Genomic DNA, 123,315 nt, shown 5'->3' on the forward strand with positions numbered 1-123,315 from the left:
TATCATGGCTCATCTTTCCTGCCTTTGCCTCATGACTGCTGATCCCTTCCTTGTTAAGAGTCTGATTCAGCCTTGAATATAATCAATGGGCCAGCCTCAACAGGCCTCTCAGGGGAGAATTCCACAGACACACTACCCTCCGAAAGAAGCGATTCCTCCTGTTGGTCTTTGAGTTACTTCAGGGACTGTGCTCTGCAACTGTCTCTGTAAAACCCCTGCACCCCTCCTCCTTAAACACACTCCTTCAGACTGTTCTCTCTGCTCAGGGTGTTAATCAGCTCACCAAATATCCCCTTAGGGAGCTCGGTGTCACACTGAGTTTTACAATTCTCCTGTGAGACAATCTGTGACATTGTGTTATGTTCAAAGTGACAGATACTTCAGCATCGCTGTTGTTTCTGGCTGAAAGTAACCAGGTTTCACAAAACACTGACCGAGCGGTCCATCTTATGTGCTCATCATCCATCACAGCTTCCCCATCGGATATTCCCAGGACAGGGACAGCACAGGGTTAGGTAGGGAATAAAGCTCCATCAAACGTACCTCGGATGTGTCAGTATTTACTTGGGGGAGTGTGTCAGTATGTACAGGAGGGTCCCCGGGGGGTGGGGGGGAGTGTGTCAGTATTTACAGGAGGGTGTTGGGGAGGGGGAATGTGTCAGTATTTACAAGGGGTCTCTCAGAGAGTGTGTCAGTATTTACAGGAGGGTCTCCGGGGGTAGTGTGTCAGAATTTACACGGGGGGAATCCCCAGGGGGAGTGTGTCAGTATTTACACGGGGGGATCCCCGGGGGAGTGTGTCAGTATTTACAGGGGGTCCCTCAGAGAGTGTGTCAGTATTTACAGAGGCGTCTCCGAGGGTAGTGTGTCAGTATTTGCAAGGGGGTGCCTGGGGGGAGTGTGTCAGTGTTTACAGGTGGATCCCCGGGGGAAGTGTGTCAGTGTTTACAGGGGCGGTCCCCGGAGGGAGTGTGTCAGTGTTTACAGGTGGGTCCCTGGGTGGAGTGTGTCAGTGTTTTTAGGAGGGTCCCTGGGGGGAGTGTGTCAGTATTTACAGGGTGTCCCTTGGGGGGGAGTATGTCAGTATTTAGAGTGGGGATCCCATAGGGAGTGTGACAGTATTTACCGGGAGGTCCTGGGGTTGGGGGGGAGTGTGTCAGGATTTACAGGGGGGTATCTAGGGGGAGTGTATCAGTGTTTACAGGGTGGGTACCTGGGGGGAGTGTGTCAGTGTTTACAAGGAGGCTCCCCGGGGGGAGTGTGTCAATATTTACAGGACGATCCCCGGCGGGGGGAGTGTGTCAGTGTTTACAGGGTGGGTATCTGGGGGAGTGTGTCAGTATTTACAAGGGGGTCCCTGGGGGGGAGTGTGTCAATATTTACAGGGGGGTCCCTGGTGGGGAGTGTGTCAATATTTACAGGGGGGTCCCTGGGGGGGAGTGTGTCATTGTTTACAGGGGTGTCCCCGGGGGGAGTGTGTCAATATTTACAAGGGGGCTCCTGGGGGGAGTGTGTCAATATTTACAAGGGGGCTCCTGGGGGGAGTGTGTCAATATTTACAGGGGAGTCCCTGGGGGGGAGTGTGTCAGTGTTTACAGGGGAGTCCCTGGGGGGGAGTGTGTCAGTGTTTACAGGGGTGTCCCCGGGGGGAGTGTGTCAATATTTACAGGGGAGTCCCTGGGGGGGAGTGTGTCAGTGTTTACAGGGGTGTCCCCGGGGGGAGTGTGTCAATATTTACAGGACGATCCCCGGCGGGGGGAGTGTGTCAGTATTTACGGGGGGGTCCCCGTAGGGAGTGTGACAGCAGTTATAGGGGATCCCAGGGGGAGGTGTGTCAGTATTTACATTGGGGTTCCTGTGCGGAGTGTGTCAGTATTTATAGGGGGGTTCCTTGGGTGGGTGGGGGGGAGTGTGTCAGGATTTACAGTGGGGTTCCCCGGGGGAGTGTGTCAATAGTTGCAGGGGGGACCCTGGGGGGGGAGTGTGTCAATATTTACAGGGGGCTCCCCAGAGGGAGTGTGTCAGTGTTTACAGGAGGATCCCCAGGGGGGTGTGTGTCAGTATTTACAGGGGGTCCCCAGAGGGAGTGTGTCAGTATTTACAGGGGGGTCTCCGTGGGGAGTGTGTCACTGTTTACAAGGGGTCCCCGGGGGGAGTGTGTCAGTATTTACAGGGGGGTCTCCGTGGGGTGTGTGTCAGTATTTACAGGGGGGTCTCCAGGGGGAGTGTGTCAGTATTTACAGGGGGTCCCCGGGGGCAGTTTGTCAGTATTTACAGGGGGTCCCTGGGGGGAGTGTGTCAGTATTTACAGGGGGTCCCCGGGGGCAGTTTGTCAGTATTTACAGGGGGTCCCCGGGGGCAGTTTGTCAGTATTTACAGGGGGTCCCCGGGGGGAGTGTGTCAGTATTTACAGGGGGTCCCCGGGGGCAGTTTGTCAGTATTTACAGGGGGCTCCCCGGGGAGGAGTGTGTCAGTATTTACAGGGGGTCCCCGGGGGGGAGTGTGTCAGTATTTACAGGGGGGTCCCCGGGGGGGTGTGTGTCGGTATTTACAGGGGGGTCCCCGGGGGGAGTGTGTCAGTATTTACAGGGGGTCCCCGGGGGGAGTGTGTCAGTATTTACAGGGGGTCCCCGGGGGGAGTGTGTCAGTATTTACAGAGGGTCCCTGGGGGGAATGTGTCAGTATTTACAGGGGGGTCCCTGGGGGTAGTGTGTCAGTATTTACTGGGTATTCCCCGGGGTGTGGGGGGGAGTGTGTCATAATTTCCAGGTGGGTCCCCGGGGGGAGTGTGTCAGTATTTACAGGGGGAGTCCCTGGGGGGTGTGTGTCAGTATTTACAGGGGGGTCCCTGGGGGAAATGTGTCAGTATTTATGTGGGGGTCTCTGGGGGGTGTGTGTCAGTATTTACAGGTGGGTCCCTGGGGGGAGTGTGTCAATAGTTGCAGGGGGGACCCCGGGGGAGGGTGTCTGTATTTACAGGGGGGCCCCCCAGGGGGAGTGTGTCAGTATATACAGGGGGTCCCCGGGGGGAGTGTGTCAGTATTTACAGGAGGGTCCCCGGGGGGAGTTTGTCAGTATTTACAGGAGGGTTCCCGGGGGGGGGGGGGGGGTGTCAGTATTTACAGGCGGGTCCCTGGGGGGAATGTGTCAGTATTTATGGGGGTGGTTCCTGGGGGGAGTGTGTCAGTATTTACAGGTGGGTCCCTGGGGGGAGTGTGTCAGTATTTACAGGGGGGTCCCAGGGGGGAATGTGTCAGTATTTAGGGCGGCACGGTGGCACAGTGGTTAGCACTGTTGCCTCACAGCGCCAGAGACCTGGGTTCAATTCCCGCCTCAGGCGACTGACTGTGTGGAGTTTGCACATTCTCCCCGTGTCTGCGTGGGTTTCCTCCGGGTGCTCCGGTTTCCTCCCACACTCCAAAAGATGTGCAGGTCAGGTGAATTGGCCATGCTAAATTGCCCGTAGTGTTAGGTAACGGGTAGATATAGATGTAGGGGTATGGGTGGGTTACGCTTCGGCGGGGCGGTGTGGACTTGTTGGGCCGAAGGGCCTGTTTCCACACTGTAAGTAATCTAATCTAATCTATTTACAGGTGGGTCCCTGGGGGGAGTGTGTCAGTATTTACAGGGGGGTCCCTGGGGGGAATGTGTCAGTATTTATGTGGGGGGGTCCCTGGGGGGAGTGTGTCAGTATTTACAGGTAGGTCCCTGGGGGGAGTGTGTCAGTATTTACAGGTGGGTCCCTGGGGGGAGTGTGTCAGTATTTACAGGTGGGTCCCTGGGGGGAGTGTGTCAGTATTTACAGGGGGGTCCCAGGGGGGAATGTGTCAGTATTTACAGGGGAATCCCCGGGGGGGTGGGGCAGTGTGTCAGTATTTACAGGGGATTCCCCAGGGGGGGGAATGTGCCAGTATTTACAGGTGGGTCCCTGGGGGGAGTGTGTCAGTATTTACTGGGGTACACCAGGGGAGATTGTGTCAGTATTTACAGGGGTGTCCCTGGGGGGAATGTGTCAGTATTTATGTGGGGGGTCCCTGGGGGGAGTGTTTCAGTATTTACAGGGGGGTCCCTGGTGGGAATGTGTCAGTGTTTATGTGGGGGGGTCCCTGGGGGGAGTGTTTCAGTATTTACAGGGGAGTCCCTGGGGGGAATGTGTCAGTATTTATGGGGGGGGGGGGGTCCCTAGGGGGAGTGTGTCAGTATTTACAGGTGGGTCCCTGGGGCGAGTGTAACGATATTTATTGTGAGACACCGGGGGGGGAGTGTGTCAGTAATTACAGGGGGTCCTTGGGGGAAATGTGTCAGTAATTACAGTTTGACTCTGTGCCCTCGACAGTATGTATAAGAATTTCCGATAGCTCATTATAATTTTCCTGTGAAGAATCTGTTGGAATTAAGAGTGACTTGTCCAAGATTTCACTGGATCATGGAATCCTTCCTTGGCTGACAAAGGGCTTTGTGTCATTAATGTCTGCACAGGAGTTTTCACTGAGCAATGCTCTTGAATTATTCCCCTGCCCAGTCTGTATAGCCCTAGACATTCTCCCATTACAAACAGTTAACTCCCTCTTCATATCCCCGATTGGCCTCACTCTCAGGCAACACTTTCCAGTTCCCAACCACTCGCTATCGGGAAATACCTAATTCATGAGTAATCCCCCAGAAAATTCCTGCTGGATTTTTGTTTTCCACTTTCCTGGAATATTTTGAAGTGCTGAGGATGCTGAAGAAATCAAATGCCTGACTGGGCAAGGCCATTGAAATGTGCCGCACAGGCGGAGGCTATTCAGCCCTGTTTCATGATGCTATCCACATGATGTACATCTGCGGGAATTGGTTCAAATCCAGCAACCCTAATACAAGCAGCTGGAGGGAAGGCTGTGGTGCAGTGGTTATGTCACTGAACTGGACACTCACCAGCTGTTGCTCTGGTGCAATGAGTTCAAATCCCACTATAGCAGATGGTGAGACTTTAATTTAAGAAGCAGGTAGTCTAAGGATGACCATGTAGCTACTGTCATAGAATCGGACACTACAAAAGGGGTCCTTCGGCCCATTGAATCTGCACTGCCAACAATACACTCCCTACACTAGTCCTACTGTTGCACATTAGATCCATAGCCTTGACAGTTGTAATAAAGTCATGTCTGGTCATGGATTACCTTTAAGGAAGGAAATCAGTTGTTCTTAACTGGTCTGGCCTACAGTAACGTTGTGACTCTTAACTGCCCTCTGAAATGCCCCAACAAGCCATTCAGTTCAAGGGCAATTAATATTGGATAACAAATGCTGGTGAAGAGGCAATACACTGAGTCTCAGTTGACACACCGTGATGTCAACATCCCACCACAGACGGTATAGGCAAATATTAAAATGTGATAATGATTTGTTTAGAGCCTGATAGATGTATACGAGGGGCATTGTCGTGTTGGATGTCTTTTTCCCCAGCAGGGAGATGTCAAATGCTCAGGCATAGGTTTAAGGTGAGAGGGGGAAGGTTTAAGGGAGATGTGTGAGGCAGGTTAGTTTTACACAGAGGGTGGTAGGTGCCTGGAACATGCTGCCAGAGGAGGGGGGAGAAGCAGATACAATAGTGATGTTTAAGAGGCATTTGGACAAACACATGAACAGGCAGGGAATACACTACAGGGAGGAACAAATTACAGCAGTTGCTGGAATCTGTTCTGAAAACCACAAACGCTTTAGATCAAAGCAGTTAGAGACAAGAAACAATCTGCAGATGCTGGAGTCCAAGGTAGACAAACAGGAGGCTGGAGGAGCACAGCAAGCCAGGCAGCATCAGGAGGTAGAGAAGTCAATGTTTCAGGTGTAACCCTTCTTCAAGATGGCAGCATCCAAGGAAAGAGAGCAAGCTAACATTTCTGATGAAGAGTTATCTAGATCTGACACAATAGCTTGCTCTCTCTCTATGGAGACTGCCTGACCCACTGTGATCTCCAGCATTTGTTATTTTTCTGGAATAGAGGGATGTGCAGATAGATGGGATTAGTTTAGAATGGCACCATGGTCAGCACAGACATGGTGGGCCGAAGGGCCTGTTCCTGTGCTGTACTGTTCTTTATTCTGGTGAAACTATAATTGAGAGATAAATATGGGGATCACAACCAACTATCGGGAAGTTCCCCTCCTCTTCCTCAATATACTAACCCTGGGGATCCATTACATCCAATCAAGCAAGGCCTCAGTATAATAAATAGCTCATCTGGAACATTCTCTGGAGCGCAACGCACAAATGTCTGACTCCAGACTGAGGGGCAATGCACTGAATCGCAGTTGACACACCATGTGGTCACATTGACCAGGCGGAACATCTATTTTTGAAGGTGTTCACAGGATGGGATTTCCGAACAATCAGCAAATGGTTGTCATGGTCAAGTCCAGCTTTCAATTCTCAATTTATAAACTGAATTTCAATTCCGGCAGTTCCTGTAGTGGGATTCGAATCTGTGTCCCTTGAGTCCAAAGTCCAGTCACATGGCCACTTCATGACCATCTCCTGCAGTGGGGTCGGGGGGATGTGGTTTGCTGTTCCCACATTGCCTGCTGCATTTTGTTAACAGCAGTTTGCATTTATTTGGCAAACACAAATCCCGGGAGCAGAGCAGTTGCCTCCTCAGTTGCTGATCTTAAGTGATTATCTCTGCTGCACTGGCATGGCAACACCCTGTCCAATCAGAGTTTACCTGCCCAGTCAGAGAATGAAGATTGACAGTTAACCGTTCGTGGTGCCAATGATGGCCCAACCGATCAGCTCTCTCTTCCGGTGCTAGCATCATAGGATCACCACGGTGTGAAAACAGGCTCTTCTGCCCAATAAATCCACACTGACCCTCTGATAAGTAACCCACCCAGACCCATTCCCCTACCCTAATATCCTGCATTTACCCCTGACTAATGCACCTAACCTACACATCCCTGAACAGTATGGGCAATTTAGCATGTCCAATTCACCAAAGATGTGCATCTTTATACTGTGGGAGGAAACCAGAGCAGCCAGAGGAAACCCACACAGACACGGGGAGAACGTGCAAACTCCACACAGACAGTTGCCTGAGGCGGGAATTGAACCCAGGTCCCTGGCGCTGTGAGGCAGCAGTGCTAACCACTGAGCCACTGTGCCACGCTTTCAATCTGTGTGCCTTGGTTGAAGTCTGAATTTCCTGCCTTAGTTCTGAGAAGTGGAAGGTGAAACACTTCCCCTTCTTAAGGTGAATAGTCAGCCCCTTTGGAATCTTTTTCTCCCAGAGGATTGTGGGTCTTTGGAACGCTCTTCCTCAAAGAGCAGAATCCTGGAATGGCTTTAAATCAGAGGTGGGGTAATCAAGAGGAGGTGGCGAGATGGTCATCAGGAGTATAGATTCAACGTTACAGCCATAAGCGTATTAAATGGTGGAGCAGGTTCAATGGGCTGAATGGCCAACTCCAGCTCATATGATTCATGATTTGTATGTTCATGTGTAGAGGGATCACCCCTGGGTCATGTGTGTACCTGTCTATGTATATGAGAGGTTTGTACTCAGGCCCCTTTCATGTTTTAACCTTTCACACAAAAAAGATTCATTGGTTCTAAAGGACTTTTCAGTGTTTTACCTTGACAGTGTGGGAGGTACTTGCTGCCGGGACAAATGTAGATAGCCATATGAGTTATGAAGGGGGAAAAAGGAGGTTAAGTGAGTGATCTGGCAAATGTGGGAAAGTGTGAAATTGTCCAAACTGGAAAAAAGAATAAAAACCATCAGAAATAGGAGCCAGGAAGAGGCCATTTGGCCCCTTGAGCCTGCTCTGCCATTCAGTAGGATCACAGCTGATCCAACGTCCCTCATGTCCACTTTCCCACTCCTTCCCCATAATCCTCAATTCCACCTGATGAAGGAGCGACGCTCCGAAAGCAAGTGCTCCCAAATAAGCCTGTTCCAAATAAACCTGGTGTTGTGTGATTTTTAACTTTGTACACCCCAGTCCAACACCGGAGTCTCCAAATCAATTCCCAGACTGATCACAAAGTGGTAACCTCAGTTTGACATATATGTCTCACCTCTCTACGGGAAAGAGATCCAAAGGCTCTCAACCGTTTGAGAGAAGAAATTCCTCGTTCTCAGTCTGAAGTTGGCACACCTTAAAAAAAATTTGTAATTGGAGAGAGGAGGCAGGGGGATCTGGGTGTCCTGGTACATGTATCACAGAAGGTTAGTCTGCAAGTCGAGCAAGTAATCAGGAAAGCTGATAGAATGCTATGTTTTATTGTGAAGGAATATGAATGCAAGAGTTGAGGAAGTAATCCTTCAGTTATACAGAGCATTGGTGAGACTGTATCTGGAGTATTGCATACAGTACGGGTTACTGTACTTACAGAAGGATGTTAATATGTTGGAAACAGTTCAGAGAAGGTTTACTAGACTAATCGCTGGAGTGAGTAGATTGCCTTTTGAGGAAAGACTGAGCCTGTATCCTCTGCAGTTTAGAAGAGTCAGAGGTGATTTAATTGAAACATAGAAGATCCTTACTGGGTGGATGTGGATAGGAGGTTTCCTCTTGTGGAAGAATCTAAAACTAGGGTCTGTAGTGAGGTCGGACAGTGGTTAACATGGCTGCCTCACATTGTTTCCTCTCAGAGGGGTTGTGAGTCTTTGGAATTCCAGTCCTCACAAGGCAATGGATGCTGAATCATTAAATATTTTTAAGGCGGAGATAGATTCTTGACGACCAAGGGGTTTGGAAGAATATCGGGGAATATGCAGGAATGTAGAGTTGAGCCTAAAATCGGATCATCCACAATCGTATTGAGGGACGGAGCGGGTTCGAAGGGCTGAGTGGCCTCCTCTTTTTCCTTGTTTGTATGTTGTCATGACACAAATGCTACACAAATGCAAGATCCCTCTTCTTCCCATATTTTGTTGGTCATGCCTCTGTTTGTCTCCCCCTCAGAGCTACATTCAGAACTTCCGAGAGCGCCAGACAGGAGGGGGCGCTCCCTCAAGCACGCACACCATGATCGACGTAGACTATGACTGCAGCTCCACGGTGCCCCTCACAGCCGCCACTCCCGCTGTCCGCGTGTGAGGCAACATGGAGCACGAGGAGACGCAAATTGCAGGAGGATTCTCGCTGTTGGGTGTCTGACGAGAAAGGGGGGGGGGGGGGGGGGGGAAGAGTGCAGCAAGAAATACAACTCATTGGTTCTTGCCACCAAATAAGGAAAAGGACCTTTCGTGAACTAGTCGATTGTCTCTCTCTTTCACTCTCTCTCTCAACACAACTTAACAAAAACTGGATTTCCCTCATCAATGCTCACTTTGAACTCTTTCTGAGTATATGCAGGCTTCTGCTTTGGGCTTGTCGTTTCCCCCCACCCCCAACCACTTTTGATTCCGAGCTGAGGGGAATGACGATGGGAATCAGAACTACATCACAACTTTGGAACGCTCGTCAAGCTGTTGATGGGAAGTGTTTTAAGGAGCATGTCCAGAAGAGAAATGGCATCAACCGTCACTGAAAGAGAGAGAGAGAGAGAGAGGGAGACCGAGGGACAGCATATTGGGAGCAGGTCTACATTGTCCTCAATGCCCCACTGTAATCATTTCCCTTGTTCTGTACCCTGAAGGGAACTGGAAACCACTGATGCGGCGAGAAAGAGAGAGAGAGAGAGAGAGAGGAGGGTGACTCTCACCTACAGCGATGGATACTTCATTCAGCCTGCAACCCACCCCCATGCACACATCTCCCCCGCCCCACACACTCTCTCCTCATTAATGCATTGGGAATGAAGGACCTGAGCAGGATATTCCCAATGGCAACTTGCCAGGCAGATTATTTTTATTTTGCATGATGCCAAGCCATGTATGTGCGTGTGGAGGGAAATGTGCTCCTGCATATAAACTATTGCGCACGGATCTATTCTTGAATATAAAATATTAAGAAGGAAAGGGTACTGGTTTTGGGCATTAGAAGAGAAAGTGGATTTTTGATGTTGTGTTAAGCCTCTCTTTAGAAATACCAATTTTGTGTTTCTAAAGCCAGAAGAAAGGTCTGTGTGTATGTATGTGTGTGTGTATGTGTGTGTGTGTATGTATGTGTGTGTGTATGTGTGTGTGTGTGTGTGTGTGTATGTGTGTGTGTGTATGTGTGTGTGTATGTGTGTGTGTGTGTGTGTATGTGTGTGTGTGTATGTGTGTATGTGTGTGTGTGAACTTCCTATCTATTGACGGTCCCCAGTTTTTGATCGCACTGCCAACTCTCCAGCACTACAGTCTGGAGTGACTAGGAATTAAAGATTAATTTCCAGAGCAGCCAGTTTAAAAAGCAGACTCGAAGCGAAAAGTAATGGTCAGAATGAAGATGACTTCATAAAAAATAAACTTGTTGTCTTTTTCTTTTCTTTTTCTCTATTTGATTGGAATGGTAGTTCCAAAAGTTTTGGAAATTGGCGTTGGTGGGTGAGCTGATGTTTAATAGATTAGGGAGAGACATCATGCTCCTTTATTGGAATAACTTTTTTTTAGCAAGCATTAGGCAGAGGCAGCCTGGAACAATTACAGAATGCAAGCCCTCGGCACCTCAGAAAGGTCAGCCTCCCACTCTCTGCTGAAGACCTGCTGGTAATTTTCAGCCTCAAACCAGACTGACTTATTGACAAGAGCAACAATCAGAAAGAACCTGGAATGGGTTTTCCCCCGTTATCTGAAAGTAAAGCGTTCACATGAAACCTCCCCTCAGCCAGAATGGCATAAAGCGAAGAAGCATTAATTTATATGGGAAAAATTTTGTCTTTTTTCATAAAAGCGAAAATCCTCTTTGGATTTCTTTCGCTTAGGTAAAAACAATGACTGCAGACGCTGGAAACCAGATTCTGGATTAGTGGTGCTGGAAAAGCACAGCAGTTCAGGCAGCATCCGAGGAGCAGGAAAATGACGTTTCGGGCAAAAGCCCTTCATCAGGAATTTCTTTCGCTTAGCGAAAACAGGTACTAATGTAGGTCATTGGTAAGAGGAAAGTGGCATAAAGAAAACTTTTGAAAAGCGAGGGATACCTGAATTAATGTCAGTATTGACATGGGCCTTAACTTTGTTCATTCCAAAGGTCTAACCATTTTCAGCTGCTTCATCAATGACCTTGCCTCCATCATAAGGTGTGTGGCATTGTGGCTCAGTGGTTAGCACTGCTGCCTCACAGTGCCAGGGGCCTGGGTTCAATTTCCGCCTTGGGTGTCTGTGTGTGTGGAGTTTGCACATTCTCCCCGTGTCTGCGAGAGGCTTGATCTGGTTTCCTCCCATCATCCAAGAATGCGCAGTTTAGTTGGATTGGCCATGCTCAATTGTCCCAAATGTGCAGGCTCAGTACGTTTGGCATGGGAAATACAGGAATGGGATTTGAGGGTTAGTGTGGGCAAGGGTTCTGTAAGATCAGAAGTGGAGATGTTTACACAATGTCCAGCTCTGTTTGTGACTCCTGAGATATTGAAGCAGTTCATTTTCAAATGTAACAAGACGTGGACAATATCCACTTTTGGACTGACAATTGGCAGGTAACAATCATGCCACACAAGAGCCAACTAGTGTTCATCCCCAACGAGAGAGAGTCTAACCATTGCCACTCGATTGTCAACGACAAAGCCATTGTTCATTTCCCCAACTATCAACACCCTGTACTTATTACTGACCAGAAGCTGAACTGATGAAGCCTTGTAAATATAATGGATGCAAAGTTAACTTAGAGACTGAGAATTCTACAGTGAACAATTCACTTCTTGCCTCTCCAAAGTCTGTTGCTAGATACCAGGCACAAGTCTGTCTCTATAAGGTCCCATCAACACATTGGAAATGAGACACCCCCCTCATCAAAGCAGCCGCTTGATTGGCACCACATCCACAAACATTAACTCCCTCCACCACCAATGTTCAGTAGCAGCAGTGAGTACCATCTATAAGATGCACTGCAGAAGTTCATCAAAGATCATCAAACATCACCTTCCAAACCCATGACCACTTCCATCTAGAAGGAAAAGAGCAGCAGATACATGGGAACACCATCCCCTGCAAGTTCCCCTCCAAGTCACTCACTGACTTGGAAATATATCACCGTTCCTTCAGTGTTGCTGGGTCAGAATCCTGGAATTCCCTCCCTAAGGGACATTGTGGGTCGACCTACAGCACATGGACTGCAGTGGTTCAAGAAGGCAGCTCACCCCCACCTTCTCAAGGGGCAACTAGGGACGGGCTAGAAATGCTAACCACGAAGCAACACATATGTTCTATCAAGAAATATTTGAACAACTTCCAACCAAATTGTTCATAAACAATTCTCAATTCAGGTTGTTCAAGGAAATATTCAGAGTATGTACAAAGTGTCCCTTTTATCTGAGGTAAAATGAGCGGCACGGTAGCTCAGTGGTTAGCCAGGGACCTGGGTTCAATTCCAGCTTCAGGGAACTTTCTGTGTGGAGTTTGCACATTCTCCCCGTGTCTGCGTGGGTTTCCTCCGGGTGCTCCGGCTTCCTCCCACAGTCCAATGATGTGCAGGTCAGGTGAATTGGCCGTGCTAAATTGCCCATAGTGTTAGGTGCATTAGTCAGAGGGAAATATAAGGTAATGGGTCTGAGTGGGTTACTCTGCAGAGGGTCAGCATGGACTTGTTGGGCTGAAGGACCTGTTTCCATACTGTGGGGTATCTAATCGAAAATATGTGTTTCTGGTGTGAGGTGAAGTAATAATGCGTTTACACATTCCCAGTTCAAGATGGTAGGACTGAAGGAGTGCTGCACAGATGCAGGTGCTGTCTTTGGAAGGTGACAGTGAGGCCATGGTCCTGCCTACCCTCTCCAGGAGGATGTTACTGATTCTGAAACCATGTGGTTGACGAGTGTCCCTTGACCAAGACTTTTTGCCTTTGACTAACAACACAAAAAGAAACAAGAACAGAAATGACTGGAGAAACTCAACAGGTCTGGCAGCATCTGTGAGAGAAACAGGGTTGATATTCTAACAGAACAATCAAGAAACAGAGGGATTAACACCAGCAGGAAAGGTTGGGAGGAAGGAGCTCTTTGCTGTCAAAAAAGAGGGTGGCTGAGGGAAGACCTAATTTAATATCGTGAAGGGGTTGAGAGACTGGACAGAATGAAGGTGTTTCTAAAGTCCACAATTATGACACAGTCACTGATGGATCATGTAGGAGGTCCAGGAGGGAATCTCTTCACCCAGAGAACATACTGTGGAACCCACTCCCACTGGGATTGGTAGAAATGAAAAGTCAAAATGGATTTAAGGGGAATTTGGAAAAAACGATGAGGGAGAAAGGAGCCACAGATTAGGCTGTTAGGGTAAGATATAATGTGGGAGGAGACTTCATGGATCCTAAACTCCAACTTGGAAATGTGGAGCCAAATAGGCAGTTTCTGGTCTGTAAAATTGTTTGCTATAGGTCTTTGCACGGAAGATATTAAACATCTGGGGAAATGATGTAACGGGATGACAATGTGCATGAAATTTGTTACAACAGGAAGGGAGTCATCTCCTCCCTTTTTAATTCCCCCTCATCTGATTGCGACAAATACTTTTATTTCTTTCAAGCCCAGATATCACATTTGAAATAAAATGAAGTTCACTAGAAATGAAGGAGCTAATTGCCAGCTAATTCTTGAGTGACAGAAGGTGACATTTTATTGCTGACTAGCATCAAGAGAAAGATTTGATCTGTGTAATGCAACATCAATCATGCACATAAACACAGGTATTATGTTTACTAGAAGTGGGCAAGATGTCCAGTACAAACAGATCGATAACAGTAAGTACAGTTCAAAGTTCTTAGAACCCTCAAGTTTTGAGAATGAATCCTGAGTGCATGATGATTTAGCTTCTTCCTTTTCTTCAGCATTTGTAGAATTCTGGAGTTCCTGGTCAATGGTTATTTTTTTGAATTGCTTTTTCACAGGGCACTGCCTTCAGAGGTTGAGGGAGACAGAGAAAGGTTAATTCTTCCAGATTCTGTTGCTATAAATCTATGTTCTTGTCCTTTGCTTGGCTATGTAAGCTACTGAAATATGGTTTTCTCGTATATTTCCAAGTCTAGCTCCACTGTCTTTCCAAGCTGGATACTCTGCAGGCAACATTTGTTCTCCCAATATGTGAACTTATCATGCAAGTGTGAATTAAACAGGATATGAATTTCTTGATGCTGACTTAGTTGTCTGGTTTCATTATCTTCAAATGGAATGCCAATTTTAGTGCATTTTACTGTATCCTGTGTGGGTTCCTTTCCTAGCCTCAATCTCTGCTCAGCTGTCCCCAGCAGCCAATTTAGGTCAGTCTTTGTCCTCTTTAAGAATAGTTTGATCCATGAAGATTTCCAGTCTTAAGGTCTAGATGGCACAGTGGCTCAGTGGTTAGCACTGCTACCTCACAGAGTCAGGGACCCAGGTTCAATTCCAGCCTCGGGTGACTGTCTGTGTGGAGTTTGTATGTTCTCCCTGAGTCTGTGTGGGTGTGCTCTGGTTTCCTCCCACAGTTCAAAGATGTGCAGGTTAGAGTGGATTGGTTGTGCTAAATTGCCCCGTAGTGTCCAGGGATGTGTGACTTAGCTGGATTAGGAGTGGGAAAGGCATAATGGGAGGGGGTTGAGTCTGGGTAGGATGCTCTTTGGAGAGTCAGTGTGGACCTGTTGAGCCGAATGGCCTTTTGCCATGCTGTTGGGTTTCTATGAAAGTCGCTGCTGGAAACTGAAATGTGATAGTTTGTGTTTACCATGATAGTTACAAAGCAGATTCAGTAACGGTCGCCCTAGCATCACCTTCCCATCCATATTCCCATCACCTTCCCATCCACATTCCCATCACCTTCCCATCCACATTCCCATCACCTTCCCATCCACATTCCCATCACCTTCCCATCCACATTGCCTCCGGTCTCTGAGGCAGAAAGACGTGGGTTTGACTCTCACCACAGAGACTGTAGCACACCTTCACACACCCGACGCAGTACTGAGGGAGTGCCACACGGTCTCAGGAGTCACCTTCAGAATGGCCCCATTTGCCCTTTCAGGGGGATGTAACAGATTCTAAAACCACCCTGTTGTAGGAGGCCTCTCCCCGGTGCCTTGTCCAACACTTTTTGCCCTCGACTAATGTCACAAGAAAAGAAACAAACACAAACAGAAATCTCTCTTCTTCTGTCTTGCTCTTTTCCCTGGGATCTGGGAGATGGTTGAAGAATTGTGCAGTGGGTGATGGTGGGAGTGGAGGTGGATTCATCATAATTCTGGTAACAGATCAAAAGGGGTGCAATGGGGGAGTTGGCAGGGTAATGGGAGAGATTTCATAGAATCAAATCCCTACAGTGTGGAATCAGGCCCTTCGGCCTAACAAGTCCACACCAACCCTCCAAAGAGTAGCCCACCCAGACCCATTCCCCTACCCTACACATCCCTGAATACTATGGGCAATTTCCCATGGCCAATACACCCTAATCTGCACATCTTTAGATAGTGGGAAGAAATCGGAGCAGTCGGAGGTAACCTGCACAGACATAGAGAGAATGTGCAAACTCCACACAGTCACCTGAGGGTGGAATCGAACCTGAGTCCCTGGTTCTGTGAGGAAGCAGTGCTAACCACTGAGCCACTGTGCTGCCTTTGGGTGTCCAATGGCTGGTCGAGTTGAGGAGTGTCACGCACCATCATCGATGCAAGGATTGTTTTTCTCAAACTCTGGTTGGATTATCGACATAGGAGCAGAAGTAGGCTGTTCAGCCCATCAAGTCAATCCCATCATTCAATGAGATCACGGCTGGTCTGATAACCCACGACTCCACCTTCCTGCCTTTTCAGAGCCCTTGATTCCCTTATTGACAAACACTTCATCTTGAAGAGTGGGGTGGGTTTCGCAGACCGGCTTTGGGTTTCCTTTGAGAACGATGAAACTGAGGTTGGTCGCTGGAGGAACTGGAATTCGGAAGATACTGCTGCAGAAACCTCCCAAGGATCTACAGATCTACAGTTGTACACTCCACGTGTGTGTAACTGTGTGTACAAGTGCAGACGTATGGGGGGTACAGTCCTTGTGTGCTGATGTATAACTCAGAATACTGTTTCTCTTCCCATCTTGTTCCAGTTTCGCTCCTGCTTTGTCCGGAGAGCCTGGGTCCTGTCTCCATCTCTCTGTGACATCGATTGTATAAGCAGCATGTTCTATTGTAGAGACGTGTTGTTCTGGTTTTTTTTAACAGCAGACCTTGGCCTCCTGTCAGATGTGTTTGCCAATTTTGTTTTCTTTGGGATGTGCCAAAATGTTGGGATTAGTGAGAAAAATGTTAGCTAAGTGTTCATTAAAACAAAATATTTATTTGAACTCTGATGTGTTCTTGTAATGTGTCCTGATTGATGGCAGCCACTTGGTAGAATAAGAAAACAGAATATTACTTGAATGGGGAGAGTCTGCCAATCACTGTGCTACAGAGGGATCTGGGTGTCCTTGTTTAGCAAGCACATGAACAAACAGAATTTAGCAGGAGAATCGAGTCAGAGAGTCATACAGCACGGAAACAGACCCTTCGGTCCAACCAGTCCATGCTGACCATAATCTCCAACTAAACCAATCTCCACCTGCCTGCTCCTGACCCATATCCCTCCAAACCTTTCCTGCTCATGCACTTATCCAGATGTCTAATCCACCACTTCCTCAGGAAGTTCATTCCACATGCGAACCACTCCCTGTGTAAAAGATTTGCCCCTAATGTCTTTTTTAAACCTTTATCCTTTCACCTTAAAAATGTGCTCCTACTCTTGAAATACCACATCCTGGGGAAAAGGCAGCTACCATGAACTCTATCTATACCCCTATTTATAAAATAAACTTCTCTCAGGTCACCTCTCAGTCTCCAACACTCCAAAGTCCCAGCCTGCCCAGCCTTTCTTTATAACTCAACCCTTCCATACCCGGCCACGTCCTGGTAAATCTCTTCTGAACCCTCTGCAATGTAGGAGAGTGGAATAAAACAGCGGAAGGATTTGGCTGAAACTGTACATCGGTTGAAAAGCTGAATTGGCATTTTCAAACACATTTCATTACCAAAAGTAAACAAGTTTAAAAAATGTAAAAATTAAGACACTCATTCTCATTCACACCACAGTTATAGAGCTGATACCTTGTTGACACCTTTGATAAATCAAGCAAGGTTACGTACTTAACAAAGCATTGGCGATTACATTATTTTTCCTCATGATCTTGATTAGATCAGGCTGTAAGATGAAACTCCAATGATGTAGCCTAGCATTTTGGTTTTGGACAGTTTCCACAAAGAGGAAGGGTTTATGCACTAGTGTTTTTTTGTAGCCATGTAATGCATACACTTCAAGATACAGTAGACAGTGAAAAGGGTTACCTCAGATTACAACAGGATCTTGATCAGATGGTTCAATGGGCTGAGGAGTGGCAGACAGAGTTTAATTCAGATAAATGTGAGGTGCTACATTTTGGAAAAGCAAATCAGGACAGGACTTAATGGGAAGGTCCTAGGGAGTGTTGCTGAACAAAGAGACCTTGGGGTGTAGGATCATAGCTCCTTGAAAATGGAGTCGCAGGTAGATAGGATAGTGAAGGAGGCGTTTGGTATGCTTTCCTTTATTGGTCAGAGTATTGAGTACAGGAGTTGGGAGGTCATGTTGCCACTGTAGAGGACATTGGTTAGGCCGCTGTTGGAATATTGCGTGCAATTCTGGTCTCCATCCTATCGGAAGGATGTTGTGAAACTTGAAAGGGTTCAGAAAAGATTTACAAGGATGTTGCCAGGGTTGGAGGGTTTGAGCTATAGGGAGAGGCTGAACAGGCTGGGGCTGTTTTCCCTGGAGCGTCGGAGGCTGAAGGTCAGCACATAGAGGTTTATAAAGTCACAAGCGGCATGGATAGAATAAATCGATAAAGTCTCTTCCCTGGGATGGGGGGAGTCCAGAACTAGAGGGCATAGGTTTAGGGTGAGAGGGGAAAGATATAAAAGGGACCTAAGGGGCAACTTTTTCACACAAAGGGTGGTATGTGTATGAAATGAGCTGCGAGAGGAAGTGGTGGAGGCTGGTACAGTTACAGCATTTAAAAGGCATCTGGACGGGTATATGAATAGGAAGGTTTAGAGGGATATGGGCCAAGTGCTGGCAAATGGAACAAGATTAGGTTGGGATATCTGGTCGGCGTGGACGAGTTGGACTGAAGAGTCTGTTTCTGTGCTGTACATCGCTATGACGCGATTCTAGGATTCCTTTCCCGCTGTGAAGTACTTTGTTTGGTGTAAATGTAGCTTCTCAGTAAAGTATGCTACGAGCATCTCTATGCCCTGATTCAACTTCTTATAACAGGACTGCATTGATTCCCCAGAGTGCGACAATAACTGTCGTGATGGGTGGTGAGTGAAATCGGGGGCAGCCAACACCAGCTCATGGATCAAAATGGCTTTCAGTTCCTCAAAGTCTGTTTGACACTCCCCTTACAATACTCCCCTGACCTTTTTTCCCCGTTACAAATCTGGAGCAGTTGTTGTGCTGACATTTGGCACAAACATACATTAGAAAACACACATTGCTAAAGTTCTCATGGTTTTTCATTTCATGTGAAGGGCAGGGAACTCTGCTATTCTCTCTTCTTTTTCTACTCTGGCAGCACCTGTCCTTGTCCCAGCTTGGTTACTCGCACTCTTGTAAATTTATTTTTTGGTGAGGTTTGTCAGCCCTTTGTAATTTTCTCAATAAAGCTTATAATAATCCTGAGTGGTCCCTCCAAGTCTCAATATACACCAGCACATCAACAAAGTAAATTACAGAATTAGGAAGTCTGACTAACACTTGATTCATCAGTCTCTGGAAAGTGGTTGAGGCTTTTTTTTTACCTAAACGGCAACAACCCAGAGATGGATTTTTAGAGCAGCTGGTGCTGGAGCCGACCAGGGATAAGGCAATTCTGGATCTGATATTATGTAACGAACCAGAATTGGTCAGTGACCTCGAAGTCAAGGAGCCATTGGGAAGTAGTGACCATAATACAATAAGCTTCAATCTGCAATTTGAGAGGGAGTGGGTACAATCGGAAGTGACAATATTTCAGTTGAATAAAGGGAAATATGGAGCTATGAGGGAGCAACTGGCCAAAGTTCAATGGTGCAATACCTTAACAGGGAAGACCGTGGAGGAACAATGGCGGATATTTCTGTGTATAATGCAGAAGTTGCAGGATCAGTTCATTCCTAAAAGGAAGAAAGATGCCAGGAGGAGGCATGGGCGGCCGTGGCTGACGAGGGAAGTAAAGAAACATACAAAGTTAAAAGAGAAAAAGTATAACTTAGCGAAGATAAGTGGGAAAACTGAGGACTGGGAAGCTTTTAAAGAACAACAGAGGATTAGTAAGAAGGAAATACGCAGAAAAAAAATGAGGTACGAAGATAAACTGGCCAAGAATATAAAGGAGGATAGTAAAAGCTTTTTTAGGTATGTCCAAGGCAAAAAAATGGTTAGGACAAAAATTGGGCCCTTGAAGACAGAAACAGGGGAATATATTACTGGGAACAAAGAAATGGCAGAGGAATTAAATGGGTACTTCAGATCTGTGTTCACTGGGAAAGACACAAGCAATCTCCCTGAGGTAACAGTGGCTGAAGGACCTGAACTTAAGGGAATTTATATTTGCCAGGATTTGGTGTTGGAGAGACTGTTAGGTCTGAAGGTTGACAAATCTCCGGGACCTGATGGCCTGCATCCCAGGGTACTGAAGGAGGTGGCTTGGGAAATCGTGGATGCGCTGGTGATTATTTTCCAGAGTTCAATAGAATCGGGTCGGTTCCTGAGGATTGGAGGGCGGCTAATGTTGTGCCACTTTTTAAGAAGGGTGGGCGGGAGAAAGCAGGAAATTATAGACCAGTTAGTCTGACCTCAGTGGTGGGAAAGATGCTGGAGTCTATTATAAAGGATGAAATTACGGCACATCTGGATAATAGTAACAGGATAGGACAGAGTCAGCATGGATTTATGAAGGGGAAATCATGCTTGACTAATCTTCTTGAATTTTTTGAGGATGTAACTCGGAAGATGGACGAGGGAGATCCAGTGGATGTAGTGTACCTGGACTTTCAGAAAGCTTTTGATAAAGTCCCACACAAGAGGTTAGTGAGTAAAATTAGGGTGCACGGTATTGGGGGCAAAGTACTAGATTGGATAGAGAATTGGTTGGCTAATAGGAAACAAAGGGTAGTGATTAACGGCTCCATTTCGAAATGGCAGGCAGTGACCAGTGGGGTACCGCAGGGATCCGTGCTGGGACCGCAGCTTTTTACAATATATGTAAATGATATAGAAGATGGTATCAGCAATAACATTAGCAAATTTGCTGATGATACAAAGATGGGTGGTAGGGTGAAATGTGATGAGGATGTTAGGAGATTACAGGGTGACCTGGACAAGTTAGGTGAGTGGGCAGATGCATGGCAGATGCAGTTTAATGTGGATAAATGTCTGGTTATCCACTTTGGTGGCAAGAACAGGAAGGCAGATTACTACCTCAATGGTATCAAATTAGGTAAAGGGGCTGTTCAGAGAGATCTGGGTGTTCTTGTCCACCAGTCAATGAAGGCAAGCATGCAGGTACAGCAGGTAGTGAAGAAGGCTAATAGCATGCTGGCCTTCATAACAAGAGGGATTGAGTATAGAAGCAAAGAGGTGCTTCTGCAGCTGTACAGGGCCCTGGTGAGACCACACCTGGAGTACTGTGTACAGTTCTGGTCTCCAAATTTGAGGAAAGACATTCTGGCAGGGTAGGTTTACGAGGTCAATTCCTGGAATGGCAGGATTGCCTTACACGGAAAGACTGAAGCGACTGGGCTTGTATACCCTTGAGTTTAGAAGACTGAGAGGGGATCTGATTGAAACGTATAGGATTATGAAAGGATTGGACACTCTGGCAGGAGGAATCATATTTCCGCTGATGGGGGAGTGCCGAACCAGAGGACACAACTTAAAAATATGGGGTAGACCATTTAGGACAGAGATGAGGAGAAACTACTTCACCCAGAGAGTGGTGGCTGTGTGAAATGCTCTGCCCCAGAGGGCAGTGGAGGCCCAGTCTCTGGATTCATTTAAGAAAGAGTTGGATAGAGCTCTTAAAGATAGTGGAGTCAAGGGTTATGGAGATAAGGCTGGAACAGGATACTGATTGGGAATGATCAGCCATGATCATATTGAATGGCGGTGCAGGCTTGAAGGGCTGAATGGCCTACTCCTGCATCTATTGTCTATTGTCTATTGTCATTGAGAGAGCCGGTCAGGTGTGGCAAAGGCTGATATCTCTTGGGACACCTGCCTGGAACAAATCTATTTGGTAAGTGATCTGGCACTGCCAACTCCGTCAATGTAGTCTTCCAAGGGAGGAATTAGGCATGAGTCTGTCTTTGTTGGTGGATTGGTGGATGTAGAATGTGGATGAAGTATCGAGTTTAGGTGCTCACCCTACTGGGACAGTCCAAATGCCCTGGCTGTTCTGGATGTAGGTTTGCTCACTGAGCTGGAAGATTCGTTTTCAGATGTTTCATCACCATGCTCGATAACATGATCAGTCAGCCTCCGGTGAAGTATTGGTGTTAGTGACCCTCTTTCTATTTATGTGTTTAGGTTTCCTTGAGTTGGTGATGTCATTTCCTGTGATAATTCCAATCAGAACATCAACTTGGACCTCATTTACCACCCTCTGAGAAAAAGAACAGGAAATGACATCATGACAGCAAATGACATCACCACAGGAAATGACATCACCAACACAAGGAAACCTAAATACGTAAATAGAAAGTGGGTCATAACACCAGTGCTTCACCAGAGGTTCACTGATGATGTTACCAAGTAGGGTGACGAAATGTCTGAAAACGAACCTTCCAGCTCAGCGAGCAAACCTACATCCAGAACCTCAACCTGAGCTACAAATCTTCTCAAAACTTGCTCTGACAGTGTTCGCTCAAGTCACGCAACACCAGGTTACAGTCCAACAGGTTTATTTGCAAGTACAAGCTATCGAAGCACTGCTCCTTCATCAGGTAGTTAGGACCACTCTGAAAGCAAGTGCTTCCAAATAAATCTGTTGGACTGTAACCTGGTGTTGTGTGATTTTTAACTTTGTCCACCCCAGTCCGACACCAGCACCTCCACATCACATGTTCAATTAGATGGTTTTCCAGCATGTATTGGACTTCTGTATTGGGCCTGGTTTTTGCATTTAAAGCATAAAGTTACCACTTGAGAGGATTCACCAGCATCCAAATCACGTTTAGATAGAGTTGTACACCCTGCTTTGACCATGAAGACTGTTTAAACTCAATGAGTAAACCAGTTAGGCCTTGCCATTCTGAATTTGAAAGCATTGAGCCTAACCTCCCCAGTTAGTCAGTGGGTCAATAGTCCAGACCCTCTTCGGCCTCACCCTCACTATCTCACCCTTGCCTCCCTACCTGACACGTCTGTACTTGCTCATTCTTTTGACATATTGGTAAGCGGGTAACGGGGAAGGCAAATGGAATGTTGGCCTTTACTTCAAAGGAAATGGAGCATAAAAGGAGGGAGATTTTACTAAAACTATACAAGGCTGTAGTCAGACCCTAGCTGGAACACTGTGAACAATTTTGGGTTCCTTATCTAAGGAAAGCCACTGGAGACAGTCCAGAGAGAGTTCACTGGGCTGATCCTGGGTACAGACGGACAGTCTTATGAGTAGAGGTTGAGTAGCTTGGCCTTGTACTCATTGGAGTTTAGAAGAATGAGAGGTGACTTTCTTAAAACATTCAGGGGTCTGAGAGGATTTGGAAGGGTAGGTAGAGAGAGGTTGTTTCCCTTTGGGAGGAGAGTCTAGGACCAGGGGGCATCATCTCAGAATAAGAGGGCACTCATTTGTGAGAGAGATGAGGAGGAATTTCTTCTCTCTGTGGGGAGTGAATCTGTGGAATTCTTTACCACAGAGGACTGACGAGGCTGGGTCACTAAATATATTTGAGGCTGAGACAGCTTTTTAATCAGGAAGGGAATCAAAGGTTATGGGGAAAAGGTAGGAAAGTGGAGTTGAGGATTATCAGATCAGTTGTAATCTCATTGAATGGTAGAGCAGACTTGATGGGCTGAAAGGCCTACATCTGGTGCTGGGCCTTATGGTCTTTTCCCAGCAATGAGTTCATGGCTGGTTTGTTTGAGTTTTGAATTTCCATCTACTCCTAAAAACACTGGGTTTCTCCTGCAGATTCTAAGCACCTCCGCCTTAAAAAATTCAATAACTCCATCTCTACTGGTTTTTGAGATAGAAAGTTCCAGAGTCACCCAACCCTCTGAGAGAAAGACTGTTCTCATCCCTGTTCTAAAAGGGCAAGCCTTTGTTTTAGCAGAGTGCCCCTTACATCTGGGCACATTCAGAAGGAACACCCTTCCCATTCCTGGCCTTGTCCTGACCATTCAGCATCTTATACACTTCAGTCAGATCTCACCCCTCATGCCCCTAATCTCAGCCAAGTTTCATCTGTCACCCCTTCCTCATAAGACAACCTTCTCATAAGCCAGTATGAACGTAAGATATAGGAACAGAATTTAGACCATTGAGCCTGCTCCACCATTCAATCATGGCTGATATATTTCTCATCCCACCCTCATTCTGGGTAATCCAAGATGGAGGATGGGAAAAATTTCTGGCTGTAACAGGCTGCTCATTTATTGAGGTATTTCAGGTGTTGGAGTTGATTTCCTCAAATCCCAGGGGTAGCACTTACTGTTTTATATGGCGAGTTTTGAAGAGATTTGTAGCTCAGGTTGAGGTTCTGGATGTAGGTTTGCTCGCTGAGCTGGGAGGTGCGTTTTCATTTCAATGAACCTTCCAGCTCACCGAGCAAACCTACATCCAGAACTGTTTTATATGGTGTTGCATTGCTTTGGAACTTCAAAGAAAAAAAGTCAAAACAACGGCACTTTTGAAAAGGAGAGGAACTGACAAATGTAGCACATGGTCAGTCAGTGCAGGAGAGAGAGAGAGAGAGAGAGAGAGAAACCCACACTGCTAACTGGCACAGCAGTGAACCTGCACAGTTACTGCCTTTCCTATTTGAATTCATGTATCGCTGAACATCGGAGTGCGAATGGAAAAATTAACAAAGAGTGAAATTCACAACTAGTCTTGGAGGAACCTGTTTGGGACAGGTCACAACACAGAGAAAGATATGTGAATAGTTTTAATTGTAGCCTTGGGGCTTCACTATAAATCTGCAGTAGTGAGTAGAGTGGGTTCTTTCTTGATTATGACAGTGTTATTTTCTGGGTCTCTAGATTGGAAGAAGCAAAAATGGCCTTTAGTTGAGTGATATGCTCTTCTTGTCGGATGTTTAGGGAGAGTTTACGGGTTACTGAGGATTATATCTGCAATAAATGTCGTTGGTTGCAAATCCTGTCAGATTAAATGGATCAGTTGGAGCGGCAGTTAGAGGCAGTGAGGAATTTACAAGAGCTAGGGTTTGCGGTGGACGGCAGTTTTAGGAAGGGAGAAAAGCTGCAGGTACAGTCAGGTAGATGGGTTAACTCCAGGAAAGGTAGGAGGGGTGGGCAGGGGTCTTCTGTGGCTATCTTCATTTCAAACAAGAATGTTGTTTTGGAAAATGTAGGGGGTGATGGACTCTCAGGGGCTGCTCAGGGGAACAGCCAAGTTTCTAGTATTGAGACAGGCTCTAATGTAATGAGGGGTACATCGGGTTCCAAGAGATCGATTGTGTCAGGGAACTCTCTAGTCTGAGGCACAGACTGATGTTTTTGCAGCCAGCAGCGAAAAATCAGAATGTTGCGTTGCCTCCCTGGTACCAGGATCAAGGATGTCTCAGAGAGAGATCAGATTCCCTACAGTGTGGAAACAGACCCTTTGGCCCAACCAGTCCACACCGACCCTCCGAAGAGTAACCCACCCAGACCCATTTCCCTCTGACTAATGCAGCTAACACGATGGGCAATTTTAGCATGGCCAATTCACCTAATCTGCACATTTTTGGATTGTGGGAGGAAACTGGAACAAACCCACATAGACACGGGGAGGACATGCAAATTCCACACAGACAGTCACCCAAGGCTGGAATTGAACCTGCATCCCTGGCGCCGTGAGGCGACAGTGCTAACCACTGAGCCATTGTGCCACCCTGAATGCAGTGCAGAATGATATAAAGGGGGAGAGGGACCAGCAAGAGGTCATTGTACACATTGGAACTAATGACGTAGGATGGGAAAAGGATAAGATTCTGAAGGGAGATTACAGAGAGTTAGGCAGGAATTTAAAAAGGTCCTCAAGAGTAGTAATATCTGGATTACTCCCAGTGCCACGAGCTAGTGAGGGCAGGAATAGAAGGATAGAGCAGCTGAATGCACGGCTGAGGAGCTGGTGTATGGGAGAAGGAATCACATTTTTGGATCATTGGAATCTCTTTTGGGGTAGAAGTGACCTGTACAAGAAGGACGAATTGTACCTGAATTGGAAGGGGACTAATATACTGATAGGGAGATTTGCTAGAGCTGCTCGGGAGGATTTAAATTAGTAAGGTAGTGGGGTGGGACCCAGAGAGATAGTGAGGAAAGAGATCAATCTGAGACTGGTACAGTTGGGAAAAGGAGCGAGTCAAACAGTCAGGGCAGGCAGGGACAAAGCAGAGAACAAGGTAGGACTGATAAATTAAACTGCATTTATTTCAATGCAAGGGGCCTAACAGGGAAGGCAGATGAACTCAGGGCATGGTTAGAAACATGAGACTGGGATATCATAACAATTACAGAAACATAGCTCAGGGATGGACAGGACTGGCAGCTTAATGTTCCAGGATGCAGGAAGGATAGAAAGGGAGGCAAGAGAGGAGGGGGAGTGGCATTTTTGAGAAAGGATAACATTACAGCTGGGCTGAGGGAGGATATTTCCAGAAATACATCCAGAGATGTTATTTGGGTGGAACTGAGAAATAAGAAAGGGATAATCACCTTATTGGGATTGTATTATAGACCCCCAATAGTTAGCAGGAAATTGAGAAGCAGATTTGCAAGGAGATCTCCGTTATCTGTAAGAATAAAAGGCATGACTCAGGATGTGTGGATTGGAAAAATAGGCTTCAAGGGAAGAACACAAATGATATGTGGAGATTGTTCAAGGAACAGCTAATGGGTGTCCTTGATAAGTATGTACCAGTCAGGCAGGGAGTAAAGGGTCTTGTGAGGGAGCCGTGGTTTAATAAGGAATTGGAATCCCTTGTGAAAGGGAAGAGGGCGGCCTATGTAAAGATGAGGCATGAAGGTTCAGTTGAGGCGATTGAGAGTTATAAGGTAGCCAGGAAGGATCTAAAGAGAGAGCTAAGAGCAGCGAGAAGGGGACATGAAAAGTCCTTGGTTGGTAGGATTAGGGAAAATCCTAAGGCTTTCTATAGGTATGTCAGGAATAAAAGGATGACTAGGGTAGGTATCGGTCCAGTCAAGGGTAGTAGTGGGAAGTTGTGCGTGGAGGCGGAGGAGATTGGTGAGACACTAAATCAATACTTTTCGTCAGTATTCACTCAGGAACAGGACACTGTTGCTGATGTGAATATTGAGTCACAAGTGATTAGAATGGATGGCCTTGAGGTATGTAGGGAAGAGGTCCGGGGAATACTGGAAAGGATGAAAATAGATAAGTCCCCTGGGCCTGATGGCATTTATCCTAGGATCCTCTGGGAAGCTAGGGAGGAGATAGCGGAGCCATTGGCCTTGATTTTTATGTCGTCATTGTCTACAGGAATAGTGCCAGAAGACTGGAGAATAGCGAATGTGGTCCCCTTGTTCAAGAAGGGGAGCAGGGATAGCCCGAGTAACTATAGGCCGGTGAGTCTCACTTCTGTTGTGGGCAAAGTCTTAGAGAGAATTGTAAGGGATAGGATTTATGAACATCTGGATAGGAATAATGTGATCAAGGATAGTCAGCATGGTTTTGTGAAGGGCAGGTCGTGCCTCACAAACCTTATTGAGTTCTTTGAGAAGGTGACCAAGGAAGTGGACGAGGGTAAAGCAGTAGATATGGTGTATATGGATTTTAGCAAGGCGTTCGATAAGGTACCCCATGGCAGGCTAATGCAAAAACTACGGAGGTATGGCATTGAGGGTGCATTAGAGGTTTGGATTAGGAATTGGCTGGCTGGAAGGAGACAGAGGGTAGTAGTTGATGGTATAAGTTCATCTTGGAGCGCAGTTACTAGCGGTGTTCCACAAGGATCTGTTTTGGGACCATTGCTGTTTGTCATTTTTATAAATGACCTGGAGGAGGGGCTTGAAGGCTGGGTGAGCAAGTTTGCAGATGACACGAAAGTCGGTGGAGTTGTGGACAGCGAAGAAGGATGTGGCAGGTTACAGTGGGATATAGATAAGTTGCAGAGCTGGGCAGAAAGGTGGCAAATGGAGTTCAATGTAGCTAAGTGTGAAGTCATTCACTTTGGTAGGAGTAACAAGAAGATGGATTACTGGGCTAATGGTAGACTACTTGGTAGTGTGGATGAGCAGAGGGATCTTGGTGTCCATGTACACAGATCTTTGAAAGTTGCCACCCAGGTAAATAGTACTGTGAAGAAGGCATATGGTGTACTGGGCTTTATTGGTAGAGAAATTGAGTTCCGGAGTCCTGAGGTCATGTTGCAGTTGTATAAGACTCTGGTGTGGCCTCATCTGGAGTATTGTGTGCAGTTTTGGTCGCCATACTATAGGAAGGATGTGGAGGCATTAGAACGAGTGCAGAGGAGGTTTACCAGGATGTTGCCTGGCATGGTAGGAAGATCGTATGAGGAAAGGCTGAGGCACTTGGGGCTTTTCTCATTGGAGAAAAGAAGGTTTAGGGGAGATTTGATACAGGTGTACAAGATGATTAGGGGTTTAGATAGGGTTGACAGTGAGAACCTTTTTCCGCTAATGAAGTCAGCTGTTACTAGGGGACACAGCTTTAAATTAAGGGGTGGTAGGTATAGGACAGATGTTAGGGGTAGATTTTTTACTCAGCGGGTTGTGACTTCATGGAATGCCCTGCCAGTAGCAGTGGTGGACTCTCCCTCTTTATGGTCATTTAAGCGGGCATTGGACAAGCATATGGAGGTTATTGGGCTAGTGTAGGTTAGGTAGGCTTCGGTCGGCGCAACATCGAGGGCCGAAGGGCCTGTACTGCGCTGTATTTTTCTATGTTCTATGGTGGTTACGGTGGAGGATTTTAACTTTGCAAACATAGACTAGGACTGCCACAGTTCTTAAAGGTTTAGATGACGAGGAATTTGTTAAGCATGTAGAAGAAAATTTTCTGATTCAGTATGTGGACGTACCTACTAGAGAAGGTGCAAAACTTGACCTACTAGAACATAACATCGGCGCATCTGCTACTGTTGCAGGCATTGCATTCCAACACCCTGCTACTCTCTGAATAAAGAAACTACCTCTGACATCTGTCCCATATCTATCCCCCCTCAATTTAAAGCTATGTCCCCTTGTGCTCGCCATCACCATCCGAGGAAAAAGGCTCTCCCTGTCCACCCTATCTAATCCTCTGATCATCTTGCATGTCTCAGTTAAGTCACCTCTCAACCTTCTTCTCTCCAATGAAAACAACCACAAGTCCCTCAGCCTTTCCTCGTAAGACCTTCCCTCCATACCAGGCAACATATTAATAAAACTCCTCTGAACCCTTTTCAAAGCTTCCACATCCTTCCTATAATGTGGTGACCAGAACTGTACACAATACTCCAGGTACGGCCTTACCAGTGTCTTGTACAGCTGAAGCATAACCTCGTGGCTCCAAAACTCAATCCCCCTACCAATAAACACCAACACATCATATGCCTTCTTAACAACCCTATCAACCTGGGTGGCAACTTTAAGGGATTTATGTACCTGGACACCAAGATCTCTCTGTTCATCTGCACTGCCAAGAATTTTACCATTAGCCCAGTACTTTGCATTCCTGTTATTTCTACCAAAGTGAATTACCTCACACTTTTCCGCATTAAACTCCATCTGCTACTTCTCAGCCCAGCTCTGCATCTTATCTATGTACCCCTGTAGCTCACAACATCCTTCAGCACTATCCACAACTCTGCCTACCTTAGTGTCATCTTCAAATTTAATAACCCATCCTTCAACGCCCACATCCAGATCATTTATAAAAATGACAAAAGCAGTGGCCCCAAAACAGATCATTGCAGCCCACCACTGAGCTCCAGGATGAACATTTCTCATCAACTACCACCCTCTGTCTTCTCTCAGTGAGCCAATTTCTGATCCAAACCACTAAATCACCCTCAATCCCGTGCTCCCTTATTTTGTGCAATAGCCTACCATGTGGAACCTTATCAAACACCTTACTGAAATCCATATACACCACATCAACTGCTTTATCTTCATCAACCTTTGTCACCTTCTCAAAGAACACGATAAGGTTAGTGAGGCACAACCTACCCTTCACACAACGGTGTTGACTATCCCTAATCAAATTATTCCTCTCCAGATGATTATAAATCCTATACCTTATAACCTTTTCCAACACCTTACTCATAACCGAAGTAAGACTCACTGGCCTATAATTACCAGGGTTGTGCCAACTCCTCTCCTTAAACAAGGGAACAACATTTGCAATCCTCCAGTCTTCTGGTACTCTTGGGAAATAAGGCAGGGCAGGTGACTGAGGTGTCAGTGGGGGGCACTTTGGGGCCAGCGACCATAATTCTATTCGTTTTAAAATAGTGATGGAAAAGGATAGAGCAGATCTAAAAGTTGAAGTTCTAAATTGGAGAAAGACACCAATTTTGATGGTATTAGGCAAGAACTTTCAAAAGCTGATTGGGGGAAGATGTTCGCAGGTAGAGGGACAGCTGGAAAATGGGAAGCTTTCAGAAATGGGATAACGAAAATCCAGAGAAAGTATATTCCTGTCAGGGGGAAAGGGAAGGCTGGTAGGTATAGGGAATGCTGGATGACTAAAGAAATTGAGGGGTTGCTTAAGAAAAAGAAGGAAGCATATGTAAGGTATAGACAGGATAGATCGAGTGAATCCTTAGAAGAGTCGGCAGTTGGAGTATCACAGGTCAACCTACGGGCAGTTGGAGTATACTTAAGAGGGAAATCAGGAGGGCAAAACAGGGACATGAGATAATTAAACTGGCAAATAGAGTTAAGGAGAATCCAAAGGGTTTTTACAAATATATTAAGGACAAAAGGGTAACTAGGGAGAGAATAGGGCCCCTCAAAGATCAGCAAGGCAGCCTTTGTGTGGAGATGGGGGAGATACTAAATGAATATTTTGCATCAGTATTTACTGTGGAAAAGGATATGGAAGGTGTAGACTGTAGGGAAATAGATGGTGACATTTTGAAAAATGTCCATATGACAGAGGAGGAAGTGCTGGATATCTTGAAACACATATAAGTGGATCAGGACCTGATCAGGTGTACCCTAGAACTCTGTGGGCAGCTAGAGAAGTGATTGCTGGGCCTCTTGCTGAGATATTTGTATCATCGATAGTCACAGGTGAGGTGCTGGAAGACTGGAGGTTGGCAAACGTGGTGCCACTGTTTAAGAAGGGTGGTAAGGACAAGCCAGAGAACTATAGACCAGTGAGCCTGATGTCGGTGGTGGGCAAGTTGTTGGAGGGAATCCTGAGGGACAGGATGTACATGTATTTGGAAAGGCAAGGACTGATTAGGGATAGTCAACATGGCTTTGTGCGTGGGAAATCGTGTCTCACAAACTTGGTTGAGGTTTTTGGAGAAGTAACAATGAGAATTGATAAGGGCAGAGCGCTAGATGTGATCTATATGGACTTCAGTAAGGCATTCGACAAGGTTCCCCATGGGAGACTGATTAGCAAGGTTAGATCTCATGGAATACAGGGAGAACTAGCCATTTGGATACAGAACTGGCTCAAAGGTAGAAGACAGAGGGTGGTGGTGGAGGGTTGTTTTTCAGACTGGAGGCCTATGATCAGTGGCGTGCCACAAGGATCGGTGCTGGGTCCTCTACTTTTTGTCATTTATATAAATGATTCGGATATGAACATAGGAGGTATAGTTCGTAAGTTTGCAGATGACACCAAATTGGAGGTGTGGTGGACAGTGAAGGAGGTTACCTCAGATTATAATGATCAGATGGGCCAATGGGCTGAGGAGTGGCAGATGGAGTTTAATTTAGATAAATGCGAGGTGCTGCATTTTGGAAAGGCAAATTAGAGCAGGTCTTATACACTTAATGGTAAGGTCCTAGGGAGTGTTGCTGAACAAAGAGACTTTGGAATGCAGGTTCACAGCTCCTTGAAAGTGGAGTCACAGGTAGATAGGATAGTGAAGAAGGCGTTTGGTATGCTTTCCTTTATTGGTCAGAGTATTGAGTACAGGAGTTGGGAGGTCATGTTGCGGCTGTACAGGACATTGGTTGGAATATTGCGTGCAATTCTGGTCTCCTTCCTATCGGAAAGATGTTGTGAAACTTGAAAGGGCTCAGAAAAGATTTACAAGGATGTTGCCAGGGTTGGAGGATCTGAGCTATAGGGAGAGACTGAACAGGCTGGGACTGTTTTCCCTAGAGCCTCAGAGGCTGAGGGGTGACGTTATAGAGGTTTACAAAATTATAGGGGCATGGATAAGATAAATAGAGTCCAGAACTAGACGGCGTAGGTTTAGGGTGACATACAAAAGAGACCTATGGGGCAACGTTTTCACACAGAGGGTGGTATGTGTGTGGAATGAGCTGCCAGAGGAAGTGGTGGAGGCTGGTACAATTACAGCATTTAAAAGGCATCTGGATCAGTATATGAATAGGAAGGGTTTGTATGGAAACAGGCAAGATGCTAGCAAGTGGGACTAGACTGGGTTAGGATATCTAGTCAGCATGGACAGATTGGACCGAAATCACCTCTATGACCCCTGTCCTCTCTCCTAACCTTTGAATCTCAAGAACCTAATTATCTCTGCCTTAAATACACTCTATTAGCTTCCATACCCCACTGCAACATCCTCTGGCTGAAGAAGTTCCTCCCCATCTCAGTTCTGAAGTGTCGTCCCTTCACTCTGAGGCTGTGCCCTCCGGTCCTCGTCCCTCCTACTAATGGAAACACCTTCTCTACATCCACTCTATCCAGGTCTCTCAGTATTCTGTAAGTTTCAATCAGACCTCCCTCATCCTTCTAACCTCCATCGAGTACAGACCCAGTGTCCTCAACCACTCCTCATACGACAAGCCCTTCATCCCCGGGGTCATTCTTGTAAACCTCCTCTGGATCCCCCTCCAAGGCCAGCACAGTCTTCCTTAGACACAGGGAACAAACTGCTCACAGTATTCCAAATGCAGTCTGACCAGAGCCTTATACAGCCTCAGCATTACACATCTGCCTTTGTCTTCCAACCCTCTTGAAATGAATGTTAAAATTGCATTTGCTTTCTTAATTACCAGCTGAACCTGCAGGCTAACCTGAACAGAATCCTGAACTAGGTTTCCCAAGTCCTCTTGTGCTTCAAATTTCCAAAGCCTTTCCCTATTTAGAAAATAGTCCTTGCCTCTATTTCTCCAACCAAAGCACATAACCTCACACTTTCCCACATTGTATTACATCTGCTACTTCTTTGCCCACTCTCCCAGTCTGTCTAGGTCCTTCTTCAGCCTCCTCACTTCCTCAACACTACCTGCCCCTCCACCTAGCTTTGTATCATCTGCAAACTGAGCAACAATTCCCTCAGTTTTTTCATCCAGACCATTAATGTATAACGTAAATAGTTTGGTCCCAACACTGTGGAACTTCACTCGTCATAGGCTGCCATCCTGAAAAAGACCCCTTTATCTCTACTCTCTGCCTTCTGCCAGTCAGCCAATCCTCTATCCATGCCAGTCCCTTGCCCCTAACACCATGGGCTGTTTACCAGTCTCCTGTGCAGCACCTTGTCAAAGGCCTCCTGAAATCCAAACAGATCACGATCACTGGCTCTCCTTTGTCTAACTTGTTCTACATCTCCTCTAAAGAACGCGAACAGATTTGTCAGGCATGACCTCCCCTTGATGAAGCCGTGCGGGATGAGCCCTATTTTCCCACGCACTTTCAAGTACTCCACAATCTCATCCTCAATAATGGACTCTAAAATCATATCAATGACTGAGGTCACCCTAACTGGCTAATAGTTTCCTGTTTTCTGCCTCCCTCCCTTCTTAAACAGGGGTGTTACATTCATCATTTTTCAGTCCTCTGGGACACTGCCTGACTTCAGTGATTCCTGAAAGATCACCACCAGTGCTTCTACAATCTCCTCAGCACTCTCCTTAAGAACCCTGGGGTGTAGTCCATCTGATCCAGGTGCTTTATCCACCTTCAGATCTTTTAGCTTCCCCAGTACCTTCTCCTTAGTGATGGCCACTCACCCCTGCCCCCCAACTCTCTTGAAGTTCTAGCATGCTCCCAGTGTCTTCCACAGTGAAAACAGATGCAAAGTACCTGTTCAGTTCATCCACCATTTCTTTGTTCCCCTACTACTTCACCAGCCTCTTTTTCCAATATCTACTCTTGCCTCTCTCTCACATAGAACATAGAACATAGAATATAGAACATTACAGCGCAGCACAGGCTCTTTGGCCCTTGATGTTGTGCCGACCTGTGGAACAAATCTGAAGCCCACCTGACATACACTATTCCATTATCATCCATATGTTTATCCAATCATCACTTAAATGCCCTTAAAGTTGGCGAGTCTCCTACTGTTGCAGGCAGTGTGTTCCACATCCCTATTATTGTCTGAGTAAAGAAACTACCTCTGACATCTGTCCCATATCTATCACCCCTCAATTTAAAACTGTGTCCCCTCATGCTAGCCATCACCATCCGAGGAAAAAGGCTCTCCCTGTCCACCCTATCTAACCCTCTGATTATCTTATGTATCCCAATTCAGTCACCTCTCAACCTTCTTCTATCTAACGAAAACAGCCTCAAGTCCCTCAGCCTTTCCTCGTAAGACCTCCCCTCCATACCAGGCAACATCCTAGTAAATCTCCTCGGAACCGTTTCCAAAGCTTCCACATCCTTCTTATAATGCAGCGACCAGAACTGTACTCCCAAGTGCGGCCGCACCAGAGTTTTGTACAGCTGCAACATGATCTCATGGCTCCGAAACTCAGTCCCTCTACCAACAAGAGCTAAAACACTGTGTGCCTTCTGAACAACCCTATCAACTTGTGTGGCAACTTTCAGGGATCTATGGACCTGGACCCCGAGATCTCTCTGCTCTTCCACACTGCCAAGAATTTTACCGTGAGCCGAGTACTCTGCATTCCCATTACACCTTCCAAAGTCAATCACCTCACACTTTTCTACATTAAACTCCATTTGCCACCTCTTAGCTCGACAGCTTATCTATGTCCCTCTGTAACCTGCAACATCCTTCAGCACTGTGCACAACTCCACCGACTTTAGTGTCATCCGCAAATTTAGTAACCCAATCTTTTACGCTCTCATCCAGGTCATTTATAAAACTGACAAACAGCAGTGGCCCCAAAACAGATCAGTTACCACTAGTAACTGAGCTCCAGGGTGAACACCACTCTCTGTCTTCTTTCAGATAGTCAATTTCTGATCAAAACCGCTAAATCACCCTCAATTCCGTTCCACCATATTGTTTGCAATAACCTACCATGGGGAACCTTATCAAACACCTTACTGAAACCCATATACACTACATCAACCGCTTTACCCTCATCTACCTGTTTGATTAGCTTCTCAAAGAACTCAATAAGGTTTGCGAAGCACAACCTATCCTTCACAAAATCATGTTGACTATCCCTAATCAAATTATTCCTCTCTAGATGATTATGAATTCTGTCTCTTATAACCTTTTCCAACAATTCACCCACAACTGAAGTAAGGCTCACTGGTCTATAATTACCAGGATTGTCTCTACTCCCCTTCTTGAACAGGGGAACCACATTTGCTATCCTCCAGTCTTCTGGCATTATTCCTGTAGACAATGACGATTTAAAGATCAAAGCCACAGACTGGGCAATCTCCTCCCTGGCTTCCCAGAGAATCCTAGGATAAATCCCATCTGGCCCAGGGACTTATATATTTTCATGCTCTCCAGAATTGATAACACCTCCTCCTTGTGAACTTCAATCCCATCTGGTCAGGTAGCCTGTATCTCTGTATTCTCCTTGACAACATTGTCTTTTTTCAGTGTGAATACTGAGGAAAAATATTCATTTAGCGCTTCCCCCATCTCCTTGTACTCCACGCACAACTTCCCACGACTGTCCGTGATTGGCCCTAATCTTACTCTCGTCATTCTTTTATTCCTGATATACCTATAGAAGGTTTTGGAGTTTTCCTTGATCCTATTTGCCAATGACTTCTCATGTCCCCTCCAGGCTCTTCTTAACTCTCTCTTTAGGTCTTTCCTGGCTAACGTGTAACTCTCAAACACCCTAACTGAGCCATTGCATCTCATCCTAGCATAGGCCTTCTTCTTCCTCTTGACTAGATATTCAACTTCCTTAGTAAACCAAGGCTCCCTCACTCAACAACCTCCTCCCTGCCTGACAGGAAAATACTTATCAAGGACCTGCAGTAGCTGTTCCTTGAATAAGCTCCACATTTCAATTGTGCAATGATTGTGTACCTTTTAGATATCTCAAAAAAACTCTTGCAATCTTCTTTTATATTGTTAAAAATCACACAACACCAGGTTATAGTCCAACAGGTTTAATTGGAAGCACACTAGCTTTCGGAGCGACGCTCCTTCACCAGGTGATAGTGGAGGGCTCGATCGTAACGCAGAATTTGTAACACACCCCAGTCCAACACCGGCATTTCCAAATCATTCTTTTATATTACTAGCTTACCCTCATTTTCCCCTTATGGCTTATTTACGTACCTGCTGCTGGTTTTAAAGACATCCCATTCCTCTGACTTCCCACTAATCTTCACCACATTGTATGAGTTTCTTTTTGTTTTTATACTATCCCTGACTTCCCTTGTAAGCCATAGTTCCCTCATCCTCCCAAGTATATTCCTCCTTGCTTGGGATGGATTTCTGCTGTGCCTCCTGAATTACCCCAGAAACGCCCACCATTGCTGCTCCACCGTCTTCCCTTCCAATCAACACTGGCCAGCTCCTCCCTCGTGTGCTTGGAGTTACATTTACTCAATTGTAATACCATTACATCAGATTCCAGTTCCTCCCTCTCAAACTGCAGGGTGAATTTGATCATTATAGTCACTGCCCCCTAGGAGTTCCTTTATCTTAAGTTCCCTAATCAAGTCTACCTCATTTTACATCATCAAATCCAGAAGTGCCTCTTGCCTACCGGGCTCTACCACAAGCTGCTCCCAATAACCTCCTTCTCTTGGGATCTGCTACCAACCTGATTTCTCCAGCCCATCGGCATATCAAAGCCTCCTATGATTATTGTAAAAGTATCTTTCTGAAATGCCTTTTCTAGGTCCTGATTTATTTTCTTCCCCACATCCTGACTGATGTTAGGAGGCCTGTACTTAACTCCCATTGGGGTATTTTCTCATCTGTGATTCCTCGAGCCTCCTGCACAGGTTCTGTCTCTTCTGAACCTATAACACTCCTTACCAATAATTTCATTTCATTTTTTTTAACTAACAAGGCAAACCCCACGCCCCTCTGCCCTTTCGATAGGATGTGTCTCCTTGGATATTTAGCTCCCAGCCCTGATCCCCGAGCAGCCACATCTCTGTGATACCCACAACATCACACCTTCCAATTTGAATTTGTGCTAGAAGCTCATTCACCTGGTTTCACATACAGCGTGCATTTAAGTACAACGCTCCCCCCCCCAGCTCTGTGTTGACTGCCACACCCCTTTCTCGTAGTTGTCCCCTTATCTGCTGCCCCTGAAGTTAGATTCATGAGCCTGTCCATACTCTCTGACCTATTCATTTTCCTGGAAACTTTAATAATCTCCACGGACCACCGTCCCCACCAACTAGTTTAAAGTCCTTGTGACTTTGATTTGTGCCACCAGTTCATCTACTTTATTCCAAATGTTAAAAATCACACAGGTTATAGCCCAACAGGTTTATTTGGAAGCATTAGCTTTTGGACTGCTGCTCCTTCATGAGGTGGTTGTGGAGAATAAGATCATAGGACGCAGAATTTATAGCAAGCATTTACAGTGTGATGGAACTGAAATGATGTATTGAAAAAGACCTGGATTGTTTGTTAAGTCTCTCATCTTCTAGAATGACCACGTTGATTTCAAATACTTTGTGAATGAAGATACAAAGCCTTTTAGCAGGAAAGTTCCTTTCCAGGCATTTCGTTACCCTACTAGATAACGTCTTCAGTGGGCCTCAGGCGAAGCAATGCTGAAAATCTATCACCCCCTGAGAAAAGGAACAGGAAGCGACTTCACCACAGGAAATAACATCACCACTGGAAATGACATCACCAACCCAATGAAACCCAAACATATAATTAGAAAGCAGGAATTTTCAGCATTGCTTCACCTGAGGCCCACTGAAGATGCTACCTAGTAAGGTTACGAAACATCTGGAAATTAACCTTTCAGCTCAGAGACCAAGCCTACATCCAAAACCTCAACCTGAGCTACAAATCCTCTCAAAACTCTCAAAGCCTTTCAGTTTCTTCTATTATTGAAATTTGCTATTTTTATGGTCCCTCGGTACAATATAACGTTCACAGGGATAGCTCAGGGTTAGAGCCAGAGTAAAGTTCCCTCTACTTTTTTAAACTGAAGGTAAAGTTTTCTCTGCACCTGGCCAACATGATCCTAGAAGAGGACAGCACAGGATTAGATACAGAATAAAGCTCCCTCTACACTGTCCCCATCAGATACTCCCAGGACAGGGACAGCGCGGGGTTAGATACAGAGTAAAGCTCCCTCTACACTGTCCCCATCAGATACTCCCAGGACAGGGACAGCGCGGGGTTAGATACAGAGTAAAGCTCCCTCTACACTGTCCCCATCAGATACTTCCAGGACAGGGACAGCACGGGGTTAGATACAGAATAAAGCTCCCTCTACACTGTCCCCATCAGATACTCCCAGGACAGGGACAGCACGGGGTTAGATACAGAGTAAAGCTCCCTCTACACTGTCCCCATCAGATACTCCCAGGACAGGGACAGCACGGGGTTAGATACAGAATAAAGCTCCCTCTACACTGTCCCTATCAGATACTCACAGGACAGGAACAGCATGGGGTTAGATACAGAGTAAAGCTCCCTGTACACTGTTCCCCCATCAAACACTCCAAGGACAGGGACAGCACAGGGTTAGATACAGAATAAAGCTGATATAAACTGTGATTGGTCTTCAGAACTGGTGCGGTGTAAAGTCCAGCCTTGAATTCTTTTGCTTAATGTTGCCACTTCAATCAACATTTTCAACGCACAATAATTGCCTGCTGAGGTTTGGTAAATCTAGGTGGTTTTGACCTGAAGCTGCTGTTATACAAACAGTGGGAGTGAAGGAAATGCTTTATCTACGCAAGGAGCTAGTTCTTGTCGTTGTGATTTCTGTAGCAGCCCTGCCATCTTGTGGAAAACTGGGGAATGGCGGGTAACTTTCCAACCAGTGACCACCACAAAAATTTCAGAGGGTTAAGATTCTTTGGAGCAAAAGTCAATGATCAGATGTCAGACAGCTTTAGTTGGTACCTCTCAGTCATTCAGACTTCATGGTTAAACTACAAATGAAGTCCACATTGGAGCAAATTACTGCAGAAGCTGGAATCTGTACTAATGTACAGGTCTATATTTCAGCTCTGATGAAGAACCATCTAGGCTTGAAATGTCAGCTTGCTCTCTCTCCATGGATGCTGCCTGACCCACTGTAATCTCTAGCACTTGTTGTTTTCAGTTCATCTTAACTCCATCTATACATTTTGTTCCTTTAACCTTGAACCATGACATAAATCTATCATTTTTTTAAAAATTTCCCATTGACTACTGATTGTTACACAGCAGCTCAAGAGTGAAATTCGACAGAGTGTTAGGAGTCTGAGCAGGTCAGGCAGCATCTGTGCAAAGGACAAACAGAGTTATCAGTGGGTTTGTTTTCAGATGTTTCGTCACCGTGCTCGGTAACATCATCAGTGAGCCTCCAGTAAAGTGCTAGTGTTATGTCCCGCTTTCTATTTGTGTGTCTTGGTCTGTTACGGTGGGTGACATAATTTCCGGTTCTTTTTCTCAGAGGTTGATAAAAGGGGTCCAAATCAATGTGTTTACTGATAGAGTTCCAGTTTGAAAGCCAGGCCTTCAGGAATTTGCTTGAATGTCCCTGTTTAGCCTGTTTTAGGATGGATATGTTGTCCCAGTTGAAGTGGTGTCCTTCTTCATCTGTATGTAAGGGTAGCGATAGTGAGTCATGTCTTTTGGTGGCTAATTAGTATTCATGTATCCTGGTGGCTAGTTTTCTGCCTGTCTGTCCGATGTAGTGTTTGTTACAGTTCTTGCATGGTATTTTGTAAATGACATTCATTTTGTTCGTTGTTTGTATGGAGCCCTTTAGGTTCATCAGCGCTGTTTAAGTGTGTAGGTAGGTCTGTGAGCTACCATGATGCCCAGGGGTCAGAGTAGCCTGGTGCTCATTTCAGAGATATCTTTGACATATGGTATTGTGGCTAGAGTTTCTGGGCACATTGTATCTGCTTGTTGGGGTTTGTTGTTTAGGAATCAGGGGGACTGTGTTTATCGGGTACCCGTTGTTCTTGAATACGCTGTCTAGGCATTTTTCTTCTACTGAGCTGCTTGTAGTTTCTGGGTACTGCAGTGGTCCGTTTAAATAATGTCCTGTTACAGCTCTGGTTGTGGGTGTTGGGATGATTGCTCCTGTAGTTGAGTATCTAGTCTGTGTGTTTGGCTTTCCTGTAGACACTGGGTCTGCAGCTCTCCATTAACTGTTCACTCCACTGACAGGGATGCTGCTGGCCTGCTGAGAAGCGCAGGCACGTTCTGTTTTCTGCTCAGACTCCTAACGCTCTGTCGAATTTCGCTCTTGAGCGGCTGTGTGACAATCAGTAGTCAATGGGAAATGACAATGAATGAGAGATTTATGTCATGGTTCAAGGTTAAAGGAACAAAATAGGTAGATGGAGTTAAGATGAACTGAAAACAAACACATGCGAGAGATCACAGTGGGTCAGGCAGCATCCATGGAGAGAGAGCAAGCTAACGTTTCAAGTCAGGGGAGGGGAGTTATCATTTTAAGCCTGTCCTTCTCTCTCCCTTCACCTCATCACCACTCGATTCCACCAGACTCTATAACCGTGATCTTTATCCCGCAGCACTAAGTCATGCAAGGTGCTGGTGAATATTTCCTCACGGTTAACTGCATCAGTTACAAGGGCATGTTGTGTAAATCACATCATTCAGTTTGTTAACTTCTTCATTTCAGGTTAAGACGAAACAGGTGTTGGCTGTTAATGCTCTGAGTACACAGGGGCTCTCAGAGGGCCGTCTTGTGGTACAATGACAGTGTCCCTACCCTATGAGCCAGAAGGCCTGGGTTCAAATCCCATCTACTCCATTGGTTAGGCCACTGTTGGAATATTGCGTGCAGTTCTGGTCTCCTTCCTATCGGAAAGACGTTGTGAAACTTGAAAGGGTTCAGAAAAGATTTACAAGGATGTTGCCAGGGTTGGAGGATCTGAGCTACAGGGAGAGGCTGGACAGGCTGGGGCTGTTTTCCCTGGAGCGTCGGAGGCTGAGGGGTGACCTTATAGGGGTCTACAAAATTATGAGGGGCGTGGATAGGATAAATAGGCAAAGTCTTTTCCCTGGGGTTGGGGAGTCCAGAACTAGAGGGCATAGGTTTAGGGTGAGAGGGAAAAGATATAAAAGACACCTAAGGAGCAACATTTTCACGCAGAGGGTGGTATGGGTATGGAATGAGCTGCCAGAGGAAGTGGTGGAGGCTGATACAATTGCAACGTTTCAGAGGCATCTGGATGGGTATGTGAATAGGAAGGGTTTGGAGGGATATGGGCCTGGTGCTGGCAGGTGGGACTAGATTGGGTTGGGATATCTGGTCGGCACGGACAGGTTGGACTTAAGGGTCTGTTTCCCTATGCTGTACATCTCTATGACTCTATGACTCTATGAGGTGTGTAATAATATCCCTGAACAGACTGATTAGAAAAATAGGCTTAATAATAATAATAAAAAACACATTGTGGCTTTTGTGCCCACTGCCTGCCCCTCTCCTGCAGTTATGTTCTGTGTCTCGTTACCCACACTCTTGATGAATTAGAGAGATGTGGGCACTGCAGGGGGCACAGATATCTCCCTTTCCAACTCCATTTTAGTTTAGCTCTTTCCTGCTCTCTATCTCACCTTGTGCAGTTTGCATTGTCCTTAATGGCCTTTGCACATAAACCTTTCAGTCACAGAGTCATAGAGATGTACAAAACGGAAATAGACCCTTCGGTCCAAATCATCCATTCTCAAAGATCCATCCCACCCTGGCAATGTTTTTCTACAACCTCTACCATCGGGGAGAAGGTACAGAACCCTGAACACACACACACCAGCCGATTTCAAAATAATTTCTACCCTACTGTTGTTAGAATACTGAATGGATTCACAAACTCTTAACATTCGCCTGTACCTATGTTTTTGTTTTTGCTGCTGTTTACCCATTATTTACTATCTGTGCTACTTAACTCTGTGATCTGCCTGCATTGCTCACATGACAAAGCTTTTCACTGCGCCTTGGTACACGTGATAACAAATTCAATTCAGAATCCAAGGGGATTTTTACAAGTAAAAGAATAACTAGGGAGAGATTAAGGCCCTTGAAAGATCAGCAGGGCTGTCTCTGTGTGGCACCGCGGGAGGCTGGAGAGACCCTAACCATGGAGGAGAAAGATAGGGAAGCTTGGAAACTGGGGGAAGGAAACAGTAAGGTCCACATCACAGACCAGAAAGTGCTGGAGGTCTTAAAATGTATAAAGGTAGATAAATCCCTGGGACCTGATCAAGTGTACCCAAGGAGATTGTGGGAAGCTAGTGAAGAAATTGTGGGGCCCCAGGAGATATTTGTATCATTGACAGCCATGGGTGAGGAGTCGTAGACTGGAGGGTGGTTAATGTTGTGCCATTATGTAAGGAAGGCTGCAGGAAAAAGCCAGGTGACTACAGAGTGGTGAGCCTGACGTCAGCGGTGGGTAAGTTGTTGGAGGGGATTCTGAGAGACAGGATCTCCATGCACTTGGAAACACAAGGACTGATTCGGGACAGTCAACATAACTTTGTGCATGGGAAATCATGCCTCACAAATTTGACTGAGTTTGTTGAAGAGGTGACCAAGAGGATAGATGAAAGCAGTACAGTAATGTTGGAGATAGTGAGGATTGCAGATGCTGGAAAGTCAGAGTCCTGCTGAAGGGTCCTGCCTAAAATGTCATCTCTCCTGATGCTGCTTTTTCCAGGGCAGTAGATACTATCTACATGGACTTTAGATTAGATTCCCTACAGTGTGGAAACAGGCCCTTCGGCCCAACCAGTCCACACCAACCCTCCGAAGAGTAACCCACCCAGACCCATTTCCCTCTGACTAATGCACCTAACACTATGGGTAATTTAGCGTGGCCACCTAAACTGCACATCTTTATGTGCTGTGGGAGGAAACCAGAGCAAACGCACACAGACACAGGGAGAACGTGCAAACTCCACAGAGACAGTCGCCCGAGGCTGGAATTGAACCTGGGACCCTGGTGCTGTGAGACAGCAGCGCTAACCACTGAGCCACCCACACCTTCGACAAGGTTCTGCATGGTAGACTAATTAGTTAGGTTAGGTCACATGGAATACAGGGATAACTAGCCAAATGGATACAAACTTGGCTGGTTAAGAGGCAGAGGGTGGTGCGAGAGGGTTGTTGTTCAGGCTGGAGGCCTGTGACCAGTGGTGTGCCACAAGGATCAGTGCTGGGTCCACTGATGTTCATCATTTATATAAACAATTTGGATGAGAATATAGAAAGTTTGGTTAGTAAGTTTGTGGATGATACCAAAATTGGTGGTACAGTGGACAGTGAAGAAGGTTACCTTGGAGTATAACAGGATCTTGATAAACTGTATAAATGAGTGGGGAGGCCATTCAGCCCCTCTAGGCTGTTTGGCTGCATAAGTCAAGCATGACTGATCTATACCTTCTATTTAACTTCAGAATTTCAATGAATTTACCTCATAAAAGCAAAGTTAATTTCAAAAAGAAAGCCAGGGCTCTTGTAAAATAAGGTATGGAGGCACATTGGTAGTGTCCCTACCACTGGAGTGGGAGGGCTGGGGCTGTACAAGTCCTGTCTGCCTAGGAGTTGTCTCATACAGGGGTAAAGGAATTTAATAATCAATGGTGCCATTATCACACTAGGGTTCTTGTTTTGTGGTGCATGGGTAGCTTCCTATCTCTGAGCTGGAGGTCCTGGGTTCAACTCTCTCCTGCTCCAGAGATGTAGTGCAATCATAGAATCCCTCCAGTGCAGAGGGAGGCCACTTGGCCCATCGGGTCTACACCAACCCTCCAAACAGTATCCCACTCAGACCCAGCTCCCTACCCCATAGCCGTAACCCTGCATTTCCCAAAGCCAACCCACCTAAGCGACTAATCCCTGGACACTCTGGGCAATTTAGCACAGCAATCGACCGAATCTGCACATCTTCGGAGTATCGTTTCTGAACAGGTTGATTAGAAAATATCCAACATGGCTCTTGTATTCAGTGCGGAGGGGAGTGAGTGCATCAGGGGATCTCCTCCTGAGCATGGCCAAAGTGACCATTAACAGGTCCAGGCAGCAGGCCCAGGATACCAACTGTCTGTCAATCTTTAACAGCTACATTAGTGCCTGTGTGTCCTTCGAGAGGGAGTGCACAGTGCTTACCAATACTCCCAATGCCTTTAGAGAGAGAGACAGACAGACAGAAGGAGACAGACAGAGAGAGAGAGAGAGAGATGTGCTTTGTCTTTGCATCCAACACCATTTTGTTTGAGCCCCTTCCATCCCTGCCTAACTCTCCTTCACCTCTAGTGTTGCTGCATTCCCCTAAATTGGCTCTGCATGTAATTTGAACAGTTGGAGAATGTGTCTGATTTACCGGTGGAGGGGTTACTAGATGAAAAATACCATGGGTGATCTGTTAATGGAAATGAAACCCATATAGGGAACCAATCACTTGAGACCTTCAGGTTAAACTCACCACCAATTGTCTGTCTGTCTGTCTGTCTCTCTCTCTCTCTCTCTCTCTCTCTCTCTCTCTCTCTGTCTCTCTCAAACGATAGAGTGGTCCTCTGAAACTATAGCGATTTTACCCTCACTAAAGATTTTGCTAAATACATACATATCGGGAATATAGACCAACATTAGTATAGGGGTGTGAGAGAAATGCGAGGGACATGGGTTCAATACCCCAGTGTGAGCGGCTGGTTGCTGTGTGTAAACACAGTTGGGATCTTGTGGTGCAGCAGTAGTGTCCCTAACTCTGAGCCTGTAAGGTTCAATTGAATTGAATTTGTTATCATGTGTACCAAGGCACAGTGAAAAGCTTTGTCTTGTGATCAATACAGGCAGATCACAGGGTTAAGTAGCATAGATAGTAAATAATAGGGAAACAGCAGCAAAAACAAAAACACAGGTACAGGCGAATGTTAAGAGTTTGTGAGTCCATTCAGTACTCAGGGTAGAAACTGTTGTGAAACCAACTGGTGCGTGTGTTCAGGCTCCTGTACCTTCTCCCCGACGGTAGAGGTTATAGAAAAACATTGCCAGGGTGGGATGGATCTTTGAGAATACTGGCGGCCTTTCCTTGACAGCGGGCCTGGTAGATGGATTCTATAGATGGGAGGTTGGCCTTTGTGATTGTCCGGGCCGAGTTCACCACACTCTGTAACTGTCTCTGATCTTGAATGGTACAGGTGTCATAGTGATACATCCAGACAGAATGCTCTCGATGGCGCACCTATAAAAGTTGGTAAGGGTATTCACCATCATGCCAAATTTCCTCAGCTGCCTGAGGAAGAAGAGATGTTGTTGGGCCTTTGTAACCAGTGCGTCCACATGAAGAGTCCAAGAAAGCTTGTTACCCATCTCCTCCACACGTGTGTCAGAACATCTCTGGACAGGTTGTTAGAAAATGTCCATGCATACAGGGAGCAGCGGAAACACTGGGTCTTGGATGAGAGGAGTGAGACTGTGGAAGTTGACAGATTTTCTCCAGGCAATATTTATAAAACAGAAAGCTTTGGGGAAACTCAGCAGGTCTGGCAGTACCTTCAGAGAAAGAGCCTCAGCTTGTCCAGCCTCTCCCTGTAGCTCAAATCCTCCAACCCTGGCAACACCCTTGTAAATCTTTTCTGAACCCTTTCAAGTTTCACAACATCTTTCCGATAGGAGGGAAACCAGAATTGCACGCAATATTCCAACAGTGGCCGAACCAATGTCCTGTACAGCCACAACATGACCTCCCAACGCTGCAGGCAGGCAGACAGGTAGACAGGCAGATAGACAGGCAGGCAGACAGGCAGGCAGACAGATAGACAGGCAGGCAGACAGGCAGACAGACAGGCAGACAGACAGATAGACAGGCAGGCAGACAGGCAGGCAGACAGATAGACAGGCAGGCAGACAGATTGACAGGCAGGCAGACATATTGACAGGCAGGCAGACAGGCAGGCAGACAGGCAGACAGACAGATAGACAGGCAGATAGACAGGCAGGCAGACAGAGAGACAGGTAGACAGGCAGGCAGACAGGCAGGCAGACAGGCAGGCAGGCAGGCAGACAGGCAGGCAGGCAGACAGGCAGGCAGACAGACAGATAGACAGGCAGACAGGCAGGCAGACAGGCAGACAGACAGGCAGAGAGACAGACATGCAGACAGACAGGCAGACAGGCAGGCAGACAAGCAGACAGGCAGACAGGCAGGCAGGCAGGCAGGCAGACAGATAGACAGACATGCAGACAGACAGGCAGACAGGCAGACAGACAGGCAGAGAGACAGACATGCAGACAGGCAGGCAGACAGGCAGACAGGCAGGCAGACAGACAGACAGGCAGACAGGCAGGCAGGCAGGCAGGCAGGCAGACAGATAGACAGACATGCAGACAGACAGGCAGACAGACAGACAGGCAGACAGACAGGCAGGCAGACAGGCAGACAGACAGGCAGAGAGACAGACATGCAGACAGACAGGCAGACAGACAGGCAGGCAGGCAGACAGGCAGACAGACAGACAGGCAGACAGACAGATAGACAGGCAGGCAGACAGGCAGACAGACAGATAGACAGGCAGACAGGCAGATAGACAGGCAGGCAGACAGGCAGGCGGGCAGATAGACAGGCAGGCAGACAGACAGGCAGACAGGCAGGCAGACAGATAGACAGGCAGGCACACAGGCAGGCAGACAGACAGATAGACAGGCAGGCAGGCAGGCAGAGAGACAGACATGCAGACAGACAGGCAGACAGGCAGGCAGACAGGCAGACAGGCAGGCAGGCAGGCAGACAGATAGACAGACATGCAGACAGACAGGCAGACAGGCAGACAGACAGACATGCAGACAGGCAGGCAGACAGGCAGACAGGCAGGCAGACAGACAGACAGGCAGACAGGCAGGCAGGCAGGCAGGCAGGCAGACAGATAGACAGACATGCAGACAGACAGGCAGGCAGACAGACAGGCAGACAGACAGGCAGGCAGACAGGCAGACAGACAGGCAGAGAGACAGACATGCAGACAGACAGGCAGACAGACAGACAGGCAGGCAGACAGGCAGACAGACAGACAGGCAGACAGACAGATAGACAGGCAGGCAGACAGGCAGACAGACAGATAGACAGGCAGACAGGCAGATAGACAGGCAGGCAGACAGGCAGGCGGGCAGATAGACAGGCAGGCAGACAGACAGGCAGACAGACAGATAGACAGGCAGGCACACAGGCAGGCAGACAGACAGGCAGACAGACAGACAGGCAGACAGACAGGCAGGCAGACAGGCAGACAGACAGGCAGAGAGACAGACATGCAGACAGACAGGCAGACAGACAGACAGGCAGGCAGACAGGCAGACAGACAGACAGGCAGACAGACAGATAGACAGGCAGGCAGACAGGCAGACAGACAGATAGACAGGCAGACAGGCAGATAGACAGGCAGGCAGGCAAGCAGGCAGGCAGACAGACAGGCAGACAGGCAGACAGGCAGGCAGACAGGCAGATAGACAGGCAGACAGACAGATAGACAGGCAGGCAGACAGGCAGGCAGACAGATAGACAGGCAGGCAGACAGACAGGCAGACAGGCAGACAGACAGATAGACAGGCAGGCACACAGGCAGGCAGACAGACAGATAGACAGGCAGGCAGACAGGCAGATAGACAGGCAGGCAGACAGGCAGATAGACAGGCAGACAGACAGATAGACAGGCAGGCAGACAGGCAGGCAGACAGATAGACAGGCAGACAGACAGATAGACAGGCAGGCAGACAGGCAGGCAGACAGGCAGGCAGGCAGGCAGGCAGATAGACAGGCAGACAGGCAGGCAGACAGATAGACAGGCAGGCAGACAGGCAGACAGGCAGGCAGGCAGACAGGCAGACAGACAGGCAGACAGATAGGCAGGCAGGCAGACAGGCAGATAGACAGACAGATAGACAGGCAGGCAGACAGGCAGATAGACAGACAGATAGACAGGCAGACAGGCATGCAGACAGGCAGGCAGACAGATAGACAGAAAGGCAGACAGGCAGGCAAGCAGGCAGGCGGACAGACAGACAGACAGGCAGATAGACAGGCAGACAGGCAGGCAGGCAGATAGACAGGCAGGCAGACAGACAGGCAGACAGGCAGGCAGACAGGCAGACAGACAGATAGACAGGCAGGCAGACAGGCAGGCAGGCAGGCAGACAGACAGGCAGACAGGCAGACAGACAGGCAGGCAGGCAAGCAGACAGACAGACAGGCAGGCAGACAGGCAGATAGACAGACAGATAGGCAGGCAGGCAGGCAGACAGACAGATAGACAGGCAGGCAGACAGGCAGGCAAGCAGGCAGGCAGGCAGACAGACAGACAGGCAGACAGACAGATAGACAGGCAGGCAGACAGGCAGATAGACAGGCAGACAGACAGATAGACAGGCAGGCAGACAGGCAGATAGACAGGCAGGCAGACAGGCAGACAGGCAGACAGGCAGGCAGGCAGCCAGATAGGCAGGCAGACAGGCAGACAGACAGGCAGACAGGCAGGCAGACAGATAGATAGGCAGGCAGACAGACAGATAGACAGGCAGACAGACAGATAGACAGGCAGGCGGGCAGATAGACAGGCGGGCAGATAGACTGGCAGGCAGACAGACAGGCAGACAGGCAGGCAGACAGGCAGACAGACAGATAGACAGGCAGACAGGCAGGCAGGCAGATAGACAGGCAAGCAGACAGACAGGCAGACAGACAGATAGGCAGGCAGGCAGACAGGCAGATACACAGACAGATAGACAGGCAGGCAGACAGGCAGACAGACAGATAGACAGGCAGGCAGACAGGCAGACAGACAGATAGACAGGCAGGCAGACAAGCAGGCAGACAGACAGGCAGGCAGGCAGATAGGCAGGCAGACAGGCAGACAGACAGATAGACAGGCAGGCAGACAGATAGACAGGCAGACAGACAGATAGACAGGCAGGTGGGCAGATAGACAGGCGGGCAGATAGACTGGCAGGCAGACAGACAGGCAGACAGGCAGGCAGACAGGCAGGCAGACAGGCAGACAGACAGATAGACAGGCACAGACAGATAGACAGGCAGGCAGATAGACAGGCAGGCAGACAGACAGGCAGACAGACAGATAGGCAGGCAGGCAGACAGGCAGATACACAGACAGATAGACAGGCAGGCAGACAGGCAGACAGACAGATAGACAGGCAGGCAGACAGGCAGGCAGACAGGCAGACAGACAGATGGACAGGCAGGCAGACAGGCAGGCAAGCAGGCAGGCAGGCCGACAGACAGACAGACAGGCAGATAGACAGGCAGGCAGACAGGCAGATAGACAGGTAGACAGACAGATAGACAGGCAGGCAGGCAGATAGACAGGCAGGCAGACAGGCAGGCAGACAGACAGATAGACAGGCAGGCAGACAGGCAGGCAGACAGACAGATAGACAGGCAAGCAGTCAGTCAGACAGGCAGGCAGACAGGCAGGGAGAGTATCGTTGTCATTTGTAATTGGCACCTGGTCCACAAATAAATCAGCTTCCTTTATAAACACTCTATTTTGACTCCACATTGCTGGAACCCACAGATATGCCAACACGTTTCACAATAAGTATCAAATTGCTTACTTACAAACATACAGCCATCTTTATAAATCCCTGGTTTCAAACTGTTCTTTCTCATTTCCGCCCACAGTTTTTAAAAGCATAAGAATAAAAAGAGATGACCTTAATGAAAGTTAGATTATAGTTGGGCACCTGTTTTTGACCAGGGCAGACAATGGGCCGAAGGGCCTTTCTCTGTGCTGCAGACATGTTCTTCAGTTGTTTCATAATTAGTTTGGCATGGAATTTATTTTTTTAAAAATGGGGAATATGGGAACAGCTGAAGGTTGTAAGCGTGACACAACAACTGTGTGTGACGCAGAAGAAATAAAACACATTTTAATTCTTTCATTAATTTTGGGGGGCATCTTCTCAAAAATTGCAATTAAAAGGAAAAGAGGGGAGACTTTCAAAGGTGCGAGAAGAGGGAAGTGTGTTATGTGAAAAAAATCATTGAAAGTGGCTGGGCCGATTAAAAATATGAGCAGAAATCCTGTGATTTCACTCTATTTACATGTGAGGAAAAAGGAAGAAAAAAAGAGTTTGTTGTCTCTAGCCATCTCCATCTTAAAGAAACATGATTACAAAGGTCGCTTGTGAATCATGTGAGCCAAAAAAACCTTACAGCAAGAGTTAATAATGGGACATTTTCAGGTCAATTATCTTCAGCTGATCGTTGTTATCTGGCTGCTGTAAATCTTATTGGGCTCCCTTACAGAGGGAGGCAATATTGTGGTTATTCCACTGAAATGGGAAATCCTGAGGACGAGATTGTCATACTAAGAGCAGGGGTTTAAATCTGCTACCAAGCTGGTGGGATTTAATTTCAATTAATCCATCTGGAATTGGAAGCTAGTCTTAATAATGGTGACCATGACAACTATGAACAATCACCAAAATGGTCCATGTGGTTCATCAGCTCTCATTACGGAAGGAAATCTGCCATTCTTACCAGGTTTTAGCTCTACATGAAAAAGTAACAAAGAAGATTGATGAGGGCAGAGCAGTAGATGTGATCTATATGGACTTCAGTAAGGCGTTCCACAAGGTTCCCCATGGGAGACTGATTAGCAAGGTTAGATCTCATGGAATACAGGGAGAACTAGCCATTTGGATATAGAACTGGCTCAAAGGTAGAAGACAGAGGGTGGGGGGAGGGGGGGGGGGGGGTGGTGGAGGATTGTTTTTCAGACTGGAGGCCTGTGGCCAGTGGTGCGCCACAAGGATTAGTGCTGGGTCCACTGCTTTTTGTCATTTATATAAATGATTTGGATGTGAACATAGGAGGTATGGTTAGTAAGTTTGTAGATGACACCAAAATTGGAAGTGTAGTGGACAGCAAAGAAGGTTACTTCAGATTACAACAGGATCTTGATCAGATGGGCCAATGGGTGGGAAGTGGCAGATGGAGTTTGATCTAGATAATGTGAGGTGCTGCATTTTGGAAAGGCAAATTAGGGCAGGATTTATACACTTCATGGTAAGGACCTGGACATGTTTCTAAACAAAGAAACCTTGGAGTGCAGGTTCATAGTACTTTGAAAGTGGCCACAGGTAGATAGAAGAAGGCGTTTGGTATGCTTTCCTTTATTGGCCAGAGTATTGAGTACAGGAGTTGGGAGGTCATGTTGCAGCTATACAGGACATTTGTTATGCCACTGTTGGAATATTGCATGCAATTCTGGTCTCCTTCCTATCGGAAGGATATTGTGAAACTTGAAAGTGGTCCGAAAAGATTTACAAGGATGTTGAGCTATTGGGGCAGGCTGAATACGTCAGAGGCTGAGGGGTGATGTTATAGAGGTTTATAAAAATCATGAGGGGCATGGATAGGGTAAATAGACAAAGTCCCTTCCCTGGGGTGGGGCAGTCGAGAACAAGCTGGCATAGATTTAGGGTGAGAGGGGAAGATTTAAAAGGGACCTAAGGGGCAACGTTTTCACGCAGAAGGTGGTGCACATATGGAATGAGGGAGTGGTGGAGGCTGGTATAATCATAGCATTTAAAAGGCACCTGGACGGGTACATGAACAGGAAGTGTTTGGGGGATAAGGGCCAAGTGCTGGCAAACGAGAATAGATTAGCTTAGGATATCTGGGTGGCGTAGGCGATTTGCACCGAAGGGTTTGTTTCCGTGCTGTACATCTCTATGACTCTATGACTCCAAGTCAATACACCGATGTGGTTGACTCTGAAATGGCCCAAGTAAATCACTTGACTCACGGCCTTGATTCCCCTACTGATCAAGAATCTGTCTATCTCAGCCCTTAAACAGACTGGGGTCTTATTGGGTTCTAATCCCCTCAATTTCCTCAAAGCCATTTCTTGACTAATAAAGATTTTCTAAAAACAAAACATGTTTCTCACATCTCCTTCACATCCCTTTTTACCTTAAACCTATGTCTCCTAGTAATTGACATTTCTACCCTGGGGGGAAAAAAACTACAACTCTCCATTTGATCTGTGCCTCTCACAATTTTGTAAACTTCTATTAGATTGATCCTCATCCTTTGTTAAAACAAACCCAAATTTGTCCAACCTCTCCTCATAGATAATTCCCTCCAAACTCATGCAATGTGGTTGGTTAAGGTGAGAGGGGAGAGATACAAAAGGGCCCAGAGGGACAACTTTTTTCACCACAGAAGGTGGTGAATGTCTGGCACGGGCTGCCTGGTGGAAGCGAGTACAATTGTGTCAATTAAGAATTGTTCATGTGGGTGCATGGGTGGGGTACGTATGGATGGATACGGACCAAACGCAGGCAAGTGGGACTTAGACGAATTGTGAAAATTGGGTGCCATGGACAAGTTGGGCTGAAGGGCCCGCTTTTATGCTATAAACTCCTATGACTCTACCCCCACAGCATTCTGGGGCAACAAGTTCCAAAGACTCATAACCCTCAGAGAGAGGATGGCTCAATGGTTAGCACTGCTGCCTCACAGCACCAGGGACCTGGGTTCAATTCTAGCCTCAGGTCACTGTCTGTGTGGAGTTTGCACGTTTGCCCCGTGTCTGCGGGGGTTTCCTCCGGGTGCTCTGGTTTCTTCCTACAGTCCAAACATGTGCAGGTTCAGTGGATTGGCCATGGGAAATTGCCCTTGGTGTTCAGGGGTGTGTAGGTTAGGTGCATTAGGCTGGGGAAATGTAGAGGGGTGTTACTACTTGGAGGGTCAGTGTGGACTTGTTGGGCCAAATAGCCTGCCCCCATACTATAGGGATTCAAATATCAGAAGAAATTCTTCCTCATCTAAGTTTTAAATTTGCATCCCTTTATTCTGAGACTATGCCCTCTGGCTCTAGACTCTCCCATGAGAGGAAGCATCCTCTCAGCATTCACTGTCAAGCCCATTAAGAATCCTGAATGGATCAATGAGATCACCTCTCAATCTTCTAAGCCAAGTCCCAATCTGTCTAGCCTTTGCTCATTGCCTTTGCTCAACCCTCCATATCAGAGAACATTCAAGTGAACTCTCACTGAACTCTGAAATAACATATCTTTCTAAATAAAGGGACCAAAACTCCTTACTGTAATCTATATGAGTTCTCACCAGCAGTTTGTACAGTTACGATAAAACGTCCCTACTCTTATACCCTTGAAAGAAGGACCAACATTCCACCAGCCTTTCTGAATACCTGCTGCAACTATGTGCAAACTTTGGGTGTTTGGGTTAGCTTAGTTAGTTGAACAGCTGGTTAGTGATACCAACAATAGGGGTTCAATTCCCACACCAGTTGAGGTTATCATAAATAACTTTCCTTCTCAACTTCTCCCCTCGCCTGAGCTGCAGCAACCCTCAGGTTAAACCATCACCAGTTGTCTGTCTCTAATGAGAGGGGCAACTTTACCCTCATGCCACCTTTCTGCAGTTTTTCTTCACTTAAGTAACACTCTGTCCCTTTGCTCTTCCTTCCAAAATGAATTACTTCACATTTTCTCACATTATTCTCAATTTGCCAGTTTTGCATGACTTACTGAACCTGTCGATATTGCCCTGCCAACTGTATCCCTCTCCCTCTCGTTGCCTGTGATATGGAGGGGCTAGTGTTGGACTGCGATGGTAAAAGTCAGAAGTCACATGACACCAGGTTATAGTCCAACAGGTTTATTTGAGATCACAAGCTTTTGGAGCATAGCGCCTTCATCAAGTGAAGTAAGAGAGAAGCACACAAACACAGAATTTATAAAGTTAAAAATCACACAACAACAGGTTATAGTCCAACAGGTTTAGCTGGAAGCACTAGCTTTGGGAGCGTTGCTCCTTCATCAGGTGGTTGTGCTTCCAAAAGCTAGTGCTTCCAATTAAACCTGTTGGACTATAACCTGGTGTTGTGTGATTTTTAACTTTGTACACCCCAGCCCAACACCGGCATCTCCAAATCATGACAGATTTTATAGGCAGACAGATTAAGAGCAGAGAGATCAAAAGATCATACAGATATTGTGAATGAAGTGTCAACAAGTCTCTGCAGATGATCAAAAGTGTCAGATGGTGTGAGTAAAGTGTCAACAGCTAAATAGGGAGAGGAATGGCCTAGTGGTATTATCACTGAACAATTAATCCAGAGACCCAGGTAATGTTCTGGCGGAATTTGAATTCAATAAAGAATCTGGATTTAAGCGTCTGATGATGACCACAAATCCATTGCTGATTGTTGGAAAAACCCATCTGGTTCACTAATATCCTTTAAGGAAGGAAACTGCCACCCTTACCTGGTCTGGATTACGTGTAACTCCAGCATATGTGGTTGGCTCTCAACTGTCCTTAATACTGCCTGGCCAGAGACACCCTCATCTGATGAATGAATAAAAAAAAGGCGAATGGATGACTTACAATCCGATTAAATGAGGCAGAGAGATAATTACAAAAAATTAAAAATAAGGTGGTGCTGGAGACAAACCAGAGAAGCAGGAAGCTGGAAGAGCACAGCAAGTCAGGCAGCATCAGGAGGCGGAGAAGAAAACATTTCAGGGAAAACCCTTCTTTAGGAATGGGGGTGTGGGTAAGGGGAGCTGCAGATGAAGGGAGAGGGCGGAGGGTTATGGATGAGTAATGGGTTAGTGACAAGTAGTGGGTATGACCCAGTTGGTCAATGGAAGGATGAATCCAATTGGTAGCTGGAAGGAAGGTTTTGTCAGAGAAGATGGAGGGGGAGGGGCTGGGAAGCGAACCGGGGATAGGTGGTAAGATTATTTGAAATTGGAGAACATAGAACTTAGAACAGAGAACAATACAGTGCAGAACGGGCCCTTCGGCCCTCGATGTTGGCTGACCTGTGGATTTTTCTCAGCTCGTCCCCCTACACTATCCCAAAATCATCCATGAACTTATCTAAGGATTGTTTAAATGTCCCTAATGTGGCTAAGTTGACTACCTTAGCAGGTATGGCATTCCACGCCCATACCACTCTCTGTGTAAAGAAGCTGCCTCTGACATCTGTCTTAAATCTATCACCCCTTAATTTGTAGTTATGCCCCCTCGTACAAGCTGACGTCATCATCCTAGGAAAAAGACTTTCACTGTCTACCCAATCTAATCCTCCGATCATCTGGTATGTCCCTATAAAATCCCCCCTTAGTCTTCTTCGTTCCAATGAGAAAAGACCCAAGTCTCTCAGCCTTTCCTCATAAGACCTTCCCTCCAGACCAGGCAACATCCTGGTAAATCTCCTCTGCACCTTTTCCAATGCTTTTAGATTAGATTACTTCGTGTGGAAACAGGCCCTTCGGCCCAACAAGTCCACACCGACCCACCGAAGCGCAACCCACCCAGACCCATTCCCCTACATTTACCCCTTCACCTAACACTACAGGCAATTTAACTTGGCCAATTCACCTAACCTGCACATTTTTGGACTGTGGGAGGAAACCGGAGCACCCGGAGGAAACCAACGCAGACACAGGGAGAACGTGCAAACTCCACACAGAGAGTCGCCTGAGGCGGGAATTGAACCCGGGTCTCTGGCGCTGTGAGGCAGCAGTGCTAACCACTGTGCCACCATGCCACCCACATCCTTTTTGTAATGGGGCACCAGAAAAGTGTGGCTGCACTTGGTGTGGTGTGGTGTGAACTCACCACTCAGACCCTTTCCCCATCCATAACTCTCCCCTCCCCTTTATCTGCAGCTCCCACTACCCCCAGCCCCTGTCCTGAAGAAGGGTTACACCTGAAACATTGACTTCTCTACCTCCTGATGCTGCCTGGCTTGCTGTGCTCCTCCAGCCTCCTGCTTGTCTACCTTGGACTCCAGCATCTGCAGTTGGAGACATACTAAATGACCTGAATAACATGATAGGTTTAAGAGTTGAAAATGTGTTGCTGGAAAAGCGCAGCAGGTCAGGCAGCATCCATGGAGCAGGAGAATCGACGTTTCGGGCATGAGCCCTTCTTCAGGAATGAGGAAAGTGTAAAAACAATGACTGCAGATGCTGGAAACCAGATTCTGGATTAGTGGTGCTGGAAGAGCACAGCAGTTCAGGCAGCATCCGAGGAGCAGTAAAAACGACGTTTCGGGCAAAAGTTTGCCCGAAACGTCGATTTCGAAGCTACTTGGATGCTGCCTGAACTGCTGTGCTCTTCCAGCATCACTAATCCAGAATGAGGAAAGTGTGCCTGAGGGTGCATGCCTGAGGGTCTATCCAAACACAAGCAATCTAAAACTGTACAAACTAATTAAGGTAGAGAGATTATAACAATTGATCAAGGTGATGGTGTTAGCACAGGCCAGTAAGGAAAGTTTTACAGATACAGAACATTGTGGTGGGTCATATGCAAAGCAACATGAACCCAGGATCACTGCTGGGACCATCTTCATGGGTGTGGAACTGGGCTATCATGTTCTGCTCGTTGGATGCTGCCTGAACTGCTGTGCTCTTCCAGCACTGCTAATCCAGTATCAGTTTCTGCTCCGCGATTCTGCTGGTGAGGATTTTAGCGACACTTCCTCAGTCGAGCTGTCAATCATCGGGGGAACCCCGCCCCGCCGGCTGGGGGCGGGGTCACACCGCACAGGCTGTCAATCAATTCCTGGCCCCGCTCCCACAATGGGGCGTGGTCGAGATACCGTCGCCGCCCCCACCTGCTCCTTATTTGGAGACGGGGGGGCGGGTATTCGCTGGCGGTTTGTTGGGTGGTGCTGCCAATCAGGTGAGGCGCCGCCCCCTCCACGCCATACAAGGCGGGTGAAGGGGCGGGGTTCCGGGGTGCGCGTGCGCAGTGATGCTGAGCCAGGCGCTAACTTACGGCCTGGCGGGGCTGGCGCTCGGGGTTCCGTTGTTGCTGTTAGTGTTGGTTTCGTTGGGGTGGCCGGCCGCTGGTTTTCGCTGCTGGCTGGGCTTTCCGAGGCGGCTGATGGCTCGCACCGAGAAGCCGCTGTTTAGGATCGCGTAAGTGGCTTGTCCGGTCGTGGCATGGTGCTGTGGTATTGGGGGGGGGGGGGGGGGGGAAGGTGAGGTGAAGGGGAGCCTCACTGATGATGGCGGGCGGCCCCCTACCTCTGGAGGGCAACGGTCGGCGGGAGTTGTGCGCAGGCGCGGGCCCGTGGAGCGCGAGCGTGTCAATCAAACCGAAAGCTGTCAATCAAACGCCACCTGTCAATCAATGCCCCTTTGCAAAGCAATCTCCCTCTGATCTGCTGCTGCTGCATATGCCGCCGCGGTATCTGGCAGCCCATGCAAATACTTCTTTCCCCCCACCCATCGTGCGTGCGGAGCTCGGTGCAATGCAAATCTAATGTGGCCCTATCCAAAACTGGTGCACCCTTTGAACTAAGCCAAATTGACAACACCGCAGAGCGGTCCATGGGCTCGGAATGAATTAGCCTTATTGTCACTTATTCTGCTATGCCATCCAATGAACTTGTAAGAACGTAAGATGTAAGAGCAGAATTTGGCCAATCGGCTCATCAATTCTGCTCTACCATTTGGCGAAATCAGTGAAGAGAAAGGACATAAGAGAATTAGGTTTCTTCAGATGTTCCTCCACTCAGTGAGATCGCAAGAACATAAGGAAGGTTCAAGAGGGACATAAGGCTAAACAATGGAAAATAGAACTAGGTAAAAACAATGACTGCAGATGCTGGAAATCAGGTTCTGGATTAGTGGTGCTGGAAGAGCACAGCAGTTCAAGCAGCATCCGAGGAGCAGGAAAATCGACGTTTTGGGCAAAAGGGCTTTCGCCCGAAATGTCGATTTTACTGCTCCTTGGATGCTGCCTGAACTGCTGTGCTCTTCCAGCACCACTATTCCGGAAAATAGAACTACCTATATGCAAAAAAGCCGCAGAATTGGTTAGCACTGCTGCCTCACAGCGCCAGAGACCCGGGTACAATTCCCGCCTCAGGCGACTGTCTGTGTGGAGTTTGCACATTCTCCCCGTGTCTGTGTGGGTTTCCTCCGGGTGCTCCGGTTTCCTCCCACAGTCCAAAAAAATGTGCAGGTTAAGTGAATTGGCCATGCTAAATTGTCCGTAGTGTTAGGTGAAGGGGTAAATGTAGGGGAATGGGTCTGGGTGGGTTGCGCTTTGGCGGGTTGGTGTGGACTTGTTGGGCCAGGGCCTGTTTCCATGCTGTAAGTAATCTAATCTAATTGGACCATTTAGCCTGTTCATTCAATGAGATTGGAAAGCCATAAGAAGTAGGAGCTGAAGTAGGCTGTTGATTCCATTGTCTCATTCATTTGAGATCATAAAATCATAGAACATTGGATGTAAGATCAGTAGTAATCTATCCAGTCTGCTCACCTCCCTGCCTTTTCTGCAAAACCTTCTTTACTTTTGCTGGTTAGAAATCTGTCAGCTTTTGATTCTGCTTAATGACACTCTGTGGTAAAGATTTCCTGCATTCATTACCATCCCAAGAGAAAGAAAATCTTCATCTGTGTTTTAAATGAGCAACTATTTTCTCCAAGGTATACCCTCTGATCCAACACTCTCTGAATCTGCACTGTCGATCCTTCTAAGAATCTGAAATATTTCCATAAAGTCTCTTCTCATTCTCCTCAATGATTACAGGCCCAAACAACTCACATTCTTCTGCACAGAAACAGACCCTTCGGTCCAACTCATCCATGCAGACCAAGTTTCCCAAACCGAGGTAGTCCTATTTGCCTTTGTTTAGCTCATATCCCTCTTGACCTTTCCTTATTTATGACTCTTAAGAAACTCCTTCCATACTTGGGAAAAACCAGTTATTCTTTTCCAGACTGCCTCCAGTGTTTTCTATAAGTGGAGCAAAACTGTATTCTAGGTGTGGTCTGATGTACTTTGAATTGTTTTAGCAAGACCTCCCTTTCTTCTACTCTGTTCTCTTGAAATAAAGACCAGCATTCCAATTTCTCCAGCTTCCTCATTTCCCCCTCCCATCTCAGTCCCAACCCTCGGACTCAGCACCGCCGTCTTGACCTGCAATCTTCTTCCTGACCTCTCTGCCCCCACCCCCTCTCCAGCCTATCACCCTCACTTTAACCTCCTTCCACATATCGTATTCCCAACGCCCCTCCCCCAAGTCCCTCCTCCCTGCCTTTTATCTTAGCCTGCTTGGCACACCCTCCTCATCCCTGAAGAAGGGCTTATGCCCAAAACGTCGATTCTCCTGCTCCTTGGATGCTGCCTGACCTGCTGCGCTTTTCCAGCAACACATTTCTAAGCTCTGATCTCCAGCATCTTCAGTCCTCACTTTCTCCTAGTTGATTTTAACCTACTGCGAATCCTCTTGCAAGGATATCTTCCTTGAAGAAGCTCTCCTCTTCCCTCTACAAGGCCTCCTCCATCGCCAGACTATGGCAACACGCCAACCACAAGGGATGAATGCAGATTTCTCCAGCTTCCTCATTTTCCCTCCCCCCAACCTTTTCTCAGTCCCAACCCTCTGATTCAGCACTGCCTTCTTGACCTGCAATCTTCTTCCTCACCTCTCCGGCCAATCACCCTCACCTTAACCTCCTTCCACCTATTGCATTCCCAACGCCCCTCCCCCCAAGTCCCTCCTCCCTACCTTTTATCTTAGCCTGCTTGGCACACCCTCCTCATCCCTGAAGAAGGGCTTATGCCTGAAACGTCGATTCTCCTGCTCCTTTGATGCTGCCTGACCTGCTGCGCTTTTCCAGCAACACATTTTTCAGCATTCCAATTGCTTGCTTTGTAATGTACTTTCTGTTTGCATTGCTGCATGTTCGGTGTGTGCTCCACACTCGGAGAAATAAATTTTGTAGGTTTTCATGGAACCAGATGAACATAAGTAGAGGAGGGAGGATGATGTATAAACAAGGAAGAGGAATGACCTGTTGTATTTGGAGCTTGGGAATAATGGAATGTTCAGAAGAGCATTTCTGCAAGTAATCCCTTGTAGTAAAGTGGAAACACTGATGATGAAAGAGAGATTTGCGATGAGAGAATGATCATCTGTCTCACGCAATGTTTATTCTATCATGAGATCATACACAGCACACAGATCATGTTTTGGGCTCAAGTCCCACTGTAGGACTTGATCACATAATTCCGATAGGTTTACATTCCTGTGCGGAAGAGACATTGCTGAGTTTGGAAGAGGTCCCAACATTTGCCACTTCCTGCCTGGCGACTGAGTAATTCTGATTGCAGAAAATTATTCCCAGCACAAACTGAATTCTCTACAAATGGGGCTAAGAAGCACAGGCTGTTCTAACAATCCCATAAGTTATAGAGTCATACATTGCTCAATTAGATTAGATTACTTACAGTGTGGAAACAGGCCCTTTGGCCCAACAAGTCCACACCGCCCCACTGAAGCGTAACCCACCCATACCCCTACATCTACCCCTTACCTAACACTATGGGCAATTTAGCAAAGCCAATTCACCTGACCTGCACATCTTTGGACTGTGGGAGGAAACCGGAGCACCCGGAGGAAACCCACGCAGACACGGGGAGAACGTGCAAACTCCACACAGTCAGTCGCCTGAGGCGGGAATTGAACCCAGGTCTCAGGCGCTGTGAGGCAGCAGTGCTAACCACTGTGCCACCGTGCCGCCCACAACGGCGTTGTTAACACCAATCGCCTCCAATCATGACAAAGAATTTTTAAAAACAGCATGTTGAGAACAAATAGAGTCTGGAAATAGTGCTGGTCAGACTGATGCATATTTCAAGCACAGAGTCATCATCTCATCTCATTGAGGCATGCGTTTCTGAGGTTGGAGTTGAGCAATAATGCAGTGGAGTGAGGACCTGTGGGTTCCGAATGCTGACCCTGATCTAGAACACTTAATTCTTTTATTTACTTTGCCACAGAATGTTCACATTACTGGCAGGACAGTGATTGTCCGTCCCCAGTTGTCATTGAGAAAGTGGTGAGAGTGGTGCTGGAAAAGCACAGCAGGTCAGGCAGCATCTGAGGAGCAGGAAGATCAAAGTTTTGGGCAAAAGCCCTTCATCAGGAAGTGATGGTGTGTCATCTTATGAAAGACCACTGAATTGATTGGTAGATTGTTTGAGAAGTGCAGCAGGTCAGGCAGCATCCAGGGAGCAGGAGAATCAACGTTTCGGGCATAAGCCCTTCTTCAGGAATGAGGAGGGTGTGCCAAGCATGCTAAATAAAAGGTAGGGAGGAGGGACTTGGGGGAGGGGCGTTGGGAATGCGATAGGTGGAAGGAGGTTATCCTTGTAGAGGGAGGAGGGGAGCTTCTTCAAGGAAGGTATCCTTGCAAGAGGACTCGCAATAGGTTAAAATCAACTAGGAGAAAGTGAGGACTGCAGATGCTGGAGATCAGAGTTTAAAAATGTGTTGCTGGAAAAACGCAGCAGGTCAAGCAGCATCCAAGGAGCAGGAGACGGTCTGATGCCTGAAACATCGATTCTCCTGCTCCTTGGATGCTGCCTGACCTGCTGCGCTTTTCCAGCAACACATTTTTCAGCTCTGATCTCCAGCATCTGCAGTCCTCACTTTCTCCTGTTTGTTTGAGAAAGCAATCAACCACAGTGCTGTGGGGTTGGAATAAGGCAGATGTCTATGTCAGAATAGGATTGAAATTTAGTTTCCTAAAGGGCATAACTTAAGCAGATGAGTTTTTACAGAAACATAGTACTTTCATGATCATTGTTAATGAGAGCAGCTTTTATTTAGTTATTTATTGGTTTGGGCTGATAAATGATAAATCACACTTGGACCACACAGGTGCCAGGCAATGACCCATGTCCTACAAGAGAGAATTCCAACCATTGCCCTTGCTATTTAATGACACTAAAGATATCCTCCATGTTTTGTGGCACTATCGCTGTGCTAAATGCTAAACAGATCTGGTCACCCTGCTATAGGAATGATGTTATTAATCTGGAATGGGTGCAGAAAAGATTTATATGGCTGTTGCTGGAGAGTTGGAGTTATAAGGAGAGACTGGATAGACTGGGATTTTTTTTTGTTTACCTGAAGCGTAGGAGGTTGAGGGGTGATCTTAGAGAGGTTTATAAAATCGTGAGGCGCATAGATAAGGTGAATAGCCAAGAATCGTTTCCCCAGGGTGGGGGAATCCAAAACTAGAGAGCACGTGTAAGGTGAGAGGAGAAGGATTTAAAAGGGGATCTGAGGGGCATTTTTTTCACACACAGGATGATGCATATATGGATTGAGCTGCCAGAGGAAGTGCTAAAGGCAGATGAAGTGACAACATGTAAAAGATATTTGGACAGGTACATGGATAGGATAGGTTTAGAGGAAAATGGATCGAACAGAGGCAAATGGCACTAGTTTAGTTTGGGAAACTTGGTTGGTATGGACAAGTTGGACTGAAGGGTTATTTCTGTGCTGTGTGACTCTAGCTTTAACACTTCAAAACCAGCAATCGATGAAGTGCTCTCAGCCATCAGATGCATAATTGTATTCAAATGCAATCTGTAACATCCTGACTTGGCATTACCCAATCTACCATGGCTTCAGGAAATCAGAAGTGAAGGCAATAGACAATAGTTGCAGGAGTAGGCCATTCTGCCCTTAGAGCCTGCACCACCATTCAATATGATCATGGCTGATCATCCTTAATCAGTATCCTGTTCCTGCCTTATCTCCATATCCCTTGATTCCATTATCCTTGAGAGCTCTATCCAACTCTTTCTTAAATGAATCCAGAGACTGGGCCTCCACTGCCCTCTGGGGCAGAGCATTCCACACAGCCACCACTCTCTGGGTGAAGAAGTTTCTCCTCATCTCTGTCCTAAATGGTCTACCCCATATTTTTAAGCTGTGTCCTCTGGTTCGGCACTCACCCATCAGCGGAAACATGTTTCCTGCCTCCAGAGTGTCCAATCCTTTAATAATCTTATACATCTCAATCAGATCCCCTCTCAGTCTTCTAAACTCAAGGGTATACAAGCCCAGTCGCTCCAGTCTATCAGCGTGAGGTAGTCCCGCCATTCCGGGAATTGACCTCGTGAACCTACGCTGCACTCCCTCAATAGCCAGAATGTCTTTCCTCAAATGTGGAGACCAGAACTGCACACAGTACTCCAGGTGTGGTCTCACCAGGGCCCTGTACAGCTGCAGAAGAACCTCTTTGCTTCTGTACTCAATCCCTCTTGTTATAAAGGCCACATGCTATTAGCCTTCTCCACTACCAGCTGTTACCTACGTGCTTACCTTTATTGACTGGTGTACAAGAATACCCAGATCTCTTTGTACTGCCCCTTTACCTAAATTGATTCCATTTCGGTAGTAATCTGCCTTCCTGTTCTTGCCACCAAAGTGGATAACCATACAATTATCCACATTAAACTGCATCTGCCATGCATATGACCAATCACCTAACCTGTCCAGGTCATCCTGTAATCTCCTAACATCCTCCTCACATTTCATCCTGCCACCCAGCTTAGTATCATCAGCAAATTTGCTAATATTATTACTAATACCATCTTCAATATCATTAATATATATTGTAAAAAGCTGCAGTCCCAGCACTGATCCCTGCGGTACCCCACTGGTCACCACCTGCCATTCCGAAATGGAGCCGTTTCCTGTCAGCCAACCAACTTTGAATCCAAGTTAGTACTTTGCCCCCAATACCATGTGCCGTAATTTTGCTCACTAACCTCCTATGTGGGACTTTATCAAAAACTTTCTGAAAGTCCAGGTACACTATATCTACTGGATCTCCCTCATCCATTTTCAGAGTTATGTCCTCAAGAAAATTCCAGAAGATTAGTCAAGCATGATTTCCCCTTCATAAATCCATGCTGACTCTGATCTATCCTGTTACTACTATCCTGAAGAAGGGCTTATGCCTGAAACATCGATTCTCCTACTCCTTGGATGCTGCTTGACCTGCTGCGCTTTTCCAGCAACACATTTTTCACCTCTGATCTTCAGCATCTGCAGTCCTCGCTTTCTCCCAGAAGTGAAGGCATGCCAAGAGCAGCACCAAGCAAAGTTTAAAAACAAGGTGTCAATTTAATGAAGCCACAACACAGGACAACCTACATACTGAGCAGCAGGAAAGCGATAGTTTGTTCTTAGTAAACAAGTGACCATAAAACACTGGAGCAAAGACAGGCATTCAACCCATTCACACTCCATACCCTTGTTTCCCTGACCAATTAAAAATCTGTCTGCCTCAGTCTTGAATATGCTGAACAACCAGCCTCTTCTGCCTTCTGTAGACTGCCAGGAGGCTGGAAGAACCCAGCAAGCCAGGCAGCGTGAGGAGATGGAGAAGTTGATGTTTTGGGTGTAACTTCTTCTGGACAGTCCTGAAGAAGGGTTAACTTGAAACGTTCTCCAACTTTTTAAGGTTCCCAGCTTGCTGTGTTCTTCTAGCCTCCTGCCTGTCGTCTTCGGATTCCAGCATCCTCAGTTTTTTTTTGTTTCTGCAGCCGTTTGGGCAAAGAAATCCACAGGTACGCTGCCCATGGAGAGAAGGAATTCCTCCTCTTTGTCCTAACCCCTTATTTCTGAGATTATGTCATTTGTACCTAGACTCTCCCACAAGGGGGATTAATCTCCACATCTACCCTGTGAAGCTCCCTCAGAATCATGTTGAGGATCTTGTTGAAATATACTTAATAGGTACAAGCCTAACCTCCTAAAACACTTCCTGCATACTCAGTATTAGCCTAGTGAACTTTCTGTGGACTAGGTCATGTTGTGGCTGTACAGGACATTGGTTAGGCCACTGTTGGAATATTGCGTGCAATTCTGGTCTCCTTCCTATCGGAAAGATGTTGTGAAACTTGAAAGGGTTCAGAAAAGATTTACAAGGATGTTGCCAGGGTTGGAGGATTTGAGCTAGAGGGAGAGGCTGAACAGGCTGGGGCTGTTTTCCCTGGAGCGTCGGAGGCTGAGGGGTGACCTCATAGAGGTTTATAAAATCATGAGGGGTATGGATACGGTAAATAGACAATCTTTTCCCTGGGGTCAGGGAGTCTAGAACTAGAGGGCATAGGTTTAGGGTGAGAGGGGAAAGATATAAAAGAGACCTAAGGGGCAACACTTTCATATCGGGTGGTACGTATATGGAGTGAACTGCCAGAGGGTGTGGTGGAAGCTGATACAATTACAACATTTAAAAGGCATCTGGATGGGTATATGAATAGTAAGGGTTTGGAAGGATATGGGCCAGGTGCTGGCAGTTGGGACTAGATTGGGTTGAGATATCTGGTTGGCATGGACAAGTTGCACTGAAGGGTCTGTTTCCATGCTGTACATCTCTATGGCTACCTTTAATTACAGCTTATCTCTTCTTCGATAAGGAACCCAAAACTGTTCAGAGTATTCCAGCTCTGGTCTGATTAGTACCTTCTATTGTTTTAGCATGATTTCCCAATTTTATAGTCCATTTCCTTTGAAAATAAAAAAATGTGCATGCTAGATTTTTGTGATTATTGCACAATGACTTCCAAATCCTGTTTCCTGCAGTTTTCCATTTAAATAATATTCAGCTCTTCTATTGTTGCTGCCAAAGTGCACAACTTCACATTTCCCCACACTATATTCCATCTGACGAGTTTTTATCTGCTCATTTAACTGGTCTGCATCCTGAATCTTTGTGTTGTCCACACCATTTACCTTCCCACCTATTTTTGTGAGATTCATAAACTTGGCCATAGTACATTCATTTTCTTAATTAAAGTCATTAATGTATATTGTAAATAATTGTGGCCTCAACAATGATCTCTGTGGCACACCACAAGTTACAAGGTGCCATCCTGAAAATGCACCCCTCCCTTTCTCCCAACTCTCTGCCTTCTGTTAGTTAGCCATTCCTCCATCCATGCCAATATATCTCTGTAGCACCGTAGGCTACTTCATAAGACAAGAGCCCAGTGGGCAGTGCCTTATCAAACACCTTTTGGCAGTCCAAATATATTACATCTTTTGGTTCCCCTTCATCCTGTTTGTTACCTCATCAAAGAATTCTAATATGATAACATATACAAATTTCTATTTTTGGAAGCTATTTTTATGTTTATTGAGGAAAGTTGGTGAAAATCAATCATTTCTGATATTTCCCATTCTGGTGATTTTTACATTAAATATTTCCACCTTTGACATGGTTTGTGGAGTAGTGGGTCTTGATTACTCCTCTTGTCAGAGTCGTTACACTATCAGCATCCTGGGTTTACCATGTATTAGAAACTAATCTTTACCAGGCACACACATACCTGCAAGAGTGGGTCAGAGGCTAGGGAGTCTGCAACAAGTAATTTGACTCCTATCTCTCCAAAGCCTGTTCACTATCTATAAGACACATGTCAGGAGTGTGACAGAATACTCCCCATTTGCCTGGATGAGTGCAGCTCCAAAAGCACCTAAAACCTGACACCATCCAGGATAAAGCAGCTTGCTTGATTGACATCAACATCCAAAAGCATGTAACCCCTCCACCATGGATGTTCAGTATCAGCAGCCTGTACCAAACACTGCAGAAATTCACCAAGGCTCCTTAGCATCTTCCAAATCCATGGCTCCTGTCATCTAGAAGGACTAGGGCAGCATGGAAACATCACCATCTGCAAGTTCCACTCCAAGCCACTCAGTATATATCGCTGTTTCTTAGTATCCCTGGTCCAAAATCCTGGAATTCCCTCCTAATAGCACGTGGACCGCTGCGGTTCAAGAAGGCAGCTCACCATTGTCTTCTCTGAAAGAACTAAGGATGCACACTAAATGCTTCCTGAAGAAGGGCTTATGCCCAAAACGTCGCTTCTGCTCCTTGGATGCTGCCTGACCTGCTGCACTTTCCCAGCAACACATTTTTAAGCTCTGATCTCCAGCATCTGCAGTCCTCACTTTCTCCTGCACTAAATGCTTCTTCATCCAATGATGAACATGTCCCTTGAATTTGAGAAAAGTGCTCAGTTGAACCCATCTCCACACTCATGACCACTCGCTGCATAAAAAAGTAGGATATAACAAGTGGTCAGAGCTCTGTATAGCTGCAAGTTTGATTTGTATTTCAATATTGTGTTGGTCATGAAGTGAAGGACATAATCTTATTTTTCAGAGTTGTGAGAATGGTCTTTGGAAATGTGTTTCCGTGCATTGAATGAGGCTCTTTCTTGACAGGTAAAAGAAAGCCTTGATGTGAATTATTCAGTGATTTAGAAAACTAGGATAGAAAAGAGAAAAGGAAATTGCAGTGTTGCCAAGCAACAAGGCGTCCTTTGGTACAAGGAAACAGAGACAGAAACAAGTTTCCTTTTGGAAAGAAAGAACCATCCAGAATGTTTGGATGTTCAGGTTTCTTTCAGAAACTGGAGCAGGTTGTTTGACGCGAAAGTGTAGAAGAGCAGCAATGCTGTTTATCAGTCCCAAGAATTGGCCAGGCAGGAGGAAAGAAGTCCCAAGTGGTTAAATGTCAGTAACAGAAAGCTGTGCAAGAAGAGTTTAAGAAATGCCTGTGAAGAAACATGAGCTGTGTTAGCAGTTTGTTGAAAGGTCTCATGAAGAGACATTAACTGAGGAAGTTGACCTTGAACGAAGACAGAAGATTGCTAGAAAGAAGGGAGTACAGCTCTGTGATCTAGAGAAAGCCCCCTCAGGTGGAGGTTTGAAGATCTCTTAGGTTGTTGTTGAGGGTGAAAGGGTTGAATCTTTATTTCTGGTATTTATAGTAAGACTGTCAACTAGTTCTTGTATGCTGTCAACTATTTTGCCCCCTTAGTGTCAAATAAACTTTCATATTCTGTTAAATGTACACTGGCAGCCTCTTGTGATTATGCTAAGTGACTGACCTCCATAGTAACCAGTCAGCAAAAAATAAAACTCAGGGTTTACCAAAATAGGTGGTACCACAAAATGTGGGATCTTGTAGTCAGTGGTATTGTTCCTAGTTCTGGGCCAGAATGTCTAGGTTCATATTCTACTTGTCCTAAATGTGTGTGAAAAGCTAACTAAGTTGATTGATTGATAGAGGAAAAAAAACAGTCTGGTTTCCTTCTGTGTTCCGACTTGCTCAGTGTTAGGATCATTGCACTAATTAGCATTAAGGTAATTCTTTAATGTGACTCAGTTACAGAACTTGCTGTTTCTCCTTCCTCTTTCCACACCTGTTAATATCCAATGCTGTCTTTTCAGGTACACACTATATACAAGGACAAGACTAGGGTACATCTTTCACAAGAAACAGTTGAAGAAGACTCGAGATCATTATCCTAGTGGCCATTCTGTTGTCTGTCCTAAAATCATTAACGGTAAGTTTTCTGTTGATTGATGAAGGTAAAATGCCCATCCAACCCCTCAACTGGCTTCTTTAAAATCATGCTAATCATGTTTGGTAGAGTTTGGGGCAATGGAAGTATGCCTCTGATCTGTTAACAAATATTGTCTTAAAACCACTTTCCCTTATCAAGTATCCTTTAGAAAGAGAAAGTTTAAGCACCATTCCAAAACTTTGAGCCCCTCATCCAGTTTGATACATCCAAGCAGCAGTCAGAGAACACTGCGCCATCTGAGCTGTCTCACTGACCCTGTCTTTCTGCTGACTGTAAAGTGATGGAACATCTTCAAAGGCAAAGTAAGTGACTGTCATGGCCAGGTAGCTGAGACAGATCAGCTTGATCACATTCTCATTTTTGGGACTTTGTTTTGTACAAAGTCATTGCCACAATTACATAGAAAACAACACTTCTGAAGGTGCTTTATAAACTAATCGTTTTAATCTTTCAGTTCAAAAATTTGGGAAGCCTAAATTTTGAAAAATGTTATAGAGGTTTATAAAATTGAGGGGCATAGATAGGGTAAATAGAGAAAGTAGGTTCCCTGGGGTGGGGGAGTCCAGAACTAGAGGGCATCGGTTTAGGGTGAGAGGGGAAAGATATAAAGAGACCCAAGAGGCAACTTTTCCACACAGTGTTGTTCGTGTATGGAATGAGCTGCCAGAGGAGGCTGGTACAATTGCAACATTTAAAAGACATCTGGATGGGTATATGAATAGGAAGGGTTTGGAGGGATATGGGCCGGGTGCTGGCAGGTGGGACTAGATTGGGTTGGGATATCTGGTTGGCATGGACGGGTTGGACCGAAGGGTCTGTTTCCATGCTGTCCATCTCTATGACTAAGTTAATTCTTGAGTTGTGGGCATCACTGACTGGGTCAGTATTTATTGCCTATCCCTGGAGAAGGTGGGGGTGAGCTGCTTTCCTGAACCGCTGCAGTCCATGTACTGTAAGCAGACCCTCAATGCTGTTATGGAGGGAATTCCAGGATTTTGACCCAGCGGACACTGAAAGAATTGTGATACATTTACAAGTAAGGAAGGTGAGTGGCTTGGAGGAGAACTTGAATGAGGTGATCTTCCAATATATCTGCTGATCCTGACCTTCTAGCTGGTAGTGGTCTTGGTTTTGAAAGATGCTGTCTAAAGAGCATAGTCTTGGATAGTGTCCAAAAATCTTTAGGCTCTGTCGCAATGAGGTTGAAGACATTCCGTCTTGAAATATCTCCTCCCTGACATGTTTTGTTATAATTACCATGTGTACAAGAGGAGCAGGTTTGCAAGTGGGTGTTTCCACTCACTCAGAACAATCTTTGTTCTATTGTTGACAATACCTCTGGTTTATGAATGAATGCACCAATTAATTAGCTCTGCCCCAGTGATTTGCACCATTGCCCCTGAGTTTGACACTGGATTTCAGACTCACTCCAGAGACTCGGTACAGTGTCTTGGCTGGTACTCAAAGGTAGCACTAAGAGAGTGCTGTATTGTCACGGGTACTGCCTGTTGTATGAGGTGATAAATGATGGTTCTGTCTGCTTTCACAAGTGGCTGTATAGGATTCCATTGCCACATACAAATAGTCCTATCAGGTGATGTCCATTAGTTATCTCTTAAACAGCATCACCAGAAGCCTGGCATTTTTAATTTCACGGCATGTGGGAATTGCTGGTTGGGATGACATTTATTGTCTGTCCTTATTTGCCCTCAAATGTGGTGTGAACTGCCTCCAGTGCCGTTGTTTGGTGTAGGTAAGCCATCAATGCTGTAGGAAGGGAATTTGATCATTCTTGACCCAGCAACATTGTAGAAAACAACATAGTTTCAAATTTGGATTGTACACTCCTCGGAGAGGATGGTTGTCCCATGTATCTGTTGCCCTTGTCATTTTAGTTGGTAGACGTCACAGATTTGGAACATGTTGTCAAAGGTGCCCCGGTGAGCTGCTAAAATGTTGAAGTTCGTGGATGGGATGCCAATCAAGCAAGCTGTGTTATCCTGAATGATGTTGAGCTTCTTGAATTATTTTGGAATTGCAGTCATCCAAGCAGAAGGAGAGTGATCACATTCTCTTAATCCCCTGGAGTTCAGTCCCTTTTGTCTAGGTTGTAGTGAGATTGGGAAATAAGTGGCTCTCTCTAATTCAAACTGAGCTTCAGTGAGTGGATTGTTGCCAAGTGGAGTAGTGCATTGGAAAGCAAGCCCTACTATACCTAGAATCCTCATAAAAGTGAAAGATTTTACAAATAATGCAGAGTTCCTCAATTTCACTGTCTTTTAGATCCAGGTTGACGTCTCAGTAGCAGATTTATATACTTAACAAGAATTACTATTCATTACAAATAAAGAGATTTGATGACAGAAAAAGAAGTATGAGCTATTGGAATATAATTCTAGTTAAAACCTCCCAATGCACAGACAGATACGGAAAAAACATTGGTGTTATGGGTGGAGGGAAAGACTGAGAATGCAGTTAGTCATACAGACTTACAGCACAGACCCTTCGGTCCAACTCATCCATGCTGACCAGATATCCTAAATTAATCTAGTCCCATTTGCCAACATTTGTCCCATACCCCGCTAAACCCTTCCTATTCATATACCCACCTGGATGCCTTGTAAATGTTGCAATTGTACCAGCCTCTATCACTTCCTGACAGTTCATTCCATACATGCAATGCCTTTTGCATGAAAAAGTTACCCCTTGGCTCCCTTCTGTATCTTGCCCCTATCACCTAACTCTTTGTCATCTAGTTCTGGACTCCCCAACCCACGGGAAAAAACTTTGTCTATTCATCCTATCTATGCCACTCATGATTTTAAAAAACTCTGTAAGGTCACCCCTTAGCCTCCAATGCTCCAGGGAAAACAGCCCCAGCCATAGAATCCCTATAGTGTGGAAAAAGGCCCTTCGGCCCAACAAGTCCATACCGACCCTCTGAAGAATAACCCATTCCCCTACCCTATTATCCTATATTTACCCCTGACTTCTGCACCTAACCTACACATCTCTGAACACGATGGACAATTTAGCATGGCCAATTCACCTAACTTGCACATCTTTGAATTGTGGGACGAAACCGTAGCACCCAGAGGAAACCCACGCAGATACGGGGAGAACGTGCAAACTCTACACAGTTGCCTGAAGTCGGAATTGAACCCGGATCCCTAGTGCTGTGAGGCAGCAGTGCTGCTCATAGTCAATTCAACCTCTCCCTATAGCTCAAACCCTTCAATGCTGGCAACGTCCTTGTAAATCTTTACTGAAACCTTTCAAGTTTCACAACATTCTATAGGAGACTGACCAGAATTGCACAAACTATTCCAAAAATGGCCTAACCAATGTCCTGCACAGCTGCAACATGACCTCCCAACACCTATATTAAATGCACTGACCCAATAACGGCAAGCATACTAAACGCTTTCTTCATTATCCAATCTACCTGAGGCTTCACTTTCAAGGATCTATGAACTTGCCCTCCAAGATCTCTTTGTTCAGCAACACTACCCCGGACCTTGCCATTAATGAGTTCAGTAAGGCATTTGACAAGTTTCCCCATGGGAGATTGGTTAGCAAGGTTAGATCTCATGGAATGCAGGGAGAACTATCCATTTGGATACAGAACTGGCTCGAAGGTAGAAGACAGAAGGTGGTGGTGGAGGGTTGTTTTTCAGACTGGAGGCCTGTGACGAGTGGAGTGCCGCGAGCATCAGTGCTGGGTCCACTACTTTCATCATTTATGCAAATGATTTGTGATATGAACATAGAAGTATAGTTAGTAAGTTTGCAGATGACACCAAAATTGGAGGTGTAGTGGACAGCGAAGAAGGTTACATCAGATTACAACGGGATCCTGATCAGATGGGCCAGTGGACTGACGAGTGACAGATGGAGTTTAATTTGGATAAATGTGAGGCGCTGCATTTTAGGAAAGCAAACCTTAGCATGAGTTATATACTTAATGATAAAGTCCAACAGAGTGTTGCTGAATAAAGAGACCTTGGAGTGCAGGTTCATAAGTCCTTGAAAGTGGAGTCAGAGCACTGAGTATAGGCCATTGTGAAATCATGTCTTGACTCTACAGGGTGTTGGGTAGCTCACTTTTGGAATATTGCGTGCAATTCTGGTCTCCTTCCTATCAGCAGGATATTGTGAAACTTGAAAGGGTTCAGAAAAGATTTACAAGGATGTTGCCAGAGTTGGAGGATTTTAACTACAGGGAGAGGCTGAACAGGCTGGGGCTGTTTTCGCTGGAGCGTTGGAGGCTGAGGGGTGACCTTGTAGAGGTTTATAAAATCTTGAGGGGCTTGGATAGGATAAATAAACAAGGTCTTTTCCCTGTGGAGGGGAGTCCAGAGCTAGAGGGCATAGGTTTAGGGTGGGAAGGGAAGGTTATAAAAGAGACCTAAGGGGCAACATTTTCATGCAGTGGGTGGTACGTGTATGGAATGAGCTGCCAGAGGAAGTGGTGGAGACTAGTACAATTGCAACATTTAAAAGGCATCTGGATGGGTATATGAACAGGAAGGGTTGGGAACGATATGGGCCAAGTGCTGCCAAATGGAATTAGATTGGGTTGGGATAGCTGGTCAGCATGGATGGGTTGGACTTGCTTCAAAAAGACCACCATCATCCCAATACCTAGGAAAGCACATGCAATGTGCTTTAATTCTGCCACCCAGTGGCTCTGACCTTCATAATCATGAAGTGCTTAGAGAGACTGGTCATGGCCGACATCAGCTACAGTCTCCCAGCCTGCCTCGATCCCCTGCAATTTGCCTATTGATATAACAGGTCCACAGCAATATAACGATGCTGTATCCCTAGCCCTGCACTCATCCTTGGAACATCTGGACCAGAAGGACAGCTACGTCAGACTCCTGCTCATCAACTATAGCTCTGCCTTCAACATCAATATCCCGTCCAAACTAATCTCAAAAACTCTGTGACCTTGGTCTTGGCTCCACTCTCTGCACCTGGACCCTCAGCTTTCTGATCCACAGACTTCAGTCAGTGAAGATGGACAACAGCACCACAATAACACTCAACACTGGAGCTCCCCACCAAGGATGTGTCCTCAGCCCCCACCTGTCCTCCCTGTACACTCATGGCTGTGTTGCCAAGTTCCAAATGAACGGCATCTACAAATTTGCTGATGACACCACCGCAGTTGGATGGATATCAAACAAGGAATCAAAATACAGAAGGGAGATCGAGGGCTTGATGATGTGGTATGATGAGAACAACCTCTCTCTTAACTTTAGCAAAACATAAAAGAACTGATCACTGACTTCAGAAAGAAAGGAGGGGTACACAACCCCATCTACATCAACAGAACTGAGATTGAGAGGGTGGAGATCATCAAGTTCCTCAGAGTGATGATAACTGTCAACCTGTCCTGGTCTTATGTATTTGCGACAGTCAGGAAGGCACAACAACGCCTCTTCTTCTTCAGGTGGCTCAGGAAATTCAGCATGTCCATAAGGACCCTCACCAGCTTTGACAGATGCACCATTAAAGGCGTACTGTCTGGATGCATACCGGCCTGATATGACTACTGCTCTTCCCAGGACTGTAAGAAACTACAAAGGGTTGTGTGCACAGCCCAGACCATCACTGAAGCCAACCTTCCATCCATGGACTCCTTTTACACGGCTTGCCGCCATGGACAGGCTGCCAACATCATCAATGACCCATCACACGCTGGTAATGATCTCCTGCAACCTCTTCCATCAGGCAGAAGATTCAGAAGCCTGAACATGTGCACCAGCAGGTTCAGGAACAGCTTCTTCCCAGCCATCATTAGATTGATGAAAGGACTCTCTAGCCTGAAATGTTGATCTTGCCTGGCTCACGCTTTGTACATCATAACCTGTATGTCTCTGTATAAGCTTTTCCCACCCAACGATCTGGATGTCCTTGTTTGCTATCACCTGTCTGCACTGCTCATAAACAAAGCTTTTCACTGTACTCAGGTACGCATGACAATAAATAAATCAAATCAGTTATAGAGTCATAGAGATGTATAGCACGGAAACAGACCCTTCGGTCCAACCCGTCCATGCCAATCAGATATCCCAACCCAATCTAGTCCCACCTGCCAGCACCCGGCCCATGTCCCTCCTACAGGCAGCACGGTGGCTCAGTGATTAGCACTGCTGCCTCACAGCACCAGCGTCCCAGATTTGATTCCAGCCTTGGGTGACTATCTGTGTGGAGTTTGCACATTCTCCCCGCATCTGTGTGGTGCTCAGGTTTCCTCCACAGTCACAAAGATGTGCAGGTCAGGTGAATTGGCCGTGCTAAATTGCCCATAGTATTAGGTGCATTAGTTAAAGGGAAATGGGTCTGGGTGGGTTACTCTTCGGAGGATTGATGTGTACTTGTTGGGCCAAAGGGCCTGTTTCCACACTGTAGGGAATCTAATCTAATCTAATCAAACCCTTCCTATTCATGTACTCATGCAAATGCCTCTTAAATGGTGCAATTGTACCAGCCTCCACCACGTCCTCTGGCAGCTCATTCTATACACGTACCACCCTCTGTGTGAAAAAGTTACCCCTTAGATCTCTTTTATATCTTTCCCCTCTCTCCCTTAGCCTATCCCCTCTAGTTCTGGACTCCTCAACTCCAGGGAAAAGACTTTGTCTATTTATCCTATCCATGCCCCTCATAATTTTGTAAACCTCTATAAGTTTACCCCTCAGCCTCTGATGTTCCAGGGAAAACAGCCCCAGCCTGTTCAGCCTCTCCCTGTAGCTCAAATCCTCCAACCCTGGCAACATCCTTGTAAATCTTTTCTGAGCCCTTTCAGATTTCACACCATCTTTCCGATAGGAAGGAGACCAGAATTGCACGCAATATTCCAACAGTGGCCTAACCAATGTCCTGTACAGCCGCAACATGACCTCCCAACTCTTGTACTCAATACTCTGACCAATAACGGAAAGCATACCAAACGCCTCCTTCATTATCCTATCTACCTGTGACTCCACTTTCAAGGAGCTATGAACCTGCATTCAGTCCACAATCAAAAATACAAAGAAAATGGTATTTATATGTGCATTATCAATGATCCAATCCATTACTTTGCTGATAATCAGTAGACTGGAGTGCTAATTGGCCATGTTAATTTGTCCTCCTTTATTTGTGGACAGGGCCTACATGGGCAATTTTCAGTGCAATCAAATAATTGTCAGTGTTGTATTTACTGGAATAGTTTGGGCTGTGGCTAATTTTGGAGCAGATGTCTTCAGCACCATTGTTGGAATGTGATCAAGGCCCATGTTGTATCACTATTTCTGGGTTATTTTGCCTGCCAGGTTTTATACTATCGTGAAATTCTGAAAAAAAAAAAGAAGTATTGGCAAATTCTAGCAGATCTGGTGGGTTCTGTGGTGTTATTGTTTTGAGCCCAACATGACACTTCAGAATGTCAAGATTTTTGGGAAGTTCTGTTGCTGTTTCCTGTTGAAAGATGCATGTGTGAAGACAGCATTGAGGGCTGTGTTCTCTAATGGCCTCAGCTTTGCTTTGAGTTTACAGAGAGTTTGGTCCATGTTGTGCTGAGGTTCATGCTGGAGACAGCACCTTGAGCAGGAATGGCTTATTCTGACACAATGCTACTTCTGTGGAGATGACTAGAATGCTGATGTTTTTTCATGATACGTCAATATCTCAGTACTGTACCCAACTTTTACATTGTCAGACCTGTCCCCACCAGTACTGTACCCCAGTGTAATACAGTGACAGACCTGTCCCCACCAGTACCGTACCCCAGTGTAATACAGTGACAGACCTATACCCACCAGTACTGTACCCCAGTGTAATACAGTGACAGACCTGTCCCCACCAGTACTGTACCCCAGTGTAATACAGTGACAGACCTGTCCCCACCAGTACTGTACCCCAGTGTAATACAGTGACAGACCTGTCCCCACCAGTACTGTACCCCAGTGTAATACAGTGACAGACCTGTCCCCACCAGTACTGTACCCCAGTGTAATACAGTGACAGACCTGTCCCCACCAGTACTGTACCCCAGTGTAATACAGTGACAGACCTGTCCCCACCAGTACTGTACCATGTTTCTGGACAGTAATAGACTTGGAGTTGATGGGTCCAGTGAAGTTTGGGTGGGGAGAAGGTGGGAGGGAGGAAGGGAGTGAGTGAGGGAGGGAGGGAGGGGGCTGGAGCACTGTTGCAAGGTGGTCCTGGGATGTCGAGTTGAGCAGTGTCTATTGGCATATCTGTTTCTTCCTGTGTGATGACCTGTCCCCGTTCCCTTAGGTGTGAAAATTCTTCCAGTCCCGATACTGACAGACAACTATGGATACCTGATCATCGACTTGGACACAAATGTTGCTGTGGCTGTTGATCCTTCTGACCCACTAATAATCCAGGTAAACTGCCCACTTTTCTTTTATAAAGGGCTGTTGCCCCAATAGGCTTCTTTAATCCTGTACCATGTCCTTTATGGCTAAGTGTACTAGAACATAGAAAAGTACAGCACAAACAGGCCCGTTGGCCCATGATGTTGTGCCGAGACTTAATCCTGATGTCAAATATAGTAACAACCTACACACCCCTCAACTCACTCCTACCCATGTGCATGTCCAGCAGCTGCTTAAATGTCCCCGATGACTCTGCTTCCACCACCACCGCTGGGAACACATTCCATGCATTCACAACTCTCTGCGTAAAGAACCTACCTCTGATGCCTCCTTTATACCTTCCTCCTAATATCTTCAAACTATGACTTCTCTTACCCTCAATCCTGCCCTGGGGAAAAGTCTCTGGCTTTTGACTCTATCTGTTCCTCTCTGTATTTTGTATACCTCGATCAGGTCTCCTCTCTTCCTCCTTCTCTCCAGAGAGAAAAGTCCGAGCTTATTCAACCTTTCTTCATAACGCAAGGCCCCCAGTCCAAGCAGCATCCTGGTAAACCTTCTTTGCACCCTCTCCAAAACCTCTATCTTTCTTAGAGTAGGGCGACCAGAACTGGACTCAATAGTCCAAGTGTGGTCTCACCAGGGACTTTGTAGAGCTGCAGCAAAACCTCGCGGCTCTTAAACTCGATCCCCCTGTTGATGAAAGCCAAAACACCATATGTTTTCTTAACAACCCTATCCACTTGGGTGGCAACTTTAAGGGATCTATGTACTTGAACACCAAGATCCCTCTGTCCCTCCACACTGCCAAGAATCCTGTCTTTAATCCTATTTTCAGCATTCGAGTTCGACCTTCCAAAATGCATCACTTCGTATTTATCCAGGTTGAGCTCCATCTGCCATTTTTCAGCCCAGCTCTGCATCCTGTCTATGTCACGCTGCAGCCTGCAGTAGCCCTCTATACTATCGACGACACCTCCAATCTTTGTGTCATCTGCAAATTTACTAACCCACCCCTCGACCTCCTCATCCAAGTCATTTATAAAACTACAAAGAGCAGAGGCCCAAGTACAGAGTTCTGCAGGACCCCACTCAATACTGACCTCCAGGCACAATACTTTCCATCTACAGCCAACTCTCTGCCTTCTGTCAGCCAGCTAATTTTGAATCCAGATAGCCGAATCTCCCTGTATCCCATACTTCCTGACTTTATGAATGAGCCTACCATGGGGAACCCTGTCAAATGCCTTGCTGAAGTCCATATACACCACACCCACTGCTCCACCACCGTCGTCGCCCTATCTTGACACCTCCTCAAAGAACTCAATAAGATTTGTGAGGCATGACCTGCCCCTCACAAAGCCATGCTGACTGCCTTTAACCACATTGTGCTTGGCCAAATAGTCATAAATCCTATCCCTCAGAATTCTATCCAAAACTTTGCTGACCACAGATGTAGGACTGACTGATCCGTAATTGCCAGGGATTTCCCCATTACCCTTCTTGAAAAGAGGAACAACGTTCGCCTCCTTCCAGTCCTCTGGTACAACTCCCGTGGAGAGTGAGAAGGCAAATATCCTCGCCAGCGGCTTAGCAACCTCCTTTCTCACTTCTCTGAGCAGCCTGGGGAAAAATCTGGTCTGGCCCTGCGGACTTATCAATCTTAATGTTTTCCAAACTTTCAAGCACATCAACTTCATCAATCTTCATCTGGTCAAGACTGTATCCCAGCTCCTCAAAGTTTTCATTTATAACATGTTCCCTTTCCTTGGTGAAAACCGAAGCAAAAAACTCATTTAGGGCTTCCCCTATCTGCTCAGACTCCACGCACAAGTTCCCTACGCTATCCCTGACCGGCCCTACCTTCTCCCTGATCATTCTCTTATTCTTCACCTATGAATAAAAAGCCTTTGGGTTCTCCCTAATCCTTCCTGCCAAGCCTTTTTTGTGCCCCCTCCTGGCTCTCCTCAGTCCATTTCTGAGCTCCTTTCTAGCAAGCCTGTAATCCTCTAAAGCTGTGCTAGATCCGTGCTACCTCCACCTTACGTAAGCTGCCTTCTACCTTTTGACAAGAAGTTCCTCTGTTCTCATCATCCAAGGCTCCTTAGCCTTACCCCTTCTTACCTGTCTCAGAGGAACAAATTTGTACATCACTCGCAACAACTGCTCCTTAAACAATCTCCGCATGTCTGCTGTGCCCGTTCTGTGGAACAATTGCTTCCCAGTCTGTACTTTCCAACTCCTGTCTGATAGCGTCATAATTTCTTTTTCCCCAATTAAATATCTTCCCTCTGTAACTGCACCTTTCCCTCTCCAACGCTATGGTAAATGCGAAGCAATTGTGATCACTTTCACCAAAGTGTTCTCCCACAGCGAGATCTGACACTTGTTCTGGCTCGTTGCTGAGCACCAAATCCAAAATAGCCTCTCCCCTCGTCGGTCTGTCTACGTACGGAGTAAGGAAACCCTCCTGAACGCACCTGACAAAAACCACTCCATCCAAACCATCTGCACTTAGGAGGTTCCAGTCGATATTGGGAAAGTTGAAATCACCCATAACAACAACCCTGCTACTTTTGTATTTTTCCAGAATCTGCCTGCCTGTGAGATCTTCAATCTCTCTACTGCTATTAGGGGGTCTGTAGAAAACCTCCAATGCGGTGGCTGTTCCCTTGCTGTTCCTAATTTCCATCCAGACTGACACCATAGACAAACCTTCCTCAACAGCCTTCGTTTCTGTAGCTGTGATGCACTCTCTGATTAGCAATGCTACACCCCCTCCTCTTTTTCCACCCTCCCTGTTCTTTTTAAATGTTCTAAACCCTGGAACATCAAGCAAACATTCCTGCCCCATTGAAACCCAAGTCTCTGTTATGGCCACAACATCGTAGCCCCAAATACTGGTCCATGCTGTAAGTTAGTCACTCTTATTTCAGACACACCTTGCATTAAAGCATACACGCTTTAACCGATCCCCTTGTTTCATTGTGAGAGAAACCTTCCTTTTAGATTCAGTATATCCTGTCACTGTCATGTCTGCAACTGACCCCCTCTCAGACATGTCGCTCTGATTCCCATCCCCCTGCCAAATTAGTTTAAACCCTCCCAAATCACACGAGCAAATCTCCCACAAGGTTGAAATGTGCCAATATTTAACCAGGCTTTGATACTGGGAGCTGTGTGCTAACAGGAACTGGAATGACCTCTCTCTTGAGCCCTTTGGAGTTTGTTGCCTGCCTCCTCACTATACACGGAATAATATGTGTGGATATCAGGTTGCATGAGATTAGCCACTTCACCTTTTAATCATCAGGGCTTGATTTGAATCCAGGCCAAAGCAATGGAAAGCTCCTCCATTGTCTGCTGATTTCTGAAGTTGAGATTGAAGTAGATGGTCCACAGTGTAGAAGGAGCTTTATTCTGTATCTGACCCTGTGTTGTCCCTGTCCTGATGGTGTTTACCTGACCTAGACCATAGAACATTACAGGGAGAAAGTGAGGACTGCAGATGCTGGAGATCAGAGCTGAAAAATGTGTTGCTGGAAAAGCGCAGCAGGTCAGGCAGCATCCAAGGAGCAGGAGAATCGACGTTTCGGGCATAAGCCCTTCTTCAGGAAATTTCCAGAAGAAGGGCTTATGCCCAAAACATCGATTCTCCTGTTACTTGGATGCTGCCTGACCTGCTGCGCTTTTCCAGCAACACATTTTTCAGCATAGAACATTACGGCGCACTGACCTGTGGAACCAATCTGAAGCCCATCTAACCTACACTTTTCCATTATCATCCATATGCCTATCCAATGACCATTTAAATGCCCTTAAAGTTGGTGAGTCTACTACTGTTGCAGGCAGGGCATTCCATGTCCTTACTACTCTGAGTAAAGAAATTACCTCTGACATCTGTCCTATATCTATCACCCATCAATTTAAAGCTAGGTCCCCTTGTGCTAGCCATCACCATCGGAGGAAAAAGTATCTCACTGTCCACCCTGTCTAATCCTCTGATCGTTTTCTATTAAGTCACCTATTAACCTTCTCTCTAATGAAAACAGCCTCAAATCCCTCAGCCTTTCCTCATAAGACCTTCCCTCCATACCAGGCAACATCCTGGTGAATCTCCTCTGTGCCCATTTCAATGCTTCCACATCCTTCCTGTAAAGCTGCGACCAGAGCCGTATGCAATACTCAGAGTGTGGCTGCAGCAGTGTTTTGTACAGCATGACCTGGGAGTGTTTGTGGGAACAGTGTAGATGGAGCTTTGCTTGTCTCTAGGAACTTCCTGTACTTGGGTAAGAACAAAGCACTGTGATGCTGGAATTTTGAGAGCGAATCCTATTAGACTCACCATTAACTCTGCTTCCCCGGTGATGCTGCCTGACCTGTTTCTGTTTCTAATCTTGTGCTGTCCCTATCCTGTGATACTACAAAGGAAACTTTATTAAACTTGGTGCTGATATTGAGTAGGAGAATTGGACAAGTTTCTAGAAATTCCATTGAGCCCACAACAAACAAACAATACACTGTTGTTTCCACCTGTTTTATTTTGGCTTTTTAGACACATCTTGAACAGGAGGGTGCGACTCTGGAAGCAATTCTCACAACACACAAGCACTGGTGAGTAGACAGGCTGCTTTCATTTTTATTGTCAGCCTTATTTCCCGTGGTTTGTGTTTCTCTAACTTATTCAGGAACAATGACGTCTGTTCAGCTGCTGCCTGGTAATCACTATACATTATCCCTTAATCTGTAAGCCTGGGCTGAGTGTATTTCTGGTTTGTTGGACTGTAGAGGCCTCACAGCTGTGATCATTGGCCTTGTTGGAATCAAATCATCTGATCCAGATGGGGGCTAAACGGAGGAGGCTTGGATTTGCACAACAGTGGACTGTCTTTTTCTGCTGGGGCTAATGACGCACTGTTACTAATAAACTCAGGGATCTGATAGTGGTATTTGAAGGAGACCCCAGGGGTCATTAGCTTTGACAGTGGGACAATCCTGGAAACAGTTTCATGGCCCTTGTGACATGCACATGCAGATTTTTATTCCTGCCCCCAATTCAAATGGCGCGTCTGATGAGAAGTTTCTCTTAAGGCCCAGTAATGACAGTGAAGTGGTAGTTGGGAAAAGCCACCAGTGTGTAGTTGCCTCCCATTCCCTTGTTTCCCTCAAGGCTTTCTCACTATTCTTATGCCCTGATCCTCTCTTGCCTCTCTCCTTACCCCGTGCTCTTCCCCTACCCCAATCACGCTAATGACTAGTGCTGTCTCTTCTCTTTCCTCCCCGACATCTCTCTCTTTTACCTATCCCTGACGTGATGCTTCCTCCTCCCAACCACAACCCCTCCCCAACAAACACTGATCCTGGGGTTATGACACTTTTCCAGGATTAGTTTGGGATCACTGAGGTGTGGTCCATGGTCTCTAACCTGACTGCAGGAAAATGGGACTCCATTTGCAGCATGTGACACCGGTGAGGTGTAACATAGTGAATGGGGGAGCTGTCAAACTTGTTTCAGATTACTTACTTCTGTTTGCTTGTTTGACTCCCTCAAAGACATAGATGTTAGGTCATATAGTCCATCAGGGAAATTCTGACCGCCGTGGTCCAATCCTGTATACCCATTGTTACCCTTTATTCATTTAATACAATTACCAATATCTGGACTATATTTGATCTACCTTGTTGCCTCTTTTTTTCTTTTTGTTTTGTGTAGGGATCACAGTGGTGGGAACAAGGTACTGAAGAAAATCTACAAATCTTGTAGGGTGTATGGTACATCCAGAGATAACATTCCTGGACTCACAAAGTAAGTTGTGTCCATGTGTATTTGGGGACCAGAAAGGGAGATGGGTAACATTTATGGAGCATAAAAGAAGCACGTTTTATATGTGTGGAGCCAGAGTGATTGAGTTCAGTCCTAAGCTGCTGATTAAGCACTACTTACTATCCATTGACAAGTCTCAATTATTTTGTCTTTTGTGCCATCACTCAGTAATGCCTGACGAGAGAATTTACAGGCCTATTGGGTGGGGTGGGGGGTCACAAGTTGAGATGTTCCGGCACACTGTCACTTAACTGCCATGTCTATCCCTTTGTCTTTCGTTAACTCCAGACTTATACTAACGTATAAATTAGGAGCTGGACATTGGCCACTTGGTCCCTAGAGCTGGCTATGCCATTCTGTAAATTCATAGCTGGTCTGATTACGCCACAGTCCCAATAACTTTAGCCCCCACCCACCCCCAACCCCTTGCTTATCAATAAACTCTCCACATCTGTCTCAAGAACTCCAAAGATTCTGCTTCTACTGCTGAGAGTTCCAAAGACCATCAGCCTCCTGTGAGGGAAGGAAACGTTGTCCCATCACTGAGACAGCCATCTCAGATGGCTAATCAGATTAGCCATGGTCACATTGAATGTTTTTTTTCATTCACGGGATGAAGGTGTTGCTGGCCAGGCATCATTTATTACCCAGAGGATGGTTAAGAGTCAGCCACATTGCTGTGGGTCTGGAGTCACATGTAGGCCAGACCAGGTAAAGATGGCAGTTTCCTTCCCTAAAGGACATTAGTGAACCAGATGGGTTTTTTCCAATAATCGACCATGGATTCGTGGTCACTATTAGATTCTTAATTCCAGATATTTTATTGAATTCCAATTCCACCATCTGCTGTGGCAGGGTTCAAACCTGGGTCCCCAGACCCATACCTGGGTCGCGGGATTAACAGTACAGCGATAATCCCACTCAGCCATCACCTCTCCCTGGTGGATCAGGTTTGAAAGGCCAAATAGCCCCCATGTCCTATGTTTCTAGGGACACAAGGCTGCCGCTGATCCTTTTCCACCTCTCGGTTTGAGAGTGAGAAGCTGGAATACTGCTGATATTACAGCAATATTCCTGCAATATTACATTCGCGATTTTGGGTCCCATATCTGAGCAAGAATGTACTGGCCCTGGAGTGGGTCCAGAGGTGGTTCTTGAGAATGGTCCCAGGAATGAAAGGCTTAACATTGAGGACTCTGGGTCTATACTCAATGGAGTTTAGAAGGATGAAGGGGGATCTAATGGAAACTTACAGAATACGGAAAGGCCTGGATAGAGTCTACTTTGGGAAGATTACTCCATTGGTAGGAGAGACTAGAACCCAAGGGCACAGCATTAGAGTAAAGGGAAGACCCTTTAGAACAGAGATCAGGAGAAACCTCTTCAGCCAGAGAGTGGGGAATCTGTGGAATTCATTGTCACATACGGCTGTGGGGGCCAGGTCATTGAGTATATTTAAGACTGAGATAGATAGATGGATTATTGATTGTTAAAGGGATCAAAGGTTATGGGGAGAAGGTGGGAGAGTGGGATTGAAACATTTATCAGCCATAATTGAGTGGTGGAGCAGACTTGATGGGCCGAATGTCCTAATTTCTACTCTTGTGTCTTATGATTAGGTCATGGTTACATCAGATCTCCATTTTTCCCCTCATTTGACTGAACTTTAGTGTTATCCTGAACAGATGATTGGTATTTGGGTTTGCTGCCTAAAATTACCAATGGACAGTGTGCCATACACCTTGGTCACAGTTGTTAAAAGCCAAGAATAAATACACTTGGAAAATGTTCTTTACCTAAGCACTTCATCAGTGACACCATTGAAAGGTCAGGAGTGGATGACAATGCGAGAAAGCTCAGCTCCATCTGCACGTCCTCTGATAATGAAATAATTGTGACAGCCCTCAGCAGGAACTGAGCACCACCTAGGCCTAGATTGGCAAATTGGAGAAAGTGAGGACTGCAGATGCTGGAGATCAGAGTTGAAAAGGGTGGTGCTGGAGAAGCACAGCAGGTTAAGAAGCATCCGAGGAGCAGGAAAGTCGACACTTTGGGCATAAGCCCTTCATCAGGAATGATTACTGATGAAGGGCATATGTCCGAAACGTCAACTCCCCTGCACCTCGGATGCTGCCTGACCTGCCGTGCTTTTCCAGCACCACCCTTTTCAACTTGGATTGGCAAATGGCGGTTGACGGGCATGGCATGGAAATGCTAATTAATGACCATCTCAGACCAGATATCTCTCCTAGCCTTTAACATAAGCACTCTAATCAAATCCCCAGATGTCAGCACTGAGCAGGACAGTAACCTGTCAGGTCTCTGGCCAGTGCAAGACAGAAGCTGGTGACTTGTTATGTCAGCTGTCACCTCCCTGACATCTAACCAGTCATCTCCAAGCTGTAGGCCAGCAGTATAATGGGATACTTGCAATCTGTCTGTCCAGGTTGACCTTTCTTCTTCCACACTTTGACATTGATATCATTCCAAAACTCTGCTCCCAGTATCCTAAAGTGCACTAAGCCAATTCACTCCTCATCCCCTGTGCTCTCAAAGCTGCACTGGCTACCTTTACAGCAACGTTTTAAGTTTTAAAATATTAATTGTCTTCAAATCTCTCTGTAGCATCACACCTGCATCAGTAGTAGACTCACCATCGTTTGGGCATTTAAATGGTAATTGGATAAACATATGGATGATAATGGAATAGTGTGTAGGGCTTCAGATTGGTTTCACAGGTTAGTGCAACATTGAGGGCAGAAGGGCCTGTACTGCACTGTAATGTTCTATGCTCTGTTCGATGTTTCTGTTACGACCTCCCTCTTCCTGACATCTCTGTTCCTCCATTTCTAGCCTTTTGAGCAGCCCTGATTTCAGTCGCTCCCACATGAACAATCGTACCTGCAGTTACCTGTACCCTCAGCACCTGCAGAAATCCCTCCTTTCAGACCTTCTGCAGAACCTTGCTTCAAAGCTTTAATCATTTTGCCCATAGTATCAGCTTATATGGCTCACTGTGTACTTTTGCTTCGTAATCTTTCTGTGACATGTCTGGAAACCATTTATTACGTTAAGGAAGCTGTGCAAATGTAGAAACTAGGAGCAGGAGTAGGCCATTCGACCCTTCAAGTGTGCTCCGCCTTTCAATATGATCATGCCTCTATCACAACACTCTAGTCCTGCTTTCTCCTCTTGATGCCTTTAAAATGGAAATATTTAGATCTTCCCTGAATATTTTCATCAGTTGACATTCCACAGATAGCTGTGGTAAGGAATACCACAGGTTCACTACCCTCCTGACCCTGGGTGGGATGCTGTTTGGATGGGCCGAATCACCTGCTTCCATGCTGCATGGGTTCTACAACAGGATGTGGGCATTGCCCTTCCCTAGTTACCCTGAAGAAGATGCCCGTTGAAGAATAAATATTATCGCAGAACAGAGGGGAAAGCTCCTCATTCCTCTAGTGCAGAAGGTACTCAGGCCTGTGGTTTAAGACTCATGTCAAAGCACTGTTGAGCATGCAGCACCCTCACTGCAGGTATGTTGGCATTGATTAGTTTTTTTTTATTGTTCCATGGGATTTGCATGCTGCTGGCAAGGAGCATTTATTGCCTATCCCTAATTGCCCCTGAACTGAGTGGCTCAGTTGGCCACATCAGTGTGTTGTTAAGTGTAAATCACGTTGCTGTGCATCTGGAGTCATGTGTAGGCCAGACCAAGTGAGGATGGCAGATTTCCTTCCCCTAAAAGGGCATTAAATGAGTCAGATGGTCGTCGTCACCAAGACTAGCTTTATGTTCCTGATTTGAGTTGAATCTAAATTCCACCAGTTGCCATGGTGGGATTTGGCCCCATACTCCCAGAGTAATGGCCTGACTCCAGATTGCTAGTCCAGACATTACCAGTGTGCCACTGTCTTCCTCCAAACTTTGGTGTGAGCCTGGCTTGACTTGATATGAGGACACCGTACCTCTGATGGAGAGTTAGTTATGCTACATTTGTGCTAAAGGCTTAAACGCTCAAATCTCAGGAGTCTGGTGCACACACGATGGGCAGAATGACTGCTTTCTGTGCCATAACTGTTTTGAGATTCTGTGTTCTTGAATCCATGACCTTTCCAGTCAAGGGGAACTATTGCTGATATAATTCCTGCCCTAAATCTGCCTTTTCTCTCACAGGATCTGACTTAATCTGTGTTTTCAATATTTGCCAGTTTGGACAATGCATTTGATCTTGACTAGTCGATATTCTGGCTCACGTATTTGAATTCCTCTTTATAAATGGTCTGTTTTCTCTAAACTGCTTGCCCTGGGGCTGGGAAGGGACACAAGGGAGTGTCCTGTTGAAACTAAACATTAAATTCTAATGTGTGGAGAAGGCAAATTCAACTTTTGCCCTTTTCACATTGTCCCTCCCACCCCTTCCAAACTAAGTGCATTGTATACAATTGAGCAATTAACTTGCAATGTGGCATTCAGAACACCAGTGGGGGAGGGAGTTGTCCAAAAAATGTGTTTTATCATCAACTTATTTGTGTTGCCCAAGACTCCCATGTATTGTGCTCCCAGTATTGTTCTAAATTGGGTGTTTCATTCTCTTGATTGTTAAAAACTGACTGTCCCACATGATTTATTGAACATGCCACTCTGGTTTCTGTCACTGATCTTTTCCACACCAGTTACTTGATTAAATAACTAATTTTAGACTGAAAAATCTATTGCTTTTCCCATTCTATTTCCACATTCTTTCTTTGATCAGTCACTAAAATTCCATCTTTAACCTGCTCAATAATTGAGCTTTCACAGCCTTCTGAAGTAGAGAATTCCAAAGATTCACCACCCTCCGAGTGAAGAGATTCCTCCTCATCTCAACCTTAAATAGTCTACCCCCCCATCCTGAGGCTGTTCCATCGTTCAAGATTCACCAGTCAGGGGAGACATCCAGTTCTCATCTACGCTGTCTCGCCTTATTAGAATTCTTGATGAATCATAGAATCCTTACAGTGTGGAAACAGGCCATTTGGCCCAACAAGTCCACTCCGATCCTCCAAAGAGTAACCCACCCGGACCATTCCCCTACTCTATTACTCTACATTTTTCCTGACTAATACACCTAACCTACACATCCCTGCACACTGTGGGCAATTTAGCGTGGCCAATTCACCTAACCTGCACATCTTTGGACTGTGGGAGGAAACCGGAGCACCCGGAGGAAACCCACACAGACACGGGGAGAATGTGCAAACTCCACACAGACAATCACATGAGGCTGGAATCAAACCTGGGTGCCTGGCGCTGTGAGGCAGTAGTGCTAACCACTGAACCACCGTGGTAGGCATCAAGTCAGTCATCTCTTCTTTGAAACTCCTAGAGAATACAGACCTAGTTCCTTCAATTTCTCGTTTTAGTATTAATATTCTGTTCCACAGATTAGTCTGGTGAAACTCCGTTACATTCAATCTATGGCAAGTATGTCCTTGGATAAGGGTACCCAAGGTTTTACCCAATTCATCCAGATTAGTTCTCACAAAAGCTCTATACAACTGCAGAAAGCTATTTGCACAAACATACTCATATGCCCTAGTGGTTGGGGCCAATATACTGTTTAAAAACTGAAAGAGCTGCTGATGCTGTAAATCAGAAACAAAAACAGAAGTTTCTGGAAAAGCTCAGCAGGTCTGGCAGCTTGCTGCGCTTTTCCCAGCAATTTCTCTTTTTGTCTCCAATATCCCACTTGTCCAATTGCTGACTGCAACTGCCTGCTGAAGTTTAGTGTCTCACATTCTAGTTCCCTTACACAACATGTACTTCCTAGCCCCTGTCCATATCAGAAATATTCAGCCTTGCTTTTTCTATCAAAACGGACAGTTTTGTATTTGCACTATATTCTGTCTGCTACGATGTTATCCAGTTGCTTAACGGGTCTAAATCCCTGTGAAGTTTCCTTTCATCCTCCTCCAACTTAACTCTCGTTTTGTATCTTGGAAATGTTACATTTTGTCCTCACATCAAGATTGTGAATGGCTGTGGCCCAGACATTAAATCTTAAAACATGTACTCCGTTAGTAACTGCCTTCCATCCTGAGAATGATCACTGTTTATTCCCACTGTTTTCTCCTGTTAATCAGTTCTCAATCCACAGTAAGCTGTGGCAACCCCATGCAATCTCATTCTGTTTACTACTGTTCCACTGTTCAATGGAATCTTAACAGTAGCCTTCTGAAAATCCGAATGCACCACTTTCCTTTACCTGTGTTACAAATAACATCTTCAAATGGTCTTGACAATTTCATCAAACACTCTTTCCCTATCAAAAATTCATATTGACTCTGCCCAGTCAGATTAGTATTTACTAAGTTACCACACCCTCCAGCATTTCCCCATTTCTGACCACACAATAACAGGTAAGGCTTCACCGTGTACCACCTTGCTCCTTGGCTGCCAGTCAAACAGCCTCCATTCTCATTCTCTACGATTCAGTGACTGCACCACCCCCCCCCCCCCCCCCCCCCCCCCCTGCTTTTTCTGCAAATAGAGCTAAGATTAATTTGTGCTGGGGTGGGTGAGATCCAGCAAAGATCCTCCAACTCTATTTCTGTACGTCAATCTTGGTTTAATCATCTGTGCGACCACCTACACCCTGGTCAGAGCCAGTGTCAGTATTGTGGGTGTTTCCTTGCAGCTGTGGCCTGTTCCAAATCCGCACCAGTTCCCAAAGGATTTCTTGAAAAATCTGATTAGGCTTGGGGATGTTGTGTTGTGCCCAGTTTTGAGCACTGTATTTGAAGTAAGGGTGTAGACAAAATTTATCCAATTTTCCAGAGATACAAGGAATTATAGTTACATAGGAGGCTAGAGCATCTGGATTTGTTTTCCTTGCAGCAGAGAGGTTAATCAGGCGAGATTTAAGAGAGCTGTTCCAAATCATAAAAGGTTTCAGTGGAGTAAATAAATACCATCTCTTTACTCTCTCCATTTTAAAAGGGAGTTTAGATCACTTAATTTGTTCATTTTGCTAATAAAAACCCTTGAATTAACTCCTTAAAACTAGCCTCCATTTTGACCAAGGTATGCCATTAGGCAAGACTGCTAATGAATAATATCTGATTGTATTAAACTTTAATCACTTATTGTGGTTCTGTTCGCCGAGCTGGGAATTTGTGTTGCAGACGTTTCATCCCCTGTCTAGGTGACATCCTCAGTGCTTGGGAGCCTCCTGTGAAGCGCTTCTGTGATCTTTCCTCCGGTATTTGTAGTGGTTTGAATCTGCCGCTTCCGGTTGTCAGTTCCAGCTGTCCTTTGCAGTGGCTGGTATATTGGATCCAGGTCCATGTGCATATTGATCGAATCTTATTCTGAATGTGCTTATTCTGAAAGAGCACGAGAACGAGGGTAGGTCCGATCAAGGACAGTAGTGGGAGATTGTGTATTGAGTCGGAAGAGATAGGAGAGGTCTTGAACAAGTACTTCTCTTCAGTATTTACGAACGAGAGGGACCGTATTGTTGAAGAGGAGAGTGTGAAACGGACTGGTAAGCTAGAAGAGATCCTTGTTAGGAAGGAAGATGTGTTGGACATTTTGAACAACTTGAGGATAGACAAGTCCCCCGGGCCTGACGGGATATATCCTAGGATTATGTGGGAAGCAAGAGAGGAAATTGCAGTACCGTTGGCAATGATCTTCTCGTTTTCACTGTCAACGGGGGGTGGTACCAGGGGACTGGAGAGTAGCGAATGTTGTGCCCCTGTTCAAAAAAGGGAATAGGGATAACCCCGGGAATTACAGGCCAGTTAGTCTTACTTCTGTGGTAGGCAAAGTAATGGAAAGGGTACTGAGGGATAGGATTTATGAGTATCTGGAAAGACACTGCTTGATTAGGGACAGCCAGCACGGATTTGTGAAGGGTAGGTCTTGCCTTACAAGTCTTATTGAATTCTTCGAGGAGGTGACCAAGCATGTGGATGAGGGTAGAGCAGTGGATGTAGTGTACATGGATTTTAGTAAGGCATTTGATAAGGTTCCCCATGGTAGGCTTATGCGGAAAGTCAGGAGGCATGGGATAGAGGGAAATTTGGCCAATTGGATAGAAAACTGGCTAACCGGTCGAAGTCAGAGAGTGGTGGTAGATGGTAAATATTCAGCCTGGAGCCCAGTTACATGTGGAGTTCTGCAGGGATCAGTTCTGAGTCCTCTGCTGTTTGTAATTTTTATTAATGACTTAGATGAGGGAGTCGAAGGGTGGGTCAGTAAATTTGCAGATGATACAAAGATAGGTGGAGTTGTGGACAGTGAGGAGGGCATTTGTCGTTTGCAAAGGGACTTAGATATGATGCAGAGCTGGGCTGAGGAGTGGCAGATGGAGTTCAACCCTGCCAAGTGTGAGGTTGTCAATTTTGGAAGAACAAATAAGAATGCGGAATACAGGGTTAATGGTAGGGTTCTTAGTCAGGTGGAGGAACAGAGGGATCTTGGGGTATATGTACATAGATCTTTGAAAGTTGCCACTCAGGTGGATAGAGTTTGTAAGAAGGCCTATGGTGTATTATCGTTCATTAGCAGAGGGATTGAATTCAAGAGTCGTGAAGTGATATTGCAGCTGTACAGGACTTTGGTTAGGCCATAGTTGGAGTACTGTGCGCAGTTCTGGTCGCCTCACTTTAGGAAAGATGTGGAAGCTTTGGAGAGGGTGCAGAGAAGATTTACCAGGATGTTGCCTGGAATGGAGAATAGGTCGTACGAGGATAGGTTGAGAGTTCTCGGCCTTTTCTCATTGGAACGGCGAAGGATGAGGGGTGACTTGATAGAGGTTTATAAGATGATCAGAGGAATAGATAGAGTAGACAGTCAGAAACTTTTTCCCTGGGTACAACAGAGTGTTACAAGGGGACATAAATTTAAGGTGAAGGGTGGAAGGTATAGGGGAGATGTCAGGGGTGGGTTCTTTACCCAGAGAGTGGTGGGGGCATGGAATACGCTGCCCGTGGGAGAGGCAGGGTCAGAATCATTGGTGACCTTTAAGCGGCATTTGGATAGGTACATGGATGGGTGCTTAATCTAGGATAGAAGTTCGGCACAACATCGTGGGCCGAAGGGCCTGTTCTGTGCTGTATTGTTCTATGTTCTATGTTCTATCACAGAAGCGCTTCACAGGAGGCTCCCAAGCACTGAGGATGTCACCTAGACAGGGGACAAAATGTCTGCAACACAAATTCCCAGCTCGGTGAACAGAACCACAACAACGAACAAACTTTTAATCACTTAAGACAATACACGTGTCTAACAAGTTAAGAGCTATTTTGATAGTGAATTAAAGAAATAAATTATGTTTCTAGGGATACAAGATAGACTCTAGACATCACACAGCAAAAGCTGTTCAGCTGTTGTGGTAATGTGGCCTCGCAATACACAACTGTTATCAGGAGCATAGTTTTTCTCTCTAATTCTTTGCAAGTTTTTCCTGGATAAGAGCTTCCACTTTGTTTAATATTTTATAGATTTTTTTTTTGTCGTGTGATAAGTGTGTGTGTTTTTTTTTGTTTAAAATGCATTTCAGTCCCTTCTGGATTATGTTCCATTACTGCAACCAAACTGCAGAAATAAAACACATGATTTATCTTTGACTCTGGGAGTGACTTGTTCAGTATTAATATCAACTGAGCTCATACAGTAGCATTAGACTTTTCCTGATTTTCCCTGTTTGACTGGGTGCAGATAGATTGGCGTTCCTGCTGTGCAGCTCTTAATATAACGCTAATGCCATTTCATATCCTTCCTCACTGAGTGAATTGATGACTGTTAAGTGTCCTCTGATATTTAATCATTCCTTCCAACTCCAATATCTTAGTATGTCAGTGAGAATGATGAGTTCTGATGCATCTTTTGTAAGTCTCCAGAGCCCCTAGGTTCGTCAAAAGTCTGTCTGTTTTATTACATTAACTATGTTTTCAACAAATGGTTGAAGATTATGGACATGATTTACCCATTGTGCTTCTTGCATTCCTAACAGCAGTTCGGCAAGAACAACTTCCCTTCTGTTTACTAATGGTATCGCTGTTTCTACCTGCAGAATGATGTACTGTAAACCAGTATTTCGATGGCTTTGGCTCACTTCCACTTCTTGTTTGAGCTTTTTGTCAACAAAAGCATTTATATCATGAAATGTGGTCTCTCTTCTTGAACAAAACAGACTAAATTCTTGAAATTCCCCAGGAAAGTGATCAAGTTACCCTCTGTATTGTTCAGAGATGGACATTTTTATCACCGTGCTCCTTGCAGAATTAACTTCTACCATGGGCTCACTTCCAACAGTGACAGGGAGCGTCGTTAACCACAGGACACCGATTTAGATCATTGACAAAAGAACAGATATGGAGACATTTCTTGTGCATTCTAGTGCTGTCAGAATCCTCAACAGTCCGCCCCGTGGGGGAGGATGATCGTAAGCTGTTGGCAGCATTGTGTTAAGATGTATGTGGGAGGAGCATAAACCAACTGCACCCAGGCAGCAATTTTGGAAAATCAGGAAATGTCTGATACTATTGTTCAGAGTCCTACAGCACAGAGACAGGCCCTTTGACCGAAACTGGTCCGTGCTGACCAAAATATCCATCCAGGCTAACCCCATTTCCCTGCACTTGGCCCATATCCTTCTAAACCTTTCATATCCATGTATTTGTCCAAATGCCTTTTAAATGTTACTAATGTACCTGCCTCAACCACTTCCGCTGGCAGCTCATTCCATATGTTTACCACCCTCTGCGTTAAAAGAAAGTTGCTCTCAGGTTCCCTTTTATTCTTTCCCCTTTAACCTTAACCTGATGCCCTCTAGTCCTCCATTCCCTAACCTGGGAAAAAGACTGAGTGTATTCACTGTGTCCATGCTTCTCATGATCTTATACAGTTCTATAAGATCCCCCTCAGTCTCCCTATGCTCTAAAGAAAAAGTCCCAGCTTCTCCAACCTCTCCCTATAACTCAGATCCTTGAGTCCTGGCAACATCCTTGTAAACTTCTTCCACACTCTTTCCAGTTTAATAACATCCTTCCTGTAGCAAGGTGACTGAAACTGAACACAATACTCCTAAATGTGGCCTCCCCAACATTCTGTACAACTGCAACAATAACTTCCCAATTTCTATACTCACTGCCCTGACTGATGAAGGCCAGTGTGCCAAAAGCCTCCTTCACTGCCCCATCTACCTGTGTCTCCACTTTCAGAGAACTGTGCACCTGAACTCCAAGGTCCCTCTATTTCACTACACTCCTTAAGGCCCTACCATTCACCATGAAACTACTGCCTTGATTGAACTTTCCAAAATGTAAGACCTCATACTTATCTATATTAAACTCCATTTGCCATTTCTCAGCCCACTTCCCCAGCTGATCAAGGTCCTGCTGCAATTTCTGATAACCTTCCTCACTGTCCACAATACAGTCTATTTTAGTGTCATCAGCAAACTTCCTAATCATGCCTTTTACATTCTCATCCAAATCATTGATATAGATGACAAACAGTAATGGACCCAGCACCAACCCCTGAGACACTCCACTAGTCACAGGCCTCCAGTCCGACAAACATCCTTCCTCTATTACCCTCTGCTTCCTACCGTCAAGTCAATTGTGTATCCGTTTGCCAGCTCCCCCTGGATTCCATGTTATGATGTTCTGACAAGTGCCAATTTCTATTCCAATTTCATATGTTCGTATATCTCGCTCTCTTGCTCTCTCTCGCACCTCTGTCCTGCTGACCCCCACCCCGTGCACAGTGAGCATCCCCAAGCACTCTCACTCGCCCTCTCAACTCTCTACCTTATTCTCACTTGCTGTCTTTCCTTTTGCTCATCCTTGGCCCCTCTCCCTCCATCTCTCTTTTTTCTCTCTCATTCTCACTCACTCTCTCATTCATCACCCATTTTCTCTCCCCCTTTTCAGTTTCTTTCCCTCACACAGACTTTCCTTGCTCTATATTGCCACCTGCAGTGTCTGACTGACCCTCTCCCTTTTGTGCAGCTTTCTGCCTGCTCTCACTCATCCGCCATGCTGAATGACAACTTTTTTTTATAATCCCTGAGGAAGAGTTGAATGGTCTTTGTGAACAGAAATATTCCCTGTGTCCCAGCAGTCGGTCCAACATTCCTCTTAAATTAAGAGCCCAATTAAGTTATCATTCAGAGTAGTGGAGTTGTTTATTCAGGGTGCCCTTTTGTGGCCCCACAGGTTTTGGGGGGATTTCTGTGAAGAATGCTATACAGACAGCCGTGCAGAAATGTGTTAGTCATTCATGAACAGACTGACCTGGGGAAACAACTCGCCTTCTGTCTAGACTGTTCCATTAGTTTTGAATTTGGCGGGTAAAATCTCTTTCCAGTTTCTTTCAATAGAGTGTTTGTTTGTTCAGTGTTGTGAATGATGAGTGCTGGAGTGTGCAACAATCTCCGAAACATTCCCAAAACAGGGCCAGCACAGGGTTAGACACAGTAAAGGTCACTTTACACTGTTCCCATCAAACACTCCAGGACAGAGGCAGCAAGTGGTTAGATACGGAGTAAAGATCTCTCTACATTGTCTCCATGAAACACAGCAATTACAGCATGCAGTTGAATACCAAGTATACCCCCTCTTCCCCCGAGTATTGCCAAAGAAAAGTAATTGAAGCATCAAATTGTAGCCAGCAACCTAAGTGTTTGGGGAGATGGTGTTATCCTGCAGCTTGAGATTAATGTTTGACTTTGTTTTAATTTCCCCTCCTGCTCTTCAGTCCCATTCTAGATAAAGAGACGATCAAAGTGGGAAACTTGCGATTTCATGCCTTCTTAACCCCTGGTCATACAGTGGGTCATGTGATCTACGTCTTGGAGGGGAACCTTCCCAGCATTCCTGCTTGCCTCTTCTCTGGTGACTTGATTTTCCTCTCCGGCTGTGGTACGTACAGGGTCCCACCAGGTGCATCACTCCGTTTCTGATCATCACATTCACGATGACTGTGTTTGCAGGTTATTTTTAATTTGCAGAAATTTACTTGTGTGGCATTTTATAGCACAGGAACAGACAATGTACCTCACCTCAGTTAACCTAGTATTTGTTCCATACTCCATTTCACTCGTTCTCCCCCTGCCAACCTCATCCCATCCTATTAACAAATACATTTGTGAAGCCGAGGTATACAAGGTTTTGGGCCAAGTGTGAAAAATGGGATTAGAATAGTTAGATGATTTGCTTTTTGACCTGCGAGACTCAATGGGCTAAAGCCTCTTTTTTAGTGGTGTACACCTCAGACTATCCTTCCATTCCTTTCTCTAACATACTTCTATACACTTTCCCCAAAAAATGTATAGAGAAACACAGAATGGTTAGAGCACAGCAGGAGGCTGTTCAGTTTATCGTGTCAGTACTGGCAGTCTGCAAGTCCCATTCGCTTTGTCTCCCACTTTGTGGCTTTTTCCCTGTACCCCAACGATACTTTTCATTATAATTTCCCATTTAGAAACACACTAATACAGTACCCAGATTATATTATTGATTAAGTCTGCCACCACCACTTTCTCAGGCCACCTTCGATATTTAGATCTCTATCACTGTTACCTTGGAGAAATTCCATGTATTGGCATTTAAAATTTCCAGGATGTGTTGTTTTTAGATAATCTTCACGTATTTAGCTCAATGATCTTCAGCTTGAAGTTTTATTACTTTATCATTACATTCTGCATATTAAAGGACAATTGAAAGGCAGGTTTTGTTTTTAAAACACTGTGGGGAAAACAATGTTTAATATTCAGCAACTGTGTTAAAGCTTTGTTTTGATTACTAAGAACAGCATTTTCTTTTCTTAAAAAAAGTATTATTTATGTCAACTACTACTTTTGGGAGAGATTTCCAGATTCTCAGTGCTCTCTGGGTAAAGATGTTTCCCCTGTATTCTCTGCTGAATTTATTAGCTACTGCCTTGCATTTGTGATGCCTAGGTGTGCAGAAGCCTGCATGTGGCAACATCTCTGTCTACCACACGAAACTCCTTCACCATCTTAAAACCTCTATCCAGCACCAGAAGGTATCATCTCAGTGTAGGAGTCGCCCGTTGAAAGCAGATGAGGAGGAATGTCTTCTGAGGGTAGTAAATTTGTGGAATTATTCACTGCAAGGGGCTGCCGATGCTGGGTTGTTACAAGTATTCAAGAGAGAGAGAGAGAGAAACAGACTTTTAATCAGTAAGGGAATCAAGGGCTGTGGGGACAAGCAGGAAAGTGGAGTTGAGAGTTATCAGATCAGCCATGATTTCATTGAATGGCAGAGTAGACTCGATGGGCCAAATAGCCTACTTCTCCTCCTACATCTTATTGTCCTGTTTGGTTTCAATGAACGTTTTATTTTTCTTTGATTTCAGCCATTATCTAATTGTGGCATTGGCACTCTCTGCTGTAGTGCTGGTGCAGAGATCTGAGCTCTGATTAGAATCCCTACAGTGTGAAAATAGGCTCTTCGGGCTAAATCCACACCGACCCTTTGAAGGGTAACCCAGTCAGACTTAGTCCCTATCCTATATTAACTCCTGACTAATACACCTAACCTATACATCCCTGGACACTATGGGCAACTTATCATGGCAAGTTCACCTAACCAGCACATCTTTGGACTGTGGGAGGAAACCCACACAGACACGGGGAGAACGTGCAAACTCCACTCAGTCACCTGAGGCTGAAATCGAACCCGGATCCCTGCCACTGTGAAACAGCCATGCTAATCACTCCAAATCAGACAATGGGCAACTGCTCCTCTAACAGGCTTGGCTGCAAAAGGTTAGATGAGAAGGGTAGGTTTGGGATGTAGGAGTGAAAAACAATCCAAATGCTGCTCAGTGCAGGTCATGTCACGTTCAACATCCCCTGCTCCACCACAGCTGAACAGCACACTTATCCAGACTCAGAAACAAAACCGAGTTTAACACTGTGCCTGTGGTGGTAGAATAGGGTCTGTGACTGGAGGGCTCCATACAGTCAGCCATCACTGAAAGCCCAAGACACATTGGTGCCTTTGAGGGAGACCAATCAGAGTTGGACTGGAGTAAGTTTTTTTTTCATTTGTTCATTCATGGGATGAGGTCATCACTGGCTAAGCAGCATTTATTGGAGCAGGAGAATTGGGAGTTTCCGGCAAAAGCCCTTCCTGACGAAGGGCCTTTGCCCAAAATGTCGATTCTCCTGCTCCTCGGATGCTACCTGACCTGCTGTGCTTTTCCAGCACCACACTCAACTCTGACCTCCAGCATCTGCAGTCCTCACTTTCTCCTAAGCAGCATTTATTACCCATCCCTAATTATCCAGAGAGCTGTTAAGAGTCAACCACGTTGCTGTGGGTCTGGGATCACTCAGGTAAAGTTGGTAGTTTCCTTCCCTAAAGAACATTAGTGAACCAGATAGGTATTTCCAACAATTGATAATGGATTCATGGTCGTCGTTTGATGCTTAGTTCCAGATTTTTTAATTCAAATTCACCATCTGGAGGCATTTTAATTAGCTTAAGAGATCAACTCAGGGATGTAGATTTAGAGTCATAGAGATGTACAGCATGGAAACAGACCCTTCGGTCCAACCCGTCCATGCCGACCAGGTATCCCAACCCAATCTAGTCCCGCCTACCAGCACCCAGCCCATATCCCTCCAAACCCTTCCTATTCATATACCCATCCAAATGCCTCTTAAATGTTGCAATTGTACCAGCCTCCAGCACATCCTCTGGCAGCTCATTCCATACCCGTACCACAGTCTGCGTGAAAAAGTTGCCCCTTAGATCTCTTTTATATCTTTCCCCTCTCACCCTAAACCTATGCCCTCTAGTTCTGGACTCCCCGATCCCAGGGAAAAGACTTTGTCTATTTATCCTATTAATGCCCCCCATCATTTTGTAAACCTCTATAAGGTCACCCCCTCAGCCTCCAATGCTCCAGGGAAAACAGCTCCAGCCTGTTCAGCTTCTTCCTCTCGCTCATATCCTCCAATCCTGGCAACGTCCTCATAAATATTTTCTGAATCCTTTCAAGTTTCACAACATCTTTCCGATAGGAACGAGACCAGAATTGTACGCAATATTCCAACAATGGCCTAACCAATGTCCTGTACAGCTGCAACATGACCTCCCAACTCCTGTACTCAATACTCTGACCAATAAAGGAAAGCATATGAAACGCCTTCTTCACTATCCTATCTACCTGCGACTCCGTTTTCAAGGAGCTATGAACCTGCACGCCAAGGTCTCTTTGTTCAGCAACACTCCCTAGGACCTTACCATTAAGTGTATGAGTCCTGCTAAGATTTGCTTTCCCAAAATGCAGCACCTCGTATTTATCTGAATTAAACTCCATCTGCCACTTCTCAGCCCATTGGCCCTTCTGATCCAGATCCTGTTGTAATCTGAGGTAACCCTCTTTGCTGTCCACTACACCTCCAATTTTGATGTCATCTGCAAACTTACTAACTGTACCTCTCATGCTCGCGTTCAAATCAATTATGTAAATAACAAAAAGTAGAGGACCCAGCACCGATCCTTGTGGCACTCCACTGGTCACAGGCCTCCAGTCTGAAAAACAACCCTCCTCCACCACCACCCTCTGTCTTCTACCTTTGAGCCAGTTCTGTATCCAAATGGCTAGTTCTCTCTTTATTCCGTGAGATCTAACCTTGCTAACCAGTCTCCCATGGGGAACCTTGTCGAACGCCTTACTGAAGTCCATATAGATCACATCTACTGCTCTGCCCTCATCAATCTTCTTTGTTACTTCTTCAAAAAACTCAGTCAAGTTTATGAGACATGATTTCCCACGCACAAAGCCGTGCTGACTATCCCTAATCAGTCCTTGTCTTTCCAAATACATGTACATCCTGTCCCTCAGGATTCCCTCCAACAACTTGCCCACCACTGAGGTCAGGTCACTGGTCTTTAGTTCCCTGGCTTGTCTTTACCGCTCTTCTTAAACAGTGGCACCACGTTTGCCAGCCTCCAGTCTTCCGGCACCTCACCTGTGACTATCGATGATACAAATATCTAGAAAGATTAGGGTGAGATGAGCAATGGCTCCCACCACCAAAGAGGGTGGTTGGTGTCTGGTACTCACTGCCTGTGAAAGGGTTTTGGAGGAAGAAACCCTCAACTCGCCTGTAGGGTGTCTGGCCATGCACCTTGAGTGCCGTAACCCTCTGTTACAGACTGAATACTGGAAAGTGACAGCAGGTTGGGTAACTGGTTTAACAGTTGATACAAGTGCAGGATGTGGTCCCTTCCTGAGCTGTAAACACACCCTAATTCTATGTGGACATCATATGCCAAGGCATAGTTGGTGACAAGCACTTCTTCAGTCTCCCTAAGTGATGAATTGGCAAAAGTTTGGATTCTGTTTTATGTTTGAAAAGATTAAAAGAATTGGATGGAATTGGATTCCTGATGAAGAGCTCCTGCCCAAAACGTTGATTTTCCTGCTCCCTAGATGCTGCCTGACCTGCTGTGCTTTTCCAGCAACACTCTAATCTCAATAAGAGTGTTGTCCCCAGGTGGCTGAACTTTGCATTGGTGAAACAAGGCTGTTAATTTAAAATTTAAGCAACTTTTAGGATTAAGATTGAGTGGTTTTGGTTGTTCCCTTTTTGGATTGGAGGGGTTGAGTGGCATTGTAGAAGCGTGGTCCTGGGGCTGTTGAAACTGAGAAAATAGGACTGTGCAGGGAAGCAGTGGTGTAGGGTTAATGTTGCTGGACTAGTTATCCAAAACTCCAGGCTATTGTTCTAAAGGCATGGCTTTGAATCCCACCATGAAAGTTGACTTCAATAAGAAGTCAGTCTGGAAGTAAAAGCTAGCCCAATGGTGACCATGTAACCATTGCAGATTATATTAATAATCCTTGTGGTTCACTAATGTCATTTAAGGAAGGAAATCTGCCATACTCACTCAGCTGGTTTACCAGTTGTTCTAGAAATGTGGTTGATGCATCTGTCTCCTGGATGATTAGGGATGGGTAATAAATGCTGGTCTAGTTAGCAATGCTGACATCCCGTGACAAAACCAAAAAAATCACCATTTGGCCGATTGAGTATCCTACATGATAGCTGATCCACTACCTCAATGCCATATTCCACTCTCCCCATACCCCTAGATATCTTTAGTGTCTAAAAGTCTACCTATTTACTTGTTAAGTTTATTCAGCAACTTGGTCTCTACAGCCTTCTGTGACAGAGAATTCTGCAGGTTCACTGCTCTGAGTGAAGATATTCCTCATTCCAGTCTGAAATGCTCTAGCATCTACCTTGACATTGTGCACTGTGACCCTTCTCTATTTTATTTTTGTTTTCTCCTTACTTTGTTAAAAGGGTGAGGTTACATTTTTCAAAATGGGGGCAGCGTGGTGGCTCAGTGCTATTGTTGCCTCACAGGACGATGGACCCAAAGTTTGATTCTAGCCTTGGGTGACCGACTGGGTTTCCTCCGGGTACTCCGGTTTCCTCCCACAGTCTGAAGATGTGCAGGTTAGGAGGATTGGCCATGCTAAATTGTCTTAGTGTGTAGAGTTTTGCAGGCTAGGTGACTGATAAAGACAAGCATGCTGTATGCTTTCTTTACCACCTTATCTCCTTGTATTGTCGCTTTCAGGGAGTTGTAGACTTCCAACCCACGATCCCTCTGTATCTCAGTGCTCCGAAGGATCCTATCATTTACTGTGTACTTTCCTCTTGCATTTGACCTCCCAAAATGCATCACCTCACACTTGTCAACCTGCCTTTTTCCACCTAAATTTTCCAACTCCTCTCTATCCTGCTGTGTCTGCCCTCACTGTTCCACAACTCCATCAATTTTCATGTCATCCACAAACTTACTAATCAGACCCCCTGAGTTTTCATCCTCATTACTTACATGTATTGTAAACAGTAGAGGTCCGATCACTGACCCTTGCATAACACGACTGGTCACAGACTTCTGGTCAGAAAAGCAGATGCACCACAACTGTGCGCTCTGTTTTCTGCAAGCAAGACCATTCTGTATCCAATGGATCCCATGCGACTTAATCTTCTGGACCAGCCTACCAAGACGGACCTTGTCAAATGCAACCACTGCCCTACCCTCATCAATTGTGATGTGGAGTTGCCGGTGTTGGACTGGGCTGTACAAAGTTAAAAATCACACAACACCATGTTATAGTCCAACAGGTTTATTTGGAAGCATTAGCTTTCAGAGCACTGCTCCTTCATTAGGTGGTTCTGGAGTACAAGATCATAAGACACAGAATTTATAGGAAAGGTTTATGGTGTGATACAACTGAAATGATATATTGGAAAAAAACCTGGATTGATTGTTACGTCTCTCATCGTTTAGAATGGCATGTTGATTTCAGTTCTTTCATATGTAAATCCCAGAACTTTTTTTTTAAAGTTACATTCTCAAGTGAACTTTAACAATAGATGCCATGTCAGCCCAGGTAATGCATTGAAGGTGGGAGGTGCCCTGTGTGAGGCTGTCTGTGCCCCGATTTTCAGACTGATTCTATTTCTAAAAAAGGGATTTACAGAATCTTACATGGATTCATGCAGTTTTTGAGCAAAATAAAATGTAATTCTGCAAGTACAAAGTCACCCCACAAACTTGTGTATGTGCGCATGTGGGTGGGTGTGTGAGGGGAAGGGGGCAGGGGTGTGAGTGTGTGAGAGAATATGTGTTTGTGTGGGAGTGTAAAGGTGTATAAGTCTGTGAAAGGGTGCATGTGAGGTGTGAATCTGGGGGGTGCATATGTGTGAGCATATGAGACACGGTCTGCAGGAATGTGTGCGCGCCTGTGCTCGTGTGAGAGATTGTGTAGCACACACACACACACACACACACACACCGTCTCTCTGACAGTCACACCCACCCACATGCACACACATACAAATTTGTGGGGTGAATTTGTTCTTGCAGAATTACATTCTTGCTCAAAAATCTGAGTTGACATGGCACCTATTGTTGAAGTTCATTTGAGAATGTAACTTCTTAAAAAAAAAAGTTCTGGGATCTACATATGTAAGAATTGAAACCAACATGGTCATCCTAAAAGATGAGAGACTTAACAAACAATCCAGGTCTTTTTCAATATATAATTTCAGTTACATCACATTGTAAACTTTTGCTATAAATTCTGTTTCTTCCGATCTTATACTCCACAACCACCTGATGAAGGGGTAGTTCTTCCAAATAAACTAGTTGGACTGTAACATGGTGTTGTGATTTTTTTTTAAAAATTCATCAACCACCTTTGTCACTTCCTTAAAAATCTCAGATTTGTGAGACAAGACTTCCCCTGCACAAAGCTATGCTGACAATCCCTAATGTGTCCACTCTTTTCCAAATGTGAATAAATCTGTCCCGAAAAATCTTCTCCAATCCTGGAGTCTCTCTCACAGCCACAGAAATGCCTGTCTATGCTCCTGACTATAGAGTCCCCTATCATTACTGCTGACCTACACTTCGACCCTCCCTGTGTACAATGGAGACAATCACGCTGCGGCTTTCCCCTCAGAGGTCATCCCCTCTAAACTCATCCAAACCAGAATACCTGTTTGAGAGGAGAGTTGCCACAGGGGACCCCCTGCAGCCTGCCCCTCCTGGTGGTCACCCATCTATATGGCCGAACCTTTAGTTTGAGCACGTTCCTGAGACTCCTATCTTGAAAGCTCTCTCTCTCCGGTATGTTCCTCAGTGAGGGGTGGCATGGTGGCACAGTGGTTAGCACTGCTGCCTCATAGCGCCAGGGACCTGGGTTCAATTCCCACCCTGAACAACTGTCTGTGCGGAGTTTACACATTCTCCCTGTGCCTGCATGGGTTTCCTCCAGGTGCTCTGGTTTCCTCTCACAGTCCAAAGATGTGCAGGTTAGGTGAATTGGCCATGTTAAATTGCCCGTAGTGTTACGTAAAGGGGTAAATGTAGGGGAATGGGTCTGGATGGGTTGCTCTTCGGAGGGTCGGTGTAGACTTGTTGGGCCGAAGGGCCTGTTTCCAAACCTTAAGTTCACTTGCTGCTCCCCTGCAACCAACCCATGTGATCTGAGAGAAGCTGCAGGTAGACATGCTTCCTGTAGACATAGGTATCACTTCTCTATGATCTCCCACACTTCACAGGACGAGACAACCACTCACCTAACTGCCATTACTAGCCCTCTAGTAACAGTTGGATTAAAAGAAAGGAAGTATCTCAACCTTGTTGTACCTTAATGCTGCTTGTCCTCTTCAGCAAAGCCTGACGCTCATCAAAGCACACACTTTGACCTCACAGCCCCTCTCTATAATATCCATACCCACTCAAGCTTGCCCCCCTTTTATATACTGCAGGTAGGCACATAAGCTGTTCCCAGAATCCTCCATCATTTCTCACTACTGCCCTCTTTTGGTTGTGCATGGACCTTCCATGATCCCCCTTCTCAGTTGTGGTGAGCAAGCCAGTTCCTCCTAGAATTCTCCTCAGTTGCTTTTCACTACCATCTTTTTTATCAATTCTGTTTCAGATTTTAAGGGGCCTACATTTGTCTTCACTAATATCATAGCTTTTCATGTCATGAGTATTTTCCCTAAGGAAAAAAAAAATCAATTCCTGATGCTTCTTACTGGAAGTAGCCTATAGCTCTTCAGTGTTTATTCTGTCTGCTTGTAAAACTTTCCAAATGCAAACAAATGCCCTTTAGCACTTACAGATTCATAGAGTCATTGAGATGCACAGCACGGAAACAGACCTTTCAGTCCAACTCATCCATGCCGACTAGGTATCCCAACCCAATCTAGTCCAACCTGCCAGCACTTGGCCCATATCCCTCCAAACCCTTCCTATTCATATACCCATCCAGGAACTATTTCTCTCACACTGCTTTCAAAAAATTATAGCTCCAAACGTACAGTCAAGTTAATCTTTAAACCCCCTCATATAAATAAACCAAAACCCACTAGTTCAAAAAACCAAACTGTAAAATAAATGATATTTTTTTAAAAAGACCTCACACCTTATCACAAAGCTTTTGTGCTTTTATATTTCTTGCAAGTTTACTCTTATACACTCTTTTTCTATTCCTAATCAATCTCTTTGTCTGCCTGCACTGAATTATAAACTGCTCCCAGTCCTTAGGTTGTCCTAGCAATTTTGTGACTCATCATTAGATCATAGGATCTAATACAATTTCTTTTGTTAACCAAGGTTGGGCCATCTTTGCTGTTGTGTTCTTTCATCCAAAAGGATTGTAGAATTGTTGAAATAGATACATTTGTTCCTTAAATATTAACCATTACCTATTAAAATAAAATGTTTGGGCGGCACGATGGCACAGTGGTTAGCACTGCTGCCTCCCAGCGCCAGAGACCCGGGTTCAATTTCTGCCTCAGGCGCCTGACTATGTGGAGTTTGCACATTCTCCTCGTGTCTACGTGGGTTCCCTCCGGGTGCTCCGGTTTCCTCCCACAGTCCAAAGATGTGCAGGTCAGGTGAATTGGCCATGCTAAATTGCCCATAGTGTTAGGTAAGGGGTAGATGTAGGGGTATGGGTGGGTTGCGCTTCGGCGGGGCGGTGTGGACTTGTTGGGCCGAAGGGCCTGTTTCCACACTGTAAGTAATCTAATCTTAATGAAGTTGCCCAGTCTGTTGAAACCAACTTGCCTCTCATACCTCCTTAGCTTTACTTAGGTTTTGACTTGACTATAATTTTGAAGAGTTTTATCCCAATGAAGAATTCCATCTTGTTGTGGTCACTGCTTTCTCAAAGACTTTTTGTAACAAAATTCATTAATTAATGTCTGGCAGCATCTATTGAGAGTGGCCCTTCTTCAGAAAGATTAACTCTGCTTTTTCTCAACCGGGGCTGCCAAACCTGTGTTAATTAATAATTTTGTTGAGAGGTCTTTTACTAAAAAGTGACCATGAAATGATAGGATTCTTCATTGGGATAGAACACTCCAAAACTGTTGTCTCGTGGCCCTGCTTTCTCTCCACAGATGCTGCCAAACTTGCAAAGTTACTTGAGCACTAATTTGTTCTTGTTTCAGATTTCCAGCATCCACAGTTCTTTGTTTATATTATTAATTAGCCCCTTCTCATTGAACAAAACTAAATATAGAATAGCCTATTCTCTGGTTAATTCTTCATCATGTTGATCTAAAAGGCCATATTGAATACCGTCCAGGAATTGTCATTTATGTAAATAATTTGGTTGTGAATATGCGGCATGGTTGATAAATTTGCAGATGACACTAAAATTGAAGGTGTAATGGACAGCGAAGAACGTTACCTCACATTATAACAGGACCTTGATCAGATAGCCCAATGGGCCGAGGAATGGCAGATGGAGTTCAATTTAGACAAATGTGAGGTGCTACATTTTGGAAAGGCACATCAGGGCAGGGTTTATACACTTGATGGTTAAGGGCCTGGGGAGTGTTGCTGAACAAAGAGACCTCTGGGTTCCTTGAAAGCGGAGTCACAATTAGACAGGGTAGTGAAGAATACATGCGTATGCTTTCTTTTATTGGTCAGAGCATTGAGTATATAATTTGGGTTGTCATGTTATGGCTGTACAGGACATTGATCAGACCATTCTTGAAATACTGTGAACAGTTCTGGTCTCCCTACTATAGGAGAGTTGTTGTGCAACTTGAAAGGGTTTAGCAAAGATTTGCAAGGATATTGCCAGAGTTGGAGGGTGTGAGCTACAGGGGCAGACTGAATAGGCTGAGTCTATTTTCGCTGGAGCGTCGAAGGCTAAGGGGTGACATTATAGAGGTTTATAAAATCATGAGGGGCATGGATAGAATGAGTAGACAAGGTCTTTTTCCTGGGGTGGGGGAGTAGAGGACTTAGGTTTAGGGTGAGAGGGGAAAGATCTAAAAGGGACTTAAGGAGCAACTTTTTCACACAGAGGTTAGTGTGTATATGGAATGAACTGTCAGGGGAAATGATGGAGATGCAATTACAACATTTAAAAGTCAACTGGATGGCTAAATGAAAAGGAAGGGTTTAGAGGGATATGGGACTAGATTAATTTAGGATTTCTGGTCAGCATGAACGATTTGAATTGAAGGGTCTGTTTCTGTGCTGTACAGCTCTACGACTCCATGACTCAAATTCATCCATCACAGTATCATTGCTAACATGATTTGTCAAGTCTGTATGTAGATTAAAACCACCCAAAATTACTAGAGCATCCCTGTTGCATATATCTCTAATTTCCTGTTTAATGCCCTGGACTATTCCTATGTTCCGATTCCTTACCTTACTGTTACTATTTGAGGCCTATCGACAACTCCCACGTGCTTTCCCCCCTTGTTGCTGCTTAGCTCCATCTAGACTGATTCCACATCTAGATATCATTTCTCACTGTATGGCATTCATTTCAACTCTCTTACTAACCACACCACATTTTCTTTGCTTGTCTTTCCCAAAGATTGTCTTCATAATTGCAATCATATTGTATCAGTGAAAAACGATATGTGCTGTTAATTTCTCAGTTTTATGAAGGCCGCAGAAACGCCTGCCTATTCCTCTTGAATATCTGCCTGTGAGTTTAATGGGAAATGGATGCACAACGCAGCTATCTCTTCACTTGAAGCATGGTTAGGGATGAACTGCTGTTCTTGTCGTGCTTGCGGTGAGAGAATGCAAATCGCCCAGCAACTTGTAGCAATTCATAACTGACGAGGGGTCTCCCCCTTGCATGGAGGCAATGTCACTGATCTAGCTACCTGGAAATCCAGGCTAATGCACTGTCGGCATGGGTTCAAAACCCGCCACAGTAGCTGATGGAAATTAAACTCAGTTAATGCATCTGCAATATAAGGGTGGTCTCTTTAATGGGGACCACAAAAATCACATCAATTGCTTGTAAAACATTGCCGGTTTACTAATATCTTTTAGAGAAGGAAATCTACCATCCTTAGCCAGTCTGGCCTACATCTGCCTCCAGACTATGAGCAATGTGATTGTCTTACAATTGCCCTCTGAACTCGCCCATCAAGCCACTCAGTTCAAGGCCAGCACATCCCACAAAAGAGTAAACAGAAAAAAATTGGTTGGACAATTTACCTGTTAGTAAAAGCGATCACCATTGACAGCATCATTTTGTCAGCAAGTCCTAAGCTGATGTACTACAACTACTGACAGGAAAAGGGTCATGTAAGTTTACCCTGTTCCCTAAAACCCATGTGAATTGTTGGGTTGCCTATTTCCAAATGGGAAGTTTGGACATTTCTGCACAGTGTAAGGAGACCACCATTCAGGTATTAAACTCCAGTTAAAGCTGACCCAGCTGTAGTATGTACCTTGTCTTTGTCTTTTATGCCTTCCTGTGAAGCCCACTGGCTGTTGTATATTTTCTGTAAACCTAGGTCGTATTTTTGAGGGGAGCTCCTCGTTGATGCTGTCCTCGCTGGACATTGTGGCTGCACTGGGGGATGAGACGCTGCTATGGCCAGGTAACTGGAATTAAAAGCACAGGAGTTCACTGAACAGAAGGATGTTCAATGATTTCAATCAAGGAGAGTATTCAATGAATTTGCTAGCATGTTTCCAGAAAGCATCATGAAGGTGCCACATCAAAAGATTATTGCATAAGTCAGGAGTTTACAGATGTTTTTCTGATTTGGAGAGACATAAGTAGAGTACCTCAAGCATCAGTACTAGGGCCTCAATTATTTTCTGTCTATTAATGACATAGAGGGATAGAGGAGGGAAGAGTGTAATGTATCCAAATTTGCAGTTGATGTAAAAATAGATGGGAGGGCATAATGAGGGTGTAATGAATCACAATGGAGTAACTGACTCCTTATTTAATAATACAACACCACACTTCTATTACACCGTCCCCTCTCTTGCCTGAGGATACCATACCCTGGAATGTCAAGTTGCTAGTCCTGCCTGCACTCAACCTAACGAGCCCTACTCTTCCCCAGCTACCCTCCTCCCCTTAATATCTTAGAATGGAATCCTGCAATATCTTGGGATTGTCCCAAATTTTATCCACCAGCATTTTCTCATGCCTCCTCTTTGCTTTCCTAATTGCCTTTTAAGAACCCCCTGCACTTTCTATACTCCACTAGGGCCTCCGTTAATTTGCTCCCTTGTAGCTGTTAAAAGTCTTTCTTTGTTCTTATCCAGACTTCATTATGCCTAGACATCCCTGGTTCTCTGAGCTTGTTTCTCCTCTGTCACCCTAAAGGGAACATGCTGGCTTTACTCTCTCCATTTCCTTTTTGAGTGCTGAACTCCCCGCCCATCCCCAATGTTCTGCTGTAGAGTTTCCCACAGGTAGCTGTTTCCAGTCTGCTTTGGCCAGATCCTGCCTTATTTCAAGAAAATCTACTGTTTCCCCCAGTCAAATCATTTTTTGCCATTACTAAAATGCTCACCCATTGTCATCTTGGCCAGCTTTCCCATCTATTTTTACATCAAATCCCTATAGTATGGGAGCAGGCCTTTCAGCCCATCAAGTCCACACCACCCTCCGAAGAGCATCCTACCCAAACCCACCCCTGCATTTCCCAAAACTAATCCACCTAACCTGAACACAACAGGCAATTTCCCATGGCCAATCCACCTTAACCTGCACATCTTTGGCGTGTGGGAGGAAACTCGCACAGCCACTGGAAAATGTGCAAACTCCACACAGACAGTCGGCCAAGGCTGGAATCAAACCCGGGTCGCTGTGAGGCAGCTGTGCTAACCACTGAGTCATTGTGCCACCCCACCTGTTCTGGGGCTTTGTTCCTTAGAGTTACATACAGCCCTGCACCTCCCCTTGTTAGAACTTCTGCATGTTGACATAAATAGCCTTCTTGAATGTTATCACAAAAGATGCTGGGGAAGTTGAAATCTTCCAATATAATTATCCAATTAGATAAACATTAGATTATCCATTGGATAAACACATGGATGAAAATGGAATAGTGTAGGTTAGATGGTCTTCAGATTGGTTTCGCAGGTTGGTGCAACATCGAGGGCCGAAGGGCCTGTTCTGCACTGTAATGTTCTATTTTCTAATTACTGTTTTTACACACATTATCCATGTATCTGCTTTTCCATTGTCTGCTGATATTTTGAGGGTCTATAATACATTCCTAACAGTGTGATTGCCCCTTTTTATATTTCTAAATTCCACTCTCATAGCCTCATTTGAAGACCCTTCCAAGAAATTTTCTCTCCCTATGGTAGTAACTGACTTTTTAATTAATAATGCAAAGTTACCACCTCTTTTACACCCTCCCTTTCCTGCCTGAAGATCCTGTACCCTGGAATGTAGAGTTGCCAATTCTGTCCCTCCTTCAACTATGTCTGTGTGATGGCAACAATATCACAATTGTTAAGTATCACATGTCAATCCATACGCAACTCACCTGTCTTTCCTGTAATACTCCTCGCATTAAAGTAGAGGCTACGTGGCCTTACCTTACTCTAATGAATTACAACATGGCTGAACTCTGACCCGATTTGATTACTATACCATGTTGTGTCTCTACCATACTAACGCTGGGTGTCCCCACCCTGTGCCTAACTAATTTAAGCTCCACCCCAAAGTGAACCCAAACCGCACCCACAAGCATGTTGCTCCCATTCTGGCTCAGGTGTAGACTATCCTAATTCTAGTCCTAGTGATTCAGGATCTAAAACCCTCCCACCTACACCAATTCTTGAGCCATGCATTCATCTGCCCAGTTCCTCTCTCTCTGTACTCAATAGCATGTAGTGGTAAATAGATCATTGAAATCTGAGTTGATGGCTGTGAGGAGCTAGAAGAGAAGTTGAGGCCTGGAGATCTTACAGGATGGTGGGGTACGATTGAGGGGCTGAGTGGCCTAATCCTCTTGTTTTTCTGCTCCTTAATTTCTTCATTTTGAGGTCACCATTACGGAGACCAGCTTTCAATTTCAGATTTAGTGAAACAGATTTAAATTCCAGTAGCTGCCCTAATAGAACTTGAACTCATTACCTGAGCCTCTGGATTATTGACAAAGTGACATGACCAATACACCTTCATCTCCCTTCAGTTGCAAATTGACTGAAACCAACACTTCCATTCATATTGCACCTTCAATTTGGTAAAACCTTATGGGAGCTTGATCATCCAAAATTGAACTTTAGACAAAAACAATTGAACACCAACCACAAGTCGATATTTTGTGAACTTCTTGTATTTTTAAAGTAGTTGTTGCGTACATAATATCATTGATAATTAGCATTAGAGGTGTTTTTTGTATTTGTAATCCTTGTCTTTTTTTTAAGTTGTTGATTAAAACTAATTGATGCAGGATTAATCTGGGCACACAATCCAGCCCCGGTCTTAAATTTATCCAGTTTTGACTTTGGGACTGTAACCTTTCTGATGTCAGTGATAGAATATGACTGTGAATGAGGCCATTCAGCCCATCAGTCTCATGCTGGGAAAATAAACGTGCCAAGGATTCTGGGTAATTCAAGATGGATGGGAAAAAATTGTGTGGCCGTAAGAACTGCTGCTTTTTTATGTTTTGAGGTATTTTAGGTTTTGGAGGTGACTTCCTCAAATTCCAGGAGCAGCAATTACTGTTTTATAAGCTATTGCATTGTGTTAGAACTTCTGGGGGGCGGGGGCGGAGAGAAGGATCAAAACAACGGCACATTTAAAAGGAGGAAGACAGACAAAGGCAGTGACCACATGGCCAGACACAGAGCAGCATTAAATCTGCACAGTTACTGCCTTAGTTATTTGAGTTCAAATATCTCTGGACATCAGAGCGCATCTAGGAAAAATTAACAAACAGCAAAATTTACAGTTGACCTTGGAGGAACCTGTGTTGGGAGAGCTCATAGCACAGGAACAGATAAGTTCATAGGTTTTAAGTGTAACCTTGCTGTAGAGTGGGTTCTTTCTTGATTATGTTTTATTGAGATCTGTATCTTGATTAGATGTTTAAAATATAAACCATCAGTGTTAAGTTAGCCTGGCGCAGTGTTTCCTTAGATCAGTAAGACGGTGCTACTTTCTGGGTCTGTAGATTATGAAGGAGCAAAGGTGGTCTTTAGTAGAGCGTTGTGTTCCTCCTGTCGGATTTGAGAGTTTCCGTGTTACTGATGATCATGTCTGCAGGAAGCTTCTTTGGTTGCAAATCCTATCAGATTATATGGATCGGTTGGAGTGGCAGTTAGAGGCAGTGAGGAATTTACAGGGGTTGGGGCTGTGATGAATGGCAGTTTTAGGAAGGGAGATATGCCGTAGATAAAGTCAGGTAGATAGTTAACTCCAGAAAAGGTAGGAGGGGTGTGCAGGAGTCCGCTGTGGCTATCCCCATTTCAAATAAGTAGGCTGTTTTGGAAAATGCAGAGGGTGATGGACTCTCAGGGGAATGTAGCATGAACAGCCAAGTTGCTAGTATTGAGACTGGCTCTAATGAAATGAGGGGTACTTTGGGTTCCAAGCGATCGATTGTGATAGGGCACTGTCTAGTCCGAGGCACAGACAGACGTTTCTGTGCCCAGCAGTGAAAAATCAGAATGGTGTGTTGCCTCCCTGGTGCCAGGATCCGGGATGTCTCTGAGAGGGTGCAGAATGTTCTCAAAAGGGAGACAGGACCACAGGAGGTCATTGTACACATTGTAACTAACAACATAGAAAGGGAAAAAGATGAGATTCTGAAGGGAGAGTGTAGAAAGTTAGGCAGGAATTTAAAAAGGAGGTCCTCGAGTAGTAATACCTGGATTACCCCAGGTGCTACAAGCTAGTGAGGGCAGGAATAGGAGGAGAGCAGATGAATGCGTGGCTGAGGAGCTGGTGTATGGGAGAAAGGTTCACATTTTTGGATCATTGGACTCTATTCTGGGGTAGAAGTGACCAGTACCAGTCTGTGCCTCGGACTAGACAGTGCCCTATCACAATCGATTGCACCTGAATTGGAAGGGGACTAATACACTAGCAGGGAGATTTGCTAGAGCTGCTCAGTAAGGTGGGTGGGTGGGACCCAGGGAGATAGTGAGGAAAGAGATCAATCGGAGACTGGTACAGTTGGGAAAAGGAGCGAGTCAAACAGTCAGGAACAAAGCAGAGAATGAAGTAGGAATCCTTTTGGATTCTTCTTAACCCTGTTTGCCAAAGCTATCTCATGTCCCTTTGTGGCCCTCCTTATTTCCCACTTAAGTATACTCCTACTGCCTTTATACTCTTCTAAGGATTCACTCGATCTATCCTGTCTATACTTGACATATGCTTCCTTCTTTTTCTTAACCAAATCCTCAATTTCTCTAGTCATCCAGCATTCCCTACACATACCAGGCTTTAAAATAGTTTTAAAATAGTGATGGGCAAGGATAGATCGGATCTAAAAGTTGAAGTTCTAAACTGGACAAAGGCCAAATTTGATGGTACTAGGCAAGAACTTTCAAAAGCTGATTGGGGCAGTTGTTCTCAGGGAAATAGATGGTTGGAAAACGGGAAGCCTCCAGAAATTAGATAATGAGTCCAGCGACAGTATGTTCCTGTCAGGGTGAAAGGAAAGGCTGGTAGGTATAGGGAATACTGGATGACTAAAGATGTTGAGGATTTGGTTAAGAAAAAGAAGGAAGCATATGTAAGGTATAGACAGGATAGATCGAGTGAATCCTTAGAGTATAAAGGCAGTAGGAGTATACTTAAGGGGGAAATCAGCAGGGCAAAAAGAGGACATGAGATAGCTTTGGCAAATAGGGTTAAGGAGAATCCAAAGGATTCTATAAATATATTAAGGACAAAGGAGTAACTAGGGAGAGAATAGGGCCCCTCAAAGATCAGCAAGGCAACCTATGTGTGGAACTGCAGGAAATGGGGGGGATACTAAATAAGTATTTTGCTTCAGTGTTTACTGTGGAAAAGGACATGGAAGATCTAGAATGTGTGAACGTAGATGGTGGCATCTTGAAAAATGTCCATATTACAGAGGAGGAAGTGCTGGATGTCTCAACGGATAAAAATGGATAAATCCCAGGACCTGATCAGGTGTGCCCTAGAATTCTGTCGGAAGCTAGGGAAGTGATTACTGGGCCTCTGACTATCAATGATACAAATATCTCAGTAACAGGTGATGTGCCAGAAGACTGGAGGTTGGCTAACATAGTGCCACTGTTTAAGAAAGATGGTAAGGACAAGCCAGGGAACTGTAGACTGGTGAGCCTGATTTCTGTGATGGGCAAGTTGTTGGAGGAAATCCTGAGGGACAGGATGTACATGTATTTGGAAAGGCAAGGACTGATTAGGGATAGTCAACATGGCTTTGTGCGTGGGAAATCATGTCTTGAACTTGAATGAGTTTTTTTTTGAAGAAGTAACAAAGAGGATTGATGAGGCAGAGTGCAGGATGATGAGAGCAGAGTGGTGGACGTGATCAATATGGACTTCAGGAAGGCGTTCGACAAGGTTCCCCATGGGAGGCTGGTTAGCAAGGTTAGATCTCACGGAATACAAGAAGAACTAGCCATTTGGATACAGAACTGGCTCGAAGCTAGAAGACAGAGGGCGGTGGAGGGTTTCAGACCCTCCAGCCTTTCAGACTGGAGGCCTGTGACCATTGGGGTGCCACAAGGATCTGCTTTAATGCGTGTTTCTTCAACATGTATTGGCTTTAACGCGATTGAAGAATTTAGCCTGGTCTTTGTAGAATACAAGCCTCCTTACCTGTATTAACTATAAAGCAATTCCAGACCCATTAGTTTAAATGCCGCAGCTATTGCACGATTTTCTTATAACACGAGAATGGAAGTATAGGGTTATATCAGAACCGACTGTACCACTCCTTTACACTGAAATCAGAGACCACCAAATTGATAATAGAATCTGAAATGAGAATTGTTCATCTTTCCATTTCTAGGCCATGAATATGCACAAGATAACCTGATGTTTGCTGCTTCAGTTGAACCAAACAATCCTGCTATCTTCAACAAACTTGACTGGGTACTGCACCAGAGGCACGAGAAACATTGCACAGTGAGTAACAGTATGAATACTGTCCACACCACAGAATAGGCTGTGCTCTTCAGAAGCCTCCTCACCTTAACCTATTAGTATCTTCCATTCCTTTCCCCTTCAATCTAATTCCCCTTTAAATGTGCCCATGTTTCAGCATTAGCTCCCTCCACCACCAACACAGTCACAGCAGTGTGTCCCATTTACAAGTTGCTCTGCAGCAATTCAGTGAGGCTCATTAGACAGCACCTTCCAAAGCTACGACCACATCCATCTAGAAGGACAAGAACAACAGATATATGGGACTGGCATTCTCTGCAAGTTCCCCTTCAAGCCGGTCACCACCCTGGCTTAGATATCGATCACTGTTCCAGACAGCATAGTGGGTCTACCTGCAGCAGATGGAAAGCAACAATTCAAGAAAGCAGCTCACCACCACCTTCTCAATATAACACCGACATCCTGTGGAACAATTTTCTAAAGTATGCTTTCTTTCCCTGCAATAGTAAGCTTCATATTGTCACCACTCTGAATAAATTGGAAAGGATGCTGGGGTTAGCCTACTGGAATGTGAAGTCAAAATATGCAGCCAAATCCCTGGTTTCCATTCCTCATGTAAGATTGAGCTCTGCAAAATCTAATTCAGGAGCTTAGAAGTGAATAACCAAGTCAAAGGCTAACTTTTATCTGAGGAAGTCCAGGTGTACACCTATGCCATTAAAACTGCCTTTTGTCTGCTAGTTGCTGACAGACTTCCCTCTCAGCACAACCGCTTACAGCTTTGCATCTCTTCAAGATCTCTTTGCTCTTCTGATTCAGGCCTCTTGCCCATCTCCTCCTTGCAGCACCTCCCCCACTTCCTCCGTCTCACCCCACCCCCTTTTTCAGATGCCCCATAAAACCCCATGTCTTGCTCCTCCTCTGTCTTCCTTGTGTTGTTGATTTAAAATGATACCTCTTGTTTTTCCAGGGTCACCGTCCAGTTTGACAGTACTTTTTTTTTTCATTCAGTCACAAAACGTGAAGGTCACTGGCCAGGCCAGTATTTATTGCCCACCCTAATTACCCAGAGGGCAGTTGAGAGTTAACCACATTGTGTGGGTCTGGAGTCACACATAGGCTAGACCGGATCAGGATGACACATTTCCCTCCCTAAAGGCCATTAGTGAACAAGATTTTTCCAACAGTCTATTTCATGGATATCATTAGACTCTTAATCCCAAACATTTTTTATTGAATTCAGATTCCACTATCTGCTGTGGCAGGATTTAAACCTGGGTCCCCACGACATTACCTGGATCTCTGGATTTAAAGTCTAATGATAATGCCACTAGACCATCGCCTCCCTATGCCATGGCTTGACATGCGAGATGCAGGGTTGGAGGCTGCTCACTCTGCTCAGTTCTGTCCCTGGTGTTTGCATCGGTTTGATTTCTCAGTGGGAGTCAGTGGAACAGGAAAAGTTCAGGAGTTTGTGTTTCCATTCTGAACTGAACTCCATCTTTGCTCCATTGCAGTGCCCTTCGACGATCGGGGAAGAGAAGGAGTACAATCCTTTTTTGCGAACTCACTCCAGCGATTTACACGAAGCCCTTGGGGTGGAGCGGCAACTTGATGAAGACTGGACTTGCTTCAGATCCAGGGTCCTGGAGGAGGTCCGCAAGCGGAAAGATATTTTCAATTATAGATAGCATTCCAAAAAGAGAACTTTCTTTCCCTATTGCTGTCACTTTTCTGTTTCCTTTTGCCCTTACTCTTTTCTCTTCTTTTCCTCTGTCAATGGACTCAGAATCAGTCTGTCTTCCTCTGCTTTCTTCTGCTCAGTTCCTAGCCCTCTATCCTTCTCTCTTTCTGCTCTCTTTGTCCTCCACCATTCTCCATTCCTCTTTGTACAAAAAGTTTCAACAACATGCATCGAAGTATCAAATGGAAACATTGGTGCGAAGAACAATCCAGAAGACTGCGTGAGACCCAGAACCATGCTGGTTGGGTTTCGCCCTTTTGTGATTGTTGTCGATTTATTAATCAGGGAACCTTTTGCTATCAGCTAGTTCCCTCTATAGTGTAAATATTAATTCTGTGAATTTTTTATGTGATGTACAGCTTTATCATGATTGCCATCTGAACTTTCCTTCCTAAAAGTGAGTCATGCTAATGCAAAGGATGCTCTCCCTTTATTTATAGATCACCAAAAACAAACACACAGCTGTGAAGGTACAAGGAATGCCCAAAGTATATTGTACATGAAGCCTTAACCACTAGAAACTCAAATACAGGATGTCTGCCAGTGTTAACTGAGTATTTCTTTAGTCAAATAAGGATGGGGATGGAGGCAACACCAAATAAAGTCAGAATGTAAAAAAAAAACTCACCTGTTTGCTGTAAGGTTCACACTAACATTAGGTTCCAGTTTCTACGGGTCGTAGCACCAAGTTGTTGCTTGTTTGCCAGTATATTGATGTTGGAGAAGAGTGGAGGGAGCTTTATTCTGTATCTAACCCTGTGCTCTCCCTGTCCTGGATGTGTTTGATGGGAAATGTGTTGAGGAAGCTTTACTTACAGTTTAAAACAGTAGGGAGAAGTTTATTTTCAGTTTAAGAGTAGAGGCAACTTTACTCTGTATCTAACCCTATGCCGTACCTGTCCTGGGAATGTTTGATGGACAGATCGTGCACAAAATGAGATGAGTTTTATCCTTGGCACTAACCTATCCCTACCACCTCATCAATCCGCACGTAAATCAAAAGCGATATGTAGCATGTGTTGGACTGTGATTTATGTAACAGATGATACTTCTCCCAGACTTCACTTGCATACTGCCCTTGAATTGCAAAAGCAAGAGAGCAGTATTTTGTGTAATATTATCCCATCTATGTTGAAAGTATTCTCTTGATACTTACTCTGGAACAGCCAGACATTAAAAGGGGTTATTCTCCAACAAAGCAGCAAGCAATCTTGGAATTCTGATGGAGACCGCTGGGTATGAAATCTTTTACTGTATTCACTTCACTGGAAAGAAAATAAATTGCTGCTGTAAATTTAGGTGTAAAGTTAATTAATTTTGATGTCAAATCTTTAATGTGCTCCAAGGATGCTGTATTATCAAATTTATATTAAAAAATGTCTACATCATCTTGTACTTGGTCTTTCTTTGTCATGTTTCATGTTGATTATTGGATTGAAGGAAAGTTGATGATTTTACGCTGATCTCCAGGTTAAAAGTCAGGCTTATTGTCTCCAGTCATTAAGATTTGTCCCTAGATCAAGGATTGGGAAGAATGACACTCCTACAAAAGGGCTCAAGTGTTGGACTTTAAAAGAATGAGAAGAAAATTGGTGGAAGATTATAACTAAATTTTTCATATCCTTATTGATAAAACCTGTCATTCTTATGTGACTTCAGTAAAAAGAAAATTGAACACTAGTTTAATATAAGCTAAGGTACCAAGTGTAGTAGTGGGTATTATATTAAAGATACTTAGACAGCATGTTCCAAACTCATGACCATTTCAATCTAGGAGGACAAGGGCAGTAGATAACATGAGAAGACCACCATCTAGCAACTCGCCATCCTGACATGGAACTACTTGTATATCGTCATTCCTTCCCTGTCAAATCCTGTAAATGTACTAAGTTTAAAAATCACACAACACCAGGTTATAGTCCAACAGGTTTAATTGGAAGCACACTAGCTTTCGGAGCGACGCTCCTTCATCAGTGATGAATCAGAAATTCTGTAATTGTTGCCTAAGGGCATTGTGGGTCTACTAATAGCACATGGGCTACAGCAGTTCAAGAAGGCAGCTCACCACCACCACCTCAAGGGGCAATTAGGGACAGGCAATAAACGCTGGTTTAAAGTGTGGTGCTGCAAGAGGACAGTAGGTCAGGCAGCATCTGAGAGGCAGGAGCGACAATGTTTCGGGCACAAGCCCTTCATTAGCAATGTGGCCAGCCAACAAGGCCCACGTTCCATGAGAGAATATAAACACTGATTTGCAAGATTGAACTTATGATCGTCTGCCAAATAACAACAGGAATTAAACTTTGTAAACAAAAGTTTGCTGAAGCTTTTTGTCTTGCACTGATCAGGTCAAAATTTCAAACAATTTCCATAACTTATACTGCATGAGAAAGTGGTACTGATTGGCTGAGGAGTTTCCTCGGAAAAATGCTGGGGAACTATTGGTTCCTGGCCACATATTCCTTTTGTTTGTATTGAACTGGTGCCTACGTACAAACGTTAGTTACATGTAGCAAACATAAATGTGTCACATTATGAACTCAACGATCAATGCTGCTCTTCACACAGCCAGATAATTTAGCAAATACTGTTGAATCATATAATCGCAGCTAACATGAGCAAATGCGAGGTCTTGCACTTTGGAAGAAAGAATACAGGCATGAATTATTTTCTAAATAGAAAATTCATAAAGCCAAAGTATAAAGGGATCAGGGAGTGCTAGTCCAGGATTTTCTAACGGTTGACTTGCAGGTTGAGTCTGTGATTAAGGAAGCAAATGTAATATCATTTATCTCAAGAGGGTTGGAATATAAAAGCAGAGATGTGCTTCTGAGACTTTATAAAGCTCTAGTTAGGCCCCATTTAGAATACTGTATCCAATTTTGGGCCCTACATCTCAGGAAGGACATACTGGCACTGGAACGTGTCCAGCGGAGATTCGCACGGATGGTCCCTGGAATGGCAGGCCTAACATACGACGAACAGCTGAGGATCCTGGGATTGTATTCATTAGAGTTTAGAAGGTTGAGGGGAGATCTAATTGAAACTTACAAGATAATGCATGGCTTAGAAAGGGTGGACGCTGGGAATTTGTTGGCATTAGGAGGGGAGACTAGGACCTGTGGGCACAGCCTTAGAATTAGAGGGGGTTAATTTAGATCGGAAATGAGACATTTCTTCAGCCAGAGTGGTGGGCCTATGGAATTCATTGCCATGGAGTGTAGTGGAGGCTGGGACGTTAAATGTCTTCAAGGCAGAGATTGATAAATTCTTAATCTTGCAAGGAATTAAGGGATACGGGGAGAGTATGGGTAAGTAGTGTTGAAACACCCATCAGCCATGATTAAATGGCGGAGTGGACTCGATGGGTTGAATGGCCTTAATAATCAAGTTTATTACATGGTTTCTTTACACTTATTGGAAACAATTTTCATACACCAGGGACCTGTTCTTTGCAGGCAAAAGGAATGTGTTCAAACCTTGAACCATTTCAAATGTTTTTTTTTCCTGGAGCTTGGGGAGTCTATAGTTCCCTGTTGCTCCCTGTATCTAAGCAGTTGTCATAATCAGTCAGTTCATCAACTTTTCTCTGGTGATTGATTGTTTGAAATTTAACATTCTTGCATTGGTTCTGATGAGTGCAAAGCAAAGATCTTCAGCAGGATTTCCAGCACTCAGCTCAGATGTGTCATATTGAGCACAGCACCTTATGAAGAAAAGAACTTACATTTGTGTAATTCCTTGCACACCCTCTGAACATTCCAAAGCACTTTTGGAAGGGTAGTTGCTAATGTAAAAGTATATGAAGCAGTCCATTTGCACAGAACATGTTACCACAGATAGCAAAAATGATGTTATGTCAGTTGACGGAATGTCAGGAAACTAGAGAGATCCTGTGTTTTTGCAGATGGTGCTGTGGTGAAGTGCCTATTACTCAAAGACATTAAGATAAAAATGAAATGCTGCAGATGCTGGAAATCCGAAGTACAGCAAACTTTGTTTTAACCAGCGCCTTATGAACTGACAGGATTGATAAACCAGCAAAATGTTATATACATCAAATAGCAAGGGGCAGCACGTTGGCTCAGTTGTTAGCACTGCTGCCTCACCGTCAAGGACCTGGGTTCACTTCCAGCCTCGGGTGACTGCGGAGTTGACACATTTTCCCCGTTTCTGTGTCAATTTCCTTTGGATGCTCCAGTTTCCTTCCACAATCCAAAGATATGCAGGTTAGGTGGATTGGCCATGCTACATTGCCCCACAGTATCCAGGGATGTGTACATTAGGTGGATTTTCCATTGGGAATGCAAGGATTACTGGGATGGGAGAAGGTGAGTCTTGCATGGGCTGCCTTTTGGAGAGTTGGTGTGGACTGAGGCCGAATGGCCTGTTTCTACACTGTAGGGATTGTATGATTATAAAGTTTACTGTGTTATGCTGACAAATTATTACAGTTTTTTTAACATATTTACCTCAATGTAAATATATTTGTTCAAGCAAATGGCGACATGAAATATCAACAGTTGATCAAGTTTCAATTCAATTTCTCCTCAAATACCATGCATTACAGCTGTGCTGAGGGAGGATATTCCCAGAAATACATCCAGGGATGTTATTTGGGTGGAACTGAGAAATAAGAAAGGGATGATCACCTTATTGGGATTATGTTATAGACCCCCTAATAGTCAGAGGGAAATTTAGAAACAAACTTGTAAGGAGATCTCAGCTATCTGTAAGAATAATAGGGTAGTTATGGTTGGGGATTTTAAGTTTCCAAGATCGACTCGGACTGCCATAGTGTTAAAGGTTTAGATGGAGAGGAATTTCTTAAGTGCATACAAGAAAATTTTCTAATTCAGTACGTGGAGGTCCCTATGAGAGAAGGTGCAAAACTTGACTTATTCTTGGGAAATAAGGCAGGGCAGGTGACTGAGGTGTCAGTGGGGGAGCACTTTGGGGCCAGCGACCATAATTCTATTAGATTTAAAATAGTGATGGAAATGGATAAAGCAGATCTAAAAGTTGAAGTTCTAAATTGGAGAAAGGCCAATTTTGATGGTATTAGGCAAGAACTTTCGAAAGCTGATTGGAGGCGGACGTTCGCAGGTAAAGGGACGGCTGGAAAATGGGAAGCCTTCAGAAATGAGAGAACAAGGATCCAGAGAAAGTATATTCCTGTCAGTGTGAAAGGAAAGGCTGGTAGGTATAGGGAATGCTGGATGACTAAAGAAATTGAGGGTTTGGTTAAGAAAAAGAAGGAAGCATATGTCAAGTATAGACAGGATAGATCGAGTGAATCCTTAGAAGAGTATAAAGGAAGTAGGAGTATACTTAAGAGGGAAATCAGGAGGTCAAAACGGGGACATGAGATAGCTTTGGCAAATAGAATTAAGGAGAATCCAAAGGGTTTTTACAAATATATTAAGGACAAAAGGGTAACTAGGGAGAGAATAGGGCCCCTCAAAGATCAGCAAGGCGGCCTTAGTGTGGAGCCACAGAAAATGGGGGAGATACTAAATAAATATTTTGCATCAGTATTTACTGTGGAAAAGGATATGGAAGATATAGACTGTAGGGAAATAGATGGTGACATCTTGCAAAATGTCCAGATTTCAGAGGAGGAAGTGCTGGATATCTTGAAACGGCGGTTAAAGGTGGATAACTCCCCAGGACCTGATCAGGTGTACCTGAGAACTCTGTGGAAAGCTAGAGAAGTGATTGCTGGGCCTCTTGCTGAGATATTTGTATCATCAATAGTCATAGGTGAGGTGCCAGAAGACTGGAGGTTGCCAAACGTGGTGCCACTGTTTAAGAAGGACGGTAAAGACAAGCCAGGGAACTCTAAACTGGTGAGCCTGACTTCAGTATTGGGCAAGTTGTTGGAGGCAATCCTGAGGGACAGGATGTACATGTATTTGGAAAGGCAAGGACTGATTAGGGATAGTCAACATGGCTTTGTGGGAAATCATGTCTCACAAACTTAATCGAGTTTTTTGAAGAAGTAACAAAGAAGGTTGATGAGGGCAGAGCAGTAGATATGATCTATATGGACTTCAGTAAGGCGTTTGACAAGGTTCCCCATGGGAGGCTGATTAGCAAGGTTAGATCTCATGGAATACAGGGAGAACTAACCATTTTGATACAGAATTGGCTCAAAGCTAGAAGAGAGAGGGTGGTGGTGGAGGGTTGTTTTTCAGACTGGAGGCCTGTGACCAGTGGAGTGCCACAAGAATCGGTGCTGGGCCCTCTACTTTTTGTCATTTACATAATTGATTTGGATGCAAGCATAAGAGGTACAGTTAGTAAGTTTGCAGATGACATCAAAATTTGAGGTATAGTGGACAGTGAAGAGGGTTACCTCAGATTACAACAGGATCTGGACCAGATGGGCCAATGGGCTGAGAGGTAGCAGATGGAGTTTAATTCAGATAAATACGAGGTGCTGCATTTTGGGAAAGCCAATCTTAGCAGGACTTATATACTTAATGGTAAGGTCCTGAGGAGTATTGCTGAACAAAGAGACCTTGGAGTGCAGGTTCATAGCTCCTTGAAAGTGGAATCGCAGGTAGATAGGATAGTGAAGAAGGCGTTTCATATGCTTTCCCTTATTGGTCAGAGTATCGAGTACAGAGGTTGGGAGGTCATGTTGTGGCTGTACAGGACATTGGTTAGGCGACTGTTGGAATATTGCATGCAATTCTGGTCTCCTTCCTATTGGAAAGATGTTGTGAAACTTGAAAGGGTTCAGAAAAGATTTACAAGAGTGTTACCAGGGTTGGAAGATTTGAGCTATAGGGAGAGGCTGAACTGGCTGGAGCTGTTTTCCCTGGAGCGTTGGAGGCTGAGGGGTAACCTTATAGAGGTTTACAAAATTATGAGGGGCATGGATAGGATAAATAGACAAAGTATTTTTCCTGGGATCAGGGAGTCCAGAACTAGAGGCCATAAATTTAGGGTGAGAGGGGAAAGATATAAAAAAGACCTAAGGGGCAACGTTTTCACGGAGAGGGTGGTATGTGTATGGAATGAGCTGCCAGAGGATGTGGTGGAGGCTGGTACAATTTCAACATTTAAGAGGCATTTGGATGGGTATATGAATAGGAAGGGTTTGGAGGGATATGGGCCGGGTGCTGGCAGGTGGGACTAGATTGGGTTGGGATATCTGGTCAGCGTGGACAGGTTGGACCGAAGGGTCTGTTTCCATGCTGTACATCTCTATGACTATCTACCTCAATGTCCGAGTAGTCAGTTGAGGGTGCGAGTGAGAAGGCTGCCTGTAAGTTTTATTTAAGGCAAAGTTGGGTTGTTATTAAGTGATTTATGCTACGAAGTATACCCCCTGCATAATGTTTCTTGTACTTAGTGTGTGCTTTTAAATTGATTATGTGGA

The 123,315-nt window shown here is 45.3% G+C and overlaps 2 protein-coding genes and 1 long non-coding RNA gene across 6 annotated transcripts in view; 2 read left to right on the plus strand and 1 right to left on the minus strand.

The window, feature by feature from the left end:
- The window catches only part of tmem198ab (transmembrane protein 198ab), a 140,339-nt gene extending 131,177 nt beyond the window's left edge, over positions 1-9,162 (plus strand). For all 4 annotated transcript variants that reach the window (XM_072579990.1, XM_072579991.1, XM_072579989.1 and 1 more), the window contains exon 7: positions 8,947-9,162. In XM_072579990.1, coding sequence (XP_072436091.1) covers positions 8,947-9,081 — 135 coding nt within the window. In that variant the 3' untranslated portion in view covers positions 9,082-9,162. The remainder of the gene's footprint in view (positions 1-8,946) is intronic.
- A 6,278-nt stretch (positions 9,163-15,440) lies between these two features.
- On the minus strand, positions 15,441-56,699 carry LOC140482469 (uncharacterized). Its single transcript, XR_011961725.1, has 3 exons — positions 56,594-56,699; positions 54,064-54,145; positions 15,441-16,278 (listed from the first exon to the last, which is right to left on the minus strand). It is a non-coding gene; the product is annotated as an uncharacterized lncRNA (long non-coding RNA).
- pnkd (PNKD metallo-beta-lactamase domain containing) lies at positions 56,565-117,315 on the plus strand. The gene is made up of 9 exons (XM_072579988.1): positions 56,565-56,736; positions 67,887-68,002; positions 76,316-76,428; positions 80,972-81,030; positions 82,130-82,222; positions 94,997-95,160; positions 107,607-107,693; positions 114,087-114,202; positions 115,699-117,315. The coding sequence occupies exons 1-9, from the start codon at positions 56,570-56,572 to the stop codon at positions 115,870-115,872; spliced, it is 1,089 nt and encodes a 362-aa protein (XP_072436089.1). The 5' UTR covers positions 56,565-56,569; the 3' UTR covers positions 115,873-117,315.
- The last annotated feature ends 6,000 nt before the right edge of the window (positions 117,316-123,315 follow it).

The sequence above is a fragment of the Chiloscyllium punctatum genome, chromosome 10 (genome assembly GCF_047496795.1).
Source record: "Chiloscyllium punctatum isolate Juve2018m chromosome 10, sChiPun1.3, whole genome shotgun sequence".
NCBI classification, from domain to species: Eukaryota; Metazoa; Chordata; class Chondrichthyes; order Orectolobiformes; family Hemiscylliidae; genus Chiloscyllium; species Chiloscyllium punctatum.

What these genes read in the sequence shown, in the direction of transcription:
- pnkd (XM_072579988.1), top strand. Translation starts at nt 56,570, where the DNA reads ATGCTGAGCCAGGCGCTAACTTACGGCCTGGCGGGGCTGGCGCTCGGG. An exon ending in AAGCCGCTGTTTAGGATCGC is followed by an intron (nt 56,737 to 67,886) that starts GTAAGTGGCTTG and finishes CTGTCTTTTCAG; the next exon opens with GTACACACTATATACAAGGA. An exon ending in GATTTTCCTCTCCGGCTGTG is followed by an intron (nt 95,161 to 107,606) that starts GTACGTACAGGG and finishes CTGTAAACCTAG; the next exon opens with GTCGTATTTTTGAGGGGAGC.